The sequence below is a fragment of the Equus quagga genome, chromosome 12 (genome assembly GCF_021613505.1).
Source record: "Equus quagga isolate Etosha38 chromosome 12, UCLA_HA_Equagga_1.0, whole genome shotgun sequence".
Taxonomy (NCBI): domain Eukaryota; kingdom Metazoa; phylum Chordata; class Mammalia; order Perissodactyla; family Equidae; genus Equus; species Equus quagga.
This window is the reverse complement of record NC_060278.1, coordinates 64,412,098-64,555,418: the sequence shown is the minus strand read 5'-3', so window position 1 is coordinate 64,555,418 and position 143,321 is coordinate 64,412,098. Positions and strand designations below refer to the sequence as shown.

General features: G+C 45.3%; 5 protein-coding genes across 18 annotated transcripts; 3 read left to right on the top strand and 2 right to left on the bottom strand.

Moving 5' to 3' along the window:
* The first annotated feature begins 17,902 nt into the window (after positions 1 to 17,902).
* Positions 17,903 to 19,812, top strand: NXT1 (nuclear transport factor 2 like export factor 1). Its single transcript, XM_046679435.1, has 2 exons — positions 17,903 to 18,207; positions 19,131 to 19,812. Exon 2 carries the CDS (start codon positions 19,154 to 19,156, stop codon positions 19,574 to 19,576), a length of 423 nt encoding a protein of 140 aa, XP_046535391.1. The 5' UTR covers positions 17,903 to 18,207; positions 19,131 to 19,153; the 3' UTR covers positions 19,577 to 19,812.
* A 20,123-nt stretch (positions 19,813 to 39,935) lies between these two features.
* On the top strand, positions 39,936 to 49,052 carry GZF1 (GDNF inducible zinc finger protein 1). Of its 5 annotated transcripts, none has more exons than XM_046678317.1 (6): positions 39,936 to 40,058; positions 42,177 to 43,557; positions 44,949 to 45,043; positions 46,601 to 46,768; positions 47,364 to 47,521; positions 47,918 to 49,052. In XM_046678317.1, the coding sequence occupies exons 2-6, from the start codon at positions 42,200 to 42,202 to the stop codon at positions 48,266 to 48,268; spliced, it is 2,130 nt and encodes a 709-aa protein (XP_046534273.1). In that variant the 5' UTR covers positions 39,936 to 40,058; positions 42,177 to 42,199; the 3' UTR covers positions 48,269 to 49,052. The 5 variants fall into 5 exon arrangements, with proteins under 5 accessions (XP_046534273.1, XP_046534274.1, XP_046534271.1 ...); XM_046678318.1 differs by lacking the exon at positions 39,936 to 40,058 and adding an exon at positions 40,071 to 40,433; XM_046678315.1 differs by lacking the exon at positions 39,936 to 40,058 and adding an exon at positions 40,071 to 40,518.
* NAPB (NSF attachment protein beta) lies at positions 47,528 to 97,158 on the bottom strand. 10 transcript variants are annotated; one of them, XR_006891035.1, is made up of 16 exons: positions 97,013 to 97,158; positions 86,766 to 86,845; positions 80,355 to 80,423; positions 78,284 to 78,400; positions 76,390 to 76,436; positions 76,174 to 76,251; positions 69,275 to 69,330; positions 69,026 to 69,110; positions 57,576 to 57,680; positions 56,708 to 56,776; positions 56,297 to 56,347; positions 54,274 to 55,297; positions 53,359 to 53,471; positions 51,717 to 51,851; positions 51,483 to 51,571; positions 47,528 to 47,723 (listed from the first exon to the last, which is right to left on the bottom strand). XR_006891035.1 is itself a non-coding variant. In XM_046678322.1 (12 exons), exons 1-12 carry the CDS (start codon positions 97,108 to 97,110, stop codon positions 55,187 to 55,189), a joined length of 957 nt encoding a protein of 318 aa, XP_046534278.1. In that variant the 5' UTR covers positions 97,111 to 97,158; the 3' UTR covers positions 52,254 to 55,186. The 10 variants fall into 10 exon arrangements, 4 of the variants coding, with proteins under 4 accessions (XP_046534278.1, XP_046534277.1, XP_046534281.1 ...); XR_006891032.1 differs by having other exon boundaries at positions 51,713 to 51,851; positions 53,359 to 55,297; XR_006891031.1 differs by having other exon boundaries at positions 53,359 to 55,297.
* A 15,335-nt stretch (positions 97,159 to 112,493) lies between these two features.
* Positions 112,494 to 116,445, top strand: CSTL1 (cystatin like 1). Its single transcript, XM_046678357.1, has 3 exons — positions 112,494 to 112,712; positions 115,556 to 115,669; positions 116,362 to 116,445. Exons 1-3 carry the CDS (start codon positions 112,494 to 112,496, stop codon positions 116,443 to 116,445), a joined length of 417 nt encoding a protein of 138 aa, XP_046534313.1.
* Positions 116,446 to 125,464: 9,019 nt separating this feature from the next.
* Positions 125,465 to 128,210, bottom strand: CST11 (cystatin 11). The gene is made up of 3 exons (XM_046678026.1): positions 127,983 to 128,210; positions 127,271 to 127,375; positions 125,465 to 125,548 (listed from the first exon to the last, which is right to left on the bottom strand). The coding sequence occupies exons 1-3, from the start codon at positions 128,208 to 128,210 to the stop codon at positions 125,465 to 125,467; spliced, it is 417 nt and encodes a 138-aa protein (XP_046533982.1).
* Between the last annotated feature and the right edge of the window lie 15,111 nt (positions 128,211 to 143,321).

Below are 143,321 nucleotides of genomic sequence, written 5' to 3'. Positions count from 1 at the left end.
AATAAGTCAGACAGAGAAGACAAACACTGTATGATCTCACTTACATATGGAATCTAAAAACGCCAAACTCGTTGAAACAAAGAGTAGAATGATGATTACCAGGTGCTGGGGTGGGGGAAATGGGGAGATGGTGGTCACAGGGAACAAACTTCCAGGTAGAAAATAGTGAAGTTCTGGGAATCTAACGCACAGCATGGTGACTACAGTTAATACTGTATTACACGCTTGAAAGTTGCTAAGAGAGTAGATCTTAAATGTTCTCACCATTAAAAAGAAAGGGTAACTATGTGACGTGAGGGAGGTGTTAGCCAATGCTATGACAGTAATCATTTTCAAATAAAAAGTCTATCAAATCAACACATTGCACACCATAAATTTACACAGTGTTATGTGTCAATTACATCTCAATAAAACTGGGGAAAATTTTTTTTTTTAAAAAAAAAGAAGAGGAGATGAGGACACAGATACCCAGAGGGAAGACCACATGAAGACGGCCGTCTCCAAGCCGAGGAGAGAGGCCTCAGAAGAAACCAGCCCTGCCAACGCCTTGATCGCACACTCTAGCCTTCAGAAAGTGGCTGGATAAATAAATTTTCCACATGTGAAGAATAAGTGTCTGCTGTTTACGTCCTCCAGGCTTGGTGTTTTGCTGTGGCAGCCTGAGCCGACCACGCAAACGATGACCTCGCCCTCCCAGCCCGGGTGTCCTCATCTGTAAAACGGAAATCGTCACAAACTGTCGCGAAGACGTCTGTAAACTGTGTACAAATCCATACACAGAAAGAAGCAGTCATTATCTAAGACAGTAAAAACAACTTTTAACTCAGAATTACGAAAAACAGTTTTCAGTTTGGAGCATCAATTTGCCTTTCCAAAAATCAATCTCCATAATTCGTGAGCTGCTGCCAGTCATTAATCCTGACAGCGCATGGTGATAAGTTTGCAATCCTTTTACACAGTTCTTTAAAATAAAGTATCGTCTGATCTGGTTTCTAACTTACAAGGTTCGTTCCTAAGCAACAAGCAGCAGTTTTAAGAAATACTCACAAGAGCCGAGAGAACCAGGCTTTGGAGAGGGGATTTCACAGATGTTGGGGGGGCAGGGCTGTGCTGGGTCAGCATAGCTGTAGCTGTGTGCCCACCTCTGTCACCACTGGATCCTTGCTCTCGGGGACACCATCTGCTCTTCTTCTGGGAGGCAGTGGACCCCCGAGGCAGGCCCCAAGCCCTGGTGGACCATTTGCTTAACATCTGGGCCCCAAAAGGAAAATTATCCCATGTTCCCAGTCCTCTAAGCCCCTGGGGCCACCCTAGATGCCCTTCCCAGGCCCAACATGGCCCTCTAGCTCCCAGCCATTGCTCCTGTTCCCAAATCACCAAGGTCCAAAGCCCACACTCTTACCCAGAGCTGGGAATGCAGTTTCTGTAGCGCCACCTCAAGTTGGTTGATCGGTTTGTCGGGGTCCATGGGTGAGCTCCCTCCTGCCCCTGCCCTGGGGGTTCCCCCAGAAACAGGCCTCCATGCCCTAAGACCCATGCGCCCAGCCAAACTGAGCTGCCCTTGTGAGGCCTCCTGGTTGTCATGTGCCATGGTCCCCCTGCCATGTCATGTACATTTCCCCTCCCCACCTGACACCTTCCCCATGCCCGTGAGCACCCAGCAGCTCCCCACTCAGTCCCACCCATCCCTTCTCAGTGGGCGCACACCATAGTTTCAGTCTTCTTCCTCCATGAAAGCTCATCACACATGAAGCCAACCAGACCCCACTGGTGCTTGCTGCTGCTGAGGTCAACAACGGGTTCCAGCAGTGTAACAATCAGATCAAATGCGGGTGGATCCCTCTCTTGTGCAGCTTTGCTATGTCCACCAACGTGTTGATTTCCCACCTTCTGAAAAGATTAGATCCTCGAGAGCTAAAATGGCTACCCCAGCTGAAGAACTTTATCTGAAAAAGGGGATGCTGATCTTGGCTCATGAGACATCTTGGATTTATTCTTTGTCACCACCACCCAAGGACAGAAGTTGGGAGAATTTCTCCATCAAAGACAATTTGTGGAGCTCACTCTTCTTCTGCATGGCTATGATGCAGGGTCGGTGAGCCGAGGAGTCGAAAGAAAGATTTCTTGGACTCTCAACATCTGGCAGTAGTGCTCTTTTTATTTAGAGAATAGTGTGGAATAGCATGGGGACAGGACCCATGGGCAGTCAGAGCTTCTGCTGCTGCTGCATGGGGACAGGACCCATGGGCAGTCAGAGCTGCTGCCTGCTGCCCTGAGTTGAGGGTTAGGGCTAATTTTATAAGGCATGGGTACGTGACTTATTTTTACCGGAAAAAGAAAAGATGATGTAAAAAGTCATTAAATGATTTCGGTGCAGATGGGGTCTGGTTATTGTGCGGTCATATAACTTTTAGATACGAATCTGGCCATATAGATCGGCATGTAGGTGAGGATGCCCTGGGCTTCTCTCCCTGGGGCAGCACTAATTCATACCATAAAAAAATCCACTGGGTCATATAGTTTGGCATGTAGGCCAGGTCACCTTGGGCTTCTCTAGCCAGGGCAGCCTTAATCCACATCAGCTACACTCCACTCTCAACAGTCTGGCACACACAGTTCAAGGGTACAACAAAACGTCACTAAGCGTGATGAAACTCAATGTCTCCCATGTCCGCCACTGTCCCCCATGACCACCCACACTCGTGCTGCCTGTACTTGGCCTTGCTCCCTCCTCTCTTCTGCATTTTATTCATTTCTTCCTTTGATCAAATATTTAAGACATAGGATTCCTGTACGCAGAGGCTGGGCTAAGCTTGTCTCCCACAAAGATGAAAAGGCTGCACATCTTATCCTCAAAGATGCTCCAGAAAGGAGAACAAAACAGTTGCAGAACTCTAAAAGAAAGCAGGAAAGAAGCAGTGTCATGTGAAACCTAGTTCTCAAAATCCAAACCACCTGGGTGGGGGGGCGTTCTTACAGCTTCGGATTCCTAGGTCCTGCCCACGCTGACTGAATCAAAACATCGAGATGGGTATTGGGATCTACATTTTAAGCAAGCCCTTTGTGTAGTTTTTTTGCCTGTGGTTGCACAGCACATAGTTTGAAAACCAAACTGTCAATAGTTAGAGACAAGCACTCATATAAATAGGGAGCTCCTCTGGCCTCGGATGTAGAATGCTTTAAATAAGAGGCAGTGCTGGCCCGCTGGAGGAGGTGAAAGAAGGCAGGCGCCTTGCGATAATCCAAGTGTGACGTCATGACTGAGGGGGAGGGAATGCAAAAGAGCAGGACAGATATAGGAGATGTGGAGACAGAAGGGACTGAAATGACCCTCCCGAATCAGGTCTCAGAAGCAGAGCCTGAGATGGGGATGTGGGCGCCCATAATTTGAGGGAGGCCTCAGGAGAAAGAGAGGGAGAGAGGCAGAATAGGGCCAGCTAAGCATGGACCTCAGCCTCAGCTGGCCCCAAGGGTGCGTGAGCTGTGCCATAGGCTGATCCTACTTGGAGACATGGGTGCCATTGTAGCACTGTTATTGCCAGCCAACACGCGCAGCAGCTAGGGGTGAGGCAGTGATCAGTGAAAGGACTCGGGCAGGGCACCAGCAGCAACACACTCCTGGAACACCCAAGGCTTTCAGACCTACCCACAGGCCCAGTTACAAGCCAAAATACACTCCCCAAAAGGGTGCTGGTGCTGGCTGAGCGAGGCACTATTGGTGTCAGAAGGAGAGAAGGAATTAACCTCTGAAGAAGATGCTGCTTCTTCCGAGATCTGATGGCTTTGTTTACGTGGCTTTTCCTTGGTGTTTTTTCCTAAGCAAAATATACTGGAAAATTCTACAAGAGACTTGAAGGGGACTGGAGAAGGGAAGAAGGGGGAGGTGACAAATGCAATGGCTTAGGAAGATAAAGGTATCATTAACAGAGATAGATGACGCTCACATCTTTTTTCTGTTTCTCAGATGCTCCCTAAAGCCATATTTGACCTGCTAAGCTCTTTCCCCCAGGGACCCAATCCCTGGTGCATTAATTCACCCTTCCCACCCAAAAGCCTCATCAAAAGCCTCAAATCTCATCTTCTCTAGATAAAGGTGAGCTATTTACTGATATTTGTACAAACCTGTGCTTAGCAGGAAATTTCTAAAGAATCATTCAAATGAAATGCCAGACCTGGAAAGAGAGAATCATTTCACTGGGAATGGATTTTCTATTTTCCTACAAACACCAATGATGTCTCCCTCAATCATCCATCCACACTCATCCAGGCACATCCCCTTTTGGCTTGGAACTGGTCCAGTGAGTAAAGTGAAGGCAAGACAGGTTGGTTCAAGGACTGAGGGCCAGGTGTGCAGCCTAGATAAGTGGGCTCTGACCTTTGTCCCTGTTGGACCCATGGTTGGACACGAGAATGGCGTAGCTGTTCACAGAACTGGTTTCTGCGGAGGTAGTAAATGTTGTTTCACAGACAGCAGGGTCTCTGGGAACTCCTCTTCTGCATCGCCCACTTACAAAACATGATCTTCTTATTTCAGGTGGTTTAGATTGGCCAGTGGTTGGTGGTAATAAGAACATCAACCCTATCATCAACTAACTAATCCCTGAGGATTTTCATTAAAATTATTAATTACTACCCACTATTGTAAAACATCAGTGTTTCCTGAATAAATACTGCTTTTATAACCTTTGGTTTCCATTTTATAATAAATTTTTCAAACCCTTCCTATATGGATTTAACTTATAAGAGCTGTGATCAATGAACAGCCACCAACACATATGAACAAAGACAAATCAATCATCCAGAAGCCGGCTGCCCCGGCCTTTACCTGTGTCCTAGGCCAGAGGAGTCCCTCCTCTTGTCTTCGTTTCCCTGCTAAGTAAGCCCCCTCTGCCCACTGGAGGGAGGCAAATACAAGGGAATAATCCACACCTCCCGCCTCACCGGTGCTCCCCTTCCTGAAACCAGATGCCCTTTTGTCTTCCATCAGCTCCCGGTTAAATAACACTACCGCCCTTAATGCTGTCCCTTTTCAGACTCCGCCAGGGGGACAGCCTGCGGCGCTCACACCTCGCTGAGGTGCTGGTCCCCGTGTGACCTCTCTGCCTTTCCCTGCAGTCTTTCTTAATCTCCTACTTATTGAAACTTTGGCTGACGGGCCTACAGAGAACTCCTTCAGAAAAAGTACCGGATGACCATCTACAAAGGGCTGCAGAACCTCCAGCCTGGAGGCTAAGGAGCCGCTTCCAGCCTGGGAGGCCCAGGCAGCCCAGCGGGTTCCTCCCGCGTCCACTCAGGCCTGAGGCTGGCCCCTCAGTTGCTATAGCAACTGAATCAGCACTTCATCTCACCTCTCAAGTGACTTCAGGCCAAGGTATTTTTGGAGTGTAAGGAGCCTGGAAGAGGATAAGGTCCCAGCTGCTGCCCTTTTCTGGAACTGCAACTAAAGCCCCTCCCCCTTAAATCCTCCCAAATAGCCCCTCCCTCTCCCCGGGGATTTTCCTCCATGAATCATCCACCTGTTCTGTACTTTCAGGTCCTTAAATCATTTAAGTGTCCCCAGGTGACTGTGTGAGCTCTGATTCGTCACACCTCTGCAATCCTTCCCGAGCTCAATTTACTCTGAAAATAGCTCTATTTTTCCATCTGATTTGCCATTTTCATTTTTCTCTCCTACTAGAAGTAAATAAATTCTAATATTCAGCAGATACAGAAGAACCTATGGAAAGAGTGAACTACGACTAATACATTGGCTGTCGCAAACCACACAAGACCCTCAAAAACACACCACGTGATATGATCATGGTGACCGCCACTTATTAAGAGCTTCCTCTAGGCCTGCTACATCCCAAATTGGCCCCTTTTACTTCTCATTGTGCCTGTACCCCGAAGCAAGGTCAACCAGGCCAGCCATCCTGCAGCTCTGCAGCCGCTTCTGCTGACCTTCCTGGGACAGACCTCTCCTGACGTCGCGTTCGGTGTTCCTGCTGTGCTGACGGCTCAGGACAAACCTCCCTCAGAAGCTGACCACAGAGCGGCCACTGGCACCAACGTGACGCAGGCTGGCAGGGGATCCAGGAGCTGATCCAGAGAGCCGTTGGTGGCAAAAGGAGGCCAGCTAGATGCTCCCTGTCTATTACTTCAGCCCTAATGCCAGCCAGGGAGGGGGCCACGCTCAAAGGGCTCTCGCTTTCAGTCTCGTCCAAACTGAAGAAACTTTTCCAGGAAAACTGAGTTGGGCCAAGGGCAGCTCTGGCAGCGTTTCTTGGAGCCCTTTGTTCTCCAGGGTCAAATCTACCGATGAGCAGCCACGCATGCAAGTGATACAGACCATCAGCTCCTTCATAGCCACCTCACGACCCTCAGATCCTGCCACTGAGGATACTATGGACCTTCCCAGGCAGGGACCTTGGGGGATCCACGTTCTGCAAGTGCCCTAGAGTGCTGTGACCCTGCACAGGAGCCCCTTCCCAGGAGACGCCCCTCGACCCATCCTTGTCACCTCATACCAGGCTCCCCGCGAGGCTGCCCGGTGAGGCCACGGGCTGTGTGTCCTCCCTAAAACCTCTACCCTCCAGGGATGGAGAGGGAGACCCCTGCAAAGAGGAGCTCAGTGGGCCGCACGTCAAACACAGCAAGCCCACACAACCTCAGCTTCAAGCTCTTTGCTTTCTCTCACTCAGTAATTCTTCCACCCAAATTCAGCCCTGCTGCCAGATCCTACAGAGCTGCCCATTTTCACATGCCACAAAGCCCCCTTTCTAGCACGTTTGTCTTACTCAGTGTCCCAGGGGCTGCTTTGGTTTGGCCTGCCCACCATGTGCCCCACCCCTTATCTAGGGTCTGAGTTGATTCGACTGGTCACAGAGGTGGCCACAAGCCTGGGCCGAGCCAATCAGATTACTCCATGCTTTGTCACAGCTAAGTGCCTGTGGCAGTTACTCTGAGTAACAAATTAGCCCCAAATTTAGTGGCGGTGTAACCGAACTCAAGGGGTTTGCCTCTTGGCGAGAGCAGAGCCAAAAAGCACAACCAAGACTGAAGCAGGTGAAGAAAAGTTTTATTGCTCCCACAAGTGATGGAGTACACCAGGGATATTTCCCAAAAGCAATGTCTCCCTGATGAGCTCAGCACCGTGGGAGACTTTATACACAAGGCTGCAAGGATTACAGTTATTTGTTACAACTGTGTAACAACTGTGCTTCCCATGTGTATCAGGTAAGTAGGCCATTACACAGTTCAAGGTAACTTGTAGACACTTGGGGCTGGAGGGTTTTGCTGAAAGCATGCAAGTTTCTCTGCAAGATGGCAACATCTGCAAGACCGGAGGTCAACTTCTGAAAAAATAAAACATTTAGTTTCTCCTTGCTGGGAAACATTTCACAGCCAAGGTTAGTCATTGAACAGATTCCCAATAACCCTTTCCTTGCTGGTTCCCCAGTCACAGCAGGAAACAGTCGTTTATTTCATCCATGGTTTCTGTGGGTCAGGAATTTCAATAGTGTACAGTGGGGACAGCTGGTTTCCGTTTCATGATATCTGGAACCTCAGCTAGATAACTCAGAGGCTCACTCACTACATGTCTGATGGTCAATGCTAGCTGTCACCTGGGCCTCATCTCCTCCTCAGACAGGCCACTCTGTGTCCTCTTTCCAGCTAGAAGTTCAGGCTTCCTCTCAGCGTGACAGCTGGGTTCAAGGGCAAGCGTCAAGAGAGACAGAGAGAGGGACAGAGGGAGAAGTGGAGGGAGTGTGAGAAGGAGAGAGAGCAAGCAAGCCAGGTGGAAGCCATCTCACTTTCTATGACCCGGCTCAGAACACAACTTTCCCAGGTTCCGGGGAAAAGAACATAGATGCTGCCTCTTTTGCGAGGAGTGCCATTCAAGTATCAAGATCTGATATGGGAGACAGACAACAGTGTGGCCACCTGTGACTATGTGATCTGCCATAGCACACACCAGAGATGCAAGGCAGGTGACTATAATAGTTAGGATTAGACTTGATGGCATCTAACAAATGGACTCAAAATGAAGTAAACAAAATAGAATTATATTTTTCAGTCACCTAAAAGAAGTCTGTGTGTATGCAATCCAGAGCTCTTGGGGTAGCTCCCGTGAAATCACAAGGGAACCAAGTCCTTCCACCCTCCACTCCACCATCCCTAGGATATGGCCCACATCTACCTGGTCCAAACGGGCAGCCAAAGCTCCAGCCATCACATCTGCATTTCAAGTAGTGGAATGGAGAAGGGAGAAAAGATGGTCTACACTCCATTCTTTCAGGAAGTCCCACACAACACTTCAAATTATATCTCATCAACCAAAAGAGTCACATGCCAGGTCTAACTGTGAGAGAAACTAGGAAGCATGGTCTTCAGGCACAGTGGGCATGTGACATTACAAATCAGGATACTGTTACTATAGGAGGAGGCGAGCACGGAGTTGACTGCAACTCGCTAAGACGGGGCTTAGGAAGAAAAGGCTGAGAGGACTGACACTTCATCCGGGACAGCAGGGAGAGACGATATTCTCTATCACTGATGGGACAGGGAGCAGAGGAGTAATTATTTATTTCAAGCTACAAAGGTAACCCCTGGAACTAAACATAATAAAGTTGGCTGAGCGTCTGTCTTGTAAGTGAGCTTTCCTTATAATGGAGTCATCGGAGACCGTCTAAAGTTGATAAATGAAGCAACTGAATTACAAGCTTATTATTTAGAATTATAGAGGTAACAGCCAAAGAGACAAAAAATAGAAACAGTGGCCAGTGTTTGCCCCAGGGACGTAGACAGGGAGGGGAAGAACGACAGGACAAGAGGCGGTGGCTTTTCCTTATAAACTCTTGTATACTCTTTAATAGCTGTACCATGTGCCAGAACTCGGGCCTAAATCTTTAAATTAAATCAAAGGCAGCCTCTGCTCCACTCAGGGTGGAGCACAGCAGAGTTACTAGAAAGTGGACACAACCACCTGGCCATTTGCTGACGGCTGCCCTTCTCCCCCTCCTGAAGCCAGGCCCTCCTGGGACTATGGAGGGTGGGCTGCGAGGCTTGGGGCACGGCCAGTTCCCCTTGTCAGGGCCCCGTGGGCCCCCCAGCAGAAATGGGATCCCTCACTGCTCTGAGCACCCCGAGGGCCCCGTGGCCCGAGTAGGAAGATCAGCCTGGGAGTGTTTGCCTGCCCTGACCGTCTCAGCGCATCCAGGGGACATCGTGAGGGGCAGTGTCTTCTCAACAACTTCTCCCCACCATTGGCACCTAGCCGGCGAGAACTGGCTCCCTCAGGGACCTTCGCCCCTGAACTGATCCTTCCACCCACTCATCATTTTTGCCATTTTGTCCTACATACACTGTTCATCTATCGCCTTGAAACCTCCCCCAGGCAGAAGTTAAAAATCCCAAATATTTGACCACAACATTAACAAAGCAGCATTTGAGACAGCACCTCAGAGATTCCAAACAGTACAACTCTGCTGCTTTGGGAGGCAAAGAGACAGCCACTTCCCCAAAAGGCTCTACGACCACTCCTAGGGAGAGAAGAAACAACAAAGGCAGCACAGTGTCCAGACAAGGCTGCTCTTGGCCTTCGCAGCATTTTCAAACGTTTGAGGAATGGAGCACTTCCATTTGGTGACGAGAACACCCTCACAGTCTCGGAGCTGACCAGGCAGCAGAGATGCCCCGGACGCTGTCCCTGCGCCTCCGCTGTGGAGAGCAGCTCCTGCCGGAGCCTGGACGACACTCATGTGGCCACTGCTGTGAACAGCAGCTCAGAACCACGAGCAGGCCGAGCCCAGGCGGCTTCAAAGGCGGGCAAACTACACTCCAGGCAGGTCTGAAGGAATGGCCAGGGGAGCAGAAAGTAATACTTGATTTAATACTTGACCATGAGACATCAGAATTCCAGGCATTGTTTTTATCAGCAGACATTAGGAGGCCTTAGCTCTATGGTTGTTTCCTGCCAGCCCTCACAGCCCCTCTGAGCCTGACCCCGTGTGCTCTGTGCTGTGGTTGAGGGCACTGCTTCTCAAGCTGCGGCCCCCTGACCAGCAGCTCCAGCATGCTCTGGGAGTGGGTTAGGAACGCAGTCCTACGGCGGCTGAGGCTCTGGCACCTGTGAGTTAACAACCCTGCAGAGGGTTCCGATGCTCCCTCAAGTCTGGGCGCCTCTGTTTGCAGTTTGTTAGCACTAGATGTGTTTGGTTTTATGACTGCCTGTCACCAAAACAGAGCTGATGACCAAGGCGTTGACCCTTCGCAGGACTGCGACAACCCCTCTGGACAACTCCAGGAGTTTCCGTGTGGAGAGAGTCTTGTCTTCTTGCTCACTGCTGAGGCTTGTTCCCCAACAGCAGACTCTGAGACAGTCGCTCCAGTGCAGGCGAGCACTGGGGAGGTGATCCCAGGATGCACCTGATTGGGGGGGGGCAGGGAGAAGAGCCAGCCCAGGCTGTGTCAGTGGGCAGGCTGGCAATGGGGGAGGTGGGGCCAGTCCCTGGGGAGCTCCAGGGACAGTGGAGGGCATGCCCCAGAGATGTCCCACCCAGGGCTAGAAGCCTGGAATATTTATCCTCCATCTGCCCCATCTGCCATTGTTGAGGACAGCTCTTGGGTGTCGACCCCCGGGCGTCGTGCCCTGGGTGATGCTAGGGTCTGTGGCCAGAGGACCCTCCTCTAGGAAGGAGAGTGGAGGCCACTCACTGTCTGCTCCATGCAGCCTCCCCAGGCCTCCAGGGAGTGAAAAGTTCTCGTAACTTCCTTCTGAGCTCCTAAGACTGTAGTTTCTGGTTCCACTCTTCCTCATTGATCAGGGGCTCCTGAGTCCCATCTTCCCTGGATGCCTCAGTGTCTCCAGTTTGAGAGCTGCCTCTCCAGACACACAGAGCAGCCCTCGAATCAGCTCCTCACTCAGACGTCTCTGCTGACTCTGGGCAGAAGGAGAGCCACACAGCCTGGCGTGCCCAGTGCTCGGGTGGGAGAGAATCCTTCCCGGAGGACTGAAACTGGGGACGCAGCGACACGGAGACACACGGAACATTTGAGGGTCTTCCTAGAAGTTGTGAAGTGGGATCTCATTGGGGTTTTGATTGGCATTTCCAGGGCAGGTCATTTTACAGGGTCATTGTTTCCTGATGACCTTACTTTGACAGGCTTCGTGCCCTCAGCTCAAAGGTCAGCTCATTGAGGGTGGGGATCGAGAAACACCTCGCCTTTCCACGTGTGGTCAGCTCAGAGCACCCATGGCTTAAGCAGCTACACACGGGCATTGGTACCTCCAGATCTGCAGTCACCCCGCTTGACTGGGCATCTGGGGGTGATAGCCCTGGCACCAGACACCTCATGGTTGCACCCAGCAACACCAAGGGGTGGCCTGTACAGGACACTGAGTGTGCAGGGTCACCCAGGGCTCATGTGCATGCACGACCACTTACAATGCCTGCCCGAGGCAGCACCATTGTGCCCACCCACCGGCCTAGGCCCTGCCACTTCAGTGGGCTGCAGCTGATTTCCAAATACCTGAGGGCTTTTTTCCAGACTTGTGGAAGAAAAACCTCTCGGCCTCTCTTGCCAGCAGGCCAGAAATACCAGGAAATGACATCCTCCCTGCAGCTCTCCACTCTCAGGAGTCAGTGTGTGCATCCCCCAGCTCCCTCTTCCGTCTCCGGTGGGACCACCTGCAGGCAGGTGCGTGCTATGCTGCCATTTGCTGAGTTCTGCAGCGTGGTTTGGCTCCAGCCGCCCACAGTGGGAGCTAGCTGAGTAATCTCCTAATATTCTAATCCTGACACCACTTCCAATGTGTAGGGTTTTTTCCCCCCACACTAAGCAATTCTCCAATACCAGCTGGGAGTCCTACAATTCAACTCAGTTCTGACACTATCTACCTGGAGACAGTATCAGATCCCAGAAGACTGCCCCCACTTCAGATGCCAATCGCCAGTTCAGCGCGTCCCCTGTGCTTCTGACCAGCTGACTATAAACCAAAGTTCCCACGACCCCCTCCTCGGCTTCCATTAATTTGTAGAGCGGCTCACAGAACTCAGAGACACATTTTACTCACTAGATTGCCAGTTTATTATACAAGGATATGACTCAGGAGCGGCCAGATGGAAGAGATGCACAGGGCAAGGTGTGGGGAAGGGGGTGGACCTCCCATGCCCTCTCCAGGTGCCACTCTCCCCACATCGCCACATGTTCACCAGCCAGGTGCTCTCCGAGCCCCGTCCTTCAGAGTTTTTCTCGGGGCTTCAATACTAGGCACAACTGATTGAACCACTGGCCTTTGGTGATTGAACTCCATCTCCAGCCCCTCCCCCCTCTTAGGTGCTTTCCGAAGCTCACCTCATTAATATAACATAAGACACCTTTATCCCTCTCATTAGGGAATTCCAAGTGCTCTAGGAGCTCTGTGCAGGGAGGGGATGAAGACCAAACAGGTGTCTTATTATAAATCACAGTGTCACATCTGCTTCCCCGTCTCCATCCCCACTCCCCTTCCGGTCCTCCTGAGCCTTCCAAATCAACAACTGGCTTCAGTGCCTGCTCTGGATCCGCTTCCTGGGGAATCCAAATAAAGACGTCCACCAGGCACCAGGCACTTCATACACATTAATTCATGGAAACTGTTTAGAAGCAAAGAAATAAGATGGCCCTCCGAGAGTTAAAAGTCAGCAAGACTGATTGGAGCAGACATATGCAATGGCACCTTGGAGAGAAAGGAGGCTCCCTGCCCCCTGGCTATGACGTCAGTGAAGGGATGAAGATATCTACCAGCACAGTGCAGAAATGAAGCACACAAGACCAGGGGTGGGGATATTCACAGGGGCAAATGTGGGCAGTGCTGGTGGAGTGAGCTGTGCTCACAGGACTCCTTGGTCTGGTCTCCCTGGTGACACTTTCCCTCCTGGGAACAGAGATCCTTCAGGCCCTGTCAGCTCCGTGCCGCTGGCTGAGGGGCTCAGGCCATCCCCCTCTCCTCCCACCCCCGTCTCCTTCTTCTGGCCCGTGCTCACGGAGTCGCCTGTCCACGCTGCTGTGGCTCTCACCTCACCTGCCCACACAGAGAGAATGTGCTGTCTTGCAAAGGGGAGTGTTCTAGTCCCTGGGAAACTGGTTGTGGCTATAGACGAACAAACCGACAGCTCTCTCGGAATCACAGTCTTGTGTCTCATTTTCAGAGGTCAGGAGGGAGCCCGCCTCAGGACTGTGGAGAGTTCTTTGAGGTGGTATCACCTTGTAAGGCCTTGTGGGGCCAGGTCTTCCTTTAGCTGCAAGTGGCAAACCCAGTTCCTACAGACTGCATCCTGTGGGCTGGAGGCTCTCTCCTGCAGCCTCAGGGCAGGGCCTCGCGGGCCGCAGGGATGAAGATGAGAAAGGGTTCTGGCTCCCTTGCTACGTAACAGACCACAATGAACCTTAGTGGATTAACAGGGCAACAATCATTTATTTTCCTCACAAATCTGCCATTTGGGCAGGGCATGGCAGAGAAGGCTCATTTCTGCTCTAAGCCACATCAGCCCAGGCAGCCCAACTTGGGCCTGGAGGGTCCATTTCCAAGGCAGCCCACTCACAGGCCTGCTGGCTGTCGGGGTAGCAAGCTGGTTCTTGTCCACAGACCCGTTCATGAAGCCAGGGCTACACACAGCTGGAGAGCCCAGCAGAGGCCGTATTGCTGAGTTCACGGCAGCATCGTTTCTCTCCAGCTCTGTCACTGGAGGGCTGCCTCACACGATCACATAGGTGCCACTGATGAGGGGACCTAACGCATCTCCTGATGGGAGGTGGCAAGGCAAGGTTCTGGACGAGCATGTGGGACCAAAATATTTTTGGGGCCATTCATGGAACATACAATCTGCCACAGTCAGGAAGGAGAAACCACTGGGAATCAAGGCAGCCACTCTGCACAGCTCATGGGTGTGCGTGAGCATGTGTCTGTCTGTCTGTCTTAGTCCAGCTTTCCCTCTCCTTCTCTCTCTCTCTCTGGTCACATGGCTTTACGCTTCTGCTGCATCATCTCCTCTCTGTGCTCATGGCCACGTTTCAGCTTTTAAGCTTACGGGCCTCAGTTCTTCCCAGAATCTCCCCAAAAGTCAGGTCCTCAAGGGACCTCCCAGAAGTGTAGTCCCAGCTCGCTCTGGTACAGCTCGGATGGTTTTTTTAAGGCAAGGGGAAAAACCAACACGTTTCGTTTTGGTGGCAGGGCATTACAGGCACAACTGCCCAGCGCCCGCAGACGGTCTGTCTCCAAGTCATGTAGTCTCTCGCGGCAAACGCATGCTGTTAGAGCCTGCACCAGAGAAGTATGTCACAGTGGGGAGCAGCTCAGTCCTGTGCTTACAGACATGAAGCCCTGTCAGTCAGGCCTGCCTTCAGAGCTGCCAGCGGCTCAGCATGTGTGACCAGATGTGCCCTTCCTCCTGGGACGGACTCCATGTAACAAATGGGGCCGCTGCTTAGGCCAGGCTCATCTTCCGGATGGTGCCCATGGGATTTGTTGACAAATCCTACCAATTTGTCAGTATGCCTGTCCCTAGTTTAAAAGCCAGTTATTGGGAGAATTGCTGGCAAACAAAGCAGTTACTGTCATACAAAACGTCAAAGCATATTGACACTGTCTGCATGCCCCCTTGTGTTTGCCCAGCGGTAAGCACTTACCACACATTGTTTCATTCACTCCTCACATCAACCTAAGGAGATGGCTGTTATTACTATTCCTATCCTACAGATGAGGCAGCTGAGCCTCAGGGAGCTTACTCATTTGCCACAATCACTCTACTAACACACTAAAACACAGTAGTTCAGTTACAAGTACCTTTGCATTTATGCGCCTTTTCAAATAGTATTTAAAAATGAAAGGAATTTATTAGCTCTTGAAACTGGAAAGTACAAACTTCAGGGCTGATTTCATTCCCAACACAGTCATCAAGGCCTAATTTCTCCCCACCTCTCCTGTCTGCAACATTGTCCAGGGGCTCTTCCTCAGGGTGGCAAGATGGCAGCAGCTGCACCATCCACACACCACATGTCCAAAAGGAGAAAAAGAAAAGCATTTCCCCCAAAGCCCCTAGCAAACATTTTCTCCAAGCTCAGTGGCCCTAACTGGGCCTCTCGCCACCCCAGAACTGTGCTCAAGGCATACAATGCCAGTGTTACATCCCTTAGAACCAAAGATGTCTCTAACCACCCAAACTCAAGGACTTCAGGGGGAATAAAAATCAGGCTTGCTTCCAACGGTGGGGTGGTGACTGTTAGAGAGGAGTTATCACAACTAGAATGTTATGGAGCAATGCCTGTCTGTTCATTCAAACAATATTTATTGAGCCCTTGCTGTGGGTCAGGCACCATTTTAGATGTTGGAGACACAAACTGAAAGGTTCGTGCCCTCCCACCCTCCTGCTGTTACCAAACACAAACACAGGTTCATTTACCCGTAGCACGAGAAGGCCAAAACCCAGAAACACCACACTCATGACAAGGAAAGGGGTTTATTATCACAAGGCAGCCAGACGAGGAGATGGGAGTTAGAATTCAGATTCACGTCTTTGAAGGAAGAGAGGCAGGGGGTTTTATCTGGGGTTTTAGGTAGGGGACAGGGAGCATGTGTCCCTGTTGGTTGGTGCCTTCCCACCAGCCTGTGTTTGCCCTTGAAGTCTGAATTTCTTTTCCCTTGACTGTCTGGACTTTTCTGGTTAGTTCTCGTCTTCAGCCCGCGTTTGGCCTTGGTGAGGCTGAATCTTTTTCTTTTTTGGGTCGTGGGGGGAAGATTAGGCCTGGGCTAACTACCGCCAATCTTCCTCTTTTTGCTGAGGAAGACTGGCTGAGCCAACATCACACCCATCTTCCTCTATTTTATATATGGGACGCCTACCACAGCATGGCTTTTGCCAATCGGTGCCATGTCCGCACCCGGGATTCGAACTGGTGAACCCCGGGCCGCAGAGAAGCAGGATGTGCCAACTTAACCACTGCACCACCGGGTCGCCCCAAGGCTGAATCTTGACATCTGGACCTTGACTTCCTGGGAAAGACAGCTTACTCATATACTAGGGAGGAACAGAAGGACCTGGTTAGTTTTGAACAACAGTTGATTATGCTGAGGATGCACAGCTGCAGTTAGCAAAGCTCATCTTAGAGTTTTTGTTCTCTTCTTCCAGCCCAGGGGAGGTTTTTTAACTTCTTCATTCTCCGTTTCACTGCTGCTGGCTCTGCTGCCTCCCAGGGCTAAAGCCTTGTGTTTTTACAAGACCTTGGAACTGGACAAATGTTCTTCTAACCAGCTTTTCTAGGTTTGTGACTCTGTGACTCCAGACTGGTCATCTAATTTCTGTCTCTTGGCCTCCTCATCTGTAAAATCAGGAATAATGATACCTCCCTCAAAGTTATGAGAATGAAATGAAAAGGGCTTACATGGGAAATACAAGGAAACTTAAAGCAGCAGGACGTCTAACCTGTATGTTGGATACAGTAAGTCAACTCTCATTTTCATTCCATTAATGCTGTGATTTCGGATTTTTGTACGTTAAATTCTAATTTCACTCTCAGGCTTTATGAAGACATTTTGGTGTGAACACTGCTCCAAAGATGCTAGTTCACCCTCTCTACTCAGTCGCCAACTTATTTTTTTATAATCCAAGTTTTTCACCTACTTTATTTAAGGTGGGGCGGGGTCATCTATATTAAAGGGTCCATCTAGTTTCTAAATTTGTCCTGAAACCTTAGGAATTCAAGCAAAGGTATGCCAGACAGCAGCCAGGAAGGTATGAGTTGAATGCACACACACTCTAAAGATGCCACGACATCACTACACCTCTCCAAGCCCACGGGGCTCCCACTGTTCTGCAAGAATTATTCAGCCTCTCAGACTCGCGGTTGGAGCTGAGAATCTCGTGCCTCAAGAAATCACATTTTTAAATTTGTGCTGTAAACTGTTAAACTGCCCAAGTTGCACAATGCTGTAAGCTGTAAGTTTCCCAATTTCTACGCTAACCTGTTCCATTCTGTTGAACCTGTTGTTGTCAACAAAAATTCGGTTAAAAATCGTCCCAGGTTCCACATTAGGTGAAACGCAGCTGGTTTCAGGGCTGGAGAAAAGAATCGCAATGCCAACCAAGCTCCGAGCCAGAGCTGAGGCCAGCCGGTTTTCCTCCGAGCACCTCTAGTCACAGGACACAAGAATGTAAACTGCTATCGTTTCCCTTTTTGGCCCACTTTTGTCGCTTCCAGACTTATCCACAACTTCAACTTTCTCTTACTTTTAGTTGAGCTTCCCACTGAAAACTGGTTTTCCTCTACGGGTCCTTTAGGAGGTCAACCCTAGGGGGCTTAAACCATAAAGGACAGTGGTCAGCTCAGGTACTGGTCAGGTAGAGTTCAATGGGGGCTCGACCGGCTTCATCCTCTCCGTGGACTTAACGCCCCTGGTGCCACCGGGGGCCATCCTGGCGCCCCACGTGCTATCTGTCTGAAAGCTTAGCTGGGTCACCAGCTTCCGGGCTTCCCGTGACTGCATCAGGTCGCGAAGTTTCACTAGTCTAAGAACAGGTGAGTGGGTCACGTGGGACAGGACCCTCAGCGGGACGGCTCACCTCCGCCTTCCTCTCTCGCCAAGCAGCCTCCACGCCGCTAAGAAAGAGCGGACTCCCCCCAGCTCCGGGGGACGGGACCTGAGAGCCTTCATCCAACCAGGGATCCCACCTAACCAATTGGGCGGATCCTGTGATCCGGTTGGACCAATGAAAACTCGAGCATAGTATGCCGTGGCCTTCTGGGAAGGCGCTTCACCCGGAAACCACTTCCTCCCTTCAGCCACACCTGGGCGGAGTTAACCTCCCAGGCCGCCGTCCCACTGGCTGTCACAGCTGCCCGTCACGGAGAGACGGGGAGGTGGGCGGGGCCAAGCCCTCGCGTCCGCGCGGAGCACGCCGGGCCGCGCGCGGGAATCTACTGGGGGTCCCGGCGCCGGGGGAGCCTCCCGGGAGGCGGAGGCGGCGGGCAGGGCGGATCTTCCTGGCCCCTCCCAAGGCGGGCGGCAGGGGAGAGCACGGGGCCTCGGCCGGCCCGCCCGCGACCTTCGGAGGCGGCTTTTCGGGGGCTGCGGCCCACGCGGCGGCGCCTGACTGCGGGCGCCGCCCGCGCTGACGAGGTCCTGACCCTGCAGCGGGACGCCGGCCCGCCGGCCGAGGTCCCCGCGGAACCTGGGTGGCCGCCGCGCAGGTAGGGGCCCTCCCCCTGGGATCTGGCGACCAGCGCCGCCGGGATGCCGAGACCGCCCGGGCCTGCGCCCTCCCGTCGCCTGGCGAGCCGTGCTCCTTCAGTGCGGCGGCCTGGGAGCCGGGGGCGGGCGGTGGGCGGTCGGGCGTCCCCGGCCGCGCCTCCTCGTCGCCGCATGGTTCGCCTGGACGGCACGGCCGGGGGCGGGCGGCTGCGGGCAGCGGAGCCCCGGGCCCGCGGGAGGGCGTGTCCGCACCGGCGGCCGGGCTGCCCTCCGCCCACAGCCGAACCTGGAGCGGCGCGGGCCGCGGGCGTCAGCGCGGGGAGGGAGGGCGCGGCGCAGGCCGGCCTGGGGCGACCGGGCGGCTGCGGGCGTCCACGGCCCTCGGCCCCGCCGGCGCGGCCCCCGCGGGTGGCGTGGGGCGGTTGTTGGAGCTGCTGGTAAACAAAAGGCTTTGTCCGCATGCAGGGATGAGCGTGTGCGTTTCCAGCCGCGTTGTAGTATCGCTTTCCCGTGGGTCCTTGAGTGAACGCTCGAGGGACAGAAAGCACGGGACAGCGGCGGTTGCGGCGCCCCCGGCAAAGCGAGCGCTGCGGCGCCTGCGCCCTTCGGGGCTTGCTAGAGCTGCGGCTCCCCTGCCCGCCCCCCGGGGCCCGGCCTGTGCCCGCGCGGACGGCGCTTCCTCGCCCGCGGGGCGCGCACTGCGGCGGGAGGGAGGTTCGGCAGCCCCCGGGCCAGGCGCGGGCGCGCTCGCCGGGTGGTTTGGGGCGCCGCGCTGAGGTCCCCGCCCTGCGGCCAGCAGGCCGAGGCGCGGTGAGATGGGCGCTGGCCCGGGCCTGCAGTGCTCTCCTGCCCGTAGAGAAAGGGTTGCCCTTCGCGGGCGCAGCAGGCAGCGCTCACGCTCTCTCCGCCCTCCTGCCCGCAGCCCGCCGGCTTCCGTGGGCCGAGATGGCGGCCGTGGACTTCAAGACCTACGTGGACCAGGCGTGCAGGGCGGCCGAGGAGTTCGTCAACGTCTACTACACCACCATGGACAAGCGGCGGCGCCTGCTGTCCCGCCTCTACATGGGCACGGCCACGCTCGTGTGGAACGGGAACGCCGTGTCGGGCCAGGAGTCCCTGAGCGAGTTCTTCGAAATGTTGCCCTCCAGTGAGTTCCAGATCAACGTGGTGGACTGCCAGCCCGTGCACGACGAGGCCACCCCGAGCCAGACCACGGTCCTCGTCGTCATCTGTGGGACCGTGAAGTTCGAGGGCAACAAGCAGCGGGACTTCAACCAGAACTTCATCCTGACGGCGCAGGCCTCGCCCAGCAGCACGGTGTGGAGGATCGCGAGCGACTGCTTCCGCTTCCAGGACTGGGCCAGCTAGCGCGGCCGGGGCAGGGGGCGCACGGGCCTCTGCGGTGGCAGGCTGCGCGCCGGGCCCGATGGCCCCCTCCGAGCGTGTGCTTGCTTGTCATAGCTGCCTTTTCAGAGTAGTAAAATTTTCTATTTTTGTACTTGCCCAGTAGACACCCTGGTTCTGGCAATTCTGACGAATAAACAATAATACCAGTGTTATTTTTTCCCCTTGCCTGATATGTTTGACTAGGTTTTGAGGAGGGAGGTGGAGGAGGAGCGTTAAAGGCAGAGGCGTGGTCGGAAGCGCCTGCCGAGGTGAGGCCCGGGACGGCGCCCCTCCGCCGCCACGGTGTGCACGCAGGTGTGCCACAGCCAGGCTTCGTGGCCTCTGCACACTGGAATCTCTTGGGACACTGAAAATGACCTCTGCGCAGGCCACGCGTGCTTGACCAGTTACGCCGGAATCTGAGGGTAGGGCGCGGTGCTGGCATTTTTGAAAAGCACCGTAGCTGTCTGAATGTGGTACACGGCAATCCCTAGCAGAGGGGCTGGGGCCTGCCTCAGGACCTTGGCTGAGGTGAGGTGAGGATGCGTGAAATGGTAGCTCATAACTGCCTGTAAATGACGCGGCTGTATTAATGACTCGTGGAAAAAGAAAGTGAAGAACTGAGGTTGGGGGTTGGGGAGCCATCAGAATTAGAAACTAGTTTTATTGACCCTAAACACCAACTCTTAATTGCGTTTGTCCAGTGGAAAAGAAGAAGAGAAAACTAGAAGGTTCCATCATCCTTTGATGAATAGATGAGATTTCATGGCCACATGGCTTCCCCAGTTAAATCTTCTTTGACAAGAGTGTGGTGGGTTTGTGTCAGGGTTGTTAGGATTGGAATGGCAACGTTTGGGAAGGAAGAGAATACTGATGTGTTCGATGGCACAGATGGCAGTTTTCTCCTAATTCTCCCCTCTCCAGTTACTGAAGCCCAGTGCTTAGCGGGACAGAGCACCCACCCACAAGACGTCCTGCTGGGTCTGACATTCGACTGAGGCCTGGCCAGTGAAGTGGAAGCAGAAGGGTGGGGCCTGTGGGAATTTGTTTCAACAGACCCTTCCTCTCCCTGCTGCCTGCAAAGTGGCTGTGATGGCTGGACCGTGGCTCTGGCTCAGTGTTGAGCCGCGAGGACAGCTTGGCTATACCCTAGAGCTGGGATTGTATTGAGCTTGAAGGAGCCTGGGTCTCTGCTGGCCACATGGAACCACCAAAATGTCCCCGGTTTCCCTAACCCCGGACTTCATCTTTATTTAAATGAGAGAAATAAATCCTTTCTTTAAGCATTGGTTTGAGGCATGTGTCGCCTGCTGCAGCAAAACCTAATCTCAAGCAAAGAAAAAGATTTGCAGCAGGGGCAGACAGTGGGTGTGTTGGGGACGGCCTCGCCATGGCACCCTGGGAAACGGCCCTCAAGGGGTTCAGAATCTAATTGGGAGGCAAGACACTGAAACGGTAAATTAAGTAAATTCCATTTCAAAGCCACATATAGAGTGGTCCAGCCAGTCTTGCAGATGTGTGCACAGCAAGCCGAGACGAGCACTTCCGCTGAGGTGGTAATAAAATACGTGAGATACAACAGAGGGTCAAGCCTGGCTGCAGAGTTGGGAGAGCACGAGCACTGTCCCATGGGGAGGAGAGAGGGGTGGGGCAGGACGATTGGTGCAGAGACAATTTGCTGGGCTTCAAATCTCAAAGTCCCCACCCACTGGAAGGGTCGAGGTGGGATGCCACCTTCCTCGCCTCAGGCCTGGGGAGAGGGCACAAGGCCCATCGGGCCTCACAGAGCTTAACGTCAACTCCCTGGGGTCTGAATCACATTGGCCCGAGGAGCTTCAAGACAACAGCTGTGGGTGGCCCCATGGGACACTAAGTTTGGGAAGTAAAAAGTATAGATGGTGTTGGAGGGCGGACCTCTACTGGCCTCCCAATATCCATTCTCCCCTCCTTGAGGAACAAGAGAAAGTGGGTTTTTGGTTGGGAAAGCAGTCAAGTGAGAGACCAGCCTTCCCTAGACGACCTTGCTGGGGGCCCTGCGACTCGATGGGCCCAGGAGGTGTCCAAGGAGGGCTGTGAGACACTTCAGGGAAGTTGCCTTGAAAGAGTGGGACAGCCAGTCTTTCCTCTTTCCCTTCTCTCGTCTCTTCCAACCTCCCTCTGTCCTGCTGTTTGTAAAGCAGGTTTGAGGGTTGATATTCTAGCAGCTCTCTTGGGCCATTGAGGCCCATTTGGCCACATGCGAGGGATAGAGTAATGGTGAGGAGGCCCTGGGGTCCCTGTCAACCTCATGGGCCTCTCACCATCCTTAGATGATCCCTTCCGGCTTCTCTCAGGATCAAGGAATACACTTCCATCTTATTGAAGCCACTGTCGTTTGGCAGCCTTTTTACATGCAGCCAAAGGTAATCATTAGTGGCAAACTGGAGAAAAGTAGGTGCAAAAAAGGACAGGCATACTATTTACTATATAAAGAACTCTCAAATCAGTAAGGGAAAAAAATCTATACGAATCAGTAAGAGGAAAAAACCAATAGCACAAGAAAAGAATTGAACAGGCAATCAAAACTACATGTGGAAGAAAGGAAGAAAGTGGAGAAGGAAGGAAATGACTCATAATCTAACAATTTACTGTAATGGAATTAGCCACAGCCTGCCACGGATGCTGGTGGTGTCCCCACATCCATCCCCCTCCCCACCGTGTAGCAGCCACGTGTGTGACAGCAGGAGGCGCCATCACCCCACCCCATCAGACATAATGGCCTGGAAACCTCAGACTGCCCCGTGCTTGGCAGGACGGGAGCTTGGTGCTGACTGCCTCATAAGGGAGTTAACAGAAGGTGGAGAGAATGCGGTGGGAGCACTTTGGGGAGGTTTCCTTGGAGAAAGCTGCCCCCTGCTCCAAGGCCCGTCGACACGGAGGAGTGGTGAGGTGCCACCTCCGAGAGAAGGGCCTTCCGCAGGACCTGGTGAAGGTGACAGGAGCCGCCTGGCGTCTGCAAGACCCCTGGACACAGGCTGAGGGCACCTCAGGGCCAGGGCTGTGGCGTATCCCTGCGATGGCTGGCTTGGGGAGGGCATTGCTGCCCACTTGGGAAGGATCTCAACCCCTCTGACCAGGAGCAAAGGGGCCTGAACCCCGAGTCTTGGACGAAGAGCTGGAAGGACTGAGGGACAGGACAGGAGAAGGGACAGTGGCTGCTGCATGGCGGGGGCTGGGCGGGCGGTGCTGCCGCCTGTACTCAGAGGCAAGCCTGGGTCCATTTCCTGGGCTGAGACTTGGGCCTGAGCGGGGGAGCCCAGCCTGGGGGCATCTCAGCTCTGAGTGATTGGGCTCCTGGGAGAGTCCAAGAAGAAGGTAGGCGTGGTCCTCAGGGTTCCTCAGAGTTGCTAGGGGAGCAAGAGCCCTCCAGAATAGGAGGTCTTTTCTCCAAGGCAGGAAGACCTCAGCAATGCTGAAGGACCTCAGAAAACCCACTCAGCTGTTCCAGGAGAGAAAAAAATCACAAGTTCAGGGCCCGGCATAGTGATTAAGTTGACATGCTCTGCTTCAGCGGCCAGGGGTTCACCTGTTCAGATCCTGAGTGCGGACCTGCACACCGCTCATCAACCCATGCTGTTGCAGTGGCTTACATAGAAAAAGTAGAAGGACTTACAACTAGGATATACAACTATATACTGGAGCTTTGGGGAGGAAAAAGAAGAAGAAGATTGGCAACAGATGTTAGCTCGGGGCCAATCTTCCTCACCAAAAAAAAAAACGTCATAAATTCAGAGAGCAAACTCCTCCTACCAGAACACTCACCTCCAAAGGCTTGCAATTGAGAAACTCAGGGGATGTGGAGGTGGGTACTGGGGGCCAGAGGGTGTCTCTGCCTCCAAGATGGCGGCTGGCCTGGCTGAGGGGGGGAGAAAGCATAGAGCCTTCTAACACTTAAGGCTTTGGGGGGATTTAAGTGAATGCAGGACTGTTTCATGTAAGAGCGAGCACAAGGTGTCCTCAAGGTGATAGAGTGCCCCCACTGAAGGGACCGTGGAGCTCATGCTGCCCTGACCGCATCTCACTGTCAGACATCATTTGCTCTGTGGGTCTCAGCTGTGTGGACCAACCACCCCGGTTTGCCCAGGATTGAGGGGGTTCCTGGATGTAAGCTTTCACTGCAAAGATCAAGAACGTCCCAGAGAAACTTGGATTAGGTGTTACCCTGCTCTCAGCCCAATTTATGCTGCAGACCAGCAAACTCGACCCGTGCTGTGGCCTCTGGACATAGGGAAGGAGGGACTGGGGCGGGGCTGCGGCCATTAGTGCTGAGAACAGGAGGGCATCACCGGCCTCAGAGGGGGGACATGTCTCACCAGCCACCAGGGATCCTGAGCACTTGAAGTGTGGCTTCTGTGACTGAGAAACTGGGTTTTCATTTTATCTTAATTAATTTCAATCTGAACAGCCACAATAGCCATTGGTCCCTGTTACTCTGGATGGCACAGCACAGGGAAAGCCCTGGTCCAGTGGAAAACCGGAGATGAGGAAGTGTTGTCACTGCCGGGGCCTGAATGCCCAGAAGGGACAGCGAGCTCCTTAGCAGGATTATGTCTCAAAATCAGACGGGTTTCTGCGGTATTTATCCGGCACAGGACATGAAATGCAGACACCCAGCTTCTGTCTCCTAAGGAGAGAATTTCTCCTGCCATCAGGGCTCCGTGGAGGCGAGGCCTGAAAGACCTTGTTCCTTGACTTCCCAAGAACATTAGGAGCCTTACTGCTTCCTGCCTGAAATGAGGCGTAAGACGGGCTTGAAACCGCTCTGGGGAATACCGCCCGGATGTAGATGAAGCTGGACTTGAGATCCGGACTGAAGGGTTCCCTGGCCGCCCCGTTACACCAAGGCCCTTCCCTGCCTGCGCTTGGCCCTCAGCCTGCTCGGGGCTTCCCTATCCATCTCTGCTCCACCGGCTGTTTGGAGAGGAGGGTGACAGGGGACCAGTCAGCTTATTTTCACTGACTAGCGTGGGCCTAAAAGGCGATCCACTTCCCAGGACAGTGTGTCTTCCACCAGAATCAAGTGGGAGCAGAACAGATAAAGCTTTCACCTGAATCTGCTGCGTTAGCCTGATGGTGAGCGCCTTTACTTTCTTTCTAAGGAGTGGGTGCACGTGTGTGAGTGTGTATGAACTCCTGTGCGCGTGGGCCCAGCCAAGGCGACTGAGCCTGCCATCCCGCCACAGCCGGTGGCCCTTCCCCAAACACTCCTCAACCACCCCCAATCCCAAACGCACAAACCTGGCAACATTCCTGTTGCGTTTTTATTTTTCAGAATTTCAGAACAGGGCCAGTTATAGGGTAACGAAAAAACAGAGGTCGTTACAAGGGAACCATAACAAACAGCAAATTTCTTAGCAGATGGGCTGCTGGTATTCAGTGTGTGAACTTCAGCCCAGCATAGGGCTGCAGCAGCCACCTGCCACATGGGAAACGTGGCCTCCCCATTAGAGACCACACGGAAGGCATTCCCACTCTTAACGCCCTTCCCAACCCCAGAGCAGGAGCACGCGAGAAACTTCCTATTCATGTGGTTGGACCAAATGAGCAGTTTCAAAATGAAGGTCTGGTGGAAGTTCCATTGTGGGTCGCAGCCTTCAAATTTCACTGTCCCACAGATCACAATGGGGACCTTCATCTGGCTGTCCGTTTCGAGGTGCTTCACAGGCTGGCAGTGGACTGCACTGCCATGGGAGGAGCTGGAAGCCAGCGAGCTGAAAACCTCACCCAGGGCCTTCTGCCCAGAGACTGGGCTCCATCCCACATCAGTGTGGCATCCTCCACGTCCAGCAGGACAGTCGGTCCTTCTTCTCATCCATGCTGGGGTAGTAATCATCGACAAGCTCCGTGTCAACCTTGTACACCTGCTTGTGGCATTTCTTGAAACTGTACAATGAAGAGATCACAACCCCAGGTGCTGGACAAGGAGGCCTGGGAAAATCCTCCATCTCAGGACAGCAGGGGCTGCAAGCCTGGGCAGGGGCCTGGGAATGGCAGTCTTCAAAGACCGACCCCTATTTCTAGAGGCACTCTAGAAGCCTTCTAGAAAGCACTTCTCTGGACCCTCACCTGGGCACTGGCTAGGGAGGCAGATCCTTAGACCCCACTACCGACCAAACAAGCTGTCCATGGTGATTCTGATGCGCGCTAAGGCTGGAGGACAGATTTAGGGAAAGGTCCCTCCTTTTCTCTTGCTGGGAGACTCTGAACAGTTGGAGGAGTACCAAGGTTAAAAGGCGGGCGTTTCAGAGACATGAACAGGGCTCACATTTCAGCCACTGCTGCATGTCTCCACGCCTCAGTTTCCTCAGCTGTACAGCAGGGCTCGTCATCATACCTGCACAAATGCGTGCAGTGTTCTTCGGACAGAGCCTGCGACACGGCTCATTATCCACAAAAGTGAGCAGGCCCGGTGTGCACCTTGCCAGCTTGGAAAGGACCACATTCAGAAGCTTCTTGATCTCCTGGTGTTCCCTGAATATCTGAATCGGAGTTAAAATGGTCCACAGGGCTCCCCTTAGCTTTGCTCACTGTCCACTTCACACCCCACCCCCAATTTCTTTTCTGCCAGAATGCTCCAAGTCACTCTCCTCCTCCCCGAGGCCCCAGCTCCTGTGCCTCCCACCCCTGCTCTGTCAGGGCTTCCCCATTCCTTCCTCAGACCTCCCCACCACTTCCCTCTGCTCTGCCTGCCCACCCCTCTGCTCAGCCACTGTGGCCTTCCTTAGACCCAAACCAAAGCCACAGAAAGAAACCAACAGACCTTGCTGTGCCGGCCTCCTGGCTGCTGTTGACCTGAGCTGACCTGCTCTGGGACCTGGCAGAGGCTGTGAGCCGGGAGGGCAGGACAGAGAGACGGTGGGCTGCCTTCTCTCCTCTCCTCTTCTCCACACCATGAGGCTTGTGGACTTGGGCCAGAATAAAAAAGAACCCACGGGAGGGGTTATTGAGGATCACTCCTCAGCTCAGTTAATTTTTTAAACTTTAGTTTTAGAATAATTTAAACTTTACACAAACTTACAAAAATGAGAAAAACTAGTAACCTCTTCACCTAGATTTGCCTTACAGTTAATTTTCTAAACCAGATTTATAAGTTCGTGTTCCCTTTCATCTGTTTCTACAGGCTGCAGATATAGCGGTACTGACAATGTTTGTTTCGAGGTGCCCTTGCTGGGATGAAGGCCATGGGTGCGATGGGTGGAGGAGGGGAGAAGACGCTTACAATGCAGACTTGCACGCAGGACTGAGTGCAAAACCGCCCCATCGTCCTGTAATCTCAGTCATGGTGGAGGTGGGGCAGAACTGGGGCCTGGATGTGGGTCCCCTCCCTGTCCCACCTGCCCTGCTCTCTCTTAGGGCCCCTCCCTGGCTCCCGCTGGCTTCCTGCAACCCTCCCAGGTTGGGCAAGGTCTCTGCCCCAGGGAAGGCAAGAGGCTCTGGTGGGTCCGGCCCAAAGGCTGGACCTCTGGGGCAGCGTGCTGGGCAAGATGGGAGAGGGCGAAGGGCCTCCTGCAGGTAGGAATCCCCACGGGCAGAGAAGAGCCCTGGCCTGATGCCCGCCCTGCGGCTGCTCGGTACATGTAAATACAGAGGGAAGAGGACTCTGCAAGCTTCTGTAGGGTTCCGTGTGAGTTAGCCATGGCTTTATAATGCTGGATAACAAACATTCGCAAAACCTCAGCAGCAGAAGCTTTTATTTAGTTCAGGTGCCATAAGGCTGAGGCTTGGCTGATCTCATTTGAGTTTGCAGGTTCTCAACTGGGCTGAGCTGGTTCACCTTAGCTGGCAAGTCTCTGCTGCATGTGCCCTCATCTTCCTCCTGGGATCAGTGGGCTTTCCCAGGGTCATCTGATAGCGATGGCAGAGTGCAAGCAGGTACAGGCTTGACCTCTTGAGGCCAAGGCTTGGAACTGGCACACTGTCACTCCTGCATATTCTATTGGCCCAATCAAGTCACATGGCTGAGTTCAGGGTCAACAGATATGGAAATAGACCCTGCCTCTTAGGGGAGAAGCTGAAAACACATGGAAAAGTCGGTGGGCACATGTGGATTGAGGAATCGAGGCCATCGACTGTCGATACAATCTAGCCAACCCCTAACGCATGAGGGGTGAGACTCCTTTAGGAGTCTGGCCCTGCAGCTGAGACTTCACAGGGCAACGGGACTGGAGAATCCTAAATTTCCCACAAATCACTTGAAGATGAGTTTATCCTCTCAGATTAGGAAGAAGAGTCTGGTGGGAGCTGACTTTTAGGCTACATAGCTGTGGGGTCTTTGGGGAAGATCAGATATAAAATGTTCCTTTGTTTGACTTTAAACATCAGCCCTGCCTCCCCCACAACCTTGCCTAATTCGGGCAGTCTCTCCCTTGTAAAGAGCCAACTGGAAACTGCAGAAGGTTGCTTTGTCCTCTAGACACAGGGCTGGGCCTGGGTGAGACAAGGAGCCAACTAGGGTGCAAAGTTCCAGGAGATGCTGCTCTCAGGGCCGTGCTGGTGCACGGTCAGCGTCTGAAGCAGCCCGGGAGCCAGCGCCTCCTTTCACCATGTGCCTCAGGCGCCCTCTCGCCTCACCTGAGTGTCTGCCCCATTCAGACGACCAACAGAAACAATCTGGTGGCCAGTCAGCTTTCCTCTTGCCATTTCCATGTGATGGGCGGGGGCAGGGTGGGAGTGGAGGGAAGCTTATGAAGAAAGAGGTGTTCACAGCATCCTGAAGGATGCCAGTGAATCCGGGAAAACGTTTGCTACACAGGACAAAGATAATTTCTTTACCATTTACAGAGCTTCTAAAAATCTAAGGCTTAGCAAAATGGAAAACTTGGAAAAGGACTCACGCATGCAGATCACAGAAATACAGATGGCCTACTGATAGCAGACAAGGTGCTCACCTCAACCGCATTTTAAAAATGCACGTTTTAAAGGAGGACCGTAGTGGATGTTGTGGCAATTTCCCTGGAATCCCCTTTGTAACAGGTTTTCAGGAGATCGAACTCCTGCTCGTCTCTGGGTAAACCTCCTGATGGGTCTCAGGCAGTCAGAGTAATCCTGATACCAGCCCTGATATCGGTTTCCCCTACATTAAACCCAGCATAAATGGGGTTAAAACCACAGCATTCATCCTGTTTCCCTGCTTACTCCTCAGCTTCCCAGCACCAGAATCCATCATCCGCCACGGAGGCAGACAACCAGCAGGCAGACAACCAGCGATATCCACCTGGAGATTTCCTTATCTCACCATCCTCTTCCCACAAGCAGCCTCACAGGGCCAAACACAGGCTGGTGGGAAAACGCCAACCAGCAAGGCCACAGGCTCCCCCTCCCTACAAGAGCTGCGTTGCTCGCAACCTCTAAGACCCCTTGCCTCACATGTGTTGGAGAGATGAGGTGACTTTGAGGGCTCACTCACCTCCCGGCTGAGGTCACTCAAAATAAAAACACTTCCCTTGCCATAAGCCTGGCATTCCAGTTTTATTTGACCCCTCTTGTGTGGCAGGTAAAGAACCTATATTTGTGGCTGGGAACAATCCTATTGCCCCTTAAAGAGTGGCAGGTTCAGAGACCTGGGCCCAGCAAACAGAACTGAAGAGCAGAAGGGAAAAGGAAATTGTATTCTTGGTAGCTTTGATGCCTTATGGGACTAATCTGACCCCAAAGCTCATGTACTCCACCTCCAGGTCTTATGGGAGTCAATGAAGCCCTTGTAACATCTAAGACAGTTTGATGGGCCTTTCTGCAACTTGCAATCAGTTGTCCAACCAATATGAATCACCACTTTTCATATATCATAGTGATAATGGAGCAAAACATTTTGCTGTACCCAGTGTTGGCCAGGGTCCAGAAAAATGAGTATTCCTTCCCAGTTGTTGGGGGTGTTGATTGGTGCAAGCTCTTCTGAGGGCAAGTACCATTTAAAACTCCCTCCTTTTATTCCGTTTCTATGGATATGTATTTTGCCAATGTTACATTTCTATGCATATGTATTTTGCAAATGCAATTGCCCAAATACCCACATCTTTATACAAGATAATTGGTCATAGCAGTCTTTGTGATATTAGTGAAAGCACCCTAAATGTCCAACAATAAGAGATTTAAAAGTTCTATTTCCAGGGAATGGATTATTCTGCAGCCTTGAAAACAAGAAGTGATGTGGGGTCGGTGAGCAGAGTCGTCGAAAGAAAGATTTCTTAGAATCTTAAGATCTGGCAGTAGTGCTCTTCTATTTAGAGAATAGAATAGCATGGAGACAGAACCCATGGGCAGTCAGAGCTGCTGCCCCAAGTTGAGGGTTAGAGCTAAATTTAAGGCATAGGTATGTGAGTTATCTCTTTACAAGACAAAGAATATGTAAAAAAGTTAAAATGGTATCAGTGCCCGCAGGGTCTGGCCATTTGGCAGTCCCACAACTTTTAGATAAGAATCAAACCGGATTGAGTAAATGGCAGAAGTCACCGCTTGAATATTATCCTCAGCTAAAGACAAAGGAGGATTGGGGTAGGGGGGTCAGTTACATGAGGTTGCCAGACAGTAAACAACTTAAGTCCTTGCCTCTGGCATTGATTAAGAGCTTCTAGAGATAAGGCCATCCCCCTTCTTCCTGGCACAGAGAGGGAGGCATCTTTACAGATAGAGGTTTCCCTTAGAAATGTAAATGTTTCCCAACAAAGGGGCAAGCAAATTCCACTCCTTGGAGCCTGCTTCTCATCTGTAGTTTTAAAATTAACCAGCCTAAAAATCCTCATCATAAACCGTTTTAAAATTAAGCAGCCTAAAAATCCTCATCACTATTGTGGGGAAAAGCCATTTGCTGCTGTATGTCCTCTTAGACTCTTCATTTTTTATACTGTGGATGTCTTGCTTTTTAAATTGAAATCTCAGTTAACAATCAGCAATGTGTTTTAGCAGCATTCAAGTTGTGGGCATTCGCAGGGCAGCCTCACTTCTCCCCACAGAACGGCCCAACCTGAGCCTGACCTGAGCAATGAAGTCTCCAGGTAGATGTTCCATTGAAACATATTGGGGTCTCATAAAAATACATCTATTTTAAAATTTTAAAAATCACCAACTAACCTTGTGAGAAATAATTTAAAGTTCTGGTAATTTGCCCAGATTTAAGGCAGGTGAAGTCAAGTGCTAAAACTCAAACTCTTGCTGGACCCCCAAGCTACCCTAAATATGCTTAATGTGATCTACTGGAGTATAACCTAATTTGTAGCATTTTAGCGCCTTGGAATTCACACATTAGGAAAATCACCCACTAGGCGGCGAAATCGGTCCTTACTAGAGCCAACCTGCGCCCGGGCTGCAGGCCGCCCGCGACCCCCACGCCGCGCCCGCAACGGCCCTCTGAAGCCACAGGTCTCCGCCCAGCGGGCCGACGGAGGGTGGGCTGCCCGGCCAGGAGGGAGCATTGGAGGACAGCGGGCAGCTCTGCAGGGAAGACGGGCGCACCACGACCCTACAGCCGGCTGGCCACCAGCCGAGCATTGGGACTCCCTAAGCCTTTTCTACCTGCGCCCGCTGAACGCTTGGCCGCACTTCCGGGTCTCACAGCTGGAGGCTGACGTCATTATCCTGCGATCTCCCAGGACCAATTGACAGCCTCCCTGACAGCCAATGGGCAGCGAGTGCTGCGGTCCTGCCCCTCCGCGGCGCCCTGGCGAGCGTGGCCCGGCCGGCCGGGTGGGCGGCAGCGACGCGGGCTGGCGGGGCGGCGGTGGGCGGGGCGGCAGCGTCGCGGGATGGCGGGGCGGTGGTGGGCGGTGGTGGGCGGGGCGGCGGTGGGCCGGGCGGAGGGGCCGCGGTGGGCGGGGCTGGGGGCTGGCGGCAGCGGCGGGGTTGCGCACGCTGCTTCTGTGCTCATCTTAGTGGGCTTTAGACTTTGGTTCCGTTCCTTCCAGTCCACTTTTATAGATTTGTTTTTAAATTATATTGTCTCTTATGTAAAATACTGTAGCCTTCTTTACTCATTATAATATCTTGAGCCTTTCCCCAAGGCATTAAACATTTTTTCCAGCTTTATTGAAGTATAATTGACAAAATTGTGTATCTTTAAAGTGTACAACGTGATAATTTGATATATATACGCACGTTGTGAAATGATTGCCGCAAGTTCCATTCAACGTTTTTTAAAACGTTATTTTAATGACTCAATAATAAACCGCCGCATGGGGATATAAAATATTCAGTTGTCTCCTTGTGAGAGTAGATTGTTTCCAAGTTTCCACTAATGTAGCGCGTTGCAGTGAACTCCCTTACGTGAAAATTGCTTGCTCCCTTTTACTCTTTCAAGAGGGCTAAGTTACGTGGTTATGTGCATAGTATGTGTGTATATATATATTTATTTTTCAACTGCCCCTGAGCTTGCATTTCTTATGCAAACTGCTGCTGCATCAAACAGTAAGTTTAACTCCCGGTCAGTCTGTGGGTTTCCTTGATTTATTATTGTTTTTATAATATTCCATTGTCTCTGCCACGTGTACTTTTTTTTTCTGCTTTATCTCCCCAAACCCCCCCTGTACACAGTTGTATATCTTAGTTGCAGGTCCTTCTAGTTGTGGGATGTGGGACGCTGCCTCAACGTGGCCTGACGAGCAGTGCGATGTCCGCACCCAGGATCCGGACCCTGGGCCGCCGCATTGGAGCATGCGAACTTAACTTTTTTTTTTTTAAAGATTTTACTTTTCCTTTTTCTCCCAAAGCCCCCAGGTACATAGTTGTATATTTTTAGTTGTGAATCCTTCTAGTTGTGCTATGTGGGACGCTGCCTCAGTATGCCTTGATGAGTGGTGCCAGGTCTGAGTCCAGGATTTGAACCAGCGAAACCCTGGGCCACGGAAGCCGAGTGCGCGAACTTAACCACTCGGCCACGGGGCCAGCCCCCCATGCCACGTGTACTCTTATGTGAATTATCTGTGTTCTTTGCTAGCTTTGTATTGTATTGCCCCACTTCAGGTTATTCCGTTTTCCTGCCTCCCTGACCAAATGGAAAAGAAGAAGCTGCTTGTGAGACAGAAAGCTGCTGCCTGAAGCCTGGGAATGTCCTGCACCCTTTTACCAGCTGTGCTGTTCTCAGGCTGTGACGCAGCACCTTGTTCGCCTTGGGACCCTTATAAATAAAGGGAGCATTTCTGGTCCACAAAGCATCTTAGCTGCTTCAAGCAGTTGCTTTAAGGACTTTGTCTCAGAGATGAGATGTCAGGTATTAAGAGAGAGATTGTTTTAGGTGACATTTGCACAGAGGAATTTGTCTACATTGCAGAAATTGACCAGAAAAATTGCACCGAATGAGAGAGGTAGCTGAGAGACATGAGTGCCAGGGTCTGCTGGATATTTGTGATGAAAGGAGGGCAAATGGAAGGCTTGGAGTGGCGTCACTGAAGCATCAGGTGTGAGAGACTGGGGCATCCTCACAGTCTGTGGGCTAGGGCTGGAAAAAACAGACCAGGGACTGCTTCCCAGTGATGTCTCCTGCGAAGAGAAAACTGTAGGATGCACGTGCACAGAGCCTCATCAGCAGGGAGTGACCTCTTGAGTGGGCAGCTACAATGCCCAGATGCAAAGGGCCCGGTGGGATCAGCCTAGAGACTAGAAATACCCTGTGGTCAGATGCAAGGGAGCAGAGCAGACGGGAGCCGCGGCAGAGGCGATGGCCAAGCTGCCTTGCCCTGGTAGGGAAGCCCATGTAGTTACTGCTGTGGTCTCCGGGGATCCCAGGGCCTGGTGGACCGTGGGCAGGCCTGCACCAAGCTCACAGGCAGGATCAGTGTCCTCTGGTCTGGCCATAGTGTGTGCAGGAGGTGTTTCTCCAACCGCCAGAGAAGCAGTGCTCCCCCAGTGCCCTCTGACAAGAGGATAAAGTGTCCTGTCCCCTGGGGGCATGAAAAGAGGAAAACCTCCAGGTTTGTCCTCCTGTCACAAAGTGCAGTGGACCAGGAACATTGAAACCTACAGCAGCAAGAAGCCATAAGTGTGGATGTGGTTCTCCTGGTTCTACAGAGCGCTGCCTACACGCTCATGCTGCAGGCCACACAGTATGAGTGACTGTGTGTGACAGTGTGTGAGAGACACACACACACTTTTACACTTGTAATCACTTTTCATCTCTTTGACTTAGTGTTGGAATTGCTTAGTGAAGAACCAGCCAAAGGGACAAGACATTTAAATCGCAGATAGAAATATTTGTTTAGTCACCAGAGAGCTAAGATTACAATTTAGTTTGGAACCTTCCTGCTGGACCCATCTGTTTCAAACACTACAGTAGGCCAGCGAGTGAGTCCTTAGCTAACGTTGATTGATTTATAAGAAGTCGAACTTGCACCAGACATTCAGTTGAAAATAATAATAAAATCTCAAACCCAATTTTAATTGAGTGTATGAGAATTTTTACATTGTATTATAGATTCATTACGAAAGAAACCTCTTTCATATATAACTACATTGTAAGTATAATGGACTTGTATTTTAAGATGTATTGGTTTGGGGACTTTGGAATAGAAATATTGAGGCCATAGATTTAATAGGCTTTCTCTCCTGAGAGCATATCTTAGTGCCAAGAATTTTCAGATAGGATTAGAAAGTGACGGTGTTAAACCGAGGGGAAGGGCAAAGAGAACAGCTCAGCCTAAAGCTGGTTAGAGGCTAGAATGGAGGAGTCTGCCCAGGTGTATTAGTCAGGGTTCTCCACAGAAACACAACCAGTGGGGGGTGGGGTGGGGTGGAGAAACGTTTGTAAGAAATATATATGGTTTATTGATATATAATGTGTATAAGATTTATTATAGGAATTGGCTCACATAGTTATGGAGGCTGAAAAGTCTGGCAGTCTTCCATGTGCAAGCTGGAGAACCAGAGAAATGGGTGGTATAACTAAGTCCGAGTCTAAAGGCCTGACAAGCTGGAGATCAGAGTAGGAAGGCAGGAAAAGATGAACATCACAGCTCAAGAAAACAGAGAGAATTCGCCCTCCCTTTGCCTTTTTGTTCCATTCGCGCCCCCATAGGATTGAATGATGCCTCCCACATTGGGGCGGGCGTTTCTCTACTCAGTCTACAGAATCGGTGCTCATCCCTTCCAGAAACAGCCTCACAGACACACTCAGGAATGATGTCTTACCAGCTATCTGGGCATCCCTTAGGCCAGTCAAGGTGACATAAAACTAACCATCACACCTGGGATAAGATCAGAGACTAGAAAAATTGAGAGGAAGAAAAATCTCAGTTGTTAAGTGGGGTATTTTGTATTTCTGTGTAATTCATCCTTATTATTTCTATAAAGAAGCCTGCTAATTGCTCTTCAGTATTTCTGCTGCTGAATTTATGGATGCCTATGTTCTTTTCTTTACCTGTTGGCCCCGCTCACAAATATTATGTACAGATCACATATTTCCTTTCCTGTTCCTTAGAGAATTTTAATCAATTTCCCCTGGTCTATTGCTGGATAATTTGAAGATCTTTTTGGTTCTGATGTTCTGCAATTTCATTACATTGTGAGTAGATGTGAATTTATTTTTATTTATCATTCCCAAACCTGAGAATTTCTTTATTCAATTCTGGAAAATTATCAGCCATTATCCCTGTGAACAGTGCGTCTCAGTCTCTATTTTTTGCCTTCTTGAACTCGTATTACAGTCATGTACTGCATAACGACGTTTCAGTCAGTGACGAATCGCATATGCGAGAGTGGTCCTGTAAGATCAGTGCCCTATGGCCTAGGTATATAGGCCATGCCATCCGGGTGTGTGTAAGTACACTCTGAGGTTTACACAACAACAACACTGGGTAACGAGCGTTTCTCAGAACACAGCCCCGTCATTAAGCCGTGCCTGAGTGAATATTAGACTTTCTTATTCTCTCCTGTCTTTCTTAACCTCTCTTTCTTATTTCCTGTCCTACGTCTCTATTGCATTCTTGGCAATTTCCTCAGTTCTCTTTCCAATCCAGTAATTCTTCAGCTGTGCCTAAACTACTATTTAACTCATCAACAGAGCTCTTAATTTCAGTGAGTATAGTTTAACTTTCAGAAGTTTTATTTAGTCCTTTTTCATATCTGCTTGCTCTTTATTCTTACTTTTCCTAATATGTTTAAGTCCTTCTCTTGTTTTGAATAATATAAACATGTTTATCTTGTAGTTCTTCTGAGTGTGGTACTGAAGTTCTTAGGGTGCACCCTGCTGTCGGTTACATCGCTGCCTCCACTCACTCATGGAAGCCTGTTCTTGTGTTTCGCAACTTTGCACTGTGAGTTTATCTATGGTGAGCAAGACCCTGTGAGCCTGAGCTGGGAGCGTGTCCATCCCTCCAGAGTGGTTTTACATCTGTTTCTACAGGTGTCCTTGGGCCGTCTCTGGCCAGAGACCAGGTTTTAGGTTAATGTGCAATCTAAGGAGTTCCAAGGTCTCATGGGTAGCATAATTTTAAACCCCAACTTGACATGTCAGATGGGCCCATAGTTATAAATCCTCAGGGGAGACGTTTATACCTCAAGCTCAGGGTGAGCCCAACAACTTTCTTGATTTTCTGTGCTGATGGATAACTATTTTTTCCTAATCTTTCACTGGGGATGGGGTTCTTTGCGGGTTTCAGCTTTATGCAATGATCTCACCTGTTTCCAGACTGTGTGTGGGTGTGGAAATCCAGACTCCTAAACTATTAAGACTAGACCCACGGCCCGTTCCCAGGGCAGCCACAGCTCACTCACAGATTTGATTTTGGGTTCCCTCTTCGTTTCTGGACCCTAGAGATTTCCCAAATTTCTTGTAAACTCAGCCATGCATTTGAAAAGATGCTTGTTCTATTTAAGCCTCCATTTCTATGTGTTTGTAGCAGGAGGTTTTCCAAGTTATCACATAGTTGGCTCTATTATTAGAACTCCTCAAATCTTGTTTCTATAATCTAACTTGGAAAAGATCCTTGGCTCTTGGCAGGGTCAGCAATTTAAGGTGACACATACCTTTCCTTCTGCGAAGTGGGGCTATAATGCAACTGAAGAGAGAAGAGAAATTCAGTGACCCTAATTATTACATGTGGGAAGCAAAAGACCAAGGGGGAGAATTGGCCATTTAGCCACATCTGCAGTCAACACTGGGACATGTACACTCATTGTGCACATGTTCTTTTGGTAGAAGAGAATGCGTGTGTCTTCTGTATCCTACTGTAGCAGCAGCCTGCCGTGTGCCCATTCCAGATCAACTCCTCTGCACCCAGAATGCCTGTAAACAGCACATGCAACTTCTTGCCTATCTCTGTATGTTCTAGGATTCCCACCAAGGAACTGCCTTGTTTGGACACTAGGTAGCAAGGAGCCTGCACCACTAACCCACTGAGCCACTTTCTTTTTAGCTTGTCCAACACCGTGGTGAAATAGAATGCCAGGTTAAGTGTAGACACGCGACATTCCCATGGCCTCCACCACGTCCAGGAGCTTTTAGACAGATAGGTACTAATAGACTAGGTGAGGTGCTTGCCCAAAATCACATGGTGAAGTAGCGGCATTTTCGGCCTAGAAGCCACGAGTTTCTCATCAGCCTGCTTCCTTCAGTCCTTTTGTCCCCATGTAGTCCCCCCACAGAGAGGACACAGGCTCTGTAAGGCAGCCCTCACTGACCATCTCTTTCTGATTGTTTACTTCGTTTCTTATAGACACACTGTTCATGTAAATGAGTTTTTATCCACTGAACAACTTGTTTTTCTACAGAATAATACATGAATCTGGACAAGATAAAAACCTTGGCCAGTGTACTGGATGGTTGTCTCACTCACCAGCTGATCAGGGGCAACAGACTATGAAACAGATGGTAGACAAAGCTTTATAGTCTTTTTCTCTTTGGCCACTAGGAATCTCTGAGCCAAGTCTGTAGCCTGTTCTGGACATAGTAGGCTCTCAGGGCATCATCTCTATACTTTCGTGCTTCCTATCCTCTCTTTTTTACATTTAGAAGTATTTTCTGAGTTTCCAATCAGCAGAAGAAACCCAAAAGAAAAGAGTGACTGATATCAAAAACTTCAAAACCTCTCTGAGGAAAAAAAATATATATACACAATAATTAAGACCATGTGGTACTGACATAAGGATAGTCATATGGATCAATTGACTAGAGTTGAGAGTCCAAAAGTAAACCCTCACATTTATGGTCCAAATGATTTCCAACAAGGAGGCCAAGACAGGGTAATAGGGAAAGCATAGTCTTTTCAACAAATGGTGCTGGGACAACTGGATAATCACATGCATAAGAATTAAGTGGGACCCCTACCTCACACCATATACAAAAATTAATTCAAAATGCATCAAAGACCTAAGTGTAAGAGGTAAAACTACAAAAACCTTGAGAAGAAAACAGGTGTAAATCATCATGACCTTGTATTAGGACCTGGTTTCCAAAAACAAAAGAAAAAATAGATTGGATTTCATCAAAATTTAAAAATCCTGTGCTTCAAAAGATACCATCATGGGGCTGGCCCAGTGGCACAGCAGTTAAGTTCACACATTCTGTGTGGGCGGCCCGGAGTTTGCTGATTCGGATCCGGGTACAGACCTACGCACTGCTCCTCAAGCCATGATGATGTGGCAGGCGTCCCACATATAAAGAGGAGGGAGATGGGCGCAGATGTTAGCTAAGGGGTAATCTTTCTCAAGGAAAAAAAAAAAAAAAGACACCATCATGAAAATGAAAAGAAAATCCACAGGATGGGAGAAATATTTACAAATTATATTATCTGATAAGGGCCTTTTATCTAGCGTATAAAAAGAACTCTTACAACTCAAAAAAAAAAAAACTAAAAAGGATCTGAACAGAAATTTCTCCAAAGGAGATATACAAATGGCCAACAAGCACTGACGTGAGAAAGCAAATCACCTTTTTGTAATGCAAAGCAAAATCATACAATAAAAAATGATTCTGGACCTTCCCTGGGCCATAAGTGAAAACTGTGTTTATTCCAATCTCCTTGAATCGTGTAACCAAATATAAAGATAGTGTGCTGAAGCAAAGATGCCTATCATGCATTCTTCAAATCTTGACTGAGCACCTGATGTGTGGGAAGCTGGCTCCCGCTGGGAAAATACAATTAAAATCAAAATCTTCCCGTTACCCAGAAACCTTCTCCACAAAAGGGAGTAGAGAAAGGAAACACTTTCATTGTTGAGTAAGCATTAAACCAGAATTGGATGGCATCACAGGCAGCTGGTAAGAAAGAAATGTCACCCTCTCCTGTGGCCAACCAGGTACAACCCATTACCTATATGCTCTCAACTAAACACTAGCTAGTGCTCCACTAGAGGACTTGGCAACACTGTTGGTCATACTGCATCCTAACTCCACGCGGCAACTGGGATGGCCATCGAGGTCAGTTAGCGCTTTGGTTATCCGGAGGAAAAACACACTTCTCATTATCTTTGCGACAGGAGTTAGTTTTGCAATTTGGAGCAAGGCGCCCGCTGAAATCAGGCGCCTCCACTCTCCGGGAAACTGGAGACGCGCCACCCCCTCGGACGTTTACATTTCAGAGCCGGCTCCCAGCCCTAAGGACTTTCCTAGGTTCTGGGTCATAAAGCTGACACAAGGCCTAGCTAGTCTTCAAAAGGATTTACATACATTTCAGAGAGGATAAAGTATTCATAATGACCAGTTTTCTATGGTAAATGCTCAAAGAAAAAGGGGGAGAGAAAACTATTTCCAACAGGAGGAATTAAGCCTCCTATTTTAATCTGATCGTGCTACACGCCCAGGCATTACCAGCATGACCTGCGGCGGCTCGCACGGGACCCGGGGTCGCAATCGGCCGAGCACCGGGAGCGGGAGCCCAGAGGTCTTTCAAAGCAGGCCGGGCCGGCGGGGCAGCACGGTCCCGAGCCGGGGCTCGGACTCCGAGGGAGGGCGGCGGGCCCGGGGAGCCAGGCTGGCTGCGCCGGGGTCTCCGGATAAGCAGCCGCGGCGAGGGGACAGGGAGGCGCCGGGCGGGTCCCAGGAGTGTGTCCGACCGAGCGCCGTCCGGAGGAGGGCGGATCCCACCCAGGCACGCCAGCACGCACGCCGCCCGCGGCCGGGGAGGGGCCCGAGCGTGACCGCGCCCGCCGCTCACGTGACCTTCGGGGCCTGCCCCGGCCCCACCCGCCGCGCTGCAGAGCCGCCCTCCAGGCCTTCTGCGCAGGCGCAGACCTTGGTGGCGGCGCGGGTCGCCGTCCTGCACTGCCGGACCGACGCGCGACCCCCACGTACGGACCGCGTCGCTCTGCCCCAACTGCCTTCGCAGTAGGACGTGCGCGCGCAGGCACTCCCCCGCCCCGGGAGGGGGCGGGGCTGGACGGGGCGGGGCGGGGCCCGCGGCTGCCAATCGGAGCTGCCCGCGCGGGTGCCGCTCCCCGCCCAGCCGGCCATCGGCCCCGCGGGCCTGGTCCGGCGGATGCGCGGCGGCAGCTGGCCGGCTGGGAGGTGAGTGCTTTGCCCGCGCCCAGCCCGCCCTCTCTCCGGCCGCCGCCTCCCGGCTGTCCGCGCGCAGGAGCGGCCGGCCGCGCGGGCCCCTCCCGAGGAGCGGCGGGCCTCGGGGGTGCGGGATCCGCGGCGGCCCGGGGCCGGAGGCCAGGCCCGATCTCGCGCGCGCCCGTGGATGCCCGGGGCCGAGCCTGCACTCGGGTCCGCCTGCAGCGGGGCCGCGTGCTCTTCGGAAGTCTGGCGTCGGGGCCCGCGGGCCGGCGCCATCGGAGCCGGTGCTGGCTCGGGCTCGCGCCGGGCTGGAGCGCTGCAGACCCCCCGGTGTGGAGGGGCCGCCGACGTGGGCTGATGCTCAGGACGGAGGCTGCGGCCGAGGTGCCAGCCAGTTACAGTGGGAGATGCAGCTGTCACCCAGGCCGAAGTGTTCCTGTCGCCATGATCCCTGCCTTCTCTCCCTGTGGTGGGCAGAATGGGGACTGGTGCTCGGAAGCCGCTGCACTGGGTGGCTCGGCATCCCTGTCAGGCCGCCCGTGAGTCCGCACGGCTGCTCCCGGCCGCGCGGGCCGAGCTTTGGGAAGCCCAGGGCTGCTGGCGGGGTGGGTCTCAGGCTGCGAGCCGGTGCGGCCATTTCTCCGAGCCGGCTGGAGTCGGTCGCCGCCCCGCCCGGCGCCGCGCATCCTTTACTCAGGCCAGGGCGGTGTTTGCAGTGTCTGAGTCTCCTTCAGGTGACACTGGTCAGGCCTCGTGGATGTCCTTTTACCGTTGAGCTCTCCGAGGGCGGCCTTTTCCTGGTTGGGGGGCTGGCGGTTGCGGAGAGCCGGTTGTAGCCCCAGGTACTGAAGGCAGGGTGGTGGATGCGACTGGAGAGGACGGAGAGGTGGGCTTGGGGAGGTGAAGACCAGTTATGCTCTAGACGTGTGAATCTGAGGTGACAACAGAGAGCTGGCTAAAGGAGGTCAGAAGGAAGGGGGGTGGAGATTTCGGAACCAGAGCAAACTTGAGGAAGAAGGTAGATTCAAGAGCAGAAGGTCGGGGACGAACTTGAGGAGAAAGCACATATTCACGGAGCCTGAATGACAGAAGAGCCAGCAGAGCCGAAGAAATGACCCAGGGTGGCGTGGGGTACCATGGAAGCCAAGGAGGGGCAACTCGGGCGGGGTGCTGATGAAGTCTGCGATGCCCACTGCTGTGGGACGATCCAGGGAGCAGAAGTTGCTGTCTGCATGTGGCAAGGCTGAGCTGAGGGGTGTGCTGAGCAACTCAGAGTCCAGAGTCCACCAGGCTTAGGCCCAGGCTCCAGGCCCAGCCCAACCACTTACTGTGCCCGTGTGGGTTCCTGATCTGTGAAATGGGATGATGGGCACCCAGGGCTGGCACATGGGAAGCCAGTAACAACTCACAAGTCTCAGGCATGGCTGTAAGCGCTTGACATGTTTGCACTCCTTGAAGCCTTATGATGACCTGCCAAACCTTCTGTAGAGGAGGAAATTAAGGTTCAGAGAAGTTACATTACTTATTCAAGATGACACAGCTTGTAAAAGCTGTGGAACTTGCCTTACTTCAGTAGAGTAACAGTAATTCAAATTATGGAGTGTTGTAAACAGCCATGGCTTGTGGACTACTTTTCCGTGAACTTTTCCTCATGGAAAGTAGTTATTTATTTATTTGGTTGTTTTCAAAGGCAGATATGATTCTCTAAGGTTTGCTCCCAGACAGTGGTGGCTGTATGTTTTGTTTTAATTATTTGGTTTCCTGATCAAAGGACTAGATATTATTGTTGTCATAAATTCTGTTATAGTTTTGGGGCCTGTGTCTGTAAGAAAATTACTGCTTTAATGTATTTCATTAATTAAAACCTTAATCATTTATGTTTTTCTTCAGGGGAAATCTTAGTAATATTCTATTTTTTCATGCACATATTATCTTATGAGGGTGCATCAGGAATTGACTTCAGAAAACTAAGAAGCGAAGTGTGATTTGAATGTTTACATGAGAAAAGTTAGGTTGAGGTTGTTAATCAGTTTATATCCTCTAAAGATCTGAAATAATCCTCATAATTTTTAATCCTTGTATTTCAGTGATTGCTCATTCATGAATAATTCTTGATTTTGTTTTCAGAGCTGTTTTGGGAAAGAAGAAACATGGAAAGTGGTGCAGTTCTGCTGGAATCCAAATCCTCACCCTTTAACCTTCTGCATGAAATGCATCAACTCCGTCTTCTCGGTCACCTGTGTGACGTGACTGTCAGTGTGGAGTACCAGGGTGTCCGCGAAGAATTCATGGCCCATAAGGTGGTGCTGGCAGCCACCAGCAAGTTTTTTAAGGAAATGTTCCTTAACGAGAAGACTGTGGATGGCACTAGGACTAATGTCTACTTAAACGAAGTGCAAGTTGTCGACTTTGCTTCGTTCCTTGAGTTTGTCTACACTGCAAAGGTACAGGTGGAAGAAGATCGGGTGCAGCGAATGCTGGAAATGGCTGAAAAGCTGAAATGTTTGGACTTATCAGAAACTTGTTTTCAATTAAAGAAACAGATGTTGGAGTCGGTGCTTTTGGAGTTGCAGAGTTTCTCAGAGTCTCAGCAGGTGGAAGGGAGCAGTGGTGCCCAAGTCACTGTGGCTCCTGGCCCCCGGGCAAGTGCAGCTCTGGATGGTCCTGTCGCCAGCAGCCTTGCGGATTCCCCAAATCCCCCGGTGGCAAGAATTAACAATGGCATGCTGTCAGATATGCCCTTGAGGAAGTCCAAGGAGAAACCAGACAAGAAAAAAGATGTAGTTAAGCCTCCCTACCCTAAACTCAGAAGAGCTAGTGGAAGGCTGGCCGGAAGAAAGGTCTTTGTGGAGATCCCTAAAAAGAAATACACGAGAAGACTCCGAGAGCAGCAGAAAAGTCCCGAGGCCGACATGAAGGACTACAGGGGTCCCCAAGTCCCCAGTCCAGAGGCGGTGGGCACAGAGCTGGACCCAATTACAAAAAACGAGGATGGCACTGCTGGGGTGGAGGTGGAGGAGGGGCTGCAGAAAGCAGGGAGGGGCGATGAGGAGGACGAGGAGGACCAGGAGGCAGAGAAGAGGAAGAGCAACTTTAAGTGCACCATCTGCGAGAAAGCCTTTCTGTATGAGAAGAGCTTCCTGAAGCACGTCAGGCTCCACCATGGGGTGGCCACCGAGGTGGTTCACCGTTGCGACACCTGCGGCCAGACCTTCGCCAACCGCTGCAACCTGAAGAGCCACCAGCGCCACGTGCACAGCAGTGAGCGCCACTTCCCGTGCGACCTGTGCGGGAAGAAGTTCAAAAGGAAGAAGGACGTCAAGCGGCACGTGGTGCAGGTGCACGAGGGTGGGGGCGAGCGGCACCAGTGCCAGCAGTGCGGCAAGGGCCTGAGCTCCAAGACGGCCCTGCGGCTGCACGAGCGGACGCACACGGGCCACAAGCCCTACGGCTGCACCGAGTGCGAGGCCAAGTTCTCGCAGCCCTCGGCTCTGAAGACCCACATGAGGTGCGGGCGCGTGGCTCCGGGCGAAGGAGTGTCCTGGGAAATATCAGAGACCCTATGAAAATAGCTTTTTTTCAGAACGTGGCTTATTCCCTTGAATGCATGTTGAGAAATTGAGGTTCTTCTAGCATTTGGACCAGTGTGGCTATCTCTCTAGATATTTCACTTCTTAATTGTTCCCTCGACAAGTTGGGAGGCTCTTTTGAGACATCTTTGAATTCTGTCTCTGGGTAGAGATGCTGAGAGACTGCTCTTCAACACTATGGAATCCCGTAGTGTTCCTACAGGCCTCAGGCCGATGAGGACCCTCCTTTCTCCTGTCCACGTTCACACACAGAAGCCTGACACGGAACTTAGTGTCCCCACCGTAGCAGAGGGCTGCTGAAAACGCCAAGCCCTGCACGTCTTGTCTGCAGGCCTGGGCTCTCCCCCTCCCCAAGTAGCTTCTGGTGCTTAGTTCCCGGGGTACCTGAGGGGTTGCAGCTAGTTATCTTTATTTCTCTCTTCCTGACTCTTCACTGAGAACTTGGGCCTGTGACCACCTGGGTCCTACAGTCCTATTAAAAAGACCTCAGTGAGATGACAGTGAGGGCCCTAGGACATCACTCTGGTCTTGTCTGTTGGTTTCCAGTCTTGGAAAGTGTGCCACTGGGTAGTCTTAACTCCAGAATTAGTACTGTGTTTTCTGTTATTTGTGTCTGAACTGCAGTTGGGTGACAGCATTTACACTTGAAATCCGGACAAGCAGTCTTCTACCCTGTTCTAGATCTGCCCTCAAACCTGGGCCAGCCGTTGGGGTTGGGGTGGTAGCATGGTGTTCATCATCTTTTTACTCTCTGTAAGGTTAAAAACTTGGCGTAGGCAGTGCTCAGTAAATCGTCGTTGCTAGCTACTTCGTGCTAGTTGTGACATTAAAATGCTTATATAGGCTCCTCAGAAACCAGGCTTGGTCAGCATTTTGAGGACAGTTCTTTCTGGACTGGTTATGTCGTTATCAGGAAATGATGGTAAAGTTTTTGATCATGTGGTACTTCGGCAGCACTAGCTCCTAAGGTGTTTGTGGTCGAGTATTCTGAATGAGGAAGTTTTACAGGTATTACACAGTGCTAGTTAGTTTTTAAAAATATGCAAAGGCTTGGTCTCTGCCTGCCCCCGCTGTCCGGCATAAGGCAGACGTGGGTGACATCCAGCGTCTTCCAGGAAGCATGTCGGCCTGTTGGCCTTGTGCAGAAATGGCTTTGGGGATGGAGATTATGGGCCTCTTTACCTTTCACTCCAGTCATTCTTGTCTGGTCTCTTGAAATAAACTATCTTTGCAGGCTAGAGTGGAAATTGTATTGCAAAGTGAGGTTTGAAATACATCCTAAGTTATCATCTGAATGTTGTACTTTCAGAATTCATACAGGGGAAAAACCTTTTGTCTGTGATGAATGTGGTGCAAGATTCACTCAGAACCACATGCTGATTTATCATAAAAGGTGTCACACAGGTAAATACTCATGCTGCTGTGATTGAATGTCTTTCCTAGCTGTAGAAGGAAACTGCAATTTATTAATTTAGAAGTTGGCATCTACCAAAGTCGTGCAGGTTAAAGCCATGATGGAGCTTTTCCATCAGTAAATGAGCCAAAATGGACAATGAAATATGCCCACTGCTCCAGGGCTGTGTGCTCGTGGCGATGGCCTTGCACACTGGGCAGTAGGAATGTGCAGGTGACTCTTAATGTATCGAGAGGTATGAAACAGTTCCTACCCGAATTCCATTTCTAGGCATCTGTTCTAAAGAAATTGTTCAGAATATGGAGAAAGCTATATGCTATTATCTCTCTTCTTGCTATTTCTAATAACAAGGAACTGGAAACAACCTGACTGTCTAACCAAAGGAAGTGGTTCAGTAAACTTCTCCCAGCTAACGACCTGGCTGTCCCCAGTAAGGGCCCTGAACAGTGTGAAAAACTGTGCTTGGATGTTGACTTGAAAAATACACAATTAGGCATAGTTGTTAATCCCAACTGTATTGAAAACCTGCACGTAAAAGACTGGAAGAAAATAAATTATGTGATGTGTTAAGGTGGTGGAATTATCTCATTTCTACTTTTAAAAATTTTTGTGATTTTATTATGTAAGGGAGAAAATTTAAGTTGGCTTTCTTCTGATTCAGCACAATAACCCTGAGGTTTAGAACCCTGTTGTATATGGTACAGAAGCATACAGAATCTGTCGAATAACTATAGTTAGCATACTAACCCAGTTCCTTCTTATCTGCTTGCATTTTTAAATTTTTACTTCTAAGCACTTCAGGTTCAAATGCAGGCAAGATAGAGACGAGGCATTTAATGACATGAATTTCTAGACTGTAAAATGAGCAGAAGTGGCGTCTACTGGATGCTTGGGGATGGAGGTGAAGTTAGGTCACACTGATAGATTGTTAGAATTGGTCATCTGGTGAAAATATTAATATAGTCAGATTTTATTACAGCCAGTATTTTTAATGTTTGTGAAATCAGGGGCACACCTAATCATCAGATGAATTTGATTTGTGGGATTAAAGGACTCAAACTACTTACTGTGAAATGGTATTGAACATTTTTTTCTCGTCCCATAAGCCAATCCAGGTTGACTGGGAGTTGCTACTCCGGAATAGTCATGCTTGTAGGTCTAATGGGAACTTCCTTGAAGAGACTTTGATTGCGATAAAGACCCAAAGAAGTGCTTTGAAAGGTCCAACAATTCCTCCAAACAAGTTGTAAAATTACTTTGTTTGGAATGACTAAATTTCCCAAACGTGAGCTGCTGAACAATGCCTCTTTAATTCTAGTCTAGTGGAATCTTTCTTGGGATTTCCAAGGGTATTTTACAACGGCTGTCGGCAAGTAGCAAGCGTCTCACATGAATAGATGTTTTATAATAGTTTCAACTGGAGAATGTAACACACTGCCCATCCGAGCACTGTTGAGTTCGTGTGGGTTTAAGAGTGTGGACCCACTCTTCCAGTGTGTTCTCGTGCCTGTATCATTTCTGGCTTTTTGTTTCATCTTTCCATGTAGGTGAAAGACCTTTTATGTGTGAAACATGTGGCAAGAGTTTTGCTTCTAAGGAGTATTTGAAACATCACAATAGAATCCATACTGGATCCAAACCCTTTAAATGTGAAGTTTGTCTCAGGACTTTTGCCCAGCGGAACTCACTTTACCAGCACATTAAAGTCCACACAGGTATGGCTGGGATGTCACCAAAAAGGGAGTTCAGGGTGGCAAGAAAAACATCTCAAAAGTTTTTGATTTACTGGAAAATTATGTGGAATTTAGCTTTAGCAAAGACCTTTGGCCAAACTTTATGTGTCATAATAACGTTTTTATATTTTTGAGTTTCTAGTTTCTGGCTCTAAGAAACTGAAGAGGTATGAATGTTTGAATATGGATGTGGATACGCGAACATTTTAACATTAGAATTAGAGATAATGATCTGTACATATTAGGTGCATACACACATGCATGCAAATTCAGCTGTTAGGGGATTTGGGATTTTATACTCCATTACTGTGGGGAATAGGTGAAATGTCTATAGATGTAATACCAGCTGCTTGCATGGGTGTTGGCCCTTTTCTGGCGTAGACCATAAACTCCTGGTCTTATAGGGATGGTCAATCCGTGCCTGTGAGTTCACCCTCATGTCGTTCCCAACATAGCCTTCCTTGTGGTGGAATGCTGACGTTTCTAGCAGTTTACAAACAGTGTTATTCCAGACTGTAAACAAAATAAGGTACAGGAGGCTGAAGAGATCAACCAGTAGTTTTCTTTCCTGTCTCAGGGGAACGTCCCTATTGTTGCGACCAGTGTGGTAAGCAGTTCACCCAGCTCAACGCTCTCCAGCGCCACCATCGCATCCACACAGGAGAGAAGCCGTTCATGTGCAATGCTTGTGGACGGACGTTTACTGATAAGTCTACTCTCCGGCGGCACACCTCAGTAAGCAACAGTCTGGCTTCTTTAAGAATGACACACGGCTGGTCCTTAGGGACGCATAACCCTAGATAGTCAGAAGTGCTGTCACCATTCCATAAGGTGGTTGTAGAAGATGACAGGTCTTTCTCAGGCTTCCTCTGCAGTGAGTACACTCACAGTGTGAATGAAGTGCAGGACCAAGTCTCGAGGCCCAGGAAGGCACAATCTGTGATAAGTGGTGGTAGAAAGATATTTGACCATTAGTGAAAGGGCATTTTGCTGCAGTAGAAACTAAATTTGTTGAAGAGAGACTATTGTTTTAAAAGACAGACTTGTTAGTAAGTAGCTGTGAATTGGGAGACTTACAGATACTTGTTCAGAAACACATCAAGTGACTTTTGTTTTGTGTTTGATTTGTAGATACATGATAAGAATACTCCATGGAAGTCTTTCCTTGTTATTGTAGATGGCTCACCCAAGAATGATGAAGGGCACAAGACTGAACAGCCTGATGAAGAATATGCGTCATCCAAACTTTCAGATAAACTGCTGTCTTTTGCAGAAAACGGCCATTTTCACAACCTGGCCACGGTCCAAGACAGCGTGTCTGCCGTGCAGGAGAACAGTTCTGCAGACACGGCCTGCAAGTCACATGATTCCATGGTGTCCCAGGACGCTCTGCTGGCCACCACCATCAGTGAGCTTAGTGAGCTGACTCCGCAGACAGACTCGATGCCCGCACAGCTTCACTCTTTGACCAACATGGAATAAGAGCTTGGAGTTACCTGCCGAGCAGGTCTCATCCTGTGTCTGTGTGTGTGCTAAGTGTACACAAGATCACGTCAGGGGCTAAGACAAAGAACTGTCTCTGGGCAAAGCAGTGGGCAAGAATGGCTTCAGCAGGTTTCCCTGAATTTTTGCTAACTTGCACGTCTTTAAAGCTTTCTCTTAAAAACCCTGATCTGCATGACTTCAGCTACACTTTATCAACAAACAAGGCAGTTAACATAACCTCACTTAATTCTGGTGTAGGTTGTATGTGTTAATCATTCTAATGCTTGATTGTCTTGATGTTTATGAAGTGTAAACAACTGCTTAACTTTATAGTACAGAGCATTGATCCAGCTCATGAAATTGTCTCCCTGGTGTCTTAGGCTGCCTTATATTTCCATGTGTGTTTATTTGTGATACTTTCAAAGTATTTTTCTACAAAGCTGAAATAAAACCAGGGCCATGTATTTTCAGCTGTTTCTTTCCTGTTGAAGCAAATCAGATTTGCTCTGGGGACCCTCGAATGGTACTGAAGAAATGGATAATTGCATTCATTCCCTTCCACCCCCGTTTGTAGGCGCTAAAAAGGAATGACAAATTGAACACTTGTGAAATAGCTTAGTATAATGTCTACTTACAGCACATATGCAGCTAGGAAATTTATCACAAAATAACATTTTTTGGGTGAGGAAGATTGGTCCCGAGTAACATCTGTGCCAGCCTTCCTCTTTTGTATGTGGGACCCTGCCACAGCATGGGTTGATGAGTGGTTTGTAGGTCCACTCCCAGAATCTGAACCCGTGAACCCCAGGCTACTGAAGCTGAGGGTGCGAACTTAACCACTACACCATTGGGCTGGTCCCACAAAATAACTTTTTTTTTAAGGAAGATTAGCCCTGAGCTAACATCTGTACCCATCTTCCTCTACTTTATATGTGGGATGCCTACCAGAGCATGGCCTGATAAATGGTGTGCAGGTCCACACCCGGGATCCGAACCAGTGAACCCTAGACCGCTGAAGCAGAATGTGGGAACTTAACCGCTGCACCACCGGGCCAGCCCTCCACAAAATAACTTTTGAAATGAAATGTGGCTGTTCAGTTCCATTCTGGAAAGTCTGATTAGGTAAAAGCTGTCCTACCAAAGATTATAGCAGCAAACAGTGTAGTAGTTTTTGCAAAGAGGTGTGAAAAATGAAGCAAGGGGCTTTAGAACACCTGAAACATCAGTACAGTCATTTTATTCATGAGTAGCAATGAGATGATTGTGGCAAATCTTAGAACACAGAGTATTAGTATTTTTGCTAGGTTTTCCTGACTTAATTTCTGTAATTTTTAGAAACCCAGAATTTGTCATTTTCCACATCAAGAGCTTGAAACAGACAAGTAATTGTCAGACATTTGTTTCCTTGGAAGCCTGTGAGAATACAGCAGAGGGGAGTGAAAGCCTTGGTACCTTCATCTGTGATGATGCTTTCAAAGTACAGAACCACTAACTGTCTTAAATGCTCCTTTGGCTGTCTCATTCTGGCCTTTTGCTCGAAACGAATTTGCAACAAGACAATTCTGTATTTGCTAACCCTGACTCTTCCAGTGGCTTGGGTGTGTTGCCGCATGCAAAGTGCTTTGGCTCACATATAGCCCTAAACGTGTTACCTTAAAAAGAGAACCTTGAAGGAGGAGAGTTCTTGTGTTCACTAGTTTTTCCTATGTTTTAATTTATTAAACTTGCTGTGAAAACTTTCATTTTCTAAGAGAAAGTTACTTTCTCGGTAAGTTCCAGGATGAAGATACAGCTGCACTATGCCAGAAACTATGAGGGAAGGAGACTTTCTTCCTGAGTGCTTATTTTATTCTAACTTGTGACATGGGAAAGTGAATACTAAAGCCGCTCTGAGGTGTCTTAGGTGCTGATCACACTTCACACGTACTCTTGAAGGTAGCAGTATTGAATTACTTCAAATTCAATTATGACAACACATCCTGGTTGTGTTTACAGAACAAAACAGTAGTGACTATCACACAACCATTTTATTCTTGGTGAGAGAATGAGCCTGCCTAGCTGAGGTACTGTTTCAAGGAATAAAGTCATCCCAATGAGAAGGAATTTAAATAACAGATTATTTTGTTACCTACTGGAATAATTTTTGTCTTGAATTTGTTTCTTTAGAAGTTCTATAAAAAATTGTTTAATGTGTTAATAAATGTTTGCTTTGTAAAAGTAGTTTTGCAAGTCTAAGTTTATTTCCATTATTAGAATTTAGGCTCTATAGAAATAACACTAACTGAAACAAGTTGAATTTCCTGGACAATGAAATTTAAAACCAGTGTCTATGGTCCTAGGATTAATCCATTTAACTATGTGAATTGCACTGCACATTTATTCTTTAGAAGTGGAAGGCCTGGTGATGAGTAACTGACCTCCGCTTACGTGGAAACCATCTGTGCAGCTGAAGTGTGTAAGGGGACTGTTTCTTCAATGTAATGTTAAAGTCTGCATCACAGAGACTTCTCCAACTATATCCATTTCTCTGGCCTCTTCCTGGGAGGGTAGGGCTGCCCGAGAACAGAGAAATCCAAACACCTTGGAGAAGACTCATCACAGAGAGATTTGTGTGTCTCCCTCTATTTCTCTTAATCCAAGTACAGCCTCACTGAGTGACAGCAAGGCAAACCTCGGAGCATGTCAGTCCCAAATCTGTGATTAGGAAAGTGCCCTTGGTGCTGGCCCTGCTTCTGCCAGGGCATCAGGAAAGGCTACTGAGAAGGTAATTAGTGCCTTCCAACCATTTCTGGGAAATACTCAGCCCAAACTCCAAAGTACTCTAATGCCTTTGGTTTTACCAAAATTTGTTGTACAGTTTGGGGAAAAAAGGGCCATGTGGTGGGGGAGGACCTTTATTAAAGCTGATTTTAACAGAAATGTCATTTTGCTTAGGTAGTGTAAGTTATAATTCTAGCCTGTTAAATGTTATACCTTGCTGCACCAGGGACATTTTTTTGCGACCAAATGAGTCCTGTCCCCTAACTAAGCTTGATGGTGTTCACATCACTTGAAGCAACAATGTTATCTCAGGGAAGGGGGCACACCCATGCAAAGGGGCATTTGTTCACAGGTACCGAAATGAGCAGAAGGAACTGAGCAGGCTACAAACACGGGTCAGAGGGCCATGTGTCATGTCACCCTGGCCAAGCCCCAGAAACCACCCACTTACCTTTGCCAATCTGCACAGGGACTCTGACCAAGACTGGCAAAACCAGGTTTTTAAATCACCATGGTGGCTTCTATTCGGAAATGATGATTCTGAGAAGAGACATTTGAATGATAAACTAACCTTCAATGATCAACAACAACTCAGTATTCCCAGATTGGGATGGCCTGTTCTACCATTCATCTTTTAAAATTTGCTTTGAATTATCTTTAAGTTGTTGTGAATATACTTACAGACCTGAACGCTGCTCTCTGACACGATGAGCTGGCCTGCACTAGCCTCACACAGCATCCTCTTCCTCCACAGAATGAGGCCCAAGTGGCCAGTGGGCTGCACCCTCCCCAGGGGCACGTGCCACCCCTGTACAAACATCTGCGAAGTTCAACACAGCCAAGAGAGTTGAGTGGCTTCAGAGTTCCTCACCCCCAAAGCCTCCAAGAGTGTTCCAGGAAACACTCTTCCCGCAACTTTCCAAGTGACTGCAGACTAAAGGATGTAAGCAAGATTCCTTAATGGGGCAGCAGGAAGAGATGTGAGTGTGAGGCTTCAGAGAGAGCGTGCAAACCTGCAGTCCAGGCTGTAGTCAGCCTTTCCTTCATAAACCCTCTGCCTGCAAAATGGTTACAGTGCCCTGACTTTCCACCAAGTGACGGAGGCTGTAACGTAGTCAAATCCCTGTTTGGATGGACTTTCAAACAGCCTGGAGAATATGAGCGTCCACTGCCTTAAACTTCATGGAACAACTTCAAGGAAGCCAGGAAAGACCCATCAAAGTGTTACTCATAATTTCCACTTTATTTACTGTACAGGTTCACATAAAATATACATACTCTTTCTGCTAAGGTAGATTTATTGTCACATGGTTAGTTTTCATAACATAATCCTCTGCCTGAGAGAATGAGAGAGGAGAACCCCACAGTGACCGACTCAGAACTTCATGGGCAGGAACCTGCTCCTGATCACAGCTCACACAGCAGGCAGGCGGGTCACAGGTGGCATGCTGTGCTGCCAAATCCTCCGAAGAAAGCCACAGCAGTTTGCATTTGGACATTTTAAATGCACAGTATCAGAGGAAACATTAAAAGCACACACTTTGGTTATAGAGACGCCATCACACACAGTCACAACTGTGCAAAAACACTGGTTTCGAATTATTAAATAAAAAAGGAATTCACACAAGGTATAAAAATGCTGCCACAAGAAGCAAAGCTTTCCTGTAAGAAATTTTAACCGACATTGACTATGAACTAACCCCAGATTTGCTAAAATACAAGAACTGTAACGTAAATAGTCATTATGTTTTGTCATAAACAATATAAATTCTGAAACTCTAACTCGGCCTCTGAGTCACGGTGCTGCTCCAACAGTGAGGAGGCATTTCAAGGAACGAAGGCTGGATACTGTTAATGGGACTTTTTTCTGCTCATTTTTCTTTTATCTTCCGGCAGGTCTGTTCTAGCCATTACAATTATTTGTATTCTTTCCATGTGAAAATATTAAAAACAGAAAATTCTTAACTCAGGCACTGAGCCCAGTGTTTATTTCAATAAAATAAGCAATTCTTTGATTGACATAATAAAATGCTACCACTACTATTTTTAAAAAACCATACGTCTTTCTTCAGATAGGTGTTTGTTAGGGGATCATGATGAAAGCTGAACAGAATTGCCTTAAAAGAAATCACTGGTTTTCATTTTAAGCGGTCAGATCAGAAGGTTCTTTTAACAAGTGGAAACAAACTTTCTAGACCGTCATGAAACAAGCATGCTGGCTGGCTGGGATCTGAATGCTCTCCAGATGGGACAGATTGCATCCAGGGACACAGGCTACAAAGTGCACTTGGTTGTGGAATAGATTATATAGAGCAACAAGAACCCACCGTTCCCTCTCATCTTTTTGTCATAAGGAAACGGGAAAATGAAGAAGTACCAAACGGGCTCCATTTCAGATTGTACCATAGTGATGACTGTCTTTCTTTTAAGAATCCCAGACCTTTGAAGAAAGGAAAGAATCCTCATCAGATTCTAGGGTGCAAAGCCAGAGTATCCATGTTTTCTGGCCCATTCCCTCCACCCTCAGCCAACACTGTGACATCACTCACCTTCCTCTCCATCAGTCCACCTTGTGTAGGTGACCCCACAACTACGGCCAGGGAATCTTCACGGCCACCTAACAGACAGCCTCCATAATTGGGCCTTAGCTGGCCCTTTTCAACTTCCTTTCCTGCTACTTTCCCCTTCATCCCAGACTGACCTATTCACCATCCCTGAACCTTCCTTCTCTCTCAGCCCTTGGCCTGGGCACACCCACTCTACTTCTGCCAATGAAAGCCTACCAATCCCAGTTGAAGGACATCCAAAAACAAAAACATCATTCAAATACCAGTTACCATCTGACATAATATGGGAAGTTTCATTCTCTATCATTAATGTCAGCAGCACAATTTAGAAAGAACCACAGGCTATCACTGACAACAAATGCACATCAAACATAAATCATTTAAGCCTAAAAATATGCAGAGGAGTTTCTGACCACGTCTAAAGTACAACGTCAGCATGTAACATAATGAGTAGGGATCAAGGTCAACCGAGCACATATTATATCAACCGAAATAACTGGACAGAAATCAAACACACAAGCTAAAACAATTCCAACAGCTAAGAGGAAAAATCAAGTCCCCTTGGAAGCTAATTGGTGTTCTTCCCCAGCTGGGCATATATATAGTAAACCTGTGTACTGTATTTACCCTACCTAACTCATCACGTTCAATAAATGGATAAAATTAATGACACACCTTCTCAAGCTTCCACTTAGACAATCTCCAGGCCCTGATGCAGATTTACGTGGTGGTGGCACAGAGGGCACCATCTCAATGTGGGAAAGTGTGTTAACATGAAAGTGAAGAAAAGAGATGTGCCAGTTAAAACATCTTTACGTGAACACAAAGAAAGGGATTTTGAACCCAACTAAAAGTGAAAACTATCTCCAGGAAAAGAAAAAATTCTGTTTCTTATAGATCTTGGGTGTGTACAATCAGTCAAATTCATCCTGACATTCATCCACACGGCAGCAAGCACTGCCAGGAAGCTCCCTTTTCTTACAATGTAAGTGATGCCGGCAGACCTTGGCTGTTCTGAATTTTTGCATGCACGTTAGCATACAGAACAAAAAAAGCAAAGAGACTGGCCACTAGCACCACCAAAAGAATCACAAGACCACACAGACACACACACACACGAAAACAATTTCTAAAGAGGAAAGGCAGAAACTCATTCCTAACAACCATCCTAAACTAAATACGTATTTAGAGAATACATCCAGATGCAAATTTACAGAGAATATGCAGAGCATCTATCAGAAAAATTGGGTGGGGTACTCAAGTCCAAGATAAAGGATACAAAAACGTGGCAAAATGAAACAGGCTCTGCAAATGTCAAAATAGCAAGAATATGATTCTGAAGTAATTCTCAGGAAACTCTGGGGACTCTGGCAAGCGTGAAACAGCCCATCACACTCACAATATGCACAGGCACTTCCCATCCGTCCACTTCAGCGACACAAACATGGTGAGCTTAAATTAAACAACACACATATCTTGTTTCACTCATGTGCACAAAATGAAGCCATTAAATGGGCACTCCATAAAGATCACTGGGCCTAAGATGAAGCTAAAGAGCAGTTAGCTGCATGCCACAAAGACAAGCACTTCACTTGAGGTCTCCGTCTCCTTCTCCATCCCCTTGAATGGACTTTTTGATACGAAGCAACATGGTAGTAAGCCACTGATCCAAGCGAGATATTGAGTCAAACTCCTTCACCTAGTTTAAGAAAAGAGGAACAGGGATTATCCCAAGGAAATACAACCAAAACCCAAAACAACATGCGCAAGCTGTTTAAACATTTACAATGATAATCTGACAACTTTTCATTTACAATCATTCATTCCAGTTTATAATTTTCTTCATTAAAAACTGTTTATTTTTTCATTATCCTGTGACTATTTTGATGGAGCTAGTGACAAGTTCCTCTGCTTTTTATATTGCTCTGTATGCTAACATGTGATGGCCAAAATTCCTAACAGCCTTTTTATAATTGGAAGAAAAGCACATTTAATGTGACAAAAGAAATGAGACCCTGCATAAGAAGGAAACACGGAAAATGGATACTGCTCCAGAATTTCACTAAACATGACAAAAACAGACTTGCAGAGATTGGATGTGTGGATGCAGAATTCCTTTAACTCATTTCAATGTGCTATCAAAGAATGAAATTTAAATAGAATGAAAATGGTTTGGTAGCAAAAGTTAAACAGGAAAATATTCTTTTCCACCATGGCTTCAAAGCCATGATGAACATACTAATGGAGGATACTGAGAAATTTGCTCAATTCTAAATATAAGGTGGCAAAAGATGGGAAAACAAAAAACTGCTTAATGGAAAGAAAAAATCTTCCATTTATCTTATGCCAAGAATATTGCAAACTCTCATTGCTGTTTTCATATTTGAAACTGTACTTAACTGACTTTACACCTATTTATGGATCAGATTATTTTCAAAAGAAAACATTCAAATATCAAATTGAAATAGTATGTGATAATCTCTCTCAAATTTGCCTCACAGCTAAATTAAGCATGCCTAATGGAACTGTTTACTTGTAAAGGTTTGTGGGATATATAAAACATGACCTTTGGAAAATACATTTAGGTATACTGGAATAATGTTCAAATAAACATTCAGCATTTACACAATAAAAAGGACAAGAAATTTCTGTAACTTAAAACTTCAAACAATGTACTATATCCCAAAGCACAACTTACTGCTTCAGTGTAAGCTTCACTGTTCTGTTCTTCATGAGCTTCTAGAAGTTTCTGATAGCATAAATATGGAAAAATGAGTTTGGTGGACTAAAAAGTTCCATTTATAAGTAGATATTTTAAATACAGAAATAGCCTTAGTATCACATTAACTGCTGTTGCCAAATACTTTACAAAATTGGGAAAATATTCAAATACAAGTGAATAATTACTCTAAGTCAGGGATCCAGTTTTTATGCCAACAATTTCTGAATTTCTTATTTCAGAATAAAATGCTTAAGTCCCTAACTCCAGTGGCATTTGAGACCTATTACACAAGAGCAACAAAGTACCAGGGCTTTTCAGCAGACTTCGCTTTATATCCAATTCCACCTGACAGCAAAGGTTTTTCCTTCAAGGTGTACTATTACTTACTTTCAACAATTTACATTCTCTTGAATCAGTAAATGCTGGAAACATTTCCTCATATTTCTCAAGAGCAAGCTGAGAGAAAAAAAGCCACTTGTTAATGTCTGACTCACTGAACCAGAAAAGAAAGCTTTGAACATTCTACTAACTTCAGTAAAGTTCATCTACATCCTGTTTAAGCATATAAAAAGTATGCTGTTAAACTCAACATCAAAATTAACAGAAAATTTACTTTGAATTTTTAATTTCAGTTAAGAATTTTTAGAAGAATTTTTCTGAAATAAGTTGCTGTAGAGAAGAGAACGTGAACCAAATCTAATTCCTGAAAAGTCACAGACCAGGTGTCTGTTTTCATCCATTAAATGGAGAAGCTCTTCCTTAACATTGTCCAGACTCCAAACACATCACAGATAGACCACTGCTCGAGGCCGGAGGGGAAAGCACCTTTTCTCTCAGAGGTTTCAAGCCTGCCCTTCTGACTCCAGAAACTGACAACACCAAGGCTGCCCAAGTCTCTGAGCTTTCACTTTTTCCCAATCCTCATTCCAATTCCCTTTGAGTTTAAAAAAAGGATGTTAGTCTACTTTTATTGTCTCCCCCATAGCCCCTTAATTTCTTTAAAGCAAAACTACTGAAGGAAATGTGGCTACCAGGGAACTTTAAGAGACCAGCTTCGGCAGCTATTACAAGATTACAGGCGAGACACGTATCATGGTATTATTATTATTATCATCATTATTATTATTAACGTACCCAGTTTAGTCTTGCTACTAATGAACACAACCCAAACGAAGTGATCACAAGAATGACAGTTCCCGGCGGCCTGTCCTCATGTGTGAGTGTATCAGAAAACGAGTGCTGAAGGGCTCTTTACCTTGGCATTCAGCTCATCCACTATGAAGTGGCAGAGGGCTGCTTTAAAGAAGTAATCCTTCGCACTGTACTTCAACAAAGGATTATCCATAGTGTTGGCCCCAACCTAGGCACAGAAAGCAGAGCTAGATTTAAAAGATTTACCTCCTTATCTCAGGCAAAGTGATTCTTATCTATTGCCCTTTAGAAAATACTTCCGCTTCTTAGGTTAGTTTAACATGAAATACATTCCTTTAACCCAATATCATATACTAGAAAATTTTACAAGAAACAATACATAATACTTAAAGTGCTGATCTGTTAAAAATGCCTCAGAAGACCTCCACTTCGAGGAAGGTGGAATAGACATCCTTTCCTCTATTCCTCCTGCTAAGTACAACTAAAAGCCCCATCATTTGATATAAAACAAACATAAGAAGACTGAAAGGTGGAGACAAGAGAGCAGAAGGACTAGGGACCTTGAGACACAGGGGAAAACATGGCAGTGAGTTCCCTAGGTTTTCTTTTTCTTTCATATATCCTTGACTTGGAACAGAAAACCCAGCAACCTATAAATGCCATTGGGTGTAGCAAAAAACAAAAAGGAGAATAGATAAAAGTCTGCTCTCTCTAGTCAAAGGACTAAGAAAGGGGCAGCCTAGAAAGACAGAAAATGTTTAGATAATCAATGTTCTACTCCAGCCAAACACTACTGGAAAACTTCCCCACTCACATGAGCAAAGACTGAATAGGGAACCAATACATCCACCTTTTTAAGACTGCAAGGAGGAGCCCAACATTCCTGTCGAGGTGGCTTCAGAGAAGGCCAAGTAGGGAGCCAAGCCTTCATCCCCATCAGCCAGTAACAACTCTACCCTCCACCCCTGCAGCTGAGGCAATGGAGACCAACCACAGGGGGAGAACGGATTCCACCTTTACTCAGGGGGAATGAGGCACCCCTCATCTCCCAGTGGGCATGCTTTCAGAAGAGGCCCAGTGGAGGGTTAAGACTTTCACCATCACCTGGCTGTAACAAGGAGGACACCAGCATGGCCTTGGTGGAAAGCAAGCAGGGGCTGGGATGGCCGCCTTTGCCCAGAATTAACAAGGGTCTCCCCTAGATGTCAGTGGAGGTTGAGTGGGGAGCCTGAACTTTGAAATCCACCTAGCAGTAATGAGGTGACACACCCCTTCCCTAGTCAGAGCAGTGTCAAAGAAAACTAGCTGACAGAGTTGGTGTAAGTAAGATCTAGTCTCATAACATAATATGAAAACATCCAGTTTTCAATCAAAACTCACACACCATACCAAAAGAAGAAAAGATCTCAAGCTGAAAGAAAAAAAGACAACCAACAGATTACTGCTCTGAGATGACAGAAATATCTAACAAAGATTTTAAAGGAGCTCTCATAAAAATGCTTCAAAGAGCAATTACAAAAACTCTTGAAACTAAAGAAAAAACAGATAGCATCAACAAAGAGAAAGAAATTCCCCACAAAATATCCCCAAAAATATAAAGAAGAAACAAATGAAAATTTCAGAACTTTTTATACAAAAACCCACATAAAAAGTGGATGGGCTGAACAGCAGAATGGATGGGACAGAGAAAAAAATCAGTGAACTGATGATAGAACATTAGAAATTACTCAGTCTGAAAGACAAATACCACACGATTTCGCTCATATGTGGAAGATGAACACACGAACAAAGAGAACAGATTAGTGGCTATAAGAGGGGAAGGAGGCCGCGGGGGTAGTGGGCAAAAGTGGCAGGGCACACATATATGGTCACTGATAATAATAATGTACACCTGAAATTTCACAATGTTAGAAACAATTATGATCCCAATAAAATAATAATAATAAAAAAGAAATTAGTCTAAACAACAGAGAGGTAAGAAACAGAAAAAAAAAATGAACAGAGCGGCAGGGACCTACATGACCAAAAAATAAGGTCCAACATCCAGGCTGTCTGAGCCCTGGAAGAAGAGGAGAAAAAGAGGGGGGCTGTAAAAGTACCTGAAGAAATAACGGCTGAAAACTTCCCAAATTCAGCAAGAAACATACACCTAGAGATTCAAGAAGTTTAGTGAAACCCAAACAGGACAAAAGCAAAGGTATCCATGCCAAGCCACATAAACTTCTGAAAACTGAAGAAAAAAATTTTGAAAGCAACCAGAGGAAAACAACACCTTACTTACAGGGGAAAACAAAGTTGAATGAGAGGAGACTTCTCATCAGAAACCATGCAGGCCACAAGTGTAACATATTTCAAGCACTAAAAGAGAAGGACTATCAAGTCAGAACTGCACACCCAGGAAAATATGCTGCAGGAATGGAGGGGAAATCAAAACATTCCCAGATGATGTAAAACTGAGAGAATCTATCGCCAGTAGACCAACCCTAAAAGAACAGCAAAAGGATATTCTCTAAATAGAAAGGAAACAATAAAAGAAGGAATCTTGGAACATGAGGAACGAAGAAAGCACTCATGAAGCAAAACATGGGAGAATACAATGGGCATTTCTACTCCTCTTGAGTTTTCTAAATTATGTTTGATGGTGGAAGCAAAAATTATTACCACTGACTGACACAGTTCTAAGAGTATGAAGAGGAAATATTTAAGACAATTATATATTGAATGGTGAGAGTAAAAGGTCAGAAAGTAAGATAAGATTTCTATATTTCACTGGAGCTGTTAAAATGATGACACCATTAGCCTGTGATAAGTTAGGTAAATGTAATATCTAAAGCAATCACTAAAAAACTATTCAAAGAGATATACTCAAAAACACTATAGATAAGTAACTTACTGGAAGGCAGGAAAAGAAAACAGAGAAATGAAAACTAAAGCATTCTCCAAGATAGATCACATATTAGGTCAAAAAGAAGTCTCAATAAATTTAAGAAGACTGAAATAATACCAAGCATCTTTTTTGATCACTATAGTATGAAACTAGAAATAACCTACAGGAAGAAAATTGGAAAAGCCGCAAATATTTGGAGATTAAACAAAATCTCCTGAACAATGACTGGCTCAAAGAAGAGATCAAAGGAGAAGTAAAAAAAATACCTGGAGACAAATGCAAATGAAAATATGACAAGCCAAAATTTGTGGGATACAGCAAAAGCAGTTCTAAGAGGGAAGTTTATGGCAAAAGGCACCTACTGCAACAAACAAGAAAAATTTCAAATAAACAATCTAACAGTGCACCTAAAGGAACTGGAAAAAAGAAGAACAAATAAAGCCCCAAATCAGCAGAAGGAAAAAAATCAGAGCGGGAATAAATGAAAGAGACTAACAGAAAAAATAAATGCAACCAAGAACTAGTTCTTTGAAAAGATAAACAAAATCGACAAACTTTAGCTAGACTCACCAAGAAAAAGAGAGAAAGTTCAAATAATCTCAGAAATGAAAGAGGACAAATTACAAGAGACACCTCAGAAATACAAAAGATTATAAGACACTACTACAAAAAGCTATAGGCCAACAAATTGGATAATCCAGAAGAAAAGGATAAATTCTTAGACTCATACAACCTTCCAAAACTGAATCAAGAAGAAATAGAGAATCTGAATAGACCAATTACCAGTAAGGAGATTGAAACAGTAATCAAAAACCTCCCAAAAAATAAAAGTCCAGGACCAGACGGCTTCCCTGGTGAATTCTACCAAACATTCAAAGACAACTTAATACCTATTCTTCTCAAACTCTTCCAAAAAACTCAAGAGGAAGGGAAGCTTCCTAACTCATTTTACAAAGCCAACATTACCCTGATACTAAGACTAGACAAGGACAACACATAAAAAGAAAATTATAGGCCAATATCACTGATGAACATTGATGCAAAAACCCTCAACGAAATACTAGAAAATCAAATACAACAATACATTAAAAAGATCATGTACAATGATCAAGTGGGATTTATTCCAGGGATGCAGGGATGGTTCAACATCCACAAATCAATCAATGTGATACACCACATTAACAAAATGAAGAATAAAAATCACATGATCATCTCAATAGATGCAGAGAAAGCATTTGACAAGATACACCATCCATTTATGATAAAAACTCTCAATAAAATGGGTATAGAAGAAAAGTACCAAAACCTAATAAAGGCCATATATGACAAAGCTAAAGTTAGTATCATACTAAACAGAAAAGAACTGAAACCTATCCCTCTAAGAAAAGGAACCAGACCAGGATGCCCACTGTCACCACTCTTATTTAACATAGTATTGGAAGTCCTAGCCAGAGCAATAAGGCAAGAAAAACAAATAAAAGGGATCCACACTGGAAAAGAAGAAGAGAAACTGTCACTATTTGCAGATGACATGACTCTTATATATAGAAAACTCTAAAGAATCCACAAAGAACTTTTAGAAATAATAAATGAATACAGTAAAGTTGCAGGATACAAAACAAACATACAAAAGTCAGTTGCACTTCTACACTCTAACAACGAAGTAGCAGAAAGAGAAATTAAGAACATAATCCCATTTACAACTGCAACAAAAAGAATAAAATACCTAGGAATAAATTTAACCAAAGAGGTGCAAGACCTGTAAACTGAAAACTATAAAGCACTGTTGAAAGAAATTGAAGAAGACAAATAAATGGAAAGATATTCTGTGCTCTTGGATTGGAAAAATAAACATAGTTAAAATGTCCATACTTCCTAAAGCAATCTACAGATTCAATGCAATCCCTATCAAAGTGCCAATAACATTTTTCACAGAAATAGAACAAAGAATCCTAAAATTTATATGGAACAATGAAAGACCCCAAATAGCCAAAGGATTCCTGAGGAAAAAGAACAAAGCTGGAGGTATCACACTCCCTGATTTCAAAATATACTACAAAGCCATAGTAACCAAAACAACATGGTACTGGCACAAAAACAGACACACAGATCAATGGAGCAGAATCAAGAGCCCAGAAATAAACCCATACATCTATGGATTGCTAATTTTCAGCAAGGAAGCCAAGAATGTACAATGGAGAAAGGAAAGTCTCTTCAATAAATGGTGTTGGGAAAACTGGATAGCAACACGCAAAAGAATGAAAGGAGACTATTATCTTACATCATACACAAAAATTAACTCAGAATGGATTACAGACTTGAATGTAAGACCTGAAACCATAAAACTTCTAGAAGAAAACATAGGTGGTACTCTCTTCTACATCAGTCTTAGCAGCATATTTTCAAGGACCATGTCTGACCAGGCAAGGAAAACAAAAGAAAAAATAAACAAATGGGACTATATCAAACTAAAAAGCTTCTGCACAGCAAAGGAAACCATCAACAAAAAGAAAAGACAACCTAACAAATGGGAGAAGATATTGCAAACCATCTATCGGATAAGGGGTTAATATCCAAAATATACAAAGAACTCATATGTCTCAACAACAAAAAAACTAACAACCCAATTAAAAAATGGGCAAAAGATCTGAAAAGACATTTTTCCAAGGAAGATACACAGATGGCCAACACGCACATGAAAAGATGTTCAACATCACTCATTATTAGGGAAATGCAAACCAAAACTACAATGAGATAAGTGTTGGAGAGGATGTGGAGAAAAGGGAACTCTCATACTCTGATGGTGGGAGAGCAAACTGGTATACCCACTGTGGAAAACAGTATGGCGATTCCTCAAAAAATTAAAATAGAACTACCATATGATCCATTTATTCCACTGCTGGGTATTTACCCAAAGAACATGGAAACATAAGTGTGTAAAGATACATGCACTCCCATGTTCACTGCAGCATTATTCACAATAGCCAACACCTGGAAGCAACCTAGGTGCCTATTGAGGGACGAATGGATAAAGGAGATGTGGTATATATACACAATGGAATACCACTCAGCCATAAAAAAAATGAAATCTTGCCATTTGCGACAAACTTGAGGGTATCATGCTAAGTGAAATAAGTCAGAGGGAGAAAGTCAAATACTGTATGATCTCACTCATAAATAGAAGATAAAAACAACAACAAACACACACATAGAGACAGAGATTGGATTGGTGGTTACCAGAGAAGAAGGGAGGTGGGAGGAGGGCAAAGAGGTGATTGGGCATATATGTATTGGTGATGGATGGTAATTAGTCTTTGGGTGGTGAACATGAGGTAATCTACACAGAAATCAAAATATAATGATGCACACCTGAAATTTATATAATGTCATAAACCAATGTTACCTTAATAAAAAAAGTAGATAAGAAAAGCAAAAATAAAGCATATTCTGTATTAATAAAAACAAAAAAACAAGGACCACACATGATCATTCATTGTCACGCTCCTGAAGTCTCTTAATTAAAGCTGTCCCTCTCCCTTTTCTCTATGTGATGATCTTGTTGGCCCTACAACTATAAAAAGACAGATAAGAAACACATTTCTATTTCCCATATTGTTCCAAAATGTCTTTGAGAGAGTCTAATAGCACACACTCTTCTTCCACAGAAAGACATGTGGATGTGACTTGGAGTCCAAAGGAACCAGCTTAGGTCTTGCTCAGATATTAAAATCCAGCCCTCGATATGTTGTCCCCACAGCAGCCCCTCTACTCTAAAATTTGAGGAGTCACCTGCTTTTCACCCAAGGGTGCTGAGTAGCTCTACCCAGGTAAAGTGATCTCTGGGTCAGATGGCATCACACCACCAAAAAAAAAAAAAAAGAGAGAGAAATGAAATATAGAGCAGAAACAGAAATAAAAAATAAATGGTAGACTTAAGCCCTAATATATCAATAATTACATAAATGTGAATGGTCTAAATACATAAATTAAAAGACAGAGATTGGCAAAGTGGATTAAAAAGTATGACCTAACTATATGCTGTCCATAAGAAACTCATTTCAATTGTAATGATGTAGCAGGTAGAAAAACAATGGATACAAAAAGATGATATATCATATAAATAATAACCAAGAGTGCAGGATAGGCTATACTAATATCAGATAAAGCAGACTTCAGAGCAAAGAAAATTATCAATGACAGAGGGGAACATGATGTAATCATAAAAGGGTCAACCAATCAAGAAGACCTAGCAATCCTAAATATGTATGCAAATAACAGAGCTGCAAAATATGTAAAGCAAAGATTGATAGAAATGAAAGGATAGATAAATCCACAGTTACAGCTGGAGATTTCAACAACTCTACTCTCAACAATGGATGGAAATAGAAAATCATCAAGTATACAGGAGAATGCAACACCACCATAAATCAAGAGGATCTAATCAACATTTCTAGAACATGCCACCTCCAAAAGCAGAACCACAAAACATATGCAAAGACAGACAATATTCTGGGCCATAAAACAAACCTCAACACATTTATAAGAATTGAAATTACAGAGAATGTGTTTTCCAGCCATAACAGAATCAAAGTGGAAGTCAACAACAGAAAGATAACAGAAAAATCTCCAAACATTTGGAAATTAAAACACTTCTAAATAATCCATGGGCCTAGGAGGAAGTCTCAAGGGAAATCAATAAATGCAATGAAATGAATTAAAATAAAAATATAACAAAATTGTGAGACAGTCAAAGTAGTGCTGAGAGGAAAACTGAAAGCACTAAAAATGCATACCCACAAAGAGGAAAATTATTAAGCTAATAAACTCCCACTTCAACTTCCTAGGAAAAAAGCAAAATAAATCCAAAGAAAGTGGAAGGAAGGAATAAAGATAACAGTGGAAATCAGTGAATTAGAAAACAGAAAAACAATAGAGAAAAAGCATTGAATTCTATCAAATATTTAAAGAATTAACACCCAATCCTTGAAAACTCTTCCAAAAAATAGAAGAGATGAGGATACTTAGCAACTCATTCTATGAGGCTAGTATTACCTTGTTACCAAAACCAGACAAAGACAACACAAGAAAAGAAAATTAAAGATCAATAGCCCTTATGAATATAGATGCAAGATCCTCAACAAAATACTAGCAAATTAATTCCGACAACTTACAAAAAGGATTACATACTATGACTACGCAGTAAAGGATTAATTTTGTCCAAAGTGAGGTCTGGCCTTTGCCCATGGCTCCTAGGAAGGATTCTCTAAGTCCTTGGAATGTCCTGCCTGAAAGATTTTTTGCCTACCTGGGGGCCTTGGGCAATGTGGTTCAACTCAACCTACGGAAGGACAGGAAGGGGTGGACCACGCATAAGGTCAACCACGTGAGTGGTTAGCCATGTCTAAGTGACTAAGCCCAAATAAATCTCTGGATACCAGGTTCAGGTGAGCTTCCCCTGTTGACAATACTCTAAGCATCTTTTCACGCACTGTTGTTGGGAGAAGTAAGCGCCGTCCACATAATTCCTACTGGGTGAGAACAACAGGAAGGTGCATACTTGGAACTCTCCTTGATGTGCCCTATAGGCCTCTTCCTTTGGCTGATTTTAATTTGTTTCCTTTGCTATAATAAACCATAACTGTGAGTATAACAGCTTTCAACAAGTTCTATGAATCCTTCTAGAGAATTATGGAACCTAAAGGTATTCTTGGAGACCCTCAAACTTTGTAATAACCAAGTAGGATTTACCCAAGGAATGTCGTAAAGTTGGTTCAATATATGAAAAATCAATGAAATAGGCCACATTAATAGAATAAATGACAAAAATCACACGATCATCTTAATAGATGCAAAGAAAGCACTTGACAAAATCTAATACCTTTTGATGATAAAAATACTCAACAAACTAGGAAGAAAAGGGACCTTCCTCAAATTGTAGATAAAGGACATCTACAAAAGCCTCAATTAACGTCATACTTAATGGTGAAAGACTGAAAGCTTTCCTTCTAAGATGGGAACAAAACAAGGAGGTCTGCTCTTGCCACTTCTATTTAACACTGTACCAGAGGTTCTAGCCAGGGCAACTGACAAGAATGTGAAGTGAAACGTATCCGGATCGGAGAAGAAGAAATAAAACTACCTCTATTTACAGATGGCATGATTTTGTATACAGAAAATACTCAAGAGTCCACAAAAAACCCATCCGAGCTAATAAGTTCAGCAAGGTTGCAGTATATAAAACTAGCAATTGAAAACTAACAATCTGAAAAGGAAATTGAGAAAATAATTTCATTAACAACAGTGTCAAAAAGAATACAATACTCAGGAGTATATTTTAACCAAAGAAGTGCAAGACTTGCACATTAAAACTATAAAACATTGTTGAACAAAATTAAAGAAGATCTAAATAAATAGAAAGCCACCCTGTGTTCAGAGATGTTAAGATGGCGATACTTTCCAAAAATGGTTTACAGATTCAGTGCAATCCCCATCAGAATCCCAGCGGGCTTCTTGGAGGAGATTGACAAGCCGAACCTAAAATTCAAATGGAAATGCAAGGGACCCTGAATAACCAAAACAATCTCGAAAAAGAACAAAGTTGGAGTTGGAGGACTTACATGCCCTAATTTCAAAACTTACTACAAAGTCATAGTAATCAAAACAGTGTGATACTGTTACAGAATAGAACAGACAGACATACAGACCAATGGAATAGAATAGAGAGCCCAAAATAAACCCTTAAGTTTCAACGAGGGTGCCAAGACTAGTCAATAGTAAAAGAACAGTGTATTTAACAAATGGTGCTGGGAAAACTGGATATCCATAAGCAAAAGAATGAAGTTGGACCTTTACCTAATGTCATACAAAAATTTACTCAAAATGGATCAAAGACCTAAACAAGAGCTAAAACTATAAAACTCTTAGAACAAAACACAGGGGAAAAGCTTTATGACCTTGGGTTGGGCAATGATTTCTTGGATGTGACATGAAAAACACAGGCAACGAAAGAAAAAATAGACAAATTGGACTTCATTAAAATTTAAACTTTATGCATCAAAGAATATGAGTAAAAGACTAAAAAGGCAACCCACAGAATGGGAGAAAATATTTGCAAGTCACATATCTGACAAGAGATTAATATCTAGAATACATAAAGAACTTCTAAAACTGAACACCACAAAAGCAAACAACTCATTTCAAAAATGGGCAAAAGGAACTGAATGGACATTTCTCTAATGAAGATATACAAATGGCTAATAAGCACGTGAAAAGACTATCAACAGGGGCCGGCCCGGTGATGCAGCGGTTAAGTGCACACATTCCACTTCAGCGGCCCGGGGTTCGCCAGTTCGGATCCTGGGTATGGACATGGCACTGATTGGCACGCCATGCTGTGGTAGGTGTCCCACATATAAAATAGAGGAAGATGGGCACGGATGTTAGCTCAGGGCCAGCCTTCCTCAGCAAAAAGAGGAGGAATGACAGCAGTTAGCTCAGGGCTAATCTTCCTCAAAAAAAAAAAAAAAAGAAAAGAAAAGATTATCAACATCGCTAATCATTAGGGAAATGAAAATCAAAAACACAACGAGATACCACTTCACAATCAGTAGAGTGACTATTATAAAGAAAAAAAAGGGAAAATAAGTACTGGTGAGGATGTGAAGCAACTGGAACCCTTGTACATTGCTGGTGGGAATGTAAAATGGTGCAGCCACTGTGGAGAAGACATTGGCAGTTCCTCAAAAAGTTAAAAATGGACTTGCCATGTGACTCAGCAATCCCAGTCCTAGGTATGCAATCAAGAGAACTACAAACATACACCTCACCAAAAACCAAAAACCTAAACACAGATGTTCACAGCAGCATTACTTATAATAGCCCAAAAGTGAAAAACATCCAAAAGTGGATCAAGTGCTAAGAGGATAAACAAATGATGGGCATACCTTGCTTTACTGCACTTCACAGATACTGCATTTTTCACAAGACCTTTCACAAAGATTTTGACTTGCTGAAGGCTCAGATGAAGGTTAGCATTCTTTAGCAATACAGTTTTTTCATTAAGGTATGTGCATTGGTTTTTTAGACATAAAGCTATTGCACACTTAAGAGACTCCAGTCTAGCATAAACATAGCTTCTACATGCACGTGAATTAAAAAATTAATGTGATTTGCTCAATTGTGATATTTGTTTTATTGCAGTGGTCTGGAAATGAACCCACAATACCGCTGAGGTATGCCTGTATGAAATATTACTCAGCTATGAAAAGGAATGAAGGGTCAAAATTGCTAAAATATAGATGAACCTTGAAGAAATTATACTAAGTGAAAGAAGGGAGTCAAAAAAGGCCACATCTTGTATGATTCCAAATATATTAAAGACCTAGAATAGGCAAATTCATTGAGACAGAAAGCAGATGGTGGTTTCCAGGGACTGGGAGGAGAAAGGAATGGGGTTTCTTTTGGGGATGATGAAAATGTTTTGAAATTAGGTAGTGATGATGGTTACACAACTTTGTGAATATAACTAAACACCATTGACTTGTACTCCTTAAAAGATGAATTATATGATATGTGAATTATTTAATAAAAAGAAAAATTAAATAAAAAGTTTAATTTACAAAAAAGATTCAGAACAACTACTACTTGAAGTTGAACAGACAGCTCACCTGCTCATAGATCTCAATGGCTTTCTGGTACTGCTCAAGCTGGGCGGCATATGCTGCCACCTTCAGCAGACACTTGTTAGCTGAACTGAAACCAAGAACCAGAGCAGAGTAAATAACAGTCTGATAGAAAAATAAAAAGACATCCCAATACACCTCCATTTGGTCCCATACACTGAAAGAATACAGTGAAGGTTTGTCTTTTACCATATGTAACAAAATCCATTTAATTACATTAAGAAAAATACTTGCCTGTTGGATTCTTCTCCTTTGTAATAATCAGCCGATTGTTCATAATGTGCGATAGCCTGAAAACACACACGTTTTATTCAAACTACTTGTTTGAAGAGTTGCATTTAAAAACTACATTTGTATAGGTATTTTTTCCTATAAAAAACCCAATTCCACCAGCAAATCTTTCACAACTTGGCCTACTTTATTTAGGGAACACAAGAAAGCATGCACCTCTGGAAGCCTAATGGCAGACTGCTCTCTGTCCATCAAAATCTCTTCTTCCCCTCCCTCATGGCAAATTCCCAGCTGCACCACTTCCCCCACTGCAGCCCCCACTGCCCTTAGTGGTAGCCATGTGACCCATTCTTTCCAGTGGAATGTAAACAGATATGCTATAGGCTACTTCCAGGCTTGGTCCATCCATCTGACTGTGCATCCTTCTCAAGGCCTTTTCCCCTTCCCATGAGGCAGAGCAGCAATGACCAAGTCTAGAGTGACACTTCACAAGCTGAAGATGGCAGAACTTCCGTCAATCTGGCTCCTAAAAACTACAAAGGGCAGAATGTACCCCAACCCCCATGTCCCCACGACTGTCAAACCCAGAACAGTTACAATGGATTGTTATTTTAGAGACATATGAAGCTCTACTACACTTTAGATCCATGGCTTGCTACAGCGGCACAGACTATCCTCACCATTACCATATGTGTTATCTAGAGTAAGGGTGATGCCTTCAATCTAAAATGTTGGTGCTGAATTAACAGTCAAGAGGAAAGGAAACAGAAATTGCAGGCTGGAAAGCTAGAAGCCCTTGTCATTCTGTGGCATGAGACTTGGTGAAATCAACCATGCAACAATCTGGAAGGCAAAACACAAGCCTCCTGGAACTAGAAAACCCTATGGGAAGAAGCTCTGTGTATACAGCCAGATGCCAGTTTGTATTACTGTTTTCAGCAAGATTTTGTAAGAAAGAAGAACTCTGGAAAGAATTAGCCTGTTTGTAGGCAGTTATGAAAGGAAGAAGAAAGTCCAGAAACAGATAGCCTCATCAGATGGAAAGGCCAATGGCTTCTATACCCCAAATGGCAAGAGGTAAGTCTGAACAACGTTTTAAACTAGGAGTCTGGCAAACTTTTCTGTAACAGGCCAGATAATAAATATTTTAGGCTTTGTGAGCCATATGATCTGTTGCAACTACTTAGCTCTCCTAAAGTAGCACAAAAGTGGCCAGAGATGATATATAAATGAATGAGTGTGGCTGTGTTCCAATAAACTTTATCTATGGACAATGAAATTACAATTTTATATAATTTTTGTGTGTTATAAAATGTTTTTTTCCCATCAATAATTAAAAATGTGAAAACCATTCTTAGCTTGGAAGTGTACATAAATAGGTGGTGGGTTTGCAGACCCCTGCCTTAAGTTTCAAGGTTTTCCCAGTAAGCCCAAAAGGGGGAGGCAGTATCATGCAAAAATCAGATTACAAGTGCTGCCTTCCCACTTGAGACTGTCAGTTCAATGACTTCACGGCAGCCCTAATGAGTTAAAAGAGGCCCAGAGACAAGAAAACAACAAGTGAAATAAAACAGGATAGGGAACTCTGTTGGAAAGCCACTTTGGGGTGGTTCCTGGTCAGCAAGCTGACTGGAAACAAAGAGACTTGGCTTGTAAAGCCTCAGACCCTCTCTCCTACAGGCGGTAGTGATAATGACCAAGAGAGCAGAGCCACCTCTGAAGCCACAGGCTGAAGGGCGCAGAGTCAACATTAGCCCAGTCTGGGCTGCAGAGCACCACGGACAGTTTGTGAAAAGCAGACACTTCTGTGTTTGAATGATTATGTTTTGCATCTATTTGTTTCAGTCATTTAGCCTACCCTGACTAACATGCTCCCCTGCCAATTTCATCAGCATTATTTGTTTTGTTTAAAGATTTTTTTTCCCTCTTTCTCCCCAAAGCCCCCCGGTACATAGTTGTATATTCTTCATTGCGGGTCCTTCTAGTTGTGGCACGTGGGATGCTGCCTCAGCGTGGCTTGATGAGCAGTGCCAGGTCCACACCCAGGATTCGAACTAACAAAACACTGGGCTGCCTGCAGCTGAGCACACAAACTTAACCACTCGGCCACGGGGCCACCCCCGATCAGCATTATTTGTAATAGGAGAAAAACTAGAAACAATTTAAAGGATTAAATATAATGGGCAATATGCCATGATTAAAACTAACAGAGAGAAAGCTCAATATGGAAAGTTCTTCATGAAATATTAAATTACACAGCCATAAAAGAACAGGTACACTACAGTCCTCTTTTTACAAATATACTATAGAGGCACCCAGAAAATGCCTGGTAGAATATATTCCTTTGGAGTACAAGTCAGAGCTGTCACAAACATACACACGTATGAGATTATCTGAGGAAGGCACATCTTCTCCCACTAAAATGTAAGCTCTGTGAGGGTAGGTTTCCTCGGAGTTTTGCTCACCATTCTGTCCCAGAGTCCAGCACAATGTCTGTCATACAGTAGGTGCTCAACAAACAGATGCTAGGTGAATGAATGAAACTGTACTTCAAGTAAGGGTCCCCTACTAACTACTGCCAATATCTGGGTTAATCCGAATGCCCAGCAGAGAGAAGTTTTTCGGTGAATTTACGATTAATCAAAAATAATCTTTGAACTGTCCTCACTCTCCCAAGTATATAGCACTCTTTCCCATCACCATAAATGGGGTGAGGTATGAGAAACGTCCAAATCTTTCTGTAGATTATCAGATTATAAGAACCTCTTCCCAGAGAGGGAGTGTAGCTACTTATCTTCCTAGTTCTTACAGCACCAGAATTCAAGGAATAGGGTTCAGTTAAACCATATGTAACTGCTGTTTTGGAGGTTAAAAAAAAAGGTCTAATGTCAACAGTTTGGTTTAACCTGACACTAGATAATGGTATTGGTTCATCAAAATGTTATAACTGTAAACTACAGCTAGATTTATCACATAAAAGAAAAACTTAGTTTGGTTTTTAATAACGCTAATTAAACCAACAATCAAATTGCATGGTTTTCCCAAGTTTTGACAGAGACTGGAATTGAAAGGAAAGCTTATCTACTGGCTTAACAGAAGTTTCAGAGAAGAGAGAACGGCCACAGGTTATCTTTGTATGTTTACACGCAGTTTGAAATTTTAACATGTAGTAAAACTTACCAGGCACAAGTAGACCCTTACACACTAGAAATCAGCCCACTGTATCTTACAATTTCAAGGATAATAATAAATAACCAAAATAGAACACGGTCACCAATAACGGTAGCACAATAATGATAAATCCAGACATGAAACCAGCTTGATTATCCTATTATTTAAGTAGCATGCCCAAAGAATCACAATATTCCTTTTTGGGGAATCTGGTACGTATCATGATGCTGCAGAATACATGGATCCTGAAATGAGACAAGGTTCTCTAGGACTGCAGTCATCATTGGTGTCTTAAAGCAAATGCAATTTCCAGGGTTCAAGCTCAAAAGTCCACTTTGTAGGTGAAACAGCCTTAAACAGCCTTCAGATGGGATCAATTCTTTTAGAACATATACCCCGAGACAGGACCTAACATGAACTTGCCACAGACACCTATCCTACATTGTAACAAACAGTATGGAAATCATATTCTCTAGGGGCTGAAACACAAGTGAGTCAAAGTTCCTCTTGATATTTTAACAGACCCTGTAAAAATGACCAATTTATTATTTGGTTCAGTGTTTTACTTCAGGAAGTCAAACAAGTAATGTGAGTATAAGAAACTTCACACTTCATGATTCACTAGCTAAAAACCTGTGAATGAGTCAGAGAACATACAGTGGCCAGTATGAAAAGGGAAGAAATTCATTTGTAATAAATCAGATAAAAGGTATCTTGGTGTGTCTGATTTTTCAAATTTAAACTTCATACACCATCAACCACACTACAGTGAGTCCAACCAGGGAAGCGAAGGCAATGATGTTTCTAAATACAAGAGCCCAAACATCAGGGAACATGAGAAGTTAACCTTGTGTGTGTGTTGAGTAATATTCTTAAATTGCTTTTAAAAGAACACATCATATCAATAAAGAAGATGCCACCTACTGGCCAGCTCACAGAATGGCAGGAACACCATGAGTAACGGGCCTCAGAAACTGCCATGACAAATCATCAATTTTTAGAAAAAAGAAAGAACACAAGACTGAGTATTCATTTTACCTACCCTGCATTTTAAGGAGATCCATGTGGTGAAGTGGCTGCCTGACACTGTGCCCCGGCAACAGAGATGGCATAGTGCTATGGGCTCCTGCCTCCAGAGTCATCTTCTGACCACCAGGGACAAGGAGCTGATGAAGCAGCCTCAGGTGGCAAGATGCCCTGTGCATGAGTGCTTGTCTGCCCAAGATGATTAAACCTCAATAAAGATGTAGTGCCCATCTAAGACACCCTGATCAAATAAATATCCCAGCCACACCAGACCCATTTCCTTCCTGTTCCCTCATCAACTCCACACCAGGGAACAAAGAAGGCTTCTGGTCTGGGCTCATCATCTCCCTGCATGGTCTGCAGATACCCTCTCCAAAGAGAAGATGCACATGCACATGCCAATGCAACTGTTAGCCTTGATCTTGTCAAGATCAGAGGGTAGCCTTGGAAAAGCATAGCATATTATGATAAAAACAGCCAAATAATGAATTCTATGTAACAAGTCAGCAAATTTTGTGCTGTATATCCAAAAGCTGGTGGTCAGCATGAAGTCAGAGGGTGAAGGTTAACCACGCCAGTCCAACTTTAGAACTAAGAGATGCCTCCGTGAACCAAGAAAGACTCCATTTGCTCTGGCAGGTACACTGTTACGGCAGAGATGGGGACGTTGTTTGTTGATTTATTAGAACCTACTATGTCCCAGAGCTCTACGCTCTTGGGATACATCAGTAAACCAGAGGCAAAGCTCCCTGTTGACATGGGCACCCACTCTAGTGGAGAGATGACGAATCACAGGAATGATGAGCAAGCATATTGTAGCACATGATACAAGGTGACCCGTGCAATGCAAAAAAAAGAAAAAGCTGACGTAGGTGGAGGTACCTGAGTATGTATTTGTGAGGGGCTGAGGTTCCAACTTTAAGTGGTCATTACAGATCTCATGGAAAAGGTGACAAATGAGCAAAAATCTGAAGGACAAGGGGAAGTCAGCTACATGGACATCTAGGGAGCTCTTCAGGCAGAGGGAACAGTCGGGGGAAGGTCCTGAGGCAGGAGCTCATCTGGCATGTGTGAGGATCAGCAAAGAGGTCAGGGTGGCCGCAGTGAGGTACAGTGTGGGGAGGAAGGAGAAGAGGAAGAGGAGAGGCCTGAGAGGCGAGGGGGCATCTGCAAGGTTCTGGCTGTGCCTGACTAAAAGGAGGCCAATACCAGGTGGTGAGCAGGGGAGAAACAATCTGATTTACTGTCTACAAGGATCACTCTGGCTGCTCTGTAACACAGTAGAGGGCACAAGTAAAAGCAGAGAGGCCAGTTTAGAAACTACTTCCATGATCCAGTGAAAGCTAGGGGACAACAAGGCAGTGAGAAGTGCTAAGACTCAGGAACTTTGAGGACAGCACCCACAAAAACTGCTCACAGACTGGATGTGGAGAAAGAAGGCAAGGAGGCCTGTGGTTTGGAGGGGAACATTGGAGTGGGAGGTAGGGCAAGATCAGAATTCAGTCTCAGACATGCTGGGTTTAAGATGACTGTTGGACACAAGTAGAGAGATTGGCAGACAGGGGCATACAGGAATGTGAAATTCAAAAGAGGTCTGCACTGCAGACAGATAGAAGAGGCACCAGCCAAGGAGCCGGGAGAGAGCACTCAGCGAGGTGGCCGCAGAGCCAGGTGGAGGCGGTGTTCCAGAAGCCACTGAGGGAAGAAGTGAAACAAAGAGGAAGAGCGACAACTGTCTGATGCGGCAGCAGGCACAGGAGTGCCATGACCATTCAGACAGGAAGGAAGTGCAATCTCTAAGAGCATGCTCAGCGTTCATTAGTCTGACAGTAACTGGTGATGAACTCCTCCACCACCGTTTCTGTCTGATTCACACCTGCTGTCTTTCACAGTACTCAGGAGGACAGTTTTACATAAATACTTGTCTCCAGACTGAGCTGAGACAGCCTCTGGAGTCTGACAAATGTGTTTTCTTCTCACTGAGGAACACTCCAGCCCTGCCGGTGAGCCCATGACTGAGAAGTCAATGTGAGACAGGAGAAAACTCAGCGCTGCGGCCAGCTTTGCATCAGCTCCGGTGGTTCCAACCTGAGCGATCCCAGGCAGCGCAACCCTTTTGAGCCCTGAGTTCCACACCCAATAAAAGGGCCTCAGGGTTGGAAAGCTGAAATGTGGTAAAATTCATGGCATGCCACCAAGGACAAAGCCTGGAAGACAGTAGGTGCTCAATAAATGTTTCCTCCTTCTTCTCTTCTTTTGCTACTATAAACCACAGCTCAGAAAACCAGACTGGAGTGAAACACACGTGTGGCCAAGTCAGCATTCACCCAACTTCTTCCTTAAGAAAAGGGCCTGAATATAGAGGGGTGCAATGCCTGCAGGACTTCTGCTTCCTTCACAGGGCTGCAGAGACCTAGCAATAGAGATGAAGATTCCTCTGGTGAGACCAATGTTCCGACACGAATCAGACAAAGCAGAAACAGCGAATGGGCTTGGTAAATCTTAACCAGCTCTCATGTCTCAGACAGTCACTCCAGGCAAACAGCCTGTCTACTCTTCAGCCCATGAGGCCCCTCGAGTCTCCCTGTGAAGTCATCTATGATCACTCTGCACCACTCACCTCCACTGGAAAAGGGAGGGTTCCTCAAGTCAACTTATCTACCTGCTTCACACCAGTTTATGAGGAATCACATTCGTTGCTTTACCTTCTCGATGTCTACAAGTTCAGTCTCATAGATCTCAGCAATGGTGATGTGGTGCTTGGCTGCAATTGTAAACCTTCCCTGGGGAAGAAAAAAAAAAGACAGTCATATTCCTCTTTTATCTATCTAAATGGCAATCAGTTTAGAAACCAAAGAGTACAACTCTAAGCCATCTCAAAGACTCCACCCCACAGCCGCTCAAGCAAGGCAATGTCTTACCATGTCTGTGTAAATGTCGATGGCTGCATTTAAGCAGTTGATAGCCTCTGAAGCGAAGGCATTTAAGAAAAACAATGAAAAATCCATTCAGTCAAAGAGGGTTCAGGTGGGCCTGTCTTCCTGGCTGTTACTAGAATGTTAAGGAGGCCCCATACGGGGTGGAGGGTGGGCAGGTTAGTTAGTGAGAAGCAAACACAAATCACGCACAAGTCCAGACCCCTCAGCATGCTTTGTCTGGAGCAGCTGCAGTGCAATTTAGGGAACTGGAGCTGGAGTGGTATGGCTCAATTACTCTTAACCTGACAATGAGGACTCCATCCAGGGGAAAGACTGCATTATAAAGAAGAAAAAACCATGGGAGTGTCATCAACACCGATCAGCTATATCTGCTAAAACATAAATGTAAATGCATTCTTCATTGATATCATGTGTGTATATATATATATATATAAAATAATTTTGGAAGATAGTACTTCACAAGAAAGATCACTTCAATAGGCTTCATGCAGCCAAAATCAAAAGTACTTTGAAATCCCTGTTCAGACAACTCTTAAGCAAAGTCAACATTTTTTTACACTGTTAAAAGAGGCTAACTTTTGGTGTAGGAAGGAAGAAAAAAATCTAATAAATGATAGTGCTAATAAATTATACGAATTTTCCAGAACAGCGAGCCAACAAATTTCCCATCACAAAATGGTGGTGTTTATAATGCTGGCATACGGGTGACAGCTCCAAGTTTACTGCTTTTGTTTTAAAAGAGGCAGCAAAGTGAAAAGGCCTGACTGAAGAACTAGAAAGGTAAGAAGATTAACAAAAAGTAAAAGCAATTTCCTCCTAAACTATATAAGAAATGTGGACTCATCATTATACCTTCAAAAATACAGAGAAACAGAACAATAAGTTATCCACAATCCCACTCAAAACCACTGTCAGTATTTTGATGCACTTTTCCTTCCAGCATTTCCTGGATGCAATTCTGTGTGCACAAACTTTCTTAGGAATTTGAGGTCTCAATTCTCATGTGGTTCTTTAGCTACTATGTGAACATCTGCAGGTCACTGAAGATTCTCTGAAACCAGGGATTTTAACATTTGCGTCATATTATAATACAGTAACAGATTATAACTTTACCATTCTACTCTTACTGCTCATTTAGGATGTCTTCTGTTTTTCACTTTCGGAAATAAACTGTGATTAGCCCTTGAAATATCTATTTATGTATGATACATTCATAAAAGTTGAAATTTCTGTGTTAAAATGGACTGCTAAAAGGAAAAAGGGAGACTCCATAGCTACCGCTGTCATGTGTGGAAGGGAAAAAGAAACTAATGCTTTTAATGACTAAGTATACACTCCTCTAACTGAAAAAGAAATAGCAAAACTTCTAACACTTTAAATACCCAAGTTCATTCTTCCTCAAAACCAATACTTTGAAAAACACGTCTTAAAAATCAGATGAATACCGTGTGAATAAGTTGTTTTAAACTATTGGATATTACAACCTCTCATTAACTGGATCTTAAAACACACTAGGTACTTAGGAATAAGGGAACATTAGTTTCCCTTAATGAGCAATATACATATTCATACAATTAAGACAGAAATCGTAGATAAAAGTAAAGCTAATCTCCAAAATATTCTCCAAAATGCAACATAAATGGAGTTTAAACCAGTGCTGACAACTAAACAGCCAAGATAAATTTAATGTATTTTCTCCTCATAAAAGTTCCAAATGATTAAAGAAAAATCCCTAAAGTCACCAAAATCTCTGTCATTCCAAAGTACAAAGATTTCTTTCCACCAAGACTCAAAGGTCCAGCAGTGCCACCTGTGGGAAAGGTCACCCACACTGACCCTACTGTCCTAGTTACTCAGAGGCAGAGGTGAACCTTACCTTGAGGGTCTGCCTTTTTGTAAGCGTTTCCAGCGTCCACAAAGCTGGTAGCAGAATCATGTTTGCTCTGAAGCTGCATGTGGAGCTTGGCTGCCAGACAAAATGCATTTCCTGCAGCTGAAGAAGACAAATTACTACAATGAAACACAGAGGAACAAGTATTCCCACAGAACGACCCACGTTCTAGGTGCTGGGCCTACCCACAGGAAAGTCCCAGTTCACTGAAAAGAAGCATTCTAGTCAGAAGCACAGAAAACGTGACCAACTGCATCTTAGATGTATCTAAAAATAACCAGAATCAAGTCCAGCAATGATAAGCGCTTCTCTAGGTCCCAGAAGAAGTCCCCAGTGGCACCTGGGCAACAGGCCTCCATTCAATCCCCAGGGCCAGGCCAAGCCCAAGCTCTTCACTTCTGTCCCCAGCACACACCAAACATTGACTGAGGGCTTCAAGCTACGAATGTTTAAAGAAACATAAAACACTGACTGAGATGAAGGATATTTACCTGCCCATCTTTCTATCATACAGTGTCCACTGAACTTTGCTGACAATGTTGAAGTAATTGCTAACGAAGGCTTCACAGACAAGGTAGACTTCTCAAAGAGTGAAAATTAGGCTCATAATTTGAAAATTTGAAGATTTTTCTTAAGTTTATAAGAAAATCTGACTGAAATTTATACAAGGTTTAATCTGTCTTTATTCCACTTTGTGTGAAAATTTGCACATTTCCCTACAGAATCATAGAAGGGGTTGGTTATGGGGTGCTGCCCAGGTCTCTGTCTGGACATGGCACAACGTGAAAGGCTTATGCACTAAAATTTTTCAGAAAAGGCCTGGATCAGGGACCATGGATTCTGGAGCAGCAGAAAAGAATGAGGGAAGGCATCCCTAGCAGAGGAGTCACACGAACAAGGAACAAATGCTGGAAGGCAAGAAAGGACTGGAACTGGAGGCCAGTGACAAGCCTCTGCTGCCTGCTGGAGGAGGCATGAATGTGCTGGGGCAAAGGAAATCAAGGCTGAAGACATGTCAGGCCAGCTCAGGGAGGCTTTAAATGTCAACATGAGAAACATGGACGAGGATGAATCCACTTCATCATGAGCTTCTCAGTTCAGAGAGTGCCACGGCAGTCCTCAGAAAAATGAGCCCCACAGACTGGGGAGCACAAAGGCCTCTGGAGACAAAGTTCAGTAAGGTCTGAAATAGGGAAGTCACTATCAACAGGAATGGAGGGAAAATAATTTGGTCCACTAGGAAGAGCATGATTAAGAATATCACAAGAGGGGAGTGACATCAGCATCATGGCAGAGCGAGCTCTTCCCTCAGACACAATGACAAGGACATTCATAAACCAACACAGGGCAGTCATAGAACACAAAGACACCTGCACACGTCTGCAGGTGGAGGTGCTGGACCCCTAGGAGGAAGTGGAAGGATGTGAGGAGAGGTCCTCTCCCTCCCTGGCAGCTATCTAGGGTGCGGGACTGCATGGCGCTGAGAAAAGAGGGGGAAGAGGCAGTTCTCCACAGGAACACCTTGCTCTCCAAGTTCCCTCACAGCCTGTGGGTAAGCTCCACAAGAGAAGTCTGAGCTATTGCAGGGGTCTCTTCATCAAGCCAGTACCCTAGGAGGGCAGATAGCGAGGGCAGAGCCAGAAGGGCTCTGCCATCACACATGGAAAGGAAAGCCTCCTCCCTCCACCAAGCACTCCAGCTTGGCTGGTCGGCCAGAGCAACCGCACATAAGTTAGAAAAGCAGCAGCTGTGAGCGGGTAGTCGCAGATGGGCCCTGTCAGCATAGATTCCAAAGTAAACGCACAGACACCAGGGATCGCAGCAGGCTCAGAATACAGAGCTCCTGAGTGGCAGGTGGAATCTGCGACCAGATACCATCACTATGCAAAGGCACAAATCCACCCCATCAAATAGTATGAAGAAATGTATGAATACTCTAGACCAGAAGGAAAAGGAGAAGAACCCAGAAATAATCCTGAAGGCACAGAAATTTACAACCTAAATGACAGAGAATTCAGGGCCGGCCCAGTGGCACAGCTATTAGGTATGCACATACCGCTTCGGCAGCCTGGGTTTCGACGGTTTGGATCCTGGGTGCGGACGTGGCACCACTTGGCAAGCCATGCTGTGGTAGGCATCCCACATATAAAAGAGAGGAAGATGGGCACAGATGTTAGCTCAGGACCAGCCTTCCTCAGCAAAAAAGAGGAGGATTGGCAGCAGTTGGCTCAGGGCTAATCTTCCTCAAGAAAAAAAAGAAATAAAATTAAAAAAATGAGAGAGAATTCAAAATGCTTACCATAAAAAAAACCTCGATGAGTTATAAGAAAATTCAGATGGACAGTTCAAGGAAATCAGGAACAAAATTCACGAACAGAGAGAAGTCTCCACAAAAGAGATTGAAACTATAAAGAAAAACCAATCAGAAACGTTGAAGATGAAAAACAATAAATGAGATAAAAATCTGGAGTCCTTGAATAACAGAGCTGATATTATGGAGGACAGAATTAGCAGGTTGGAGGACAGAAATATAGAAATGCTTCAGATGGAACAGGAGAGGCAACTAAGACTAAAATGAAATGAAGAAAGTCTCTGAGAAATATCGGACTCAATTAGGAAATGCAACATAAGGATTATAGGTATTCCAGAGGGGAAAGAGAGGGAGAATGGAGTAGAAAGCTTGTTCAAAGAAATAATAGCTGAGAACTTCCCAAACCTGGGGAAGCAGCTGGAAATACAAATAAAGGAAGCTAACAGAACTCCTAATTATATCAAGGTACAAAGATCTTCTCCAAGTCATATACTAGTAAAACTGGCACAAGTCAATGAAAAGAAAAAATATTAAGAGCAGCAAGGCAGAAGAAAATAACTTACTTAGGAACCCCTATCAGGCTTTCAGCAAATTTCTCAGCAGAAACCTTACAGACCAGGAGAGAGTGGAATGATATATTCAAAAATATGAAACACAAAAACTTTCAGCCAAGAATACTCTATCCAGTGAAAATATCCTTCAGCTACAATAGAGAAATAAAAACTTTCCCAGATAAACAAAAGCTGAGGGAATTCATCACCACAAGATCCACCCTACAAGAAATGCTGAAGAAGGTCGTCATACTGGAAAAAAAATAAAAGTGTTTACAAAGCCTCAAGCAAGGAGACAGACAAAATCAGAAAACTGTGGCTCTCTATCAGAACAGGTTAGCAAGCACTTAAATATAACATTAAAGATAAAGAGAAGGAAAACATCAAGAATAAATACAATCACTTCATTTTAACCATACACTCACAACACAAAATGGAATAAGTTGTGACAACAATAACTTAGGGAAGAGGAAAGGGATGGAATCTGCTTAGACTAAGGAAATAAGAGGTTATCAGAAAACGGACTACCTCATCTATGAGATCTTTTATACACATCTCAGGGTAACCACTAAACAAAAAATCAGAACAGAGACACAAATGATAAAGAGAAAACTGAGAAAACCATCATAGAGATCTACCAAACTGAACTGGTAGTCCAAAATACACGGGATGAGAAACAAGGGAAATACAGAACAAGCAGAAAAATAACTCATAAAATGGCAGCATTAAGCCCTCATATATCAATAATCACTCTAAATGTAAATGGATTGAATTCTACAATCAAAAGACATAGAGTGGTTGGCTGGATTAAAAAATCAGACCCAACAATATGCTGCCTCCAGGAAACACATCTCAGCTCTAAGGACAAAGAGAGGCTTCGAGTGAAAGGATAGAAGACGATACTCCAAGTTAATGGCAAGTAAAAGAAAGCAGGCGTTGACATACTTATATTAGACAAAGGAGACTTCAAGATAAAAACGCAATGAAAGACAAAGAGGGGCAGTACATAATGATAACAGGAACACTTCACCAAGAATACATAACATTTATAGATACTTATGCACACAACACACGAGCACCAAAGTATATAAAGCAACTATTAACAGAGCTGAAAGGAGATATTAACAGTAATGAAACAATAGTAGGGAACCTTAACACCCACTGACATCAATGGATAGCTTATCCAGACAGAACATCAACAAGGAAATAGTGGAATTAAATGAAAAACTAGACCAGATGGACTTAATAGATATATATACAACGCTCCATCCCAAAACAGGAGAATACACATTACTCTCAAGTGCACATGGAAGATTCTCAAGGATAGACCAAATGTTGGGAAACAAGGCAAGCCTCAATAAATTTAAGACTGAAATCACATCAAGCATCTTTCCCAACCATAATGCTATGAAATTACAAGAAAATCAACTACAAGAAAAAAGCTAGGAAAGTCACAAATACATGGAGACTAAACAACGTGCTACTGAACAACCAATGGATCATTTAATAAATTTAAGGAGAAATCAAAAAATATCTGGAGACAAATGAAAATGAAAATACACCATACCAACTCATACAGGATGCAGCAAAAGCAGTCCTAAGAGGGAAATTCATAGCAACACAGGCCACCTTCACAAACACGAAAAATCTCAAGCAATCTTAAACTACGTATAACAGAATTAGAAAAAGAACAAAGCAAGCCCAAAATCAGCAGAAGGGGAGAAATAATAAAAATTAGAGCAGAAATAAATGAAACCAAAACCAAAAAAAAAAAAAACAGTAGAAAGGATCAATGAAACTAAGAGCTGGTTCTTTGAGAAGAGCCCATCTGAGCTGCTAGTCAGCTGGTACATTCCTAAACTGCCACTTGGAAGTTAGCTGCTGCCCAAGTACCCCAGGTGCCTGCCCACTACACTGGCAGCGGCCTTGGCCTCTCTTCTTGGACTCCCAGCCTCATGGTTCACCAGTGTAAGGGTTAAAGCCTGGCTGACTGCAGGAGTTCTGCAGTCCCAGCTCCAGCTGGGAGCTAGTGTCCTCTCTGATTGATCAGTGCCTGTGCCATGCTGGTGGTTAAATATTTTCAAAACTGCCTAGGTACTCTTTTTATCTTGCACAGAACAAGAGTTGAACCTGGGCAGAATGGCTCAGGAATTTGTCCTGCCTCTTTTCCCTCAGCTAAGCCCAGAAACCTGAATGGGAATTACGTGGTTACCTCTGGAGAGGGGTTAGGACAAGGGATGGCAGCTGAAGCTTTAGTGGGATTGAATGTTTTATTTCTTAAAAAGAAATTTAAAGTAAATGTTTAATACCAGCAGTGGGTACTTAGGCATCTGCCACTACTTTCTGTACTTTTCTGAATGTTTATGACAAACCGTTTTTTAAGTACAACAGATTCTGTGATATTCTTTTTTTTATGCTAGTTTCATAAACTTTATTTATTGAGGTCATAATAGTTTATAACATTGTGAAATTTCAGTTGTACATTATTATTTGTCAGTCACCATATAAATGCGCCCCTTTACCCCTTGTGTCCACCCCCTGACCCCCCTCTCGTAACCATTAATCTGATGGGTTCTGCCTAAGAAGAGTCTAGTAATAATTTGGATTTCCCAAGTCAAGTGCTTAGAACAGCCTGGCTCCAGTTACACACGTCCTCCCTCTTCCACCAGTAATTTCATTTTACACAGTTTCTCTATGTTGACTGTCCCAGAACCAATCATGGTCCATCCATTCCTGGATGAGTGTAATACCATAGTATCCAGGCTCGCCCAGGCTATCTCCTTTCCCCAGGCAATACTAAGAGCTTTAATTTTAAAATTTCGTGCTCCCACCTTCCAAAATTAACTGCTGGCTGACTTTTTCACTCTGAGCACTCATTTCAATCACTGCTAACAAATGCCAGCTCGACCTCTCCAAACTTGGAAGTGTCTTTAAAGGGGCATATTTTATTTAATTTTTTTTGAGGAAGACTAGTCCTGAGCTAACATCTGCCACCAATCCTCTTTTTTCTGAGGAAGATCTGCCCTAAGGTAACATATGTGCCCATCTTCCTCTATTTTGTATGTGGGACGCCTGCCACAGCATGACTTGATAAGCAGTGCACAGGTCCACATCCGGGATCCAAACCTGTGAACCCTGGGCCACCAAAGCAGAGCACGTGAAGGTAACTGCTACACCACTGGGCCAGCCCCTAAAGGGGCATATTTTAAACCAAAGTCACACAACTTCTCAGGGTCAATTTTCTCAATGGTAAAACTGGTTTAATAGCCTGCGAGGATGAGTTCTCAAAAACTGACTATCATATGAGTTAGCTTCATCTTTATAAAAGAACTTTTAAAACTATCAAGAAATGCAGTGGTGTTATGATCACCATCACTGCAACATGGAAATAATTCTAAAAACCTAGTATTTATGCATTCACTACACAAATATCCTGAGCATCTACTATCTTGCAGGCATCATCTACTATGTTGCTGACACTAGTCCAGGGGCTGCAAATATAGCAGAAAAGAAACACAAAAACATCCTGGCTTTCTAAGGTTTACATTCTAATGATGGACAGCACATAATAAAAACACACAAACAACATAAATGAATAAATACATTTCATTTATTTTGGTTAGATGGTGATGAGGACATTGTCGAAAGGGGAAGGGGGTTTCCCAGAAGGAGAAGATTGCTATCTTTAAAAGGGATGGCCGGGGAAGACCTCACAAAGAAGACAACATTTGAAGAAGGACCTGAAGGGAGCAGGGAACCAGCTATGCTCTATTTGGAGAAGGGAACGTCAGAAAGACGGAACAGCACATGCAAAGGCTCTGAGGAGGGGGCCAGGTGAACCAAGGGAGTGGGTAGGAGATGAGGTCAGAGACTGGAAGGGACTGGGGAGATCAGGTAGGTCTGCAAAGGCCACTGTTAAGGACTTCAGATTTTATTTGAAATGACATAATTGGACTTATGTTTTAACAGGATTACTTTGGTTTCTTCATTAAAACAAACTAGAAAAGTACAGTAGCATGGAGATGTCAGCCCAGGAAGAGACGACTTCAGTGGGGGAAGACACAAAGCCTCCTGAGTTATATAAATGTTAACAGCCCTTCTGAAATGGAATTTCCAACGGTTAGAACATCTGGTCACCAGATAAAATACATAAGTGGTCTTTTTAGATAAGATCACTTTTTACCTATGATTACAGGAACTGAACAAAAGATGGGAATGCTGAGACAATACTCTTTTCTCCTCCATTTTTTTCAACACATTATAATTCAAGCATTAAGTGCATTTTGAAAACATAACATTTCCTTTTTACTCAAAACTAAACCTATAAAGAATTTTAGAGCCAGAAAGGACCTTTCAGATTCATCTAGTTGAACAGCATTTGCTTCATTGAAATGATTTTAGTGTCAGCCTTAAAAGCAAATGAGTAAATCAACACACTGTATTCCTTAAACTTACACAATGTTATGTGTCAGTTACAGCTCATCAAGGCTCGGGGGGAAAAAGCAAATGGGGAAACGGCCTTGTAGAGGGCAATGGCCCAGTTTTAGATCATGCAGCCGGTGCAAGCTGGGCTAAAGACCCATGCCTGCTCTGGCTGAAAGTCCTCTCCATTTTCACTACAGAAACACCCTATCGCTGGGCCATGACAAGCCTCTTTTTCCAGGGGTAGGGGATGAATTTGTTTCTCTAATCAGTGTTAGAAAGAGCAATCCCCTCTCGGATGAATAAAAAGAATAATTCTGTTGATTTTGTTATGTGTAATTTCACTGGGAAAGGCATTACTTTAAAGAATGATGAGTCTTATGGGATTTATATAAATAACACCCCCACTGTCACATTTCTCAATGGAACCACAATCAGTTATCACAGTGCTGTTCTCAGAGTAAGGAATGGTTAGAAATTCTCAAACAATGTTTAGGTAAAGAAAAGCAGGCATTTCTCTTTACCCTACTTGTTTTCAATGAGTTTGACTACAGTTTTCAATCCTTATGGTACTGGATTTAGTTGAGCACTTTAGTAAGAAGCAAAGATTACTCTTCTTAATTCCAAGTTATTTTTTTTTTTAAAGATTGGCATCTGAGCTAACATCTGTTGCCAATCTTTTGCTTTTTTTCCTTCTTCTCTCCAAAGCCCTCCAGTACATAGTTGTATGTTCTAGTTGTGAGTGCCTCTGGTTGTGCTATGTGGGACGCCACCTCAACATGACCTAACGAGCGGTGCCACGTCTGCACCCAGGATCCGAACTGGCAAAAGCCTGGGCCACGGAAGCGGAGTACACGACCTTAACCACTCGGCCATAGGGCTGGCCCCTAAAGTAATTTGAACACTTTTTAATTACCACATGTCTATTGTATTAAGTGGTTTATAAAAACTAAAACAGAAACAGTGTCTGTGCTTAAACTTCAGCCAGGATTTCAGGTTTTGTTCACTTAGATCAAGGTCCTTTTCTCCCAGCCCACAGAGGCCACACCAGTTATTCAGCACTGACACCTGTCTCAGAGCCAGCAGTCTTTTTCTAAGGGGAATGCAGCCAGTCATTTCCTCCTTCAAAATGAATTTAAAGTTATTTATCTGAAATGTAAACAAACAAAAACTTTATACATACCACTCCAATTTTTAGCCATCTTGAACATATTTGCAGCTCTGGTATACATTTCACAAGCTTCTTCTATTCTTGTGTTTCCTCTAAGAAAAATTTAAAAATGAGATTAAGTTTCACCATAACAACCATCCATGTCCCTAATCCTCCCTCCCTCCCTCAAATAACAGACATTTAATGGGCACTTACTATGTGCCAGATAAGCATTACAGAATCTTAACAGCTGCTAAAAGGTGGTGATATTATCTCCGTTTTCCAGATGAGGCATATGAAAGTAAAATAACGAGCTCAAGGTCACACGGCAAGGATGCCAGAGAACTGAGACTCAAAACACAAACCTGGCTGACCCCAGAGCCCACATTCTTAACCACAGTCCTTTCCACACATGAAAACTGAAGTTCTAAGTCAGTCTGAGAAATCAGAAGTACATTTTTCAAAGGGGATTAAATTTTGAAGGATAAGGACATCTTTACCTTGCTAATTTCCAAGAGTTTAACATTATGTTTATTCATACTTAAAAACAAAACCTGAAGCCAGAGCATAGGAGAAAGCGCCATGCTGTTTCACAGTTGTATTATCTATCGGCTCTGGCAGGGGACAAGCCCTTCTCCAACATGCAAGGGGCCTCAGGGTCCAGCTCCTCACCCTATGTGGAAATGCATTTTTCAACATCTTGAGAGGAGGAATTCCATTGCTGCTTCAATGCATACTGTTCTGGAAAGCTCTTCACCAGGTAGCTGATTCCATTGACAGACAGCTTTAGCTGCTTAGAAATTTCTTCTTACACAAAGGCAAAAATAATCCTCTCTAACTTCCATCAGTTTTTTAATTCAACCTTGTTTTCACTAAGCTAAGCTAAGGCCTCTCAATGAATGATGTTTCTCTATCTTGTCTCTCTACATTATAAACATAAAATAATCAAAGAACCAAGACAAAGTAGACTGTGCAGTACACATAATGAGGAACTCAGAGTGGAGTAGGCTGTACGGACTAAGAGACAGGAGGGGTCAAGCCTGACCCTTGGAGAGTGGGCACAATATGAATATGAGCGAATGCACATGTTTATGCCAGGAACTCACATAGGCTCCAAAGTCAAGCAGAGGGGTATGCACAGCTGAGTCCCAGTGCAGCCGATCTGAGCATACATTTAGGCTCAGATGTGACTCGCGCCTTAGGCAGTAACTACTAACTGACCCTAGGCTAGTTCTTTAACTTCTTTGGGCCTCCGTTTTTGCATGTGTAAACTGAAAATAATATGACCTATACTTTAGGGTTATTATGAAGATCAAAAGAAATAATTCAACAGTTTCCAATGCAGGGTTTGACTGAGAATAGGTACGCAATCAGGATGATTATTATAATTAGATTCATGTATTGAAGGCATACAAACTTTAGGGAATATTTGTACATCTGATAAGGGACTTGTCTGATAAGGGACTTGTATTTAGAAAATACAAAAAACTCATACAACTCGATAATAAAAACACTAATAACTCAATTAAAAAATGGGCAAAGGATCTGAAGAGACATTTCTCCAAAGAAGATACATAAATAGCCAATAAAGACATGAAAGGATACTCAACATCATCAGGCATCAGGGAAATGCAAATCAAAACCACAAATGAGATACTACTTGACTCCCACTAGGGTGGCTAGAATCAAAAGACATAATAACAAGTGTTAAAGAGGATGTATAAACCAGAACTCTCCTATACTGCAGGTACAAATGTGAAACGGTACAGCTGCTTTGGAAAACAGTTTGGCACTTGCCCAAAAGATTAAACACAGAGTTACCATATGACCCAGCCATTCCACTCCTGGGTACACACCCAAGAGAAATGAAAACATTATGTCCACACAAAAACTTGTATTCAAATGTTCACAACAGCATTATTCATAATTGCCAAAAAGTGAACTTAAATGTCCATCAACTGATGAGTGGACAAATAAAATGTGGTATATATATACAAAGGAATATTACTGGACCATAAAAAGGAATGAAGTACTGATAGACACTACAACATGGATGAGCCTTGAAAACATGTTTAGTGAAGACGGTCACAAATGAGCACACATTGTATGATTCCATTTATATGAAAGGTCTAGAATAGGCAACTTCACAGAGAGAAAACAGATTATTGGTTGCCTACAGCTAGGAGTACTAGAGAAAAATGGAGGGGCAGGGTATAGTTTCTTTCTGGGGAGATGAAAATGTTCTAAAATTGAATGTTGTGTTGGCTCCAAGCTCTGTGAATATACTAAAAACTACTGAATTGGACACTTTAAATGGGTGAATTGTATGGTATGTGAATTATATCTCAATAAAGCTGTATCCCCCCTCCCCAAAAACATCTTTAGGTGCTATGTCACACAGTGAATGACAGGATGGCAACAATCACATCCACAAACTGTCAGAATAACCAAAGCCTTCTCTCACACCTTCATGTCCCTTTTTCATCACTTCAAATCCACGTTTTTAAAAAAATACAATTAGATAATTTCCCCAATGGAAAATTCCTAACATGAGAGAGTTTTCAATCTTAGTCATAGCTCCTTAGAGCTAACAAAGGCTTGTCACTTTCTTGTCTCTTCTTTTTCTAAAGCGTACTAGGAATTCTGAACTGTAATTATAGTGCAATCATTCTTATTAAAGGTTTCCAAATAAAACCAGCTTAATTAAAATGTACTCTATCCTATTATTTTCAGAGATAGATTCAGCTAGGAATAATAGAACGCCTATATTATGCTAGGTTTTATGACGGATATTTCCACATACAACAACCATGAAAGACACTATCTCCATTATACAGAAGAAAAAACTGTATCTGGAGGTCAATAGCTTTCCCAAGGTCATCCAGCCAAGGTCAGCGGTGGTGACACCTGACTTCAAGTTCAGTGGTCTTTTTATAAATATAACGAATGAACCCTGCTAGACTCAAGACCCTCACCTCTAGTAAAACAGAATCACCAGAAATATTTTCATTTTAAAAGCACTAGAGAAACTCACTTGTCAGAAACAGAACTTTAACAATTCATGAAAAAATGTACTTTTGAAATTACTCCAAATGTATACTGTTTTATATTGTGAAAGTTAACTTTTATAAGTTTTAAGGGCAAATATTCAGAATTCACATTCAAATAATTCGACTGATTGTTATCTAGAGTCCCTATGGTGAAACAGAAGATCCTTGAAAACAGAAACAAGTCTCTGTGGGGGAACCTACATTATAGTGATACAACATAAGTACATGACCACAAAATGAGCCCAATTATTTTGGGGGATTATGGTATCCTGACCTTGAAGGAGAAAACACTTTCTCTACTACGAAAGAAAACAGTGACCGGCCTGCATAAGAACCACCATCAACACTCCCTCTCCCTCAAACCACCACAACCAACCCCCATGCCCAACCCCACCATGCAGCCCCAGCCGACACCACCTCCTCTCAATTCCAGGGGCAAAGCCGACTCTCTCCTTTTCTTGGTCATGCTTACTCAGGAAACATTCACTGAGGTCAATATGTGTTAGAAAATACCAAAGAAAGTTCTTGCCCATGAGGAGATAAGAATGCTGAGGAAAGAATATTAAACTTCAGGGCTGGAAAAAATGTGACAGTGTCCAACCCCCACCATGTTCCACTGAGAAAAGATGGTCACAACCACAACATGTCCCATCAGGAGCCAGTGAACAGTAGAGGCATGCCTTGAGCCTGGCCTGCAAGTCCTCGCCTCTCTGCACTACCCCATCCTGCCTATTCCCATCGAGATGTCTGGCGGAAAAAAAAGTCAACCCAGGAAAATTATAGCCTGTTATTTCAAAGAGCTCAGATGACATCCTACACACAGACAAATCACTGATCTTTTAAAAACTAATTAATCTTCAAATAATCTGAAGTCTTGCTTTGTCCTCATCTTGAATAGAACTATTTTGGAGCACTGTAAAACACTGCCAACCATACTACAGGCTCTTTTACAACTGTGGGTGGGAGGAGGGAAACTTTTTTTTTAAGGAAGATTAGCCCTGAGCTAACTGCTGCCTTCAAAGTAGATTTCGTGAAGACTAATGGCATACCGATCATGCCATGTTCCTGGAATAAAAGGTGGCAACTGCAGAGAAACAAACAGAGCTGCTTCTAAAATCACAAGACAGTAGAGTAGAAACAGCATATAAAGCGACAGTGACAGTGCTGTTGTGATGTGAAAGCAGAACTAGAGACGAAATTCAGCTCTAGCATCAGAATACCCTGAAGAGATGTCAAACTTTGTCAAAAGACTGAACACAGGGATCGTTTTAGTTGTGCCTGGGACCCTCAGGGGAAAACCCCACCAGCTCCTTCTCCTATTTATGAGCAACACCACTTTAGCCACTAACTAGACTGATGCTCTGAGGAGAGGGACCAGCACAGGGCCTGGCACACAGGCCTCAATAACCAGGTGGTCTCAGCTACACCTTACTGGTATAACTGACTCAACCCAGTTAAGGCCTCTATATAAACTTAAGATTCTGGCAGGTGGGTGCAGAGAGCTACTCGTCTCATGGCCACCCAAGAAAGCCTCATAAATAAGTGCCCTTGCTTATTAAATCCACCACCTACCAATCTGGAGGGATTTGCCTCTTTCTTCGGTTTCTCATTGCCCTCAGTGTATGGGGGCTAGCTTCAGATTACACCCAGGAACAACATTTTTCAAGAAACTCAAGGAGAAAAAAAGCGTGAGCCAAGGATTGTATAGCCAGCCAAGCCATCCATTATGCACCATTGACAGAAGCAAGAATTCAAGGCACACTGCAGTAACTTCTAACTAAGAGATGACTAGGGAACATCAGTAAAAAGACTGGTGGTGGTGGCACTGAATATGTTTTGCTATAGATCCAAGACTAAAATAAGTAAGGGACAAGGGTAGAAAAGTAATATGAAAATGTTTGTTCTGACAAAGTACAAATAACTGAATCCTCTCCTCCACATGCGTGTGTGCGCACATACACACACCCCTTGGAGAAAGGGGGAAGTAGAATATACTCACTGCCTTGCACATAGGTAATGGGTATTTTCCAGAACAGACAAAATACTAGGTGCCTAAGTAAGGAAAAGGAACTAAGCTTATTAAAAAAGACTCATAGTACAATGGTAACCAGCAGAACAAAAATACAAAATTTCCTAAATAAAAAGGAAAGAAAAGAGATCATATGAAGAAAAATTGCAAATGAAACGTAATACATAAATATATAGTAAATATATAACAAAATATGACAGAATTAATAACCAATCATATACCAGTCATACCAATAATGTAGATGGCCTGAAGATTTTTAGATTCGTTCACAAAGCAAAACCCAACTCTATGCTGAATATGAGAAATCGAGAGACACAATTAAAATAAAGCTATTCCGACAGGCTTAAGATAGAGAGATGGTCAAAAGTATACCAAATTTATCAATGAGCTTTTGTTAGATTTGTTCTAGCAAGAAAAAACCCCAAAACCTCCCAAAGGCTTCTCTCTTACTCACTTTACCTGTTTCAGCAGGCTGGCTGTGACTCTGCTGGTTCTTTCTCTATGGGTCATCTTTTTTTATTCTGGAATGCAGCCCAATCTGGTATGCACTCTTCTTATGACAGAGAGAAAAAACCATGGCAGAAGCACGGGATGGTCCCTGTAGCTTCTGCTCAGATAGAGCATGCATCCCTTCCACTTACACTCTTTCAGTCAAAGTCAGTCATAGGCCAGGATGGGCTCGATGGGGAGGGGAAGTGCACTCTTCCCAGAGCTGGGCAGCACAGGTCACATGGCAACAAACAGAATGTATAATGCTCTTACATAACACAGTCCTAAAGCAGACAAATGCAAATAATAAGGCGGCGGGGATTCCTACCCTGGTATCAGACAAGGCAGAATTTGGGCTTAAAAGTACCAAATAAGATAAAGAAGTTCATTTCATAAACCTATAGATACAATTCATAATGAAATTATATTAGTCATGAATATCTATGTACCAAAATATGGTAGCCAGCTTTTTAAAACAGAAACTACAAGAGATGCAAAGAGAAAGACAGAAATATAAAAGGGGCCATTAATATCTCTTTTAATACAAAGCAGGTTAAGTGGACAAAAAATAAACACAGACATGAAAGACCTAGACAACATAATCAATAACTAGATCTTAGGGATCTCTATCAAGTCATACACTCTGATAAGAGAAAATTCCCCCTGCTTCTCAAGTGCACATGGACCATTCATGAATGCCAATCATATATCAGGTGGCAGAGAAAATCTCAGTAAGGTCTCTTACCATAATGAAATAAAACTAGAAATTAATAATAATATACAAAAAAGGCCCTTCCACCTGGAACAATACCCTCAAACAAGTCTTAGGTCAAAGAGGAAATGAACTAAAATAAAAACACTAGCTATCAGAATCTACTGGACATAATTAAAACATCAATATAATTTTAAAGGAAAATTCATCCATGAATATTTGGATCCATATAAATTAAATACCACTCCCATTGCCCCAAAAAAGCCAGAGGGAAAAATGAAAGAAAGTAATAAAGGTAAAAGCAGAAATTAATAAGGCAGAAAACTAGTAGAACTAATAAGTCAAAATATTAGTTGTTTGGAGAAAAAGAATCAAAAGAATTAAAAAAAGGAGGAAAGCACAAATAAAAAAGAAGTGACAAGAGGGAAATAACTACAGAAATAAAGAACATTTTTAAAAGTTATAAAAGACTACTTTGCACAACTCTGCAAGTAAGTTTTAAAACTTGGATGAAATGAATAACTTCCTAGGAAAAAGTAATTTACCAAAACTGACCTCAGCAGAGAAAGTTTAAACATTACAAATCTTAGAGGAAAAAAGAGAAAGTTATCAAAGAAATACCGACCAAGAAGCCCAAGACAGTTTCACTATATAAAAAAAGGATTCTAAGAGGATTCTACTTAAACCTTAAAGACAAGAGCACAAGAAAAAAGGGAAACTTCCAAATTCTTTTTATGAGGCAGCTGTAACACCAATACTTCAATCTGATAAAGACTATACACAAAAGAATTGTAAATAAAAGAATTTGAAATGAAATATTTAAAAACAGAATCTGATAGCTGATTAAGAAATAATACATTATAAATCCAGAGAAGGTATTCATGGTATTCAAGGACAGTTCAACGAAGATATCCATTAATTAACATATTAATAACTAAGGAGAAAAATCATGTTTATCTCCACATATATTGAACAGGGTTTCAAAATACAACTCTTCATTCAATCCCTAATGAAAATATCCATTAAAACATGAATTGACAGATACTTCCTTACCATGAAAAAATATTTTAATACTTTAATTCAAGAAAATATTGATCCAATAATTTGTAAGATTTTAACTAAATTTAATTTAAAAAACCTTTACTTATAATAAGCTCCATTTAAATACAGAAATGGTTAACATTCTGAAATTCTACTTCCAAAGTTTCCTTACTGAACTCTAAGTATCAATCACTGAAAATTCTTTAAAGGTACAAAAGCTTTACTGAATTTATCATCTAATCAAATGAACACAAAGTGAAAGCATAAGGACAAGAGAATAAAGTTTCCTATACCTAGCGCGATCCTCTGTCCTGGTTGCATGGACACTCTCGCTTTATACCCATTTTCTTGGCATCTCAAAAATATCCCAGTTTGGACAATATATTCACGGCCACTCTATAACTCACAGAAACAGGGAAATATTTGAAAAAATTTAAAAGTAGAATTGCAGGTTTAAATATGTTATTCACATACAAAAGATAATATTTAGAGAATGAGAAATAGGTAAAAGAAAATGCAAGGCCGTGTAATAAGCTTCACCATTTTTATCAGAATCGATAGACACTATCTAAAATTAATAAATCAGGAAGTCGAAGTATTCTAAAATTATTTAGAATTATAGTGGTAACCATCAGAAGAATTAGAAAGAAAGTTAAAAGATTTAGGACAGGGGAGAGAAAGAGAAAATTTCACTTTAACAGTGGTTTCTTGTGATGTTTTCATCCCTTGGCAGCTCTGTTCCTGCAAGGGGGATGTGGGAAAGGAACACTGACATCTTGCCGACAAGCAAGGGACTTGTGCCTTACACACAGAAGAAATACAAGACTGACTCTTTCTCAGAAATATACGATGCACATTTTCATCTAATTTTACTGAAAGCAACAAAAAAGGAAGAGATACAGAACAGTAGTAAAAATACAATATCGCCACAAAACCAGTGTCAGGCAGTGGATAAACACCGAGTGAAGGAGATGAACTCCTAACAGGTTTTAATGTGCAGTTAGGATGCTGAGAATGAGTCTGTGATGTGAAATACATGCAATATGCTGGGCAGCTTTTAATGGCTGCTACAGCCTCAAAACAGCATCACCTGTTCTCTTTAAAGCACTATCTGGTCAGCTCTTAACTATGTGGGCTCAGAGCATACTGATGATAGTATGTATGTTACCTTGTTAATTCAGGAGGCTGACTCAGAGACAGACTACCCGGCTTTAAATAAAGGATAACAAGAAAACGATTAGCAACGAAAATGGGAAAATTTTACAGCTAAGGAAGTGGGGGCAGAGTGGAGTAACATGCACTCCAGCCTAGAAGGGTGATGAGACGTGCAAGTGATGCCAGACACCATGTAGGATTCTAAACATTTAAAAGTGACACAGAAACTATCTTCCTATTGTAATTGACAGAAACTAGGCCTGGTTTTCCGCTTCAAATAAGTATATAACACTATTAAAACTCACAGAACTCTGAGTATTCTTCCTCCCTAAGCTTTCCTGGAGCCAAGTATTACTGAAAATAACCGTCCTCCATGGTATAAACAACACTTACACAGTACAAAGCTCTTTCAGATATTTTATTTCATTGAGAGACCAATGATCCAGCCCAAAAGGTCTTTGGCTCTGAAATCCTGGAAAAAAGTCAATGTGTCTGGCTCTCTGCTTCCTTGATAAATAACTGAGGCTGACAATTTGGATGAATATGCTAATCAATGTTTCACAATCACGATTTCCGACAGCACTAAACATTTTACAAGCAGACTCACTGAACCCCCATGATGAGATGTACTTTTATTACCCCCATTTTATAGCGGAGGGAACCGAGGCGCAGAGAGGCTAAGCAACTTGCCCCAGGTTCCAAAGCTAGGTTAATAAACTGACCCGCACCCAAGTCAGATCTGGGACGCAGTAACTTTGTGCGAACCGAGTGTGAATGGTGAAGATGAAACTTTTATTACACGGCCTGTCAATGAAACAGGTGATCAACAGTCAAGGAGAAAAGAATTCTTTAAAAACAAAAAGGCTTTTCAAAATCCTTTTAGAATCACTGGCTCAGGATTTGGCCTATTTTCACGCAAACAACGCAACACCCCGAGATGAGCATCGAGCACCAGAAGGCTTTTCTCCTTCGTCCATTACAGGTCCTCTTCCCGGAAGCACATCCTGGCTTGAAACACGCAGCGACATTAAGATCACCTCCTCGCATGAGGTACCACGACACTACTATTTTACCTCAACAGCTTTTACCAGTTTTGCGGATCAGAGAAACGAAGGTCCTGGTGAGAGCACCAAGCATTAGGCAGCGCTCCTTCTGTACTGCCATCGCCTTCACAGGCAGCCAAACCTGAACCGACCGCTAAGCTCCAAACCACACCTGCTCCGAGAAACGCAGGAGCCCCCGGGGGCCCGCACAGCGCGAGAGCCCAGCCCGGGCCGGGGGATGGGGACGCCCCCGGGGGCCCGCACAGCGAGAGAGCCCGGGCCGGGGGAGGGGGACGCGCGCCGGGGCCCACACAGCCCGAGAGTCCGGCCCGCACCCGCGCGGAGACGGCCGGGTCTGACGCACGGCGCCGCCGCTTCTCGGGGGTGAAAGACGCTGCGTAGTCGGGCGGACCTTTTGCTTTCAAAAGGAAAAACAAAAAGCCGCCCGCGCTTTCTGCGCCTCTCCTCGCGAACAGCTGAATCACGCACGCAGCGCGCACGGCCCTCCCGAGCGCAGCCGGCGCAGCCCGCCCCCGGGGCGCCGAGCTCGCGCCCTGCCCGAGAGCCCACAAGGTGCGGGAAGCTGCCGGGGCGCCGCGTCCCCCTCGCCGACGCCAGGCCGGGCCGCCCACAGCCCCTGGGACCCCGCGCCGACGGCCAGCGCTGGGCCGACGCCCGTGGCGGCTGCAGGGGCGCGGGGGCGGCGGCCGCGGAGGGGCCCGCGACCGAGACCCCTCAGGGCACGCGGGCCTGGAGCTCACCCAAACAGCCCTCGGAGGAAGGAGTGGGAGGCCTTGACTCGCTTCTCGGCCTCCGCCATCAGCTGCACCGCCTCACGCTCCTTCCCCGCGTTGTCCATGTCGCCCGCCGCCGCCGCCACAACCTCCTCAGGCGGCTCGGACGCGCCTCCCGCGCCCTCGCCCTCCTCTCGCAGCGGTGGGGAGCGCAGGCGCGGCGCGCGGCCTTTCGGGATTTGTAGTCCGGGGCCTGGCGGCGGCGCTGCGCCGGAGTCGGGTGCAGTTCCCAGCTGGCTGCAGAGCCTGGCAGCGCGGGAGCCGAGCTTGAAGACCGCCGGCGCCAGGGGTTTTGGGGCGGGGAGGGTGACCCTCTGCAGGGAACCCAGGCCAAGGTAAATCTTAATCTCTTAAGTATAGAGGTAATGGAAAATGGCCCGTGGCTTGCGGTAAAGATCACCTCAAACACGCAGCATCACGTTGGTTCAGAAATCCCTGCTCAACACGACTGACACATGGCAATGGGATGGATGAAGAAATGGGGCAACAGATTAGAACATTTAACCTACGCCCCAGCTCCGTAAAGGGCATCTAAGGCAGCCACTGAAAGCAATTTCATTAACGTTGTGATGCCCATCCACCCACCCACTCGCAACAGCTGGCAGAAAGAGCTATTTTTATCTCCAGAGCAAGACGTTCAAGAATGTACCATTTCTGCCAATGTAAGCTCACAGTTAGTTTTCAGTCTCCCTGATAACCTGATATCAGTTTCCCTACATTAAACCCAACATGTATGGGGTTAACACCAAAACACTCTTTCCTTGCTTGCCCTGGCTTCTTGGCTCCAGAATCCACTATCCTCCATGGAGACAGACACCACCAAGGACAAGCATCTGGATTCATTATCTCCTTCCTGCAAAGAGATACAGGCTGGTGGGAAAGCTGCTAACCAGCAATGTCACAGGCTCCCTCCTCTCTGCAAGTGTCTCAAGGGCTAACACAGGCTGGTGGGAAAGCTCGGACCATGGAGGCCATATGCTCCTCCTCCCCTACCTAAAACCCCAAATAAAAACCCTTCCTTTTAGCTTTTCGGAGAGTTTGGGATTTCAGCGTTAGCTGCCCTCTCTCCTTGCTCAGCGCTGTGCAATAATAAAATTCCTACTTTCTTCCACTACACTCAGTGTCAGAGATTGGCGTGCTGCACAACGGGTGAGTGAACTCACTTCAGGTTTAATATCATCCATATATTGCAACTGTCTGTGGGTCCTCTCTTTCTTGGTTGTGAATGAGCTGCATACATTCAATATATGCATAATCTACTGTTTTTATTGACTGAATTCTTTTCAATGGATCTGAGCCATTGAGCTCTCTTATCTTTTACGTAATGCTGGCCATGGAGGGTGGGTCTTCTAGGACATAATTCTTGCCTGCCAGGAAGACTTCTAATCTCCTAGGAGAAGTATCTGTAGATAGATGCTCTGGTGTGCCAGTAGTTTCCAGGCCTGTCCCAGAGGGAGTTCTTTTTTAATACGAAGTCTAGACTAGTCATTTACATTGGCAATGCTAAAGCAGAGGTAGTGGAGTAAATATGAAAATCTCTGTCAAATGAGAGCTTGTGACAATTTCAAACTATTAACAAATACACTTGGCACTGACACAAAATATATGTGAGAAAATGAATCTTGTCTTTAGAGAGCAAGGCAAGAGGACCAATTCCTAGAAAGAAAGGTGACTAAAGCACATACCTCAGAGTTTATGCTTTGCAGGCACCCTAGAGGGAGAAGGAAATCTCACATCTTCGGGCAGAGTTTATCTACTCTTACTACATGCAGTATTCTAACTTCGAAAAGCTAATGTGTGTGCTTTTGGAACAGGGAAGAAGGAGGCAGGAAATTAAAGGTGGTACTGAACCTCTTAATCTCGAGTTTGTGTGCCTGATGCACAATAAGCCGATCACTGAGACGTCAGTCTTGGAGATGGAGAAAGTTCTATTTGAATTGGCCCAAACAAGAAAGCAGGAGGATAGTTTCTCTCAAATCTGCCTCAAGGAAAGAAGAAAGCAGGGGATCTTCATAGAGCCAAGGGGCTTAGCAGGAGGAGTTTCAGAGAAACAAGGGGGAATTCTGTGTTTCTTTCACTTCCAATAAGCCTTTGGGCAATCAGATTTCTGGGTGTCAGTAGCAGCTGGGGTCTGGTTATCTGGTGATCATAATCTCCTTAAAGGCACTCGTTTTCTTCTGCAAAACAAGCTCATAAATCCTTGTGACCCTTGAGTCACCCCTCAGGTTAAAAAAGAAAACAGTAAGTTAACGAGATTAACTTCTTTTCATCTGTGTCTGTGTTGGAAACAAGATCTAACGGTAAACACAGGAGGCTAGATTGGAATGTTGAGTGTCCAACTACCCACCCTGAGAGATGGTCTGCAAAGGTAAGGCTGTTCTTGTTGAATATTTACAGTGACCCTCAGGTACCCAGCTTCAGCAATAAATGCAGGAGTAAGGAGAAAAACTGCAAAAAGTGGGCCTCAGCATTTGAAAAGCATAGCAGTCTTTGGGAATTTAATGGAGTTGGGCCAGCTTGAAAGCTCCTAAGGGCAGCATGAGCCTGTTGATCAGCAGATCCTAAGAGCAGCATCAGTTTCCAAAGCTGGCTCAATGTGCAAACTCTTAAGGAGGTTCAAGAAATACTGATTCCCAAGCCACTAGCATTTTGTTTCAGGATCTCCTGGCATCTAGGAAGCGTGCATATTAAAAAGAACTCTCCACCACTATTCTGAAGCATACAATTTTAGACTCTCGAATCCGTAGTCAGCTGAAAAGGAGATAGAATGGGCTGTCTCCTCTAAACTAGAATGTGCAGTTAAGGCTGGCAGGCGTACACCTCGACATTTTTGATATTTCTGAGTATTTCCATCATTCTCTTCTTTCTCCTGGGCACTCCGACCCTTCCCATAGTCCTTACCCAAGTAAGAGAAAAATTTCAAACCTTAATTATTGTGTAGAGCCTGTTTTCTTCTCCCAGAGGCCAGGTGAGGGGAGTCGGCAAAGAAGAGAGACAAACCTCACAGAATAAGGACCAACTAGAGGGACTAGTGGGGAATTTTTGAAGCAGAAGGCAAAAGAGACCTGCTTTAGTGTGGGCCAGGGAGGGAGGGAGGCCCTCAAACAGGAGCTGTCCAGGAGCAGATCCAAAGGACCTGTGGCCTGCGCCTGTGCTGACCAGGACAGTGGCCACTTGCCATAGGTGGCCATTTAAATTTAAATCAAATAATGAGAAATGAAATACGAAATTTTGCTTCTCAGTCACACTAGCCACATTTCAGCTGCTCAATAGCCACACATAGCTAATGGCTACCATATCAGAGTGCACAAATATAGGACGTTTCTCTTTTTGCACAAAGGTCTGGTGGACAATGCTGACCTGTACACACCTTGTCTTTCACCAGCTCTGGACACTTGGAAGAAAAGAGGGAAAAGGCTTCAGACTGTTTCTGAGAAGATGGAGCAGGAAAGGAGGCGCCTGCACCCTGGACAAGGCAGAACCAAGGAGAACCTGCAGGCCTTTCCTTGCGAGCAGATCAGGGTGGACGCACAGACACTCAGACTGATGAACACATGAGGTTAGATTGGAATGTTGAGTGTCCAGCTGCCCACCCTGAGAGATGGTCCATAAAGGTAAGACTGAAGCCATTTGAGAACAGCCAGCTCTAGGAGAGGCAAGGTCAGGAAAGAACCCATGGGGAAAACAAGGGGTAGCCATCTGTGTGTGTTCACAGGAGGGGGTGTGGCATGGGAAGAGTCCTGTGTGGAGTCTGGCACCACCTGAGCATACAGCAGGCGCAAACGCAGTGTACCTGCAGGATTTCCTGGGCTAGTGTCCTGACTGGCCAGTGCAGATGCCTGGTCCACGGGGTGAGCACCCGCCAGGCAACTGAGTACAGCTGGCTCTCACTACTGAGTCAGTAAGTTCTCAGCTACCAGTTACTAAGATCACTTAGTGTCACCTACCTCTCCTCCCTCTGGTTCCAAAATCGTTTGGGAACTTCTGATTGTGACTAGCACTTAATATTCACGTGCTTGCTGGTCCCGACTGCCATCACCTGCGATTCTCCTCGGGGTCCTCTTTGGCCTTCCAGCCTGCTCTGCTTGAATGCTGGAGAGGGAGGGGATTAACTAAGTTCATTAATAGAGGAGTTAATGCCTCTTTGCCTCCTGGGAACGGCCCTCAGTCAATGACTCTTGGGAAGTTGGAGGATAAAGACCCCTCTGGTGGGCAACTCTGAGGAGTGTTCTGCGCTCCCTCTCAGAGGCTCCCGTGGGAAGGAGCTCCATCTGCCCACAGTAGAAGGTTGCTTGTTCTATACCCTTTATGGACTTCCTTCCCTTCCCTGTCCCCACACCCCGCTGGTGCTGCCTGATACTGTCACTTCCCAATAAATTGCTTTCTCTAGACTCCTTGTCTCAAGGTCTGCTTCTGGGAGAACACAAACTAAGACAGAGAGGATAGGCACTGACTACAAATAGGTGTGTTCTAGTCGCCATGGATAGTCATGGTGTTCATAACAAATTCATAAATTGGGATTGTCACCCATGCATAACTGTATACTTATGGTTCTGGTTCCCACTGCAACTTAGTGCTGTGAAACAACAATCATTTAATAGGATTATCATTCGTGGTTTTAGGGGTTGACCGGGCTCAGCTGGGTGGTTCTCAGTCAGATGGGAGCCAGAGGTGAGGCTGACTCAGGGGCTTCTTCCCGCACACGCCTGGTGCCTGGGATGGGAAGACTCAAAAGGCCAGAGCAACCGTAGATCCTCGCGTGTCTCTGGTCTCTTACTTGGTGGCCAGGGCTCCAAAGGTGCTGGGGGGAGGGGGAGCCAGGCAGCAGCTGCATCACCTTTAAGACCTAGTCTCCAAAGTTTTGAGGCATCACTTCTGCTTCCCTGAAGCAAATCCCTTAGGCTCACCCATATGCAAGGGATGGATCTCAAAGGATTTACAGACATGTTAAAACCACCATAGTTAGCTTCAAGGGAGCCAGTTCCCACCCTGGTCCACTCTGGTTGCATTGACAGAGCTGTGACTCTGGAGTCCCCCTGGGGGGACTGGGGAGCAGCCCCTTGCCTCCAAGGGTCCTGGAGTCCTGAGGGGACCTGCGTGGCCTTCAGCTGCCTCCTCCAATGACATCTCGGCCTTGCTTCTGTCTGCAAAATAAGAGTGGCTCAGAGGATCTGGACAAGGCCAAGGCTGTGCAGTGTGGTCCCCTTTAGAAGGCGGGAAGAATCGAAGCCATTCCAGAAGGCTTTTCATCCAAAAGCATCAAAGTAATGAATTCATGAAAATAAATGTTGGCCCTTCCTGGTGATGAGGTGGGGCTTCAGTACTTTGTGCAGCTTTAAGGACAGAATTTACTCGCTCTGTTTGCAGTGGTTCTTTTCTTTTTCCTCATGGACTTGCAAAACTTGAGAGCATTTGAGCGGAGAACTTCAAAGGAATAATTAGATAAGTGTTTTTATTACAACTTTTTTTCACTTTTCAAAACAACAGTAGTTTGTATATGTGTGTGTGAGATACATTTCATACCACGTCAAAATTGCTACAAATATTCTCAAAGGCAGCTTGTTAATGTTATTTAACATTTCCTTAAGAAATCATCCTGTAAAATTTAGACCAAGGAATTAGAAAAGGTAAAATTCAATATACACAAATATCTGTTAGAGGAAACATACAAAATGGTAAATTAAGTTAAAATACTTATGAAAAATAATAGTCATTAATTAACATTATTCTTTTCATTAGTTGACATGAAATTCCACAAACATTTTGAAATTAACTTGATGCTTTTAAATATGGCAAATGGGCATAAGAACAAAGATGACTCAACTTTTATTTATATGATACATTCTAAGACTTTTCTTCTTTATGCTTAAAATAGTTCTTCTCAAAGTTATGGTTCTGAGCTACAGGTACAGTGACTTAAAGGGAAAAGTCGTTTATTTCTCAGAATGTCTTTTGATATCCTATCACGTTATTATTTAATGTTACATTAAAGAAATTTTAGGAAAACTTTTTCACCTATATTTCTACCTAACCAGAGTGTTTTCCTTTTTTATGTATATGTGTTCCTATCAAATCTTTATCAAACCTACAAGTATGTAGACATTATAAGCATATATATTCGTTTGTATTTTGTTTGCTTAGGAAGGATAAGCATTTTCTATATTGCTACAAGTCTTTGTGATTAATTATTATTGAATAATAATTCAATGTACCAAATTTTACAGAGCTCTTTCCCATCATGGCAGATGTGCATTTCGTCATATTTGGATATTACCAAAATATTTAGGTCTGTCCCAAAAAGTTTTCCCATCGGTGATCCACACTGTCACAGGCTTATTCAGAGTGTGGTGCCAGCATCTCTTCATATTTCGTCTGAAAGAGCTACGTCTTCATAAACTCACTCTGCACTATAGTGACTGGATTTGAAATTACGGTCAATGATCGTTATTCATAGATTCTGTATTTGCAAATTTGCCTTTTTGCTAAAATTTATTTGTAACCCCAAAACCAATACTCATGGCAGTTTTGTGGTCATTATGGACATTTGCAGAGCAGTGAAAAATTTGAGTGGCCTGACACACATGTTCCCAGCTAAGGTCGGACAAGGCAACACTGCCTTTATTTTTAGCTCTTATACTCTAAGTGTCCTTTTCATGGACTGTTTAGTGCCACATTTTTCATGTTTTTTTGTTGGTGATTTCACTGCTTAAAACTGCCCCAAAACAAAGTGCTGAAGTGCTCTCTGGGCACTTCCTAGACACAAGGAGGCTGTGATGTGCTTTACGGAGAAAATACATGTGGTAGATAAGCTTTGAGCAGGCATGCGTTATAGCGCTGTTGGCTACGAGTCCAATGTTAATGTCAACTATATATGTCACATAAAGTGTTTTGAAACAGAAACACATATGAAACAAGGTTATATATTGATGGGTTGACAAAAATGTGACCAGAGACTCATGAGAATCAAACCAGTATTTCCCTTTAGAGCTATAGTTCAGTATTAATTCAGTGTCTGTGGTGACTTTACAGAACGTAACTACCTCAAATGGCGAGAACTGACTAAACATTGGGAGGGAGTCTGGACAAAGAAAATGAAATGAAGCCAGATCATAGAATCTCTCTTTTCCAATCTTTCAAAGAAACAGTAAAGAAAATAAAAAACTAGCAACTCCTCCAGAGAATTAAGACAGAGGGAAATCTCCCTGTGTCAGATCACATTGCTTTCTAGTCCCACTCACTAGCCAGCTTTATGCGGCTCTCTGCCCCAGGACGCTGACCTGTATGAATTCCATCAGTGGGGCTCCCATGCCCTCTGACTTCTTATTGTGTTTGGCTAAGGAGGTGCCCGGCGAGAGGCGGGGAGTGGAAGGTGAATGAGATCATGGCATTTGTCCCCTGGGCCCTCCACAGGGTGGCACCTGAGGCTGCCTGACATCTAGATGGGCTCCCTCATCCTTCAGCAAATGACGGCCCTGTAATGGCTCTGGAGTTCCCTTGCACCTGCAGAATTGTAAATACCCCCTGTAAATAAACTCTCCTATGGTGCGTGTGCCTCTGTTTGCTGTGGGGACCCTGACTGACACACTCGCTCCCCAGCTCATTGTGCAAGGCTGGTATAACCTTGAAACCCAGACCAGAAAAGGCCCGTGTGAGAAAGAACAGTCTTGGTCCAGTCTGACTCTTGAACGTGGGTACAAATTTCTGAACAAAGCATCACCACACACCATGCACAGAAATCTAGATGGTTATGGATATGATGTGAAATGCTGAACTTTAAAAGTTTCAGAAGTTTTAAATGAAAATATAGGAAAGTAACTTTATGACCTTGATTTCCTAAATAAGACATTGAAACTGCAAACTCTAAGAGAAAAAAAGTCGATACGTTCCCTGCATTAAGTCTAAGAATTTCTTTTCACCAACGTAGCATAACTCAGATGAAAAGACAAGGTCACAACCCAGAAAAAGATATTTGTAGCACATGTACCCCAAGATAATTATTATTAAGGACATGAAAATCCTACAAATCAATGGAAGACAAATAACCAAAGCGAAAAAATGGGCAAAGGACTTGAAGAATGTTCCAACAGGGTCTTGGCCCTTTTCAGCTTTTGCTGCTCATTACTTCAGAAGGACGATTGTCTGCTCACAGAAAAACAGAAAGATAGCAGGAGAAAAGCAGAAGCAGGGGCGTGGCAGCCTGCAGAAACTGTGCGCTTTTTACTTGCTTTCAACATGGGAATTGATGCTTATTTAAATAGAGTGGTCTGTGCAGGAGCTGGCGAACCAATACTGGATTATGGAAAACATCTGCAGAGAGGAGACCAAAGGCTGCATGAGGACAGCGGCCTGCAGACAAACCCTGCCATCCTCGATGCCAGGTGGAAGTCCTATGGAGACAGTGAGAAGGCTTGGCCTCTTATGACACATCCGACTTTCTGAGCTTCATGATTTCTCAGTTTTCTTAGTCTGGAAAGAGAAAATGTACACTGGGCCTTGTTTGCCAATGCCAGCTCTTAGCCATCTCTAGCACCACCTTGTCATTGTTGACATTATGCACCGGCTGCTGGCCTGCTCCCCAGGACCAGCAGGCATTTCCAGCCAAGGTCTGCCACGTCCTTCAGTGCAGCCCTAGGGACAAGGGCTCAGGGTCACAGTGAGGGCTGCCACTGGTGGCCTGGGCAGTGCTCCCCTGCAGCCTCACATGGGAGAGTACTCAGGCAGGTACCCATACTGTGGATTGCTCCTTGCTGGGCTGGCGTTGAAGGGTTGCTGGCAGTAGGGTGGGTCTCAAATAGCTTTGCTTTCTGCCTGGGTGATACCCAAGTCAGCAGCCAGTCCAGACTAGGACGATTTAGGGGACAAAGAAGAACTTATTGAACAGTGCTACAAAAAGAAAACAAGAAAAGACGGTGGAGAGAAGAACCCAAATGAGAGCAGCACAGTTATTTGCAAGGGCTTATTTGTTCACCTAGAGTGAGGAGCAGAAGCACAATAGCAGATGTAGGCTCATGAACAGGGGGTCGTGCTGCAACGCCTCTCGCAGCTCTGATGCTGGTCAGTGGCAATGAAGACGGAGGGAGGGCTTCGGGGAGGAGTTCATAGGAAAGCTTCAGGGCAGCTGCACCTGCTTCACCTCGATGGCTGCTGGAGGAGATTTCCCTCCCTACTGAAATAGCCAACGTGGTTGAGCCCTATGCACCAGGCACTGTGCTGGGCACTTCTGTGCCTCTTATAATTTAATTTTCACAGTCCTCTGAGGTATTTACTATTATACCAATTTTACAGATGAGGAAATTGAGACTCAAGGTGAAGCGATTGCTAAGCAACAGTAGAAAGGCTGCCTCCTTCCCCACTTCTGACCCTATTCTGCAGCTCTCCCACCATTCACAGCAGCCCGAGACGCACAGTGAGACCAGGACGGACCAGCCTGGATGTCTGGACTCAGCCTGGCTGGGCAGAGGATGCCCTAGTTGGCTACCTGTCCTGGAACATGCTGGCATCCTTGGGCATGGCTTCCCATGTGTTAGATGACCTACAGTTTCCCTCCTGTTTTGGGGAGTAAGGGCACCCCACTTCAGGTTCCCAATCAGAGGCATAACATGATGAGCAACGGTTTTTGACCAGACTGATGGGTGATCTGGGCAGACCTGAGAGCTCAGGTCAAGGAGGAGCCTGAGAAGTTCGTTGGGGAAGGGGCAAAAATGACAAAGGTAGGACAAGGGAGTGAATTAAAAGCCACAACCAAGAAACTCCTGGTCTCCAGACTCCTCAGCCTACAAGAGCAGAGCTTACAGTGATGGGACACACTCTGCCTTTGTTTGTTTCCTTTTTTTTGTCCCCTGGGAGCAGGCCTGACAAAGAATTCCAAATCATGGTTGACAATAGGCAAAGCCAGGAAGTTGTGCAGCTCACAGAGAGCCCCCGTTGGGCCCCACCACCTCACCCACACACCACACAGCCATGGGCTAACCTAAGATGAATCCCATCCATGTGCCACCATCACTGGTCCAGCAGGGGCCCTGCTGCTGGGTCCAGCCATGAGACAGAAGGCCAGGTTTGCTGCACTCTTGGGAAAGATGCTTTCTCTTTCCTAAGAACCAACTACCAATGAAGCTGTCTTCCCCTGGGTGGTGTGGCAGCAGATGAGAAGATGGCCTGGGTGCAGGCAGGTGGGAGGGGCCATGGTGCAGACCTTCCTCTTGTCAGATTTGCCCCTATGTGGCTCTGGCCAAGGGCAGTCCTTTCTCACTCAGTGTCCTGGGTCACGAAAAGGAACACAAGAGTGGCAGGAAAGGGACCCCAGGCTGAGTGTCTGTTCTGTAGAAAGCACTGTGTTTATTCCTGCATACCCTTCATCCATCCGTCCATCCATCCATCCATCCATCCATCCATCATCCAAACTGCTTTATTGAGGTATAGTTGACATAAAACAAACTGCACATATTTAAAGTGCACAGTTTGATGGGTTTTGACATATCTATCACCTGTAAAATCATCACTACAATGCATAAAATGAACATGTCTATCACCCAAAGTTTCCTCATGCCCCATTGCATTCCTTCCTTACTCCGTGGACATAGCAGGCCCCATATCTCCTACAATTTCATGCTATAATCAGGGCTCCTATTTTCTCCTTCTTTTATTTTTTTAAAATTTAAAAAAAAATTTTAAATTTTAATTTTTACAGCAGTAACATTGGATTATAACATTATATAACTTTCAGATGTACATCATAATATATTTCAAATTCTGTGTAGATTACGTCTCGTTCATCACCCAAAGACTAATTACAGTCCGTCACCACACGTGTACCTAATTACCCCTTTTGCCTTCCTCCATCCCCCCTTCCCCTCTTGTAACCATCAATCCAATCTCTGTTGCTATGTGTTTGTTTGTTGTTGTTTTTATCTTCTGCTTATGAGTGAGATCATATGGTATTTGACTTTCTCCCTCTGACTTATTTCACTTAGCTTAATGCCCTCAAGGTCCATCCATGTTGTTACAAATGGCCGGATTCTATCATTTCTTATGGCTGAGTAGTATTCCATTGTGTGTATATACCACATCTTCTTTACCCATTTGTCCCTTGATGGGCACCTAGGCTGCTTCCAAGTCTTGGCTATTGTGAATAGTGCTGTGATGAACATAGAGGGTGCAGGTATCTTTATGCATTTGTGTTTTCAAGCTCTTTGGATAGATACCCAGCAGTGGAACAGCTGGATCACATGGTAGATATACTCTTAATTTTCTGAGGATACTTCGTATGTTTTCCATGGTGGCTGCACCAGTTTATACTCCTACCAGCAGTGTACGAGGGTTCCCTTCTCCCCACATCCTCTCCAACGCTTGTTTGTCCCCTTCTCTTATTGAGAAGAACAGGGCTCATTTTTTCTCCTTTTCCCATGAACATAACTAGCCTGCCTAATGTACCCTTATTCCACGGAAATAATCAGGCTCCCTATTTTCCTCTTATCCTATGGCTATAACCAGGCAATGTATTTTCCTATTATTCCATGGAAATAAATAGGTCCTCTATTTTCCCATTGTTCTGGACATGACTGGGCCATATAGAGAGCCAGGTCCTTTAGGTCCCTATTAGTTCATGCACATGACCAAGTTCCCTATTTTTCCCTTTTCTATGGAAATGTCCAAAGACCTGCTATCCTCTAATTCCAGGGACATGACCAAGCTTCCTGTTTCCCTCTATTCAGTGGATCTAATCAGGCTCCTCATTTCTTCCTTACTCCGTGGAGAAGACCAAGGCCCCTATTTTCCACTTATTATATAGACATGACCAAAACCTCTATTTTCCCCTTAGTCTCTAGAAATAACCTGTCCTACTTAGTTTTCCTGCGACTCATAGCTATAACTCTTCTACCTATTTTCGTCTGATCCCATGTATTACCAAGTCTTCTATTTTCCCTTATTCCATGGACATGACTAGGACTGCTATTTTCCCCTTGGTGCACGATCATGCCCCCACTTTGTCCTTACTTCTGGCCATAGCCAGAGCCCTATTTTTTCCTTATTCCATGGATATAACCAGGACACCTAGCTTCCCGTTAAGCATGGAATTGATGGGACCTCCTCTTTCCCTGGATGTGTCCATTTCCCTTTTTTGCTTTTCTAGACACGACCAGGGCCCTTGTTCTCCTCTTATTCCGTGGAAATAATCAGCCCTCCTATCTTCCCCTAATCCATGGTGTGGCAGGCTGAATAATGGCTCTCCAAAAGATAGCCACGTTCTAACCTCTGTAACCTGTGAATATTACCTTATACGGCAAAGAAGGACTTTACATAAGTGGTTAAGTTCAAGATCTTGAGATGGGAAGATCATCCTGGAATTTCCAGGTGGGCCCTAAATGTGACCTGTGTATCCCTATGAGAGGGAGATTTGATGCAGACAGAGGAGAAGGAGGCTGTGTGACCATTGAAACAGAGGTTGGAGTGATGTGGCCACGTGCCAAGGGATGCTGGCAGCCAGTGGAAGCTGCACCCGGCAAGGAACAGGTTCTCCCCTAGAACTTCTGGAGGGAGTACAGCCCTGCTGACATCCTGATTTTGGTCCAACAAAAATGACTTCAGACTTCTGGCCTCCAGAACTGAAAGAGAATAAATTCCTGTTGTGTTAAGTCACCAAGTTTGTGGTAATTTGTTATAGTAGCTATGGGAAACCAGTACACGCATGGGCATACCTGTGATCCCTATTTTCTTCTTATCCCATGGACATTTTAGTGTGTTGAATTGTGTTCCCCCAAGATGCAGAGCCAAGTCCTGATCCCTGGTACCTGTGAATGTGAACTTATCTGGATACGGAGTCTTTACAGATTTAATAAAGTTAAAGATCTTAAGATGAGATCATAATGGATTTAGAGTAGGCTCTAAATCCAATGACTGGTGTTCTTCTAAGAGAAAGAAGAGAGAGATTTGAGACAAGGTGACACAAGGACAAAGGCCATGTGAAGACGGAGGCAGAGACTGGAGTTATGCTGCCGCAAGCCAAGTAACTCCGGGAATGACATGAAAAGTCCCCCTTTTCTGGTTTTATTGAAGGACATAGCCAAAGTCTATATTTTCCTTTTATCCCACTGAAATTACTAGGGACTCACTTTTCTCCTACTTTATGAATATAGCCAAGGCCCATATTTCTTAAGCAGGCCTATTTTTTACGTGTTTAGCCCTATGTTCACAAGCTTCCTAATATGGCCTCTTGAATACTACTTTCCCTTCCTCAGGTCCTCAGTCCGACAGACATATCCCAGATTTCCAGGGCTGACTGAGCTTGTCCAGGTCTGGGCACTTGCACACACTCCTACGAATCCTGATATATCCATTTAAAATGCCACTCCTGCAGCTCAGGCTCAGGATATTCCAAGGCTGTCACCTCCATCCGCTGGACAGGGCAGGCTCTGAGGGTCAGGGGGTGTTGGAAGAGGTCCTTGCAGGATTTTCATGCGGCAGGGTGGTCTGGGGTCTGGGGCGGTGGGGATCTGACAGACCATGGGCTTCAGTGTGCGGGTTCAGAGTCGTGGGGAACGGCGCAGAGGATGCTCCTGAGGGCCGCCCGATCCCTGGCCTGGGAACAGATTCTTTGCCGATGTTCATTTAGTCTCCACCACAATCCAAGAGTAGTGCTTTTTCCATTCTCATGTTATAGATGAAGAAACTGAGGTTTGGGAGACTAAGTAGCTCTCCCAGAGTCACCCAGCAAGGGATTGGAACCCAGGAAAGTTGGGTTCCAAGACCCGTGCTTCCCCCACCAAATCATGCCACTTCTCAAAGACCAAGGTCCCATTTTTTTATTTTTGAACATTTTAACCTTTGTTTTGAAATAATTTCAGACTTAAAAAAAGGTTACAAAAGTAGCATAAATGTTCTCATATGCCCTTCACCCCTTTCTCAGATGTTAGCATTGTACATAATTACAGTGCAATGGTGAAAATGAGGAAGTTAACATTCATACAGTACTATTAACTAATCCACAGACTTTATTCACTTTTCACCAATTGTCCCACTAACGTCCTTTTTCCAGAGCAGGACCCCATTCAGGATCCCACTTAATGAGTGTTTCAAAAATAAGGAGCTCTTATGGGTGCAAGTCGTGGGTTCAGGACAGGTTACCCCAAAATATGGCACCTTGGCAAATCAAATATCTTAAGCTGAGGGAGTTTAAGAAAATGGCAGGAGCCAGCAGAACACTCTGACCTCCCCACTGGCCCTCGCTCCCTGAAGGCAGGGAAAGGGCCTTCTCTGTTCCAGGAGGACAAAGGACACCCTGTCACCAGAGACAGGGGACCTAGGGTCGAGCAGGCTGCACAAACAGACCTTGTTACCTCTTCACCATGGACTACCTACCCCTAGCAAAACCCCTTTGTCTTGTCAATTCTTCACAAATTTATTCTTTTTTTGGTCTAAAAGATATAAAAGCTTCCTGCTCTGGTCACTTCTTTGGGTTTCCATTCTCTAGTGAAGGCTCCCACGTAGATGTAAAAATTCAATAAAATTTGTATGCTTTCCTCCTGTTAATCTGCCTATGTCAGTTTAATTCTTAGACCCAGCCAGAGACCCAAAGAGGGGAGAGGAGAATCTCCTCCTCTCCACAGGCAACACCCATTTATTCATTTCTGAATAAGGCTTACAGCTTATTCCTCCCTCACAGGGAGGCTGGGATTACCTCACAAAGCTCCGCTGGGATCTCACCAAGACAGCAAGTGCTAGCTCCAGGGCCTGCAGGCACAGTGGGATCCAGCAGGCAGATATCTGTGGTGGGTAGGTGGCAGGTGAGTAAAGGGAACCCAGCCCTAGAGGAAGTGCAGGGAGTAGTTGATGGCTGAGTTAGACGGCTGGAACCCGCAGTAGATAAGTAGAATGTACCACGCCCTGTTTCGTGTCCCTGATTCCTCAGATCTCAGTTCAGATATTACCTTCTCCATGAGCCTTCCCCAGTTCCCACAAATGGCGCTCTCTACCCCACATACCAGCTCTTAGTACCTAGCACTGTAAAGGTCTGTTCTGGGAGCTTTCTTCCTCGCAGTTCCAAGCTACCCTCAAGGTCAGATAGTAGACTATAAGTCGAGGCAGAGTCAATAATACACCTTACGTGTGAAGGCAGGGGAGGGTCTTGTCCATCTTGGCAGGTGTTTGGAAATTATGCTTGCCTGAATCGCCAGAGAACAGAGCGGGTGTCATAGATGTGTGGAAAATGTACTGAGCTGAGAGTGGGTTGGGCAGCCATGCCAGGAGATTTCCCTGGTTGGTCCTTTGGTCATATTGTGGGCAGAGCCTTGGAAGAATGAGTTCCAGTCTCAATCTCTGTTTAAATGCAGGCAGGCCATCTCCTGGGGAAGCCTGTGCTGGCGAGGGCTGCCGCTGGAGAGTGAGCAAACCACAGCCTGGCGCCTCCCCACCCTGGAAGGTGCCGTGGATAGGAGGTCTCTCAGCTGTGGAGATGGGAGTTGGATGCTGGAGGAGCCCTCTGCTGCTGCTGGCTGCCTTGGTCCTGGCGGCCAAGTTGGGTCATTTTCAAAGGTGGGGAGGCTTCCAAGAGAAGTCCATGAGTCAGAAAAACATAAATTCAACGCTCAAATTCTTCATTGAAACCTACAACAATGCTAGTAACGACACCTACTTATTTGGAGTTGACAAGCTACTTCGCAGTCAGATGCAGGTTTGTGCCTCAGTTTCTCCAGATGTGCACACTGCCCCCATTCTTGCCCACTCAAACAAGTGGGGACACCCTGCGGTTCCCAGAGAGACTGAAGTGATGGTTTCACCAAGTGGCGAGTGGCCTCACTTGGCATGGATGTGCTTTAGAGCTGTTCAGGCCCCAGTGTTGCCTTAGTCACCCTTCCAAGATGCTAGCCTAAGGCCTGGAGTGAGATCCCAACTCTCTTACTCTTAGTCTGGAGCAAAAACGTCCCCTGAGATTCTCAACAGGCCTTCCTTGGGAAGAATTGCCTTTCATTCTGAAATTAGGTCCTATCAAAGTGATAGCAGGTTCCCGGAACAATAATATTTCAGTGTCCAAGACTGTAAAATCTAAGTCTTTATCGGGTTTTTTGGGAAGCACTTCCTAGCTGTGTTCCACATAAACCTGGAATTACACAGATCATCTTTCTTTTTGTTAGTTTTATATATTATATTTCTCTGAAATATATCAATTGAAGGATGACAGAGGAAAGAGAAGTTGTTTGAAAACCACTTTTGTTGGTCCAAGCTGCCCTCAAGTTCAGATAGTAAACTATATAAGTTGGGGCAGAGCCAATTTGGAAAAAATAGCTCACTAGGAGAAAAGTGCTCTGGTCAGAAATAGGGGCAGTGGGAATAGGAGAAACCAGTAAGGGTAGGGGCAGAGAGGGGTGAACAGTGTTAGTATGACACAAATGGCCTTATGTCACACCATGAAGACATTAGCCTGTTCCCATCTCCGTCACACACTCTTGCCGCAAGATGGCAGCTTGTCAGGGCCAAGAACATTGAGGTGACTTGGCCACAAGGTGGCAGCCAAGTTCTTCTCGAAGTTGGCTTGTTTTCCCCATCTGTCTTCTCAAGGATGAATCTGAGAATCTGAGGAGGCCTGTCCTGTGGAATCAATCCATTGTCATTAACAGTTCACTTTAAAAGAATTGCTTGTGAGCAAACTTTTGATGTCATTCAAATGGATGACTGGACAGAACGAGTATGCCCCTTGGTAGCTGGGTGACCTGGGGCAAGGGTCCTTGGGCATCTCCACACTTGTGGCTGCGTGGTTGTGTCCATCCTAATCCCTGACAGAGGGGCTCAGGAGGTGGCACGGTGTGCTGCCTGTGCCTGGGCTCCAGGTCCCCCATCGTCATTGTGGGATCTTGGTCAAGTGCTATCCATACTCTCCAGGCCTCAGTTTCCTCACTTGTAAAGAGTGAAGCGGCACTTGTGAGAATATTTCTATTGTTAGGATTATTCCTGTTATCAACAATCAAGTCTAATAACGAATAAGAAGACGCTTCACAGCCTGGAACGTTAGTTAAATTTACAGCCAGCGATTTTAGTTTCTTCATACATACAGAGTGTGCTGAAGATCAGTGTGAAAGCGCTTGGCACTAACCCTGCAAGATGCCATTGCCTGGATGGAACTGTCCTTTGATGAAGAGCACAAGAGCCGTGCATCCTGAGGTTCTTCTGGTGGATGCCGGGACCAGGATGGCCGTACTGCCCTCAGCCCCTGTCCCTGCACGCGTTGAGGTTTTCTGGGGATGTTTTCCCCCTGGGGGCAGTGTGAGCACTCTCTCCCTCTATTGCCACTCTAGAGAGTGCCAAGCCTTCTCATTTGGTTTGACCACTGACACTAGGACTGGGAAGCAGGGAACATCCAGGAGCGTCTCTCCTCACCGGTGCAGAACTCTCTAGTCCACACGTTTACTTGGGGAGTCCAGCTCAGCTTCCAACAGGCAACAATAATCACCAAACCATTTGTTAGCGTTTTTTTTTCCGGGTGTGGGGCTTCCCTGCCACAAAGGGCTTTCCCTATCTTTAACCACGCAAGCCTTCACAGCCTCATACTTGAATGTAAATACAAGAAGACAAAGCACAGTAACAGGAAACAGGGGTGTGTTTATCACTCGCACATACCCTCGGAAGAAGTTGACACTATTCTCATTTTTGAGTTGAGGAAACTGAGACTCAGGTAGGTAGAGGGAGTTGGCCAAGGTGACAGAGATGGCAGGGGATTAAACCAGAACTTGAGCACAATTTTTCTGTCTTTTGTTCTGTCGCTCTCCCAACTCCACAGCTGCTTCAGAGTAATGTTCCTGACACTTTGCTAAAACATTTAATAATTTGTAATTATTAAGTTGTTTTAAAATTAGTTTTATGCACTCAGTGAAATACACGCTTCCCTTTCACCCACATAACAGCTCCTTGAGCAAGCACAATTATTATCTGTGCTCTGTAAGTGAAGACACTGGAGTTGCGAGGCGCTTGCCCGGGATCACAGCATTAGCAGATGGGGACCTCTTGCCCCGTGTTGATTTGATTCCTAAGCCCATGTTTTTAGCTGTGTTGCCAAACTGCCTCCCATCAGGTTTGTTGGGAAGGAGAGCAGGGAGGGAGGACATGGATGAAGGGAACTGAGAGAGCTGAGAGACAAGGTGTGGCTCTATGCATTCTGAGGACCCTGTGTGCAGACTGGGGGCTGTGCTGGAGCTGCAGAGCAGCCAAGCTCGAGCTGTGTAGCCTCCCTCGTCCCAAGGACACAAGGGAGACAGGTGGAGACACTGCTGTGGCTGCAGCAGTGAAGCCAGTCCAGAGCAAGAGAATGGGTTCCACCTATGCTGGGCACTGACCAGGGTCTGCAGTCGCAACTGTGCATCCTCCAGCCTGGGAGGGGAGGAGAGAGCCGTGCTTTTGGTGGATGAGCTCTAGGAACAGGGACTGTGGCTCCTGGGGCATCACTCTCCTTCCTAATTTTTCCTGGAAAGAGTCAGCAACTGGATGCTTGGAGTCAAAATTAACAGTGCCATTGCTTCTTGGTAGCTGACGACGGGAGTGGAGTATATGGTCACCGTGAAGATTAGCCGGACCAAATGCAAGAGGAACAGCACAGAAAGTCCTTCATGTCCTGTTCAAAGCAAGAAGGATCTGCAAAAGGTGTGTTGGATGGGACTCATGATCAAGAGGGAAAAAAGTAAAAATTTTACAAGTAAACACAAGTTGGACATTGACAGCTTTTCCCGCTGTGTGGATTGGGGTGGGGCTAGGGCGTAGCCCCAAGGCTGCCTGATGCCGTCTGAGGCCCTTGGGCACGGGAGGAAGCTCTCTAATTGGGCAGTCTTCCCATTCTGTGCTGGAACCCACCTGGCCCCAGGCCTCCTGGTCACTGGACTCCTGCCCACCCAGCCCATTCCCTGGCCCTCACGTAGAAGCAGCGCTTACTTTCCTTGGGGACCTCAATCTGGTCTCGGCTTGCACTCTCCAGATCCCTGAGGATTGTCCAGTTGCCTCCTTGTCTTCCAAACTCTGCCCACCCTTTCCTAGTCCCTCCTGGTGGCATCACCTGCAAGCTGGCAGATACAGGGTCTCTCCCTGTGCCTGGGTGCAGTGTGGGAGGGCTGGGGTGGTATGTGGGGGAGAGTGCCTCTCTAGCTGGGGAGGGGGAGACCAGGGGGAGACTCCTGTTCTGGGCCTGGCCACCGCCCCCCGACCATGTGACCCCATGGTCAGTGTGCAACCTCAGTGAGGGGTCCAGACTCCCAAGACATGGGCCTGAGGGGGCAGGAGCTTTTTGTTCACCTCCAAAAAATATTTCCCTGAAGCTGATTGTTTTCTTTCTCCTCCCACAGAGTCTCATTTGTGATTTTTTGGTATACACTGTGCCCTGGATGAACTATTACCAGCTCTGGAACAACTCTTGTCTGGAGGCCTAAGTGTGTTTGCGTAAAGCTCCTTGATGAAACCCTAGACTGCCCCCGTGCACTTTCTGTTATAGGCTTCAGAAAGGAGTACATCTCCCTCATCAGGGTCTCGCTACACACCCACTCACAGACATAGACACACACACACACGCATGCACACTCACATAGCACACTCATACACAGCACACACATGCACACTCGCACTGCAGGCTGTCACATGCACTCACTCTCAGACGTGCATTCTCACACACTCTCTCACACTCTCACACACACTCGTGTATTTTCGGTGGTCTTTGGTGGTTGGCGCAGTTTGAGCAGAAGGTTGTCAGCTCTTTGGGGAAGCTCATGATATTTTCTACTTCAGCCGTCTCTCTGAGGCTTTGGGCCATCCAGGCACCTCGTGACCTCTGGCCTGAGCTTGGCAAGCTCTGTTTCTTCTCTACACACATACAACTCTGTGACTGAGGCATGTCTTTGTGGGTGTGTTCAAGGTCCCCCGGACCACCCCTAGGTTCAGTAACTCACTGGGAGGATCCCCAGGACTCGGCCTGGAGCCGCAGTCAAGGCCATGATTTACCAAGGTGAAAGGATAAGAAGTAGAATCAGCAGAAGGAACAGGTGTGTGGGAAGAAGTCATAGGAAGCCAAGGGCAGGCTTCCAGAGTCTTCTCCCAGTGCGGTCACACAGGCCACTGTGGGAAATGCTGTCTGCTGGGGAAGTGCAGTAGAGGCTTTGCGCCATGGGTTTTCCCTGGAGCTGGTCACACAGGCAGCATCTGCCTACCATGTACCAAAATTTCAGGCTCCCACAAGGAAAGCAGGTATTCAGCATAAATCACATTGTTTGTACAAACAGTATAGACAAAGCGAGGCCCTCTTATCATTCAGGGAAAGGTTTATATCAATGTAGGGAGCTGTTTATCGTCTGAAGTCCCACACTCCAGCCAAGGCCCACTTTGCAAGCAGGTCTTTTCAAGGGCAGTGGTCTTGGGCTGGCCGTGGGATCTCACTTCTTCAGAAAGAGCTCCTGAGTGTCCCATGTGCTCACTGCTGGTGGAATGAGACCTCTGGTGTCCTCCCTTGTGTACTCACAGTCAAGCAGAGAGGCACACACCGGACCAGAAACGAGGAGTGGATGTGGGCTGAGATATACCACTAGACCAGTTGGTCTCCTCCCCAGGGGCCAGTCCCACCAGCACAGTCATAACTCCAACTTGAGAGAGTATTTCTAAGGGGGAAAAGTAAACACACAAGCAAGAACCTCAAATTTTCCCAGGAGGCCTGAGGGAGCAGGGGAGGTGGAGAGGAAGAGTTAAAGGGGGTGAAACTCTTGTTCGAAGAAGAGGGAAGACAGAAGCATCCAGTCCTGCAAATCCAACCTCATTGAGGGCTGACCAGGCCCCTGGCACTGGCCTGCTGCCCTCGTTCTCTTGTTTGATCGTCATGACAACCCAGTGAAACAGAGATTTTGACCTCCACCTTACAGGGGAGGAGCCCCCAAAGATAACCTCTGTCCAGATCCTAACATCCTAGCTGAGTTTGGCCTGTTGGTTGAACTTTTAGAAATGGAATCATACAGTGTGTATTCTTTCGTTTCTGGCTTCTTTTACTCAACATATTTATGAATCCATCCGTGTGGTGTGTACTTGTAGTTCACATTTATTATTGTGTAGAATTCCATTGTGTGACAATATATTGCAATTTGTTTATTCACTCTACTGATAATGGGCTTTTGGGTAGTTTCTAACTTTTAGGAATAATAGCTACTAAAAATAAACAAATGTGTACAATGTCTAATGGTGGACACACTCATGTTCCGTTGGGTACACAGCTAGGAGTGGAATTGGTGGATAATATGATGTGTCCGTGTTCAGTCTTTAGATAATTTACTCAAGATCTTTTAACTTTTTAAGTTTTTTACTTAGTTTACCACTCTGTTACTTAATTATTGTTTAAACCTTGTTCAACCTCTAAATTCTTACTTTTTTGTGTCTTTTATTTATATGGCCTAATTGTTTTGTGTCTACCTTTATTTTATGTGATTTCATAGGGGCACTCAATTTTTTAATAATATTTTACCAAACTTTATGGCGTTGCTTTGAATTTTTAAAGTGAACTTTCCCCATACCACCTGCTTACCTTGTTTTTGTAAACGGCAACCGGGAGGGACCGGCACAAGGTGGGCCTGTGTGACAGGAATGGGGAGTCCAGGCCCTGACCTCTAAACGACCCAGGACAGATCCTTACAAGAGAGAGACAGAGAGATTTGGCAGAGACACATGGAGGAGAGGGCGTGTGAAGATGAGGCAGAGGTGGCAGTGATGCGGCCACAGCGCAGGAATGCCAGCAGCAGGAAGAGGCTGGCAGAGACAAGGAAGAGAGTCTCTCCCAGGCCCTCCAGAGGGAGCATGGTCCTGCTAATAGCTTTTATTTCAGACTTCATGGCTCCGGAACTGTGTGAGCACAAATTTCTCAGTTTTAAGCCACCAAATTTGTGGTAATTTGTTACAGCAGCTACAGGAAGTTAACACACCAGGTTTTCTTCTTGCTTCATGTGTTTCAGACTTGAGGATAAAGGGCTGGCAACCTGGAAATGCCGATAGGTACAGAAAAAAAATGCCTCAATAAAAGCCTGCTCTTTCTAGCCAAAGGACCAGGAAAGGGGCAGCTCATTAGGACAGAAAACTTGTAGACAATAACTGCTCTGCTCTTGCCAGGCACCACAGGAAAAAAATGAAGCTCACAACCCTCCCACCCAGCAAAAGCTGAGTAGGGAGCCTAAACCTTCACTGTCCTGAGACTGCAATGGGGAGCCCAAAACTCACACTGGGATGGTGCTAGAAAAGGCCAAGTAGGGAGCTGACACTTTCATCCCTTTTGGGTGGTGACAAGCCCCCTCCTCCCTGTGGTGATAGTGAAGACCCTGTGGAGAGCCTGGACTTCTGTTTTCCCACTGAGGTGGTGTCAGAAGAGGCATGCGGGCAGCAGGATGAGGCACTCCTGTCCCTCCCAGACAGAGTGGCTTTAGCAGAGGCCTAGTGGGGAGTCTGAACTCCCACCCCTGTCCAGCTGTGATGTGTCAACAGAGGCCGAGTGGAGAACCTGGGTTTCCATCCCCACCTGGTGGTAATGAGGTGGCCTCTCTTCCCATCAGAGGATGCCTGCTAAAAGAGATGTAAATAAGATTCAGAGTTGTAATATGAAAACATTGAAGTTTTCATAGAAAATCACTTGTCCTACTAAGAAACAGGAAAGTTTAAACATAAATGAGGAAAGATAATGAATAGATGCTAACATAGAGATGACACAGATTTAACATCATTTGATAAGTGCATAGGGTTCTTGGACCCAATTCCGACGTGCATGTGGAAGCTTCCGCATACCAGCAAGTTATTGGACATCAGTAGGGTGTCTGAGAACGCAGCTCAATTCAGACACTAGCTACCTGGAGATAGAATCAGATTCCATAGGTGAAATGCTCAGTCTCACAAGATGGCTGTCCAGTTCAGATGCAAGTTGCAAGCTCAGGTTGTTTCCTGTGCTTCAGACTGACTGGCTACAAACTGGAGGTTCCAATGACCCCTCCAATTCAGGTTACTACCTGTACTTCTGCCTGACTGGCTGTAAATCAGAGGTTCCCGTGACCCTCTCCTCAGGTTTGATTAATTTTCTAGAACAGCTCACAGAACTCAAGAAAACCTGTTTACTCACCAGATTACCGATTTATTACAAAGGATATTACAGGATACAGATTAACAGCCAGGTGAAGAGATACATGGGGGAGGTCCTGAACAAAGAAGCTCTGTCCTCACATAGCCGGAGGCCTGGCATGGTGGCACATGGAAGCATTCTGCTTCCACAATGTGGAAGCTCTCCAAAAAAAAAAAGGCAAATGAGCTGTCCTTCAGATTTTTATGGAGGCTTCATTACGTAGTCATAATTGACTAAGTCATTAGCCATTGGCAATTGATTCAAGCTCAAGCCCCCTGCCCTACCCAGAAATCAGGGTAGGACTGAAAGTTCCAATCCTCTGATCACTTGGCTGGTTCTCCTGGCAACCAGCCCCCACCCTTGGGTGGGGTCCAAAAGTCACCTTCATTTACATAAACAAGACCCCCGTTTTATCTATATGGCCTTGAAGCATTTTTAGGAAGTGAGGACAAGACACCAAACATTATAATAGAAGATGCTCCCATTGCTCTTACCACTCTGGAAATTCTAAGGGTTTTGGAAGCTGTGAGCCAGGAACTGTGGATGGAGATCAAATATATCTGTGAAACATATTTTGGCCACCTGAATGACTAAATATATATATTTCTTACAATCATGATATCATAACAAGCATTGTAAAGCAGTCATAAGAATGCTGCAATGAGCAATTATGAACATGCTTCAAACAAGTGAGCAAAGAGAAAGTCTCAGCAAAGATGTAACAAATCTCACAAAGAAATAGAAGAAACAAATGGAAATTTTAGAATTGAAAAATACAGTAACTAAAAAATTCAATGGTTGGGCTCACCAGTGGATGGAGGGAAAACTGGAAGAGAAAACAATAGAAACTACACAATCTGAACCACACAGAGAGAGTCAACTAAATATATGAATAGAGCCTCAGAGATTTGTGAGACTATTACAAAAGACCTAACACATTGAAGTCCCAGAAGGAGAGGAGACAGAGGGGCTGAAAAACGATTTGAAGAAATAATGGCTGAGAAGTTCCCAAATTTGGTCAAAGACCTAAACCTATAGATTCAAGAAACAGAGTGAATCCTAAACAGGATAAACCCAAAGAAATCCACACCAAGACACATCAGAGTCAAACTTCTGGAAATTAAAGACAAAGAAGAAAACGTGAAATAGAAGACAACTTACCCTTAGGGGGAAAAAAACTCCAGTTGTAATGACAGCAGATCAAAAACCACTGAGGCCAGAGTGGCACATTTTTCCGGTGATGTAGGGAAAAAAACCCCTGTCAACCCAGAAGCCTATAGCCATCAAAAATAGCCATCAGGAATGAAGGGGAAATCAAGCAAGTCTTAGATGAAGGGAAGCTAAGAGAATTTGCACCAGAAGCCCTACTCTAAAAGAATAGTTAAAAGAATTTCTCTAAATAGAAAGGACCTTATATATGAAGAAATCTTGGAACATCGGAAAGGAAAAGTTTAAAAAGTAAAAATATGGGTAAATACAAGAAGCTTTCTTTTTCTTGAGTTTTCTAAATTACATTTGATGGTTAAAGCAAAAATTATATCATTGTCTGATGTGGTTTTCAATGTACATAGAAGAAATATTTAAGACATTTGTAAATTAAGAATGATAAAAAGATGTAAAGGGAGGTAAACTTTTCACATTTCATTCAAACTGGTAAAATATTGACACTAGTAGCCCAGCAAGTTATGCATATATAATGTAATATCTAGAGCAACCACTAAAAAGGCCATGCAAAGAGACACACTCAAAAACAGTACAGATACATAAAAATGAAATTCTTTAAAGAATGTTCAAGTAATTCACAGGAAGGAAGAATAAATAAGTCCCACAGAAAAAAAAGCAGGGAGAACAAACAGAGGATAAGAAGTAAAATGACAGACTTAAGCCCTAACATACCAATAATTACATTAAATGGCATTTCAAACTACATATAAATGGTCTAAACAAGCCAATTAAAAGATAGAGTTTGGTAGAGTGGATTTAAAAAAACTTAACCCATCTATATGCTGTCTACAAGAAACTTCAAATATAATGATATAGGTAGGTTGAAAGTAAAAGGGTGAAAAAAGTTATATTATACAAACATTAATCAAAAGAAAGTAAAGGAGGGTATATTAACATCAGACAAAGTAGACCTCAGAACAAAGAAAATTACCAAAGATAGAGAAGGACGTATATAGTGATACATCCACTCTGGAAAATAGTTTGACGGTTTTTTAAAAGAACCCTAAAATATTCTTTACTATGTAATGCAGCAATTGCACTCCTGGGCATTTAACCCAGAGAAATGAAAATTTGTGTCCACACAAAAACCTGTACATGATTGTTCATAAAGTTTTATTTGTAATAGCCCAACACTTGAAAACAAAAATTACATCCTAAAATAGGTAAATAGTTAAACAATCTGTGGTACCATAATAGACCATGGAATCCTACATAGCAATTAAAAGGAACAAACTACTGATACGTGAAACAACTTGGATGGAGCCTAAGGGCATTATGACAAATCTCAAAGGTCACGTAGTGTACAATTGCATTCATATAGCATTCTCAAACTGGCACAATTATAGAGATGGAGAATAAATCAGTGGTTGCCGGGAATTTGAAGCGGTCAGGGAGAGGGAAATGTGACTACGGAGTAGTACAGAGTATCTTTGTGGTGATGGGATAGTTCTGTATCTTGATTGTGGTGGTGGTCACATGAATCTACACATATGACAAAATGACACATATACTCAGTGTACCAGTGTCAATTTCCTGGTTGTGATATCTCTCTATAATTACATAAGATACAATCAAGGGGGAGGAAACTGGATGAAGGGTACAAGAGACCTCTCTGTACTGTCTTTGTAACTTCCTGTGAATCTGCAATTATTTCAACATAAAAAAAATTTTAAAACTCACTGGGCTGAGAAATAAGATCATTGGGCACAAATGTTCTGCCTTACCTTTAGTCTCTGCCAGGATAATAATCCCTGCATCCAGACAAAGTAGCCAACATACCAGAAGAGCATTGATTAATATTAAATTACTACTGCTGCTGCCAGTATTCTTTTTTTAAATTTATTTGATTTTATTGAGGTCATAACAGTTTATAACATTGTGAAATTTCAGTTGTACATCTCTATTTGTCAGTCAACAGATATATGTGCTTACCCCTCAACCCCCTTCCCTTCTGGTAACCACTAATCTGTTCCCTATGTCCGTGTATTAGTTTATCTTCCACATATGAGTGAAATCATACTGTGTTTGTCTTTCTCTGTCTGGCTTATTTCACTTAACATAATACCCTCAAGGTCCATTCATGTTGTTGCGAATAGGACTATATGTCTTTTTTAATGGCTGAGTAGTATTCCACTGTATACATATACACCACATCTTATTCACCCGTTCATCAGTTGATGGACTCTTGGGTTGCTTCCACATCTTGGCTATTGTGAATAGTACTGCCTACTGCCAGTATTCTTACTAATTGTTAACATTTACTTGAATATCTGCTTTGTGTTAGGCACCATGTTAAGCAATTTACATGCATTATCATTATTAACCTTTATAATTACCCCAAGAAATAGGTACTGTTATTTTCAGTTAAAGATAAAGAAATTGTAGGTTAACATTTTCCCAGATGGTTTCCCAGATGGCAGAGGGGAATCCCACTTGGGTCCTGCCTGAAACAGGGTCCCTCCAGAACTTTGGTAGGGAGAATAGGAGATGGAAAAAATTTACTCTTTCCAAGCTCCCAGCTATTTTCCACTGGTAGACACTTGGTGTGGCTACTATGCATCACGGGTCACAATTCACATGTGCAGGGAGTATCCTCTTGGTGCTGTGTACATATCCTCTCACATCTTATCCTTCTGTGCACACCAGTTTCAAATGCCAGCACCTGTCCCCCTTTTTCTCAGCCTGCTTGCTCTGCCCTCCAACCACCCCAGAATAGAGGTTACAGAGAATTAATGCCCCTGCAGCCAATAGCTGACTGGAGCTGTTGGATAAATACCCCGGCTCCCTCTCTCTTCAGGTAGAATAATGTTCTGTGTGTGTGTTCCACAGTGTCCCTAGGGCTCCCCAGCTATTTTAAACCCCAGGGCTTTTGCTTGAGCTCTTGGGGACAAGATCTGCTTCTCTCCTACTGGATGTGAATGAGGACAGATGTGACCTGGTGAGTTGCCAGCACCCCCTTGCGACCACATGGAGGAAATGGAGTGGAGAGATGAGGTAGGTGACATTGTTTGAAATCCTGAATCAAGCTGTTGTGTGTGGGATACTTATTCCGCACTGCTAATGTGCCATTCATGGAAGGGAGCTCCATTAACGTAGTGTTCCTGGTTCCTCTCTGTCCTCAATCAGTCTTCTCCTGGAGGAGTTAATCTGGTTGGTCTCTTTGGGAAGAACAAGCTGGGTGCTGTAACCCAGGTCGTCCTCCTTTCCATATGGGGCATATATTTTGCTAGATACCTCCAAGGAGAGGAATCTGTCTCTGAGGCACCTGCTGTGGTCTAACGTTGCTGATGCTGGGGATGTAAATGTAATTCTAGAACTTGATATTGGAAAGTGCACTTGTCAGCAAAGATAAGGCACATCTCTCAAACCAGTCCTTATCAGTAACAAAGACTCTCATCTGTTTTAGTTTTTGGTGAGGAAGATTGGCCCTGAGCTAACATCTGTGCCAATCTTGCTCTATTTTGTATGTGGGTCACCGCCACAGCATGGCCTGATGAGGGGTGTGTAAGTCTGAGCCTGGGATCTGAATCCACGAACCTGGGGCTGCCAAAGCAGAGTATGTGAACTTAACTACTTTGCCACCAGGCTGGCCCTGGCCCTCAACTTTTTAAATTACTTATATTATTTCTCCCTGTTTTGTACTTTAGACAAGGAAGGAGATACTCTTCACTGAGCCTCTCAGAGATGCCATCATAAGCCATACTTGCAAATATCTCTTGGCTGTTCAGTTAAGTGACTTTGAGCTTCATTCCTCCTCCTTCTTCTCCTTCTTCTCATCTTCTTCTTCTTGTTTTAAAATCTAAAGAATCCTACTAGATATAAGGATGGAGTTGAAGTTCTGCTGTCATGTACGTATAGGCTATAAGGCCAGAAATTATTCATGTCACTTCATTTGGATGCCAAAGCTGCCCTGGCCCAGAGAAACTTCAGATTATATTATTATAAGCTGATGAATTTGGGAAAAAAAAAGAATGGAATCATACACACTAACAGCATTGAGAGAACAGGTTGACACACATTTATTTCTATGTTGAGAATCGCTGCTCATCGCAGGGTACTCTCACATATGGTGGCCGCAGGTGTGTGCTCCAGGACACCTAGCCATTGGTGCAGTTTTTGGTCAGAATTTTGTACTTTTCAAACCAGGGAACAACATACACTGTGTAGAAGCAATCAATTTGCTAAAAAACAAAAACAAAAACAAAAACAATATTTAAGAAAGATCAACACGCAAGGTGAAAATTTAAAAGAGAAAGAAGAGGATAGAAGGCATGTGAATAGGTAAAATGACACCATCTCAACATGCCTTCAGTCTAGATGTGGTTTTTGACCTTTATTTTTATTTCCTTCACTTAATAGAATTAGGGCTGAGATCATCCCAGAATATGTCCCTCTGTTTGTGGTCAGAATTGGAGCCTAGAGGTAAAGTGTCCCCCCCACCCGTAGTCACCATGGGAACTACTGCTTCTTTTGCTTCTTCATTGTTACCCATGTGTTGTTTACTTCACACTTCCTCTTACTGGCTCCATCCATCCGTCCATCCATCCATCCATCCACCCACGCATTCATCCACCTACCCTCTAATCCGTCTCCACCATATTTCCTTCCTTCATTTGTCCATTTATCACATTCTCTCTCTCCTTCCCTTGTCCCCATTCTCTCCCAACATTTTCCTTTTCTTTTTCCCTGCCTTCTTCTCCCATAATGAGAAATCAATAAACACATTTTGCATATTATTAATTATCATTTCTTAGTGCAATTTTGTTTTCCTGATCTGCATTTGAAAGCCTAGGGTGGGGAGCAGGGTGGGATGGGAGGCTGAAAAATTTATATTTTTCCTAAAATAGAAATCAGAATACTAATTTCACCAATTCCATCTCTCACATCAATAAGATCGTCTATTTTTACTTTACTTTTATCTTCAGTTATGCTTTTCATAGATTTCATCATCTCCTCCAGGGAAGAACTAAAAAATTCTACCTTGCTAGATTTTGAAGAATTACTGAGTAAAAAGTGAGGAGAGAGCCCATGGATGGACACATTTCTGTGTTGAGAATATCCAGGCCTTCTAACTAGGGTGACCATGTAATTTATGAACCAAGATACATTGCAAGCAAATGGAGATGCTGCTAATGATTACTCTAAGAAGCTAGGCATGAATCAGGACTATTCCAAGCAAAGTGGGACATATAATCATAAAATGAGGACATCTTCATTTTAATTCATTTGGTTAAAGAGAAGTGATTTGTAGGGCCTGTAGCATTTGAGACCTTCAAGGCCCCTCTGCATGTGGGCCCACCCTGACTATGACACTGCAGTGATGGTGGTCTGGCCATCCTCCCTCAGGTGTGACAATACTAGGGGGGGACAAAGCATATAGAGGACTAAGCCACTGTTGGGGGAGGTGGCTCCTCAGCAGGTCGCACACATGTAGGTTTGTCCCCTCTCCCCACAGCCCACCAGTTGAACTATGTCTGAACTCATTTTCTCGTCTCTTCCTCCTCTTTGCCCAAACAGTGCTGGATGAAAGGAATAGAGGTTGGTAGCCCAGTGATTGCATGTTCTCATCAAGCTGATGTTCAGATATTCAGCTGGATGCACCAGAGAGGTCCCACTGGCTGCTAAAATATTAGCAGCCCACTGCAGCTCAGCCACTTGGCTCCTCTCTCTGGACACTTCCAACCTCCCTATAATCTTTTCAGCAACAGGAGCAGTGTCTGCCAGGCAGGAGCCAGCCGCTTTCACCTTCACTTTCCGCTTGGAGAAAGGAGGTGTTATCGACGCATTCTTTTCAAGCAAGCTTGAATATATCCCCAATAATCCTACCTCATATTATCCTAAAACCAGAGAAAACCCCACTGAAAAATGAATCCTTTCTGAGTGAATGCACTTTCACCCGGTACCTTGTAAAGCTCCCCTTCTTGAAAGGTGCAATTTTCAGTCTCCAGCTTCTGGCAGGTGGTCCGCCGCATCTCTAAGTTCACATGATACTCCATATGGTCAGTAATCTGTGGGAAGCAAGTGGCAAGGAGATAAAAGGACTTCTTCTCCCTTCTGTGTAGCTTCTGGTGGTGGGAAGTCCTTTACACAGTGCCCAAGGTCAAGGACCCATCCTGGACAGCTAGGTGGGCTCCTCTCTCCCCTTCCTATCTGGCCCCCATGTCTCCTTTTGTCCTTCGAGGAGAATTCACCAGAAACCACTCAGTGGGCAAAGTCGCCCCTGGATAAGCCAAATGATGCTAATTCTTTTGGACAAGGCTCGGTGAACTTTGTCTGCAAAGGGCCAGATAATAAAGTACTCAACTCTGAGAAGGCGTGTGAAAGCAGAATAGTGCGAAACACACGTGAACACACGTGATGCGGCTGGGTGCCAAGAAAACTACATACAAAAGCAGGCAGCAGGCAGATTTGGCCCTTGGGCTGTAATGTGCTGACCTCTGATCTTGGGTATCATTTAAGTGACAACTTCGTCTAACCAGTGAATTTATGCTTTTCTTAAAATGCCCACTTCGAACTAAATGAGGCTGAATTTCACCTGCGTGGACTTCCTCCAGAGCTGCAGCAGAATCCTGGCAGAGGGGTATGGGGAGGAGGGGGGAGGGGAGCCACACCGACCCATTTCTGGACCTTCAGCACTCGCACAATCCGGAAGCTGTACTTGTCATCACTTTCCTTGTTGAACTCCTCGGTCACAAACTGCATGGTAGCTATCACGTAGCTTTCTGATGCAGGCACTTCTTGGACACTGAAAAAGGTTTTCTTCCTTGCTCGGCAGGTAAAGGCCACCAAGGCCACCAGAATGGCCAGCAGGAGCCGTGGGGCCTGCCAGGGTCTGCCCATCATCCCTCAGCTGGGGAGGAGTAGGAAGCGCTCCCTGCTTGGCCTGCTGGAGGCTGGGTGCTTCCCACTGAACCCCTCTGGCCTGGCCGGATTTAAGCCAGCCTGTGGTGGACACCCACAGCTTTCCTCCCCTCCCTCTTTGTCTGCAGCTGAACCAGACGAAGAGCAGGGAGACCTCGCGGTGGTCGGCGAGCTCACTCCCACTTGCCCTCATTCTTTTTACTTAGGTTTGTGTTTCACACACACATACTCATGCAAACACCCGTCTCTTCCCTGTTGGGGGGTTGCTCTCTCAGCAACACACCCGCTCCTGCTGCCCCAGCAGTATCTGGGTGGAAGCCAGGCCAGGGGCCTCCTGCCACTGAGGTCACCTCAGCCAGGGCCGTGGGAGGTCTGGAGTGACAGGAAGCGATGGAGACGTGGGGGACGCTGGATCCTAGGGCAGTGGAGCATGAACAGGTGAGCTGGGTGAACACCACATCCTTCCTGTCTTCTTGCCCTTCCCTCTGATTCTTGTTATCCCCTCCCCACTTCCCGACTGGCTGGAATACAAGCTCTCCCTCAAGCCCAAGCCTTGGCCTCTTCCTTTGTGTTAACAGTTCTTAACTTTGGGAGATGCCTGGGCCCCGTTGGAGAAGCTGATGCTCCTCAGAAAACTGAGGATGTGCCACATCTGGGGAGCAGGCTCCACTTGTGGGCGTGGTCATGCTGTGGCTTTATTTTCACTCCCCACTGTCCCTTTGGACGGACTAGCTGTGTTCTTTGTGCCCTGCGACCTTAGTGGCACTCTCAGAAAGTACACACAGCCTCAATCCAGTAGTTAAGGCGTCAGTCTCTCCGGACGCTCAGAGCTTTGAATGTGGCTTACAGCTGTGCTTCCGCTCCTGGAGGCCTGCGTGTGGCAAGCGGGAGGGACTACTTCTTTTTCTTCTCCCCCATCTACTCCGCCTCCCCCATCTCACCAACCACAGGTCTTAGGACCCTTCTGGTGCTGAGACTAGGGGAAGAAGGGGGGGTGCACGGGGACTGGAAAGTTCCTCCTTGGCTCCAGCTGCAGTGCTTCTGGACTTGGTGGAATTTTTATTTTTTGAGGAAGATTAGCCCTGAGCGAACTACTGCCAATCCTCCTCTTTTTGCTAAGACTGGCCCTGAGCTAACATCCATGCCCATCTCCCTCTACTTTATACGTGGGATGCCTACCACAGCATGGCTTGCCAAGTGGTGCCCTGTCCACACCTGGGATCTGAACCAGTGAACCCTGGGCCGCCGAGAAGTGGAACGTGCAAACTTAACTGCTGCGCCACCGGGCCGGTGTCCTGGTGGAATTTTAAAGCTGGGTGTCCTGCGGGTCCCTCCCTGGCTCCCTGAGCCCCCACTGCAGGGAGCCACTCCTTCGCAACTCTCAGCTGCTGTGTTGGTTTCCTATGGCTGCTGAGACAGGTTACTACCAACAGTGGCTTAAAAGAACACAGGCGAATGATCTCACAGTTCTGGAGATCAGAAGCCCCCAATTCAAGGCGTTGTCAGGGCTGCCTTCCTTCTGGAGGCACAGGGGAAGACCCCTTTCCTTGCCTTTCTCTGCTTCTGGAGGCCACCTGTGTTGCGTGGCCCATGGCCCCTTCTTCCCTCTTCAAAGCAGCAGAGCATCTTGCAACCTCTCCCTGCCTCCACCTCTCTCTCGCAAGGACCCTTGTGATTACGTCTGACCCACTCAGACAACTGAGGATAATCTTCCCATCTCAAGATCCTCAACTTACTCACATCTGCAAAGTCCCCTTTCCCCTTTAAGGCAGCCTATTCACAAGTACCAGGGGTCAGTACAGGGACATCGTTGGGGATGTCATTCTGCCTGTCATAACAGCACAGTGTTTCTTTCTTCCAGCTGCTCGTTTGCCCTCTCCTCAGCCCGGGCATCCTCTGGTTTCCCTTGGCCTAGTGCAGGACCCTCCTGGTGGCGCTCCCACCTCAGCTCGGTGTCTTTTGGCTGCCCGGCTGGAAGTGTGAGTCAGCCACTGCTCATGGCTCTGGAGAGAGTCGGACCACCTCCCTCAACACTTCCCCTCTGCTTTCCAACCCCTGACCATTTTATTCTCTCACCACTGGGGAGCTGTTTCTGTGTCTTCGCCTATTGTAAGGAGGTCTGCCTTCTTCTCTAAACCTCACTCTGAAATCTGTCTCAATCAAAAATTCGGTTTTCGTGTTGGGTAACATTTATATAAAATGCTGCATATGACCTTAGGGGGGTTATAGATCCCTAAATCATGCCCCCTGGCATGGGACATGAATTAAGAATCCCTTTCCTACACTCATAGCTGCTAAGAATTTGGTCATGTTCGATGCTTCCATGGAGGCGACCTCCATATATTTGCCTTTGTTCCAGGTCCCTATTTTGAGGTCAGATCCTATATTTCTACCTGGTTGCTGCCAATTCTTTGAAAATCCCACTGTGAAGGGAAACTCCTGAAACCCAGGATCAGCTCATTGTCTTCATTTCCCTTACACTACCGCTCCGGGGCTCCCATTCTGTCTCTTAGAAGCCCCAAAGTCAGCCACCAAGGTCCACCCAGCTCTCATTCATTGTTTCTGTTTCACTGCCTGCGTGGATCCTTCATGGGAAACATGGACCGTTGAGTTTCTTGCTAAGAGACATGCATCTGTGGGTGGACTTCTCTAGCACATTTATCTTGTTAAAAAAGTCTGTTCTTCCTGGCAGCCACCTTTCCACATCCCGCTGACAGTTGGTTTAGATGCTGAGATTGAAAGTGGAAGGGACGGTAACTGCCAGCTATCACAAAGGCTTCCTGCTCAACCTTGGACAGAATGCTTAGCCTCAAGTTTATATGGATTCACCTAATGTGCCTGGGGCCATGGGCTTGGACTTGCTCGGCTAGAAGGTGTTATCTGACTGCCAAACTGTCGTCTCAGATCGATGGACACACTGAGGAAGTTTGAGTGGCGGTTTCTAAAACTCCTCACATGCTCGCCAATTCCAGTGATTTTGTAAGCTCTCTGGCTGCAACTGATGAGTGTTCCTGCCCTGCTAACGCCTCTTAGGGTCCTTGTAGTTCAGGGGGATGCCTCTCCTCACCAGTTGATTCATTCCTCATCTCCCATAAACACTGTCTCTCCAGCCAACAGAACAGCTCCCTGGACTCAGAGCAGATGGACGTGGGGAATCAGCGGGTGGCCGCCCAGGTGCCCATCTTCTAGGAGCATGAGCAGATGCCTGCTTTATGGTGAGAGTGAGGAAGTCACATTTATCAGGACTCTTCTCAGATGGGATGGTCCCAAACCCTCGAAGGTGGCTCCAGTATCCTTTGGGACTTTGATTTAGCTAGGTTTTGTTTTGCGGGTCTGGGGGCAGACTGGAAGGGCTGGGCCACAGAGGAGAGGCTGAGCTCTCAGGCAGGGGACCCCCTTGTCCAACTTCCCTAGAACATGTAGCCTCCTGCCCAGGTCTCCCGCATACCTGCCTCAGCTGAGCCCTGGAGCCTCCCCTCCGGTGAATACGCTCCCCTTTTCTTCACTTTGTTGGCATCTACTCATCTTCCTGGACTCTGATCAAGGGTCATATCCTCCAGGACATTTCTTCTGATCTCTTGGCCCTCCCTTCTGCCCAGGCTGCTAAGGATGGCACTCCTTTGGGCATCTTTCCATCAAAGCATGCAAAGCTGTCCTCCTTTCTTGCTTTTCCTATCTGTCTCTGACACCTGACTTTAAGCCTTTCAGGACAGCCAAGCCACATTGTCTGGACTCACATCTGGCTCCATCATTTACCAGTTAGGCAATTGTGGGCAAGTTACATACATTTGATGTGCCTCAATCTTCTCATCTTGAAAATGGGTATAAAATAGTTCCCATCTATGCAATTGTTCAGATGATTAAATGAGATAACTCAGGCAAAGGGTTTATAACGGTGTTCAGCACGTCAGCTATTATGACTATTATTGCTGTTATTATCATTATTGTTATCATCATCCCTGACACCTAGTGCAGTTCTTGACATTGAATGAATGGCTGGCAGTGTTCACATACACACTCTCACACACACACACACACACTGGTTCACCCTTGGTTCTCTCCTCTTGCTCATCCTTTGTGCCCAGGCAGTCACCACAACCCATTGGGTCATTCTTCAGAACACATCTCAAAGATCCCCGGCATGGAACTGCCACAGAGTGGGACTTTGTTTTATTCATGGCTGCATTCTCAGGGCCTAGCACAGAGTCGTTGCTCAAAAATATATTGGGTGATGAACGCATGAACACATGAATGAATGAATGAATGAATGAATGAATTCCTGTTCCCACAGAATGCATTCCCACGGCCACCTCCCAGCCCGCTCCACATGGCTTCTTTTTGCACTCTTGTAATGTCTTACCTGCTTGTGCAGTGTCCACTCCGGCCTGTCCCCACGCACAGTCAGCTTCACCATGACTGCAGCTTGCACATTGGCAGTGGTCTCTGTGGCCTAGCAAAGAAGGGACAAATTCGAGAGACAGCTGCATTTACAGCATCATTTCTGCTACTTCCCCGTTCATGCCTCTACCAACAGTATATGGGAACACCCTTTCTACAAACCCTGCTGGTCTCCCCAAACCCCTCATAAGCACCTCAAATGCATTTTCACTAATCTGGGAACAAACATAACAAAGTCTTCCTTCACAGCTTGGAAGGTACATGGTGGCTCCCTATTGGAACAGCTGAGCCGCCCAGATGACCACACTAACAGAAGCCCAGCTGCCTCTCCCAATATAGCCAAACCTCCCCAGTGCCTCATTAAGGCTTGCTCTGCCCTTTTGTGGAGTACAGGCTGTCAGTGACGGGGAACCGATGCCCTTGGAGCATCTGGGGTGTTGGTGTACAAATACTCCAGCTCCCTCTTGCCTCTTGGGGGCTGACTCAGAGCCATGTGTTCTGTAGTTTTCCATGGTGCCCAGCAGGACTGAGTCCCAGGTCACCACTGTGGTCACCTGCTCATTAACACACCTGTACTGCCTGCCTTCCTGTCCCGTCTCACTCCCCATTCCCCCCTCTGCTTGCTGGAACGATCTCCTAAATAATCCATGTGCACTAAAGTCCTTGTCTCACGGAAGAGAAAGCTAAGACAGTAGGTATTTCAATAAGCTTGTTCACTTACTTTTTAAAAATGGGAAACACGCTGGGCAGCCTAAATGGGTGCCAATAAGGGGTTGCTTAAGTACATTAAGGTATGATAGGGGAGGTAAAGAATTTTTCCTCTACGCTTCTTAGGTTAATTGAGTTGGGCCCCGCAAGTTAGAGTGACAAAAGACAGACTAACAGGGAAAAACAAACAGAAATTTATTAACACGTGCATTGCACATACACATGGGAGCACCCAGTGATGAGTAACTCAAAAAGGGTGGTTAGAACTTGGGCTTTGATAGCATCTTAACAAAGAATGATACATTTGCAGAGAACTTTCAAGACAAAGAAAAGGGGCTTTGAGCTTCTGGGAGGCAAGCAGGGAGAAGGTAAATATATAGGGGTGGTGGGGAGGAAACTATGATAGAGAAGGGCTTGTCAGTAAGGTTTGTTATGTAAATTCCTCTGGTGGCTGATAAGGTCTAGAGGTATTTCTGGTGATTAACTTCTCTCCCTTCTGATAGAGAGGGGAGGGGGACACCTTTACGAATTTATGTCCTGATTTTAGGCAAATAGTGCCAGGGCAGAGAACTTTTCTTGTGGCTGTTTCTTTTCAGTTGTCTTCGGTTCAAAATGATTCTCAAATCAAAGTGGCATATGTTGGGGTGGCATAATCTTTTACCCTTTAGTATATTCCTCAAGAGATTACTATTTCTGTTAAAAAGGGGTGCTCTTCTAGCTGTGAGCCCTGACTCCCTACAAAAGCTGCAGGGGGTCCCAACACCAGATGGGTGCCCCACTGGCTCTGGATACACTTCTTTGCTCATTAGACTCAGCCCCAGAGTCTATGAGACTCCTTAATGCTAGAGCCCAGGCTCCAGGTGACCCTGACCCAGCTGCACCTGGTGGAGAAGGCAAACTCAGCAGACAGCAGAACTGAGGTCAGCTCCCCAGTCAGGGGGCAGCCTCTCAGAGGGCCATAGCCAGGCGGGTGAATCCAGTATGCTGATCACCTTATTTGAAGTGGGTGGACCAGGTAAGTCCTCTGTTCTTATCAACAGCATTCAGCGGCTAGCTTGTGCAAGTTTTACGCTGAGATTTCCATTTGTTGCAAGTACGTAAAATTTGCTATTTGGAGAAAGGAGTGCTTAGGTCTTGGTGTAATCTGAAACAATAGCTAATCACAATTTATTTTCCACCTCCCCCTCTCCCACACCAGAGAAAAATTATTACGTGTGTAGTAGGCATTTAAGGGGTATTCTGATCCTTTTAAAGGGCTGTTTGTTCTTTGCTTTTCTTTGTCTTAAGGTTCTGTATATTGTCATTGGGCAATCTTAATCACCCCTGAGAACTCCACACTATCTGTAATCAGGGGATGAACAATTGCTGAAAGAGATTTCAGACAGAAATACCTGTTCTCGTGTGTCTTTTTGCTCTGCTGAAGCCCAGGAATGTTTATTCAGGCGGCACAAAGACCTGGCCCCCTGCTCCAGGGGGGACATCTCTGCAGGGCCATCCCGCTGCAGAGTTCCAGGGACCAGCTGAGGCCTTTGTTGTGACTACATAGCAACCCAACTTTTGCCTCTGCTCAGCTGCATCCCTCACTCCCCATAGGTATGCGCCCTGGAAAAGCTCCCCAGGAAACTGATAGTGATCAAGACTAATGGGGCCCAGGGGCTGGCCCAGTGGCGCAGCGGTTAAGTTCACACATTCCACTTAGGTGGCCTGGGGTTCACCAGTTCAGATCTGGGTGCGGACCTATGAACCTATGCACCACTTGTCAAGCCATGCTGTGGCAGGTGTCCCACATATAAAGTAGAGGAAGATTGACACTGATGTTACTTCAAGGCCAATCTTCCTCAACGAAAAGCAAAGGATTGGTGGCAGATGTTAGCTCAGGGCTAATCTTCCTCAAAAAAAAAAAAAAAAAGGAATAATGGGGCTCAGGGGCTCCTTCTAACCTCACTGATCCTGTCACGATTTCTCACGCAGAGCCCTAGGTAACCAGGACAGTGAGAAACAGACTTTTGGACATTCTGATTGATACAGGAGCTACTTATTCAGTTTTGAATGTTTGGCTTTCTAAACTCTCTGAAAAGACAATGCTAGTGATGGTGGTCTCAGGAGAAACCTTCATTCCTCCAAACCCTAGATTGTCAAATGAGAAAACATACATAAAACATAGTTTCTTATATATATGCCCGAGTGTCCTGTTCCATTGTTTGGATGAGATTTGCTAACTAAACTGAACACCAAAGTGACCTTTGTGCCTGGACAAGTGGACATTAAGGGACCACCTGAACAGGCCTGCAACCCTCCAGCAGCATTATTGCCACCACATAAGGAATCTCCAACAGAGATTCCTGAAGAAATCCTATAAGAAGTAAGACTAGATGTGTGGCCAGATGAGAAGCCAGGCCAAGGAAAGACAGCAGTGCCTATACGTGTTAAAATTCATCCCAAGTCAAAAATTCCAAATTCGAGACAGTACTCACTAAAGGAACATGCTAGGAAAGGTATTCAATCTCTATTAACTGCCCTTCTCGAATGTGACCTCATCTGCCCTTGCCAGTTTTACTGGTGCAAAAGCCAGGCACACAGGAGTATCGCTTTGTGCAAATCTTAAGGACAATTAACCAGATTGTGGAAAATATCCATGTGGTTGTGCCCAACCCTTACACCTTGCTTACCATCTTGTCTGGAGATTTCAGGGGGTTTACAGATCTGGACTTCAAAAATGCGTCTTTTTTTACGTACCTTTGATTCCTGAGTCACAGGAGCTGTTTGCTTTTGAATGGGAGGATCCCAAAACTAGAGGCAAATAACAATATTGTTGGATCATTCTCTCTTGGGGTTTTAAGAACACCCCCACTATCTTTAGTGAAACCTTAGCCAGAGATTTGAGTGGTCTCCAATTGAAAGAGGGAGCTCTTCTCCAATATGTAGATGACATCCTGATCGCTAGTAAGACCAAAGAGATCTCAGACCAGAACACGATTCTGACTCTAAATTTCTTAGCCGAGCAAGGCTACAAGGTTTCCAAGAAAAAGGCCCAGATCGCTCAGCTGTCTGTTAAATATCTGGGTTTCAAACTGCCCCAGGGGCAGAGAAGCCTGCTCCCAGACAGGAGAGAAGCACTGACTAGGGTGGCTGTGCCCACTACTAGGAGATGACGGTGAGGATTCCTGGGCATGGCAGGATTCTGCCGTATCTGGATCCCCAACTTTGGACTGATAGCCAAGCCCCTCTATGAGGCTCTCAAGGGTGGAGACAGTGAACTCTTTAACTTGACTGGAGAATGCCATAGAGCCTTCCAAACCGTGAAAGAGAAGCTGCTCACCGCCCCTGCTCTAGGCCTCCCAGACCTTAGAAAGCCCTTTGACCTGTTTGTTCATGAGAGGCAAGGAGTTAGCCTCACAGTAATGACCCAGAATCTCAGTACCATGAGGAGGCCTGAGCTCTATTTCTGGAAACAGTTGGACACGGTGACTAAAGGATGGCCTGTCTGCCTGAGGCAGGTGGCAGCCACCTGTGACTTGTTATAGGAGCAGAGAAGTTTACTTTGGGTCAGCCCACCACTGCCCACATTCCTCACTGTGTGCTTCTTATTTTGGAACAAAAGAGAAGATGGATACTGGCTTGCCTCCAGGAGGCTAGGCAAGTGTCAAGCCATACTGCTCAACACCTAGCATCACTCTGAAAGCAATCTTAAATTCAGCCACTCCACTTCCCACAAGTCCTGAAGAACCTGTACATGATTGTATGCAGATAATTAAACAAGTTTATTCCAGCTGTCCTGATCTGACAGACCTGTCATTGGAAAACCCAGACCTTGAGATGTTCATGGAAGGAAAAGCTTCATGAAGCAAGGACAATGCCAAACTGGAGATGCAGTGGTAACCCATCAAAAGACCCTGGAAGCAGAAGCCCTTCTGCCAGGTGTCTCTGTGCAAAAAGCAGAATTTATAGCTCTGACAAGAGTCCTCTATTTAGGTAAGGACAAGAGAGTGTCCATTTTTACTGATTCCAAGTATGCTTTTTCAGTGGTCCATGCCCATGGAGTCATCTGGAAAGAAAGAGTATTATTAACTGCAGGGAAAAAGGAGATTAAACATGCTAAAGGAATTTTAGGCTTACTAGAAGCTGTTCTGGGACCAAAGTCAGTGGCCATTGTCCACTGTCCAGGACACCAGAAATCAGACTATCTGCTCAAGGGAACAAGTCATTCAGAGTGAAGGGATGAAAGATGATACTCCAGGCAAATGGCAAACAAAAGAAAGCAGGTGTAGCCATACTTATATCAGACATAAAAGACTTTAAGCCAAAAGAGATAATAAGAGACAAACATGGGCATTATATAGTGATAAAAGGGACATTCCACCAAGAAGACATAACACTTACTAATATATATGCACCTAACACAGGAGCACCAAAGTATATAAGGCAACTATTAACAGACCTATAGGGAGAAATTGACAGCAACACACTAATAGCAGTGGACTTTAATGCCACACTTACATCAATGGATAGATCATCTAGACAGAGCATCTACAAGGTAACATTGGCCTTAAATGAAACACCAGACCATATGCACTTAACAGATGTATATAGAAAATTCCATCCAAAAGCAGCAGAATACACATTCTTCTCAGGTGCGCATGAAACATTCTCAAAGATGGATCATATGTTGGGAAATAAAAAAAGCCCCAATAAATTTAAGAAGATTGAAATCATATTGTACATCTTTTCTGACCACAATGGTATGAAACTAGAAATCAGTGACAAGAAGAAAGCTGGAAAAGTCACAAACATGTGGAGACTAAACAACACGCTACTGAACAACTATTGGATCAATGAAGAAATCAAAAGAGAAATAAAAAAATGCCTGGAGACAAATGAAAATGAAAATGCAGCATACTAAAACTTATGGGATGCAGCAAAAGCAGTAGTAAGATGGAAATTTATAGCAATACAGGCCTACTTCAAAAAAACAAGAAAAACCTCAAATACACAATTTAACGCTATACTTAAAAGAACTAGAAAAAGAAGAACAAACAAAGCCCAAAATCAGTAGAAGGAAGGAAATAATAAAAATCAGAGCAGACATGAGTGAAATAGAGACTAAAGAGACAATAGAAAGGATCAGTGAAACTAAGAGCTGATTCCTTGAAAAGATAAACAAAACTGACAAACTCTTAGCTAGACTCACTAAGAACAAAACAGAGAAGGCTCAAATAAATAAAATTAGAAATGAAAGAAGAGAAATTACAGTGGCTACCACAGAAATACAAAGGATTACAGGAGAATATTATGAAAAACTATATGCTAATAAGTGGGATAACCTAGAAGAAATGGATAAATTCTTAGAATCATATAACTTCTCAAAACTGAATCAAGAAGCAACAGAGAATCTGAATAGACCAATCACAAGTAAAGAGATTGAAACAGTAGTCAAAAACTCTCAAAAAACAAAAGTCCAGGATGAGACAGCTTCTCTGGTGAATTCTACCAGACATTCCAAGATTTAATACCTATCATTTTCAAACTTTTCCAAAAAATAAAAGAGGGTGGGACACTTCCTAACTCACTTTGTGGGACCAACATTACCCTGATATCAAAACCAGACAACACAAAAAAAGAAAATTACAGGCCAATATCACTGATGAACATTGATGCAAAAATCATCAGCAAAAAATATTAGCAAGTTGAATACAGCAATACATTAAAAGGATCATACACCACAATCAAGTGGGATTTATTCCAGGGATGCAGGGATGGTTCAACATGCACAAATCAATTAATGCAATACATCACATTGACAAAATGAAGAATGAAAACCAAATGATCATCTCAATAGATGTACAGAAAGCATTTGACAAGATTCAACATTCATTATGATAAAAACTCTGAATAAAACGGGTATAGAAGGAAAGCACCTCAAAATAATAAAGGCCACATATGACAAACCCACAGCCAACATCATATTCAATGCTGAAAAATTGAAAGCTATTCCTATAAGAACAGGAGTGAGATAAGGATGCCCACTCTTGCCACTTTATTCAACATAGTATTTAAAGTCTTAGCCAGAGCAATTAGCCAAGAAAAAGAATTAAAATGGATCCAAATTGGAAAGGAGGAAGTAAAACTGTCACTATTTGTAGGGGACCTGATTATATATAGAAAACTCCAAAAAAAATTCACGAAAAAACTATTACAAATAATTGACAAATACAGTAAAGTCGCAGTGCACAAAATCAACGTACAAAAATCAGTTGCATCTCTATACACTAATAATGAACTAGAAGGAAGAGAAGTCAAGAATACAATCCCGTTTACAACTGCAACAAAAAGAATAAAATGCCTAGGAATAAATTTAACCAAGGAGGTGAAAGTCCTATACAATGGAAACTATAAGGAATTATTGAAAGAAATTGAAGAAGGCATAAAAAAGTGGAAAGATATTCTGTGCTCATGGATTGGAAGAATAAACATAGTTAAAATGTCCCTATTACCTAAAGCAATCTACAGATTTGATGCAATTCCAATCAGAATCCCAATGACATTTTTCATGGAAATATAACAAAGAATCCTAAAATTTATATGAAACAACAAAAGACCCCGAATAGCCTAAGCAATCCTGAGAAAAAAGAACAAAGCTGGAGGTATCACACTCCCTGAATTCAAAATATACTACAGTGCTATAGTAACCAAAACAACATGATACTGGCACAAAAACAGACACACAGATCAATAGAATATAATTGAGAGCCAAGAAATAAAACCACACATCTATAGACAGCTAATTTTTGAAAAAGGAGCCAAGAACATACAGGGAGAAAGGAAAGTCTCTTCAATATATGATGTTGGGAAAACTGGACAGCCACATGCCAAAGAATGAAAGTAGACCATTATCTTACACCATACTCAAAAGTTAACTCAAAGTGGATTCAAGACTTAAATATAAGACCTGAAACCATAAAATTTCTAGAAAAAACATAGGCAGTACACTTTTTTTTAAGATGGGCACCTGAGCTAACAACTGTTGCCAATCTTTTTTTTCCTTCTGCTTTTCTCCCCCAAATCTGCCCAGTACATAGTTGTATATTTTAGTTGTGGGTCCTTCTAGTTGTGACATGTGGGACGCTGCCTCAGCATGACGAGTTGTGTCATGTCTGCACCCAGGATCTGAACTAGCAAAACCCTGGGCTGCCACAGTGGAGTGCACGAATTTAACCACCCAGGCATGGGGCCAGCCCCTGGCAGTACACTCTTGACATCGGTTTTAGCAGCATCTTTTTGAATATCATTTCTCCTCAGGCAAGGGGAAAAAAGAAAAAAATAAACAAGTGGGACTACATCAGACTAAAAAGTCTCTGCACAGCAAAGGAAATCACTAACAAAACAAAAAGACAGCCCGCCAATAGGGAGAAAATATTTGTGAACCATATATCTGATAATGGGTTAATTTCCAAAATATATAAAGAACTCATACAGCTCAACAAAAAAATGAATTACCCAATCAAAACTTGGCAGAGGATATGAACAGGCATTTTTCCAAAGAAGATGTACAGATGTCCAACAAGCACTTGAAAAGATGTTCAACATTGCTAATTATTAGGGAAATGAAAATCAAAACCACAGTGAGATATTACCTCATGCCTGTCAGGATGGCTATTATTACAAAGAAAAGAAATAAGTGTGTGCATAGAGAGAGCATATAGTTGGGTCATATTTTCATTCATTTTGACAATCTCTTTGAATTTAGATCACTTACATTTAATGTAATTATTGATATGTTTGGATTTAGCCTACTGTTTTATTATTTGTTTTTGTTTATTATCTCTGTTTTTATTCTCTAGCTTTGCTTTTTTGCCTTATTTTGGGTTGTTTGAACATTTCTTTGGCATTTAATTTCAATTTATCTATTGTGCTTTTGCCTACATCTTTTTTGTGTAGTTTTTCATTGGTTGCTGTAGGGATTGTAATATACATTTCTAACCTTTAAAAGACAACTCAGCATCACCATTTCATTGCTTTAGGTGGAATGTAGAAATTTTACCACAATATAGATCTCTTTATCCTCCCCCTTCTATGTTAGAATTTCTTACCTGTTATGTACATTGAAAACTCCGTACAAATGTTTAATTTTTGCTTTTAATTGTCATATATTTTAAAGAACTCAGGAGGAGAATAATTACTTATTATATTTATCCAAATATTTATATTTGTGCTTTTTTCCTCTATTCCTGGTGCTCCAAGTTAACTTTTGGTATCATTTTTTGTCTGTTGACAAATTTCCTTAAGCCCTTCTTTTTATAGCAGGTCTGCTACAATAAAATATCTCAACTTTTCTTCATCTGATAACATCTTTATGTCACTATTATTCCTAAAATATATTTTCAGTGAATATAGAATTGTAGTTTGGCAGTTCTTATATTACAGCATTCAAAGTCTTGTTCTCTTTCCTTCTAGCCTCTATGATTTCTGATGAGAAATTTGCAGTTGTTCAAATCTTTGTTCTTCTACAAACAAACGCATTTTCTCTAGTGGCTCTCAAAGTGTTTTCTTTGTCTTTAGTTTTCAGTAGTTTGATTATGATGCACCTTGATGTGGATTTCTTGGGATTTATCTATTTGGAATTCACTGAGCTTCTTAAATCTATGTCTGACAAATTTGGGAAAGTTTCAGCCGCTATCTGTTCCAGTTTTTTTTTTTTTTTTTTTGGTTTTATGCTCTTTCTGTTCTCCTTCTGGGAGTCCAACGATGTGAATGTTAGACCTTTTGATATTGTTCCATAGGCACCTGAAACTCCATTCATTCTTCTCAATCTTTTTTTCCTCTTTATTATTCATAATGAATAATTTCTAGTGTTCTATCTTTATTTTTTTTTTTGAGGAAGATTAGCCCTGAGCTAACATCTGCTGCCAATCCTCCTCTTTTTGCTGAGGAAGACTGGCTCTGAGCTAACATCCATGCCCATCTTCCTCTACTTTATATGTGGGACACCTACCACAGTGTGGCTTGCCAAGTGGTGCCACATCCTCACCTGGGATCTGAACCAGTGAACCCCAGGCCACCAAAGCGGAACATGTGAACTTAACTGCTGCACCACCAGGCCAGCCCCTCTAGTCATCTATCTTTAAGTTCACAGACTCTTTCTTCTGACATCTTCAATCTGCTATTGAGTTCAGTCAAGGGGTCTTTAATTTTTGTATTTTGTAAAATTTTTGTTTGCTTTTTGCTTATATATTTTTATTTCTTGCTGATGTTTCCTGCCTTTCCACTCATTTCAAGTGTGCTCACCCTTACTTCCTAAAATATTTTGATAATAGCTGCTTGAAAGTCTTTGTCAGATATTTTTAACATCCACATTATCTCAGCATTGGTGTCTGTTGATTGTTTTTTCCCGCAAGAGTTGAAATTTTCTTGATCCTTCATATACTGAGTAATTTTGGATCTTATCCTGGACATCTTGAAAGTCGTGTTATGAAACTGTGTATCTTGCTTAAATGCTATGCGGAATGTTGATGTTTTTGTTTCAGCAGGCAATTGACCCACTTGGGTTCAGGTTGCAAATTCTAACCAGCCTCCTATGAGTTTTGGTCTCAGTGTCAGTTCTGTGTCAAAGCCTCTACAGTGCTATTTGAATCTGTATTGAAGGTGTCTCCCAGGGGCCAGTCTGGCTAGTTGACAATCTTTCTATAAGTCCTTGGTGTGCTGTTTAGGGTTAGATCCACACTTGTACAGTTTAGGGTTCAGCCTAGGGGCTGCTTTCCTGAGCTCCTCACTCCCCATGATCTCTCCAGTCCTATCTGGATTCCTGGACCTCCCCTCCCCTGCAGGCCCACATTTACACCCAATTCTGGGGCCACAGAATAGGAAAAAAGCAACTGGGTTTTGCCCTACCCTCTTGGACTCACAGCTGCTCTGATCAGAGAGGAAAGCTCTCCTCCTTCAACATTTTGTGTGCCTTTAGGTTCCAATGCCACTGCTGTTGCTGTCACTGCT

Coding starts and splice junctions, on each gene's coding strand:
- CST11 (XM_046678026.1), bottom strand. CDS start 128,210: ATGATGGGCAGACCCTGGCAGGCCCCACGGCTCCTGCTGGCCATTCTG. Junction 127,376..127,982: donor TGCTGAAGGTCCAGAAATGG/GTCGGTGTGGCT, acceptor TGCTTCCCACAG/ATTACTGACCATATGGAGTA. Junction 125,549..127,270: donor AAGAAGGGGAGCTTTACAAG/GTACCGGGTGAA, acceptor TTTGTTTTTTAG/CAAATTGATTGCTTCTACAC.
- GZF1 (XM_046678315.1), top strand. CDS start 40,407: ATGCTCAGGACGGAGGCTGCGGCCGAGGTGCCAGCCAGTTACAGTGGG. Junction 46,769..47,363: donor GCACATTAAAGTCCACACAG/GTATGGCTGGGA, acceptor TTCCTGTCTCAG/GGGAACGTCCCTATTGTTGC. Junction 47,522..47,917: donor CTCTCCGGCGGCACACCTCA/GTAAGCAACAGT, acceptor TTTGATTTGTAG/ATACATGATAAGAATACTCC.
- NXT1 (XM_046679435.1), top strand. CDS start 19,154: ATGGCGGCCGTGGACTTCAAGACCTACGTGGACCAGGCGTGCAGGGCG.
- CSTL1 (XM_046678357.1), top strand. CDS start 112,494: ATGGGAGTTGGATGCTGGAGGAGCCCTCTGCTGCTGCTGGCTGCCTTG. Junction 112,713..115,555: donor TACTTCGCAGTCAGATGCAG/GTTTGTGCCTCA, acceptor GCTTCTTGGTAG/CTGACGACGGGAGTGGAGTA. Junction 115,670..116,361: donor GCAAGAAGGATCTGCAAAAG/GTGTGTTGGATG, acceptor CTCCTCCCACAG/AGTCTCATTTGTGATTTTTT.
- NAPB (XM_046678321.1), bottom strand. CDS start 97,110: ATGGACAACGCGGGGAAGGAGCGTGAGGCGGTGCAGCTGATGGCGGAG. Junction 76,252..76,389: donor TCGACATTTACACAGACATG/GTAAGACATTGC, acceptor TTTCTTCCCCAG/GGAAGGTTTACAATTGCAGC. Junction 56,348..56,707: donor GAGAATGTAAATTGTTGAAA/GTAAGTAATAGT, acceptor TTATGCTATCAG/AAACTTCTAGAAGCTCATGA.